This window comes from Culex pipiens, chromosome 3 (genome assembly GCF_016801865.2).
Source record: "Culex pipiens pallens isolate TS chromosome 3, TS_CPP_V2, whole genome shotgun sequence".
Lineage (NCBI taxonomy): Eukaryota > Metazoa > Arthropoda > Insecta > Diptera > Culicidae > Culex > Culex pipiens.
The window spans coordinates 16,427,719-16,571,897 of NC_068939.1; the positions used below are offsets into that span (position 1 = coordinate 16,427,719).

The 144,179-nt window shown below is 33.8% G+C and overlaps 1 protein-coding gene and 1 long non-coding RNA gene across 7 annotated transcripts; one reads left to right on the top strand and one right to left on the bottom strand.

Moving 5' to 3' along the window:
* Positions 1-16,476: 16,476 nt before the first annotated feature.
* Positions 16,477-116,241, bottom strand: LOC120413444 (uncharacterized). 5 transcript variants are annotated; one of them, XM_039574274.2, is made up of 7 exons: positions 115,291-116,241; positions 94,592-94,633; positions 34,271-34,492; positions 33,845-33,961; positions 28,893-28,931; positions 26,444-28,769; positions 16,477-22,058 (listed from the first exon to the last, which is right to left on the bottom strand). In XM_039574274.2, exons 3-7 carry the CDS (start codon positions 34,481-34,483, stop codon positions 21,634-21,636), a joined length of 3,120 nt encoding a protein of 1,039 aa, XP_039430208.1. In that variant the 5' UTR covers positions 34,484-34,492; positions 94,592-94,633; positions 115,291-116,241; the 3' UTR covers positions 16,477-21,633. The 5 variants fall into 5 exon arrangements, with proteins under 5 accessions (XP_039430208.1, XP_052565614.1, XP_039430209.1 ...); XM_052709654.1 differs by lacking the exon at positions 28,893-28,931; XM_039574275.2 differs by lacking the exons at positions 94,592-94,633; positions 115,291-116,241 and adding an exon at positions 68,227-68,679.
* LOC120413445 (uncharacterized) lies at positions 57,201-57,953 on the top strand. 2 transcript variants are annotated; one of them, XR_008212399.1, is made up of 3 exons: positions 57,201-57,303; positions 57,376-57,561; positions 57,619-57,953. It is a non-coding gene; the product is annotated as an uncharacterized LOC120413445 (long non-coding RNA). The 2 variants fall into 2 exon arrangements; XR_005604946.2 differs by having other exon boundaries at positions 57,623-57,953.
* Positions 116,242-144,179: the final 27,938 nt, after the last annotated feature.

A 144,179-nucleotide genomic window follows, 5' to 3' on the forward strand; every position in this document is an offset into this window, starting at 1 on the left:
GCGTTTCTATTCGATTCTGTTATTTTTAGTAGAGAAAAGTAGGCTGTTTCGTCATTCGAGAATGACAGGAAAAGTAGGAAGTTTCAAGACGGAATTGCAAAAAATAAATTTCGAAATCTTTTGTGGAATAATTTGGACACGTTTTGATTGATGAATTAAAAAAAATATTTTTACCCATCCACTTGGTTTGTTAACCCTTAAAACTCAACAAACAATAATAAAAATGAACATTATAAAAGTGTACAATGCAGACTAGATTATGCGAAGTTTCAATTATCCGAAGGTTTTTTATGGGAATTCGGTTAATCGAATCACGTTAAAAAAATTCTTTTCGTTTTTTTCATTTTCTTATTTTTTACAAGAAATCAGAGTTAGTCTAATTTGAGTGGTTGATTTCTTATTTTAATTTCAAAATTATGTGTTCATCTTTTCATCACCGCCATCTTGGATTTAAAAAATCTAAATCATTTTGGAGTAGTTTCAATAAAAAAAGCCATGGAAAATTTGTTTTTTTCGTGATTCGATTATCCGAAGTGAAATTTAGCCAAGGCCATCGGATTATCGAGTCTGGACTGTATAAAAATACTAAAAATGTCAATGTCTGAAGAAAATTTAATTTAAGAAATAAAATGAAGACCATACTCGATTATTCGAAGGCCTCGGAAAAAAATCACTTGAGATAATCGAATTTCGGGTAATCGAGGCTTCGGATAATCGAGTCTGGACTGTATTTGATAATTTTCAAGGATTTGGATACTGGTTTAGGCATTTGCTTAGTTTTAATTTTCAAAACAATAATTTTGGTTTATTTGAACTAATCTCCATGAAAGTTTAAGAAACGGATTTTTAAATAAAAGCTTTATTTAATAAAGATGTAAAATTGAACTAAATTTTCCACACTTTGACACAAAAAGTATCAAAAAATTACTGTCGAACATTTGGAAATATAAATGGATTCTAAATCTTCCTCCTAATTTCCAGTCCAGAAAAAAACCGGGATTTCCCGTAAATAATCAAATCTTCTGGAAATGTCATGTCAAGGTTTATTTCAAATTATTCCTAATGTCTGAAGCATTCCAAACTGTGTGTACCATAGCAAATTTGGATGAACATTAAGTTGGTATCACTAAATTTCTAGAAAAGGGTTGTGTAAGAAGATCTAGATCGAATGTTTTAATTGTTTTCGTGCTTTGAGAATTATGAGTAGAGTTTGTATTCAAAATGTCTTTTTAGTATTTGTTTGTTTTACATATTTTTAAGGTAAATTTATCACTTTACCTTTTTTGTTCAAATGCTGTAACCAAAAAAAAATACGAAATGTTCAAATATAATTTGCAATGGCCTTTTAAGGGACCATCCATGAATCACGTGGAAATATTAGAATAAATATAAAAAAAAGATTGCAAGAGTATTGATTCGTCGCTGTCGTGCGAACCATTCGTACGACGCAATTTTGTGCAGCTCACAAATCCTCATCCTTTGACCTCCACAGATCCCCAAAATTCGATTTCGATCCTGAGATATTCAATAAAAACAGAAAAAAAAACTCCATGCATTGTTGTCGCTCTTCATATGAAACAAGTTTCAATCCTGTCGTACTAACTTGACACACCCTGGAAATTGATGTAAGTGCGAAAACTGGCCAAAGAAATTTAGGTCAGAACCCTTTTGACACATGTACTAGGTCGACTACCGTAAACATTTGTAAATATAACTCGGAATGGTCAACCAAACAAAACGTGTTTCGTGTTTGTTATTGTTTACATTGCGTACTCTCGCTTTCGTTTATTCAAGGCCAAACATTAAAATACGTATTTCTCAGAACGTCAAAAAGCGACAAACGACAAGATAGCACGACAGCGTCATATAAAACCACATTTTTGTTGTTTAAGTATTTTGGAAAAAGTACGATTTATGATAAAAATGTAATTATTTGGTTTTAGGTTGCCAAAAAAAGCAAAGTAATCCACTTTAACGACCCCCGGGTCTTTTGTGGTCTCTGTTGCAAGTTTCTGCTCATTTCTAGGCGTCCGAAGGTTATGTGTGGTGAGTCACTCAAAACCTCTTTTACGCTAATGGACCGACGTTTTACTTCCCCATCCGATAGAAGGCGTGGTCAGGCAAATCTCGTCTCGAAAAATGCCACCGGGTCCGTCTGGGATTGAACCCAGGCCATACTGGGGTTCAGAGGCTACCACGCTAACCACTAAACCACCGGACCCGGCTTAGGTTGCCGTGGACTTCGTTTTTATCAAATGCCTATTTACGTGTTCGCTTCTTATTTTAACGGTCAAAAACGCTTCTATCGCTAAAATACCATGCACCTGGTCCTTCCCGCTTCCAAGCTCATTCGCGTCCGCACCCCCGTCCCGAAATGCATTAACAAGGTCCATGATTTCGATCGCCACGCTTTTGCCTGTCTGCTGTCCACCAAAAAAAGCGGATTAATGCAACGAATCCCACACACCCTAAGCGGTCGATCGGATTCAATCGCCACCAATATGGTGCAGAACCGATGATTGGCACGAGCCATGGACAATCGGACTAACATGGGAAAGTGAGGTTAATTTTTTATTTATATGCTTTTTAGGCAATATTTTCGGATCATCATTAGCGAAGGTCCAGAAAAAAACCTCCGGAAGCCGATCCCGGTAACAATAGCCTTTGACCGTTTTTTTTTTTGCGATCAGCATGTGCCCAAAATAAGATATTATCGGCTTTTCGGACAAACAAACAACACCGGGGAGGGAGGCTGGGTAACAACAGGAGAGTAGGAAAAAAATGCAATTTGCAATCACTTTTTCCGATGGTCCTTCTGGTTTGGGGTCCTTCGAAAAAAGAAAAATCGGACATTGATTGACAGGACCATTGTGCGTGCTAACTCAAGTGTCAATTAGAGGAAATTGACAGCACTCTCGAAAGTGAAAGTTGCAGGACGTGGATTATAAAAGCGTGTATTCAAATTAGAGGCAGAGTACTTTTTTGCATGGGGTGTGATTTAATCAAAGTTGGAACAAAAAGTAAAGCATTTCAAAAAAATATGAAAGAATTGTGCTCTGTATTAAAAAAAGTCGAGAAAGTCGATATTTTATAGAAAAAGTCAGAACAAAAAATGATTTTATTTACAATTATAAAATGTTATTTTTTTTTTGATTTACCTACGAGTCCCAACTCGATAATCTAAAGTCCTGAAAAACATCTTTGGATAATCAGTCCCAATATTCTTTGGTTATTGTCTTATTCTGATTCGTTTTCAGACTATTCTTAAAACCGTGGTTCAGTTCAGATCAGGTTCAGGTTGAAGATAATTTTTCCATGTTTTTTTTTTTAATTCAAGTAAACAAATTTAAAACCAAACTTTGTGAAATTTGAATAATTTAATCTAATCTAATCTAATCTAATCTAATCTAATCTAATCTAATCTAATCTAATCTAATTTAATCTAATCTAATCTAATCTAATCTAATCTAATCTAATCTAATCTAATCCAATCTAATCTAATCTAATCTAATCTAATCTAATCTAATCTAATCTAATCTAATCTAATCTAATCTAATCTAATCTAATCTAATCTAATCTAATCTAATCTAATCTAATCTAATCTAATCTAATCTAATCTAATCTAATCTAATCTAATCTAATCTAATCTAATCTAATCTAATCTAATCTAATCTAAATCTAATCTAATCTAATCTAATCTAATCTAATCTAATCTAATCTAATCTAATCTAATCTAATCTAATCTAATCTAATCTAATCTAATCTAATCTAATCTAATCTAATCTAATCTAATCTAATCTAATCTAATCTAATCTAATCTAATCTAATCTAATCTAATCTAATCTAATCTAATCTAATCTAATCTAATCTAATCTAATCTAATCTAATCTAATCTAATCTAATCTAATCTAATCTAATCTAATCTAATCTAATCTAATCTAATCTAATCTAATCTAATCTAATCTAATCTAATCTAATCTAATCTAATCTAATCTAATCTAATCTAATCTAATCTAATCTAATCTAATCTAATCTAATCTAATCTAATCTAATCTAATCTAATCTAATCTAATCTAATCTAATCTAATCTAATCTAATCTAATCTAATCTAATCTAATCTAATCTAATCTAATCTAATCTAATCTAATCTAATCTAATCTAATCTAATCTAATCTAATCTAATCTAATCTAATCTAATCTAATCTAATCTAATCTAATCCAATCTAATCTAATCTAATCTAATCTAATCTAATCTAATCTAATCTAATCTAACCTAATCTAATCTAATCTAATCTAAAACGCAGCCAGTCCGATGAAAGCATGGTGCAAAGTCTTGTGATTACGCCCCAAGCACTTTTCTGGTCATTATTAATAATTGCAGTACATCCGAGAGAACCCGAAAATGAATTGCAAAAATTAAAGCGGCCAGCCCAACTGCGTTGTGTTTACCGCAGAGAGGATTCTGAGAACGGATCACATTTCATAGAATCTACAGGGGAGGAAGGATGCGTGGACATACCGTACCAAACGCTCCCGTTACAGTTTTATAAGTGTTTTGTAAGATATGTTTAGTGTAAAATATAGTGTTGTAAAACCAAATAATGCGAAATTTGAATAAATCTTTTAAAGTTAGCTCCTCTCAATATTAAAATATGTATGGGTAATTCTCTACCAACTCACACGAAATCGGGAAAAGTTGCCCCGACCCCTCTTCGATTTGCGTGAAACTTTGTCCTAAGGGGTAACTTTTGTCCCTGATCACGAATCCGAGGTCCGTTTTTTGATATCTCGTGACGGAGGGGCGGTACGACCCCTTCCATTTTTGAACATGCAAAAAAAAAAGGTGTTTTTCAATAATTTGCAGCCTGAAACGGTGATGAGATAGAAATTTGGTGTCAAAGGGACTTTTATGTAAAATTAGACGCCCGATTTGATGGCGTACTCAGAATTCCGAAAAAACGTATTTTTCATCGAAAAAAACACTAAAAAAGTTTTAAAAATTCTCCCATTTTCCGTTACTCGACTGTAAAAAATTTTGGAACATGTCATTTAATGGGAAATTTAGTGTACTTTTCGAATCTACATTGTCCCAGAAGGGTCATTTTTTCATTTAGAACAAAATTTTTCATTTTAAAATTTCGTGTTTTTTCTAACTTTGCAGGGTTATTTTTAGAGTGTAACAATGTTCTACAAAGTTGTAGAGCAGACAATTACAAAAAATTTGATATATAGACATAAGGGGTTTGCTTATAAACATCACAAGTTATCGCGATTTTACGAAAAAAAGTTTTGAAAAAGTTACTTTTTGCGTTTCTCTTTGTTTCGTCGTCCGTGTCTGTCGCGGGTGACCATGAACGGCCATGATCGATGACGACCAACTTTTTCAAAACTTTTTTTCGTAAAATCGCGATAACTCGTGATGTTTATAAGCAAACCCCTTGTGTCTATATATCAATTTTTTTGTAATTGTCTGCTCTACAACTTTGTAGAACATTGATACACTCTAAAAAATAACCCTGCAAAGTTAGAAAAAACACGAAATTTTAAAATGAAAAATTTTGTTCTAAATGAAAAAATGACCCTTCTGGGACAATGTTGATTCGAAAAGTACATTAAATTTCCCATAAAATGACATGTTCCAAAAATTTTTACAGTCGAGTAACGGAAAATGGGAGAATTTTTAAAACTTTTTTAGTGTTTTTTTCGATGAAAAATACGTTTTTTCGGAATTCTGAGTACGCCATCAAATCGGGCGTCTAATTTTACATAAAAGTCCCTTTGACACCAAATTTCTATCTCATCACCGTTTCAGGCTGCAAATTATTGAAAAACACCTCTTTTTTTGCATGTTCAAAATGGAAGGGGTCGTACCGCCCCTCCGTCACGAGATATCAAAAAACGGACCTCGGATTCGTGATCAGGAACAAAAGTTACCCCTTAGGACAAAGTTTCACGCAAATCGAAGAGGGGTCGGGGCAACTGCTGTGTGAGTTGGCGGAGAATTACCCGTATTAAATTTAAAACTTTAAACCACGTGCTTTTAAAAATTTTAATGTTGAAAACTTTCCCAACCTTCCATCCTTGAAATTCCTGCCCGCAAGATATTTGAAGGTATTTTACCTGTGTTACCGCGTGTGTGACGTGTGTAATTTGAGCCGTCTGTTTGTTATTGTGTAGTGCGTTAGTAGGAGCAACTAAAAAAGGGCCAAACCGTTTGTCTGCCCGCCCGTTTTCGTTGCGTCGCCATGAATGGAATGCGTACGACGTTTTTTTTTTCTTCACCTTCATCCTCCATTCATCACTAAACTCTGTTGAGCAATCGATGGGGTGGTGCGGTTTTAGTATACCTGGCAATTGGGCACTGTAAGGTTGAGTTATTTTGAAATAAATGATTTAAAAAAAAGTTTACTCAGTAAGATTTTTTTCAATTTTAATTGAAGTTTTCAAATTTAGGAAATTCTAATACTTTATCCAAACTTGATCAACTTGACAGTACCAAACGGACGAATTCTTTCCTCCAAATCGCTCGAGAGAAAGTTTGTTTTGAAGCTCCCGAAGTGGAGTATGGTTTCCCTTATTTTTTCTGGCTGCCCCTGTCATTTTAAGGGGAGACCCTTCAAAACAACTTCCCATTTGCTTAAACAGTTTTTTTTTCATTCAACGCGCGGTGGCGTTTGTTTTCGTAGTTATTTCTCAATTCCCCAAAGTCCCCCCGCAAACCTCCACAAAAAAACAGTCGAAATAGTTGTTTTTTATTTACTTTTCGTGCTTTACATTTGAATTCCTCGGGTTGTTGTTTTTTTTCTGAATCTCTCTCTTCTAGTTTGTCATATGCACCGCCCAGGCCCAAACCTTCGTCGTGGAGAAGCTAACGGGATGCTACATTCCGAAGATGTTTGTCGGAGTTTTGAAACGTTTCAAAAATGTTATTGACAAACCGAACGAACGAACGATGTGAATCGATTAGATCACTGGCCGGTCGAACGACGATAATTTGGTGAAAATTGACTGACGGTTATCATGTTTACGGTATGCTGATGGTGAGGAATTTATTGTATAATTACAGCTAAATGTAGCGTTTTAAGGTGGAATGATTCATCGGTAGCATCAATTTCAATATGCACTTTTTCCCCTAAGCCATAGTAGTGTATTTAATCATTTGTAGCTCAACTTAAAACTCTTCCTTCCCATTGTGTTTTTTTATTTTCCTTTTTCTCTGTTTACTTTTCTTCTCATGATGTATGTTTTTCTTCATTTATTTCTTGTATTTTTATAAGCATTTATCTTGTTGTCTTTTATAAGCATTTATCTTGTTTAGTTAAAGGTTTTTTACTGGAAAGGCTGGTACAAATATTTTTAAATATTTTTGTCATAACAAAAACATAAAAAATAACCACTGAACTGCTGTAATTCAATTCATTTTATTTACCGAAATAACAATTTTACAATTTGTGTGAATAACTGGTTCATAGAGATTTGGTGTTCCTTGCAACTATTTCCTTTTCAATAACCGTTTGGTAACAGAAGGTTCTTCAAATGCAATTAAACAAAAACTAGGGAAAATTTGGCCAAAAAACCTAGTGAGATCGAAACTTGGGGTGAACTGCTGTAAAATGCATTATAAAACACACTTTTCATTCAAATGATGACACTATAGCGCGTTATCTCAATTTCCATAAAAGTAGGAAATTCAAAACAAAAAAAAAGCTTAGTTTGTTGAAAATTTATTGAAAAAGATTTCGAATTCGAAAACGGACATGCAAATCGGAACAAACAGAAATTCTTTAAACAAATTTACACTAATTACAGCTAAAATTAGTTTCCAGGGTACAAGTTTTAAGTGCAGTTGAAACAGAAATCAATAATTTCTTCCGATTTTCATTCATTTTCCGTAGAAAAAAAGTCTTTGAAAACTTTGAAAATGAATAAATCATACTACAAAAATTCAATTTCTAATGAATTTTGATCATACTTGGATTCTTTTTTACTTAACTACAAATTTATTTAAAAGAAAATAATCTGTTTCAAGCAAACCTTTTTGCCTTCCTCACCTTACTGAGGAAAGGCTATAAAATCACTCGAAAACTGAACGTCTCAATTAGACCTCCTAGACCCACCTTCATGTATACATATCGACTCAGAATCAAATTCTGAGCGAATGTCTGTGTGTGTGGTGGGATGTTGATCAAAAAATTTTCACTCGATTATCTTGACATTGGCTAAACCGATTTTGTCCGTTTTGGCGTCATTCGATGCGTCTTGGGGTCCCATAAGTCGCTATTAAAAATTATGCGGTTTAGTTAAGTACTTTAAAAGTTATGCTAAAAAACGATTTTAACAAAAGTCCGGAAGATTGTAAAAAGGGTGGTTTTTGTAAGAAAACCTGGCATGTTATACATTTTTAGAAAGGTATTTAAAAGACCTTTTCAACGCGACCAATACATTGAAGATTTGACAACCCTATCAAAAGTTATAAGCACTTAAGTGTTATTTATGCACTTTTTGGAGGCCGGATCTCAGATATCATGATGAAAACGTTGTCCGGATCTATCATGCAACCTGTCATTGAACAGGTAATCAAAAGTCCTTTCCAACGCGTCCAAAACATTAAAAATCTGACAACCCTATCAAAAGTTATAAGCACTTAAGTGTTATTTATGCACTTTTTGGAGGCCGGATCGCAGATATCATGATGAAAACGTTGTCCGGATCTATCATGCAACCTGTCATTGAACAGGTAATCAAAAGTCCTTTCCAACGCGTCCAAAACATTAAAAATCTGACAACCCTATCAAAAGTTATAAGCACTTAAGTGTTATTTATGCACTTTTTGGAGGCCGGATCGCAGATATCATGATGAAAACGTTGTCCGGATCTATCATGCAACCTGTCATTGAACAGGTAATCAAAAGTCCTTTCCAACGCGTCCAAAACATTAAAAATCTGACAACCCTATCAAAAGTTATAAGCACTTAAGTGTTATTTATGCACTTTTTGGAGGCCGGATCGCAGATATTTTGATGAAAACGATGTCCGGATCTATCATGCGACCTGTTGTTGGATAGGTAATTAAATGACCTTTCCAACGAATGTGAGAAAGGCACCAACCACCTAAGGGTGGATTAAGTAACGTATTTTAATAAAGCATTGAAGCAAACTTTAAAAAAGTACATGACATTGTGTGTGAATTTCCGGGTTTTCAGTAAAAATATTTCCCGTTTCCCTGGAAATCTGTGAATTTGCCGGGAAATAATGATATTCATATGAAAGTATTTATTTTACTAACTTTTTGGCACCAATGTTTTGAAAATTTACAAAAAAAAAAAAAAAAAAGAATCCAACTTGATCATATTTATTTCAATCAACTGTTCATATTGAATTTATCAGCTGGTCTGAAATTTCAAGTCAAGTTTTGTTTTAGATAATATTTATTTTTGACTGCAAAAATTACTTTATTATGGAATAGAAATAAACTGTTTTATTTTTGATAACCTGTAATAAATATTTTTTATCATTTTAAAATAGTATATTAACCCTTTAAGGCCAAGATCAAAATTGATATTTTTTAAACCTTTTTGTTTACCAAGACCAAATTGGATGGAAACTGAAACGATATCATAACATTTTTCGAAGAGGTTCGTGCAAGAAGTGTTTGTTTAATAATAATCGAGAAATTTAAGGGCGTTAGAGGGTTAAATGTAAAAAAAAACATGTATCATTTAATTTAAACCACTTTTGACACTTTGAAAATTCTTTTAAGATAAGTATTTTATTACCATATTCCAAAAACCATACTCTAAATGAAACCATGAAAAAACATTCAAAAATAACTTTGTATCGTATGCAAGATGCCCAAAGAATGTAATCATGTTTCAAAAACTCGCTTCAAATATTCGAAAACTTTGAGTTGTGATTTCATTGAATAGTTTTTTAAGTAATAAGCTGAAACAAGTAAGACATGTTCTGGAAAAAGTTATTTGCCATGAAAACCATAATTTTTGCATTATTTTTTATCATTTCAACTTTATCTGTCAATGTTATTTTTAAACATGTTCTCTCGAATTGGTTACATAGAAAAATTCAAAAGCAATTTTATGGTTGGGGAGCATGGATTTTACTCACTGTCCAAACACTTTGTTTTTAAAAATTATACTTCTCATAAAAAATACTAATGATACAGGTTCAGAATAATATTCGATGAATATCGAATTTCCCTGGAATTCCCAGGATTTCCCGGGAAATTTGTTGAAACTTTTCTGTTTTCCGGAAAATCGAATCCCTTCTTCCCTTTTCTACAATTATACAAATGGTGCTCTTGATCTCTTAGTGTTGAAAGTCATCACCAAAGCCATCGTCCAGTGTTTGTACATCCAGAAATTTGTCAATCACCCGAAATCCACAAATTTCTCAACAGGATTAGCTAGACAAACCCGACAAGAATGGCGATGAGTGTTTGTTCAAAAAACATTCGCTTACGTCATCGCTAGCGCCGCTGTCAATCAAACAAATATTATCCTCTCGAAATATCCCGCAAGGGGAAAGATCTCCATTTTACTTTTTTCCCAGAAACCCCCTCCACGCATCCTTAAACTCATAAAACAACCAACCTCCCTAAAAAACGCGCTTCCGATTGGCTGTTCGGTTTTTTACGGAACGTACATTTTTTACCAAAATCAACCAAACCACCCCTACCTCACCAAACGACGAGGTCCAATCCTGAAACCGCATGCCTCGCAAGTCCTGTTTTCTAAAATTTTAGTCCGCCGGTCGGCAGCTGATCGATATTTGCGTTCACCCCACGCGCGTGTCAAAAATCCAAACAGGGGAAGTAACCCCTGCATATCGGAGGACATCGATTTGCTCTGGCCTACACCGAAAACGGGACCCTTTTTCACCCTCGTTTCTGGGACTAACGTGAGGGGTGCAAATCGAAATGCACCTTCCAGAGTGAGAATTGATGATTTTTTTTGTAGTCTCGAAAATTTGCCAAAAGAATCGGTTTCGGAGGGAGGGATGCAGTTTGGCACGTCAATGCTTGGCTAGAATGATGAATATGGTGAGCGGTTTTTGGGCCAATGTGTTTTTGAAGCATTTTTTTTTTGCGAAATGAAAATGACGGCTTAGTTCAAGTTGAGCGTAAATCGCTAAAGGATTTTCGAATATTCAGCCAGAAAACATTTTAAGTTTTAGCTTATATAAAAAAATCTCCTTTAACGGTGCACATCAACCAGAGCTTTTGAACAGACGTTTTAGTATCTTCAAAACTACGGGAACTATCGATATGATTTTTCATTCATCCCCGAAAGTACTGTCCACAAAGTAATTTACTACAAAGTTTGATTAATTTTACAATCCCATTGTTGCAGGATTGGGTCTGTAAATTTGACAATTTTCGTATAATAAAACTACAACTTCCATCGTTCCTGTGCACCCTTAAATTAGAAATGCTTCGGATTTTGTTCAGCCAAAACTTCTTAAAACTCATATTTTCCCTTATGCTGAAAAATACGAAAATAAAACACAATCATCAATTACAAAAAACTGATATTCAGGCAAATATTCATTTGGGATGTGCATCGTTTTGATGATATTTTGGCATTTTTCTTTGACATTATATTTCTGAAATCTGAGTTTTTTTTTGTAATTTGCATGCAGGGAAATTTTTATTTCAGCTTTGAAAAATCTTTTTTTTCCAGAAATTTCGCCAAGCACTAAAATAACCTGGACAATTTTAGTCTATATGACAGTTTTATGGCCTATTAGTCATTTTTAAATTATATTCAAAGTTTTTTATTCTTAGCTGTAGTCGGCTTCAAGGGTTTAAAGAGAGACAAAGATAGGAAAAAAAATTAATATTTGAACCAAAATATTGAATTGAAAAGTTTAACAATTTGCTTAAAACATTATCCAAAAAGTTAAAATTATTATTTTTTTTGTCTTCACTCATTCAGTGGTTAGATCATTGCAAATATTTTTTGAGGATCATGCTAAATCCCCCCCCCCCCCTCCCCCTCTGAAAAAGTCGTGGGCAATCAAACATAGAGTTGAAATGGTCATGTTTGCAATATTTAAATGAAAAAAAGTGTTTTAAAAATACATTGCTAACCTTTTCCGTTGTTTTACAATCATTAGTTTCCAAAAAATAAAAACATTGACGCATTTTTTCACAAGAAAAAGTTTATCTGATGCTGTACATTGAAATTTAATAAAAAACAAGCTTTCCCGGCAAACTTCGTCCTGCCCTTTTTTGGTTTGTTGTTTGAAAAATGTCTACTTTGACAGTTCATTTGTTCTCATTTTTATTGAGATTCTTAAGCTTATCATTATTTTTTTCTGCTATTTTCTCCTCTTTTGAGATTACTATTCAAAGATTGCTGGTACCTTATGTTTGGATTTTTTTTTCTTCTAAAAAGCATTTTTGCATTTTCTATCCTTTTTTTTTAGTTAGTTTGTTATTTGTTTTTTTTTTTCTTTACACTGGTTTTTTTACTTTGATATTGTTTTCTTTTCCTCATATTTGATTTCCTCTTGTTTTTTACTATTTAGAAAACTACATGATTCTCCATTAATAAGCAACTAAATGAATTCTGTCACTTTCAAAAACTGCAAGTTCTTTGTTTTCGTACTGTCAGCACTTTTTTATTTTGTTTCAACTTTTTTATCTTTATTCTTTGCTTCAATCAGTGTCCTTTTTAGATTTTTTCCTCTATTTTTTCTTTATTGTTTAAAATAAATCCAATCACAATATTACAAATCACATTTGGTTTTTCGTTAGACCTCTCTGTTCCCTCCTTTATTAGTCAATTAGTCCGTGAATAATCCCTGTTTTATTGTCTGCTTTTTGCTTTTTTTCGTTTTCTTGTGAAGATATTTTTTTAATTGTTCATATACCGAACTGATTTTTACACTTTTTTTCATGCAATTTTTTTTGGTGTTGTTTCAAAAACTATTTTGATGTAACCGCAGTTTTAAAATCACAGTTCTTAGTTTGTATTGCTTCGTTGAAATACTTACTTACATACTTAAAATTCACTGTACCTTTTCTTCCTCGTTTGTTTTTTACGCTTTCTTTTCCAAATCGTCAATAAAGTATTTTTTTTACGACCTGGGTGCTCTGAAAAATGTAGGTTAATTTTAGGCCCATGTCAATCATTTTCCTTCTTTTTTCCAGTTGTTAATCATCCATTTAATTCATTTTGATCTTTTCTTTATTCTTCAGTATCACTGTTTTGACAGGGTTTTTTGTTCTAAAAACTGAAATAATAATTAGTCTTTTAAAAATGATTCAACCCACCTGCCAAATGTAATTATATTCTTGACTGGCCAATCAGCTTTCCTTTTTTATTTTGATTATTTGTCTTTCTCAAAACTGTTTACTCTTCCATTTTCTACTTTGAACTTTTCCGTTTTGACGTTTGTTTTTTGTCAAAGGACTTTTTTTTTGTTCGAATGTATCTTGACGCCTCCTATGATGAAAATGTAGTTTTTCATTTCATTTCCCATACAAAGGACAGGTGTTCCGGAATCGGTTCCAGAGTGGCCAAAGTGTCAATTAGTTAGCATATAAACCTTCCTTGGACTTATACGATCCCAACGCAACAAATAGCACCTTGATCCGACGTTCCGTGTTGAATTGATTCGCGTTCGAACAAAACCGTCGAAATTTTATATATATATAGATTAAAATATTTTTAAAGGAGTCCAAACATGCTAAATTTGATTATCAATGTAGAAAAATGCATATTAGATTGTTTTTAATTGATTAAACTTTTATTTTCATTAAGCTTTTGCAACGGCCTTAAAATTTAAAAAACACATTTTTCTAAAAATCTATGCATGTTTTTTTTTTAAACAAAATCTGCAATATTTAATTCCGTTTCATGACGTTTAATTTTTCCCTTATTTAATGTATTCATGCCATACATTTCATAATGAATTATTTTGTATTTCTGTTTTTATAATTTTTATCAGATTAATGCACAGAATCGAATATTCAATCATTATAAATTTTGCATAAACTTATTAGTCTGATGCAAATATTTTTCAAAGTTTTTGTCCCTCGGCTCTGGCCGGGGTCGGGGGAGAGGGGCAAAAAAAAATCAAATAACAAGCCATAGTATAAACATTTGGATGAAAAGAGTGTTTTAAAATGCATTTTACAACAGTTAATTATATTTGCAATCATTAGTTTTCAAAAAATGTAAGATTTGACGAAAACAAAAATTTTAGCGAAAAAAACCTTTTTGCGGGACTGTACATCGAACATTTTCAAAAATTCTAAAGATTTTAAAATAAACCCAAACAGGCTGAGAATGATTCTGAAAGCGGGGAATGCATTTCAATTGATATCAGCTAATTGCTCTTAAATTTTCATTGGCATTTTGAAGTTTTTTTTTATATGTTTTTATTATTATTTTTTTGCTCTCTGATTTTTCTGCCCGACTTCGAAGGGGGGGGGGGGGGGTGACAAAAACTTTAAATACAATGTGTATTAGCCTTAACAAATGTGATAATTTCGTAGCCTGAGAGTTTTGTTATGCTAGTTTTAATTTGATTGTATTTGAAAACAACTTGCCTGGATTTTCAAATAGTTGGATTATTTTCGATCGATTCCATTAAAATGTGAGAGAAAAAAATAATAATTTTTCAAACAAAAACAAATTATACCGGTACAGAAAAATACAAACGTAAGCTATTTTTAATCGTTTCTAATTGATTCGCAAAATTTATATTTTTGTGTTTTTTCTTAAGGTTTTTGTTTTTACTGATTTCTAGTCAAAGTTTTTGTACAAAGTTAGTCAAAGTGAATATTTTTAAACCTTAAATAAATTTTGTATTAAACTATATCTCAATTCGATAAAAAAAAAGTTGGATAACCTCCTAGCCAAAAAAGTGTGTGAATTTTGGTGAAATAATACGATAGATAAGAAATCTTAAACATAAAAAGTGATGTGATGAAAAACAATCATTGAAAAAAATATTCTACTTTGATAAGGTTACAATCTATGAAATGTTTAATCGAAGGAAGAGGAAATCGATCACTTTGAATATCTTTATTTTGTGATGACAAAATTTTATTTAAAAGTGTTTGTTTCAATATTAAAATTGAATATTTTTCAATGGAACTCAAAATATTAATATTTTGCAACGAGGCATAAAAATTAGATACCTGGACAGTAGGATGCCCAGAATTTGGGACTTTTTCTCAAAACCTCGATTCACAAGCTGAATATTGTTCCTTTAGCTATTTTAGGACTCTGTGTCAAATATGAACAAAATCGGTCAACATTTACCCATTGATACTCGGGGGTGAAGTTTGTATGGAAAAAATCGAAAAAAAAATGTATGGAAACCCCAATTTTCTAACGATTTGGTCTGCACGGTGCGCTACTTCCATCCAAATATTCCCAAAGGTGAGATTCGCATTTTAAATTTAATGCTCTACAACTTTGTAAAACATACCAAAGCTGTAAAACTTGTTCATGAAAAGTTATTAGCGATTTAAAAAAGTCATTATTGTATGAAAAAAAAAAAGAATTTCACCAACTTTAGAGTCGGGATCAATGGGTTAATCTCAACCAATTTCGCTCAAAATTTGCACAGATGCTTAAAATAACCCAAAAAACCGTTTTCCGCTTGTGGAGCAGGGAGTAATTTTTTTTGGCACCCTACTGGACAATTATCGAGTCTGAAGAAGGTTTGATTTGATGAATAAAATTATCAAAATGTTCAAAAATGTAGAACTTTGGGCAATTGTTTAAGCAACGTACAACAATTTTACACAACTGGGAAAGGGAGGGGGACCAAGAAATTAAAAAAAAAGTGTCCACGTGGTTTGTGGAAACAACAACTCTCACAAAAAATTATTTAAATTAAGCTAACCCAAACCCTGAATCTTGATTTTCTTAGAGTGCTGATTCAGAATTCACTTAAATTTGATTTACATAAAAAATACATTATTCACACAATTTCAAACCCTTTTCATACAGCCTTTAATGACATCTTATTCAAAAGTGCTGCCATCTACGCGTTCAGTATAAAAGCACCTTCAACTGACGCTACCCTCATATAGGTAGCACAAATATTATCCGGCACACATGCTACTGCTTCGTCTATTCCCCTCCAGGTGGCGTCTGAGCGAAATGCAGTAACTTTGTGTGGTTGGGATGTTCAGGAATAAGTGATTTGATTTTTTTTCAGAATTTCGGATGGTTAAAAAAAATAATACGACCACATTTTTTCAATGAAGATTTTTTATATTTTTATAAAGATTTTTGTTTTTTTTTTTCATTAGCATTTTGCCGCCTCAATAGTTATTATCGTATTTGTTTTTCTTGTTTGTTTTTTAAACTGTTACTGTTAGTTTAAAGATTACTTATGCGTTATCATTAGGTTTTCCCTTTTTATTTCAATCATTGTTTTTTGTTTATACAAATTCAGTACTGTTTTGGTTCCTACGAGCTAATGATGCCTTCCTAGAGTTTATATTACTTGCAGGTTGTTGTGTTTCTGTTTTGTGTGTGTGTATCTGTTGTGTATTTGCAACTGCTTGTCTGCGCGTGTGTTTTTTTTTTTCTCTGTGTTGTAATTGTTAGTTTTATATTTCTCCTTCCTTTTCTTACGCTGCGTTTTTACTTTTATTATTTCAATAAAACAAAACAAAAAAAATCTGTACACGTTTTCTCCTGCATAAATTTCGTTTCGCATTTTGACTTACAAGCTACAATTTCATTCTTTCTCTCATGGGCTTGATGACTTGATTTCTGTTTCGCGTTTAAATTTAAATTTAGTGTTTTTTTGTTTGTCCAGTTAACTTATCACACAATCAACAGGAATACTAGGCGAAATTGCATTTGGGGGCGCGCGCGCCCACGAAGCTTGGTCAAGATCAAACAAATTTTCAGGTTCGCGCTAATTTCAAACTTAAAAATCTCACGCCAATCATCGTCACGCGTAAAAAGAAAAAAACTAATCCGAGCTAAGTTTAATCAGTCAATGCTCTTCTCTCACAGGGGCGCTTGGTTCTGCATTTTTTTTTTTTTATTTTAGTTTAGTAAATCTAACAAACGATTGCAACTCCCAAAATAGTTTGATTTCTTTTGATTTGCGGGGGATGGACGGGAAAAACGTAACGAAAATATTGTGATTTTGCTTTCAACAGGAGTCAGAAACCAGTCATCGTTGGATAACAAGCGAAACGCAAAAAAGTGGTAAAAGAATCGTATCAAATGGTCAACATTTTCTACATTTCTAAGCAGCTGTAGCAGCAAATTTTTTGCTTGTTTTAAATAAAAGATTTTCTCTGCAAATATTTCGTCTCTGTTTTCAATAGAAAAGTTTTCTTATATTTATTACACTTCTTTTATTTTTGTTTTCATCTCAATGTACACAGTACACATTTCGTCTTCTTCTTATTCTCCACTGATTACAACATACAAACAAAACTAATTAGAAATAACAAACATCACGTTGCGTATGAGCCTCAAAACTGGGGATGGAAAGATGTTTTTTTTTTTTAAGATGATTAACGAGGAAAAAAAAAGTAAACAAAACGAGCAATGGACGACAACTGAAACGGTGGGTAATATTGTTAAATTTGTTACTTTCTCGTACTCGGGTTATTGCATTCTCCCACTCAACTTTGACTTACGGGTTAAGATTTGCTGGGGCTGAGGCGTTTCATATCGATTAAAGACTGATTTAAAACTATTTGTTTGTGCTATTGCCTGATACTTTTTTCCGTAAACTTTGAGTAGAGTTTGATAGTTTGAAAAACAGAAGCTTGCGACCTTTTTTTCTTAGAACTTTGTTCTCTAAACGCTGCTCATTTAAGACCAAAAAAACAGTCCAATATTGTTTGGGATAAAATTTGTTCCTTTAGGAAGTTTTGCTCTCTCTCTATGCTTTCTAATGCTTCGTATATTTTGTGTGTGTGTTTTGAGTAGGTTTTGGCCACCGTGTAAATTGTTCCTCTCAATTTCCGCTCTCGCTCTCTTTCTCTTCGCTCATCTAGCCTTAAATCACTATTGATTCGCTCTCTCCTCGCTCTATTTCTCTTATTTTAACCTGTTTTTAAAGTAGTTTAAATCTTTCTACAAGTGTGTATCTGTGTGTATGTTTGTGTGAGTGTTTGCATTCCGCTAATCGTAATCTTGGTTAATCCTTAAATCCGAGTGTGATAAAGAGTTAAACTTTTCTGGTCGAAAAACCTATAAATAATGTAGATTTTTCAAGTTCTTCCCTTGTTTCTGAAAAAAGCACCGATCTTCAGCTAACTTGTTTAAGTGTTTATGTTTAGGTTTTTTTGTTTTGTGATTCTTTTTGAGTTTTTCTTTATTTTATACTTTAACGATAACATTAATCCGAGTTTTTTTCTCTTTCTTTGCAAAATGTACAAAATTTTCCGAGTCACGGGAATATTCCGGTCGAGCGGTTTAGTACAGCGAAATTCGTCATTTTTCTCTCCTTTTTGTTAGTTTCGAATAGGGTTAATTTGTTGTGTGTTTTTTTCGTTTTTTTTTATTCCAATGGACAGCCTTTTGGGTTTACTTTTAATTTTTCTGATTGAGATGTTGGTCGATGGTTGGAGAAAAAAATCAAAATTTGCGAATTAAAAAATAAAGCAATAAACAATAAAAATCTTTTATTCAGCCTTCTTAAATGATTTCAATAAATCGTCATTATAATATTATTCAAAATCATTTTTTTTTTTTGTAAATTTGATAGAAACTAAATTTGTTTAAATTATCATTTGAAATAATTATATCAAATATTTTAAACCATTTTTTTTAATTTATTTTTCTAAACGGGTTAAGATTTTGAAAGTATATTTTTGCATAATTGTTGTATTGTTCCAAGAAATCGAAAAATATCTTTTAATTTGAATGTAAATAAGCATTGCAAAGAAAAAACTAAACGTTATAAAAAATTGCATTACTTTAAAAAAAAACAAGATATAAATAAAAAAATAAGAAATTAAATAGCAAAATGTAAAGATTTTTGTTGTTTCCAGAACTAATTATTATTTCTTTTTAAAGATGATAAAAAAATATTCAAGAGATTATTCTAAAAAAAACAATTTAATGCTTAGAAGCAAAACATTATTTTTTTTAAAAGAGAAGAAATTTCTGGAAAAAACAAATAATTTAGAAATAAAATTTAAAAAGTTCTCAAGAAAATTATCAAACATCAAGCAAAATAATTTGAAAAACTAACAGCGAACTCATACAAAAAATCAGAAAAATTTAAAAATAGTTATTTTTTTTAAATTTACAAAGAAAAAAAATGCAAAATTCAAACTTAAAAGTTAAGAAAATTTTCAAGCAAACAATAAGTTATGATGTATTCTTCAAAAGTTTTTTTTTTAAGAAAACTGTTATGAAAATTATAACTAGAAAAAAAAAACTTTAAACTCCATTTTTTTAATTATAGGAAATATATTTAAAAAAAAAGCTATTTGAAAAACGTGATGCAAAAAAATCAAATAAAAGCTGAATCAGAAATCAAGAAAAAATTTAATAGAAATGATTAAGAGAAAAAAAATCTTAAAGTATTCAAAATAGCACGCAAAAAAAATATTACAAAATCAAGAAAATAAGGAAAAAAAATAAAAAACGTTTTTAATTTTCATGTTTTAAAACTTAAAAAAGTTAAAAGAGTATAAAAAATACTTTAAAAATTTCACACATTTTAGGCAAAAATTAATTCTTAAGGATTTTTAATAATTTTTAAAGAAAGTATTAGTTTTTCTTAAATCCAGTAAAAATATATTTCAGGTGAAATAATTATGTTTGAAGGATTTATGTGGGGTTAAGAAAAGAAAAAAAGCTTGTAATTTTCAATTTAATTTTAAAATTAAAAAAATAATATTTAATGTTAATGACAAATTTAACAAGAAATTTTGAAAAGAAAAACATTTAATAATAACTATTACAAAAATGTTATGTAGAAAATTAAAAAAAAAGATAAATTAAATCCTAAAACCAAAAAAATCACTTTCAAAACAAAATCAAGAATATCAAAAAATTTGATGAAAATTTTATTTAAAAAACATGAATTTTCTAAATAATTTTCAACTTTAAAAAATAACTAAAACTATTAAAAAAAATTTAATAAATGTTGAAGAGAAAAAAATCGAAAACAATATGAAAAATAGCATGTAAAAAGTTTAAATTACCAAAAAAATCTATCATAAAATCAGAAAAATATTTAAGAAAATTAAAAGAATAATGGAAAGTAACCAAAAATTGTTTTGAATTTTCGAATTATTAAACTGAAAATACAGAGTATTTGAAGTTTTTTTTAAAGAAAAATATTTACCAAAAATAAATTATTAAGGATTTCTAAAGATTTATTTAAAGAAAGTATTTTAAAGTTTTTTTTCTTCTAAAATCCGGTGAAAAAAATCATCAATTGAAATAATTATGTTTTAGGGCTTTATATGGGGTAAAAATTAGTAATTTATTTCTGCGAAATTTCAGAGAATACTACGAAACGACAACACAGATAAAAAATTCAAAGAAAATCTCAAGAAAAATATCTCAGAAATTATAATTTATTATAGATTTTCAAATAATTAAAAGGTATTCAGAAACCTATTTGAAAAAAAAAACCCAATGGGAGAAATATTAAAAGTGATATTCAAAAGTTTCAGCAAACTATTTTTTTCACATTTTTCTTTCCTTCCAACACACCGTCCAACATCAGAAAGCATTCTTTTAATTCTCTCTCTCTCTTTGTCGCTCTCATTTCTTCTTCACTTTTCTCTTCAGTTCATCTCTCAATTGATGTTCCACTAAACAGCTACAATTAAAACAAAAGAAAGTTTTTTTTTCTTCAAAATTCACACGCCAAAACAAAGTTCAGCTACCAAATTTTTCGTTTATTTTTTTAACTTTAGCAAATATATTTCAGTCTGTTGCTCATGTTGATCATTTCTCTTAAATTTTGCTCCCTCTCTTTATCTCTCACTTGATTCGCTTACTTATCAAACTTACTTGCACTGAGTTAAACTTTTTAAAATTAGGTCGAAAATCCTACGTTTGCCAAATTTTGGAAAATGATCACAATAATTTCGTCTTCTTATTCTTCTCGTCAACTGGTTTCTTTTTCACATTCGATTTTGCTTTTTCTTGTTAGGGGGGAAACGGGGAAAGTTCGTGGAACATTTCGAGCTTTTGGTGCCACACCAACTAGCAGACTATATTTACAGCGGTGGCACCAAACTTCGGGATCACTCTGGAAGGGAACTTGTTGTTTTTTTTTGGGGATGGGATTAAAGATGCTGTCTGAACTTGTTTTTTTTTGTAACTTTCAAGAAAAATGACAAACTTCAGTATTCGTTTTTTGCCTGCTGCTGCTTCTTCGTATAATTAGTTAATCTTAAGAACACTTAACAATATTATTTCTTGTAATTTTTGCAACTCTTCATCTTTTCTTCGCCAATTTCGTGTCGATCTCTCGAAGATAGTAAAAAATAAATATATAAATTTAATATTTCCGTTCTGTCCTTAAAAACTATCGCGCCCCCCTTCAATCTTAAAAAGCTAATATTCACAGTTGTTCAGCCCTTAAACCAATAAAAAAGTAAGAAGATCATTCCGTCCTAACCCTAATCACGCTGTCCACCCGGGGCTACGTGCACTCGATGATCATCGGCTGGCTGGACTCGATGACGCTGGGTCGGCTCGTCTCCTGCTGTTGCTGCTGCTGCGGAGGTGGCCCCGTCAAATAGTGCGACGGAACGGCCGGATTGTTGTTGTTGTTGCTGCTGGTAGTACTGCTCGCGGGATGTTGCTCAATTTTGCACACCTTTTGGATGATTTCCGGACCACCGGGATGGTGGTGGTGCTGGTTGCTCACCCATGAGGGATGTTGCTGTTGGTGGTGGGGAGGTGGAGATCCGATGTGGTTGCTGTGCCTCAGCTGGGGCGAGCATAGCTGGGAGGGGTGCGGTGGCTGGTGCTGGTGATGCGGGGTGCCAGGTTGGGACTGGGGGTGGCCGCCACCGAGGTGCTGCAGCTCGTAAAAGTCTCGTGGATCGCTCTCCGGTTCTTTGTCTGGAAGGAGCGGGAGAAGGAAGATTGAAGTTGTTTAAAAGATTGCAAATTGGGTCATGTTTATTGTTTTGACATTAACTCATTTCGTAGAACAGTGTCAATCGGGATATCTTTAAAGTAGAAATTAACATCATTTGGCTTTCAAAATTCAACCTTACTCACTGAAGTGAAATTATCTAACAGCAGGGTTGACAGATCATCCAATCTCTGTTTATAGTTAAAATACAAAAATTAATGATGCCTTAAAAATTTATATTTTTAGCAAATTGCTTTTACTCCAAATATTTTTTGGGATAATCTAAAAGGGATAATCTTAACTTGAATTAAATTTGCTGTGGCCTGAGGATCTAGTTTAAAAAAAATGAGTAGTCACTCCCCCTTTAGAACATCCACAACAATTAAGAAAGTTTAGGATCATTTGAGTTTTCACAAAAATTGAATTTTGGAACTGCAAGAAACCCGTAAATGAATTGCATTTCTTTTTTTTTATTTGGTTGAAACAATGGTGGAAAAAAAAGCTATTTCAAATTTTCAATAAACGTATTTCCCAAAAAGTAAATTCCAAAAACCATTTTTTTTTAATTTTTATGTTTTGCGTCATTTACACCAATTTGATAATAATGCAAAAGGGGCAGGGTGGCCACTCAAATCCCATTTTCGAATTTTCGACTTTTCCAAACCTTCAAATCCAATCCACAATCGATTTTTCGAAGATCTCGGAAAAAAATCACTTGGGATAATCAAATCAAGTAAAACAAAATTCTTTGTCTCATTTTTGATTGTTGATCTTAAGTATGACCCATAAACAACTCTAAAGATAGCGGTGATGAAATATTAAATTAAAAAAAAGTGCATAATGTAATTAAATAAATAATCAACTATTCCAATTTGACTCATATGGGTTCGCAGAAGTCCCATAAAAACCTTCGGATAATCGAATTTCGGATAATCGAAACTTCGGATAATCGAGTCTAGACTGTAAAAGAAATAGCTTACCCAAAAAAATATTTTAAATCGGAAACTTTTTATTAAAAAACATGGATCAGAATGCCTAAATAAATTTAAAAATAAATAAGCTATAGACAATTTTAGTAACAATGAAAACTAAACCAAAAATGTAATAAAAGATTGTTCAAAAATTTAAGCACTCAAAAATTTGAATCTGAGAGAAAACTGAAGCAATAAAAATTATAAAAAATAAACAATTAAATACTACACACCATGTAAATACTAATTTTAAAAATTTACTAACATGATGCTTTCACTTTGGTTTTATTAGACAAACAAATAGAGAAAATTAAATTTAATCAAGTTTAAATTGAATTCATTAATTATACAAAGTTTTATTCAGGTTTTTTTTTATTTTGATATTTAAATCTAAAAATAAAAGTTGTTTTCATATGTTGCCAGTTTTTTTTAAATTGTTAACTATAGTAATAGAATGTAAAATCCAGTTTAATTAAAATTCATCCTTCACCTCTCATTTATTGCGCAATTTTTGAAGAGACGAATTCTTGAAACATATTTGCAGAGTTACGGGAAAAAAATGTAAAAAAAATGTTTACAAAGGCCTTATTTATTAAGTTAAACAAATTTAAATATTAACTTCACACAAAAGCTACAGCCAACTCAAGTTGGAGGATTCTAAACTTTTTCAAATATTTAAGCAATTTTACAAAACATAACTCAATAATAACTTTACACTGATCACAATCCTTGAAATCAAAATTAGTGTTTTTACTTCTTTTTTTGTTTTTGTTTGAAGTTTCCTATTACCTTTTTTATAATAAAACTTATTAAAACAAATCTACGGAATAACTTCTTTAACTTTTAAAGGCTTGAATAATCTTTTCAATTTCAAAAAGATTAAATGTGGAAGGAACATACAATTTTAAGTTGAGTTAAGTGAAATGAACTAAGTGAAATTGAATAAAAAAATCTTAAAAATATTTCAGAATTTTTCTAAAATTAGAAAATATTGTTTAAACCACTTTGTTTCAGACTCGACTTTTTTTTTTAAAGATTTTAGCGATTTCCCGACTTGATCGCTTCTGAAAATATTTCGTTCTAATAGGTGAGCAAATTTTGGTTATAAAAAATTGGACAAACAATTGCTGAGATAGAACATAGCAAAAATTAATAAAAATGGAGATAAATTCAATTTTCTAAGAATTTTTCAATAATCTTAAGGTATTTAATGGACGACATATTGACACCTACTAAGAAATAATTTTTTTTCTGAAATTTAAAATGTTGTGGCTAATTTTTTTTCTAAAATTTTAAACTAAGCCTAGCTTGTCAAAATGGCCAAAATTTGTGTTTATAGCTCTTTTGAAATTTTTGACTCGACTTAGAAAATATACCTTTAAAATTTTTCAATATTTTTGAAACATCACGATGTTTTTTTTTTTAATTTATGTCTCCATTACAACTTTGTTATTCAAGCTTCTCGTGGTTCAAATGTTGCTTTTTATGGTCTTTTAAAACTTATCAAAAATAAAAAAAAGGTTTTGGAAAATTTAAAAAAGTGCGAACCTTTTGGTACGTTCGTTTGATGGCTAGTGCCACACTGAGTGCCGCACTCAGAGCTGTCAAAGTGTTTCTTTGAAGAAACTCGCGCTAGTTCCGCACGAGTTTCGCCGCCATCTTGGAACTGAAACTCTAGTGCCGCACTCGATATTTTTTCAGTTTCATGCGAGTTTCACGCGCACTGACAAATGACGTTCGATTGAACCAAAACTGACAACGACGAGTGCGGCACTCAGTGCCGCGCCGTCTCTTCAAACGAACGTACCATTTGTATTTCACTAAATTTGTATACGGAATTGTATAGAAGAACCAATGTTACAAAATCCCTTCTTTGGCCTTGAGGAATCCCCAAGAAAGTTTCAGCCAATTCATTAAAAAAAAACTATAAAAATCAAAATATCATGTAATCGGCCGATTTCGTCAAGATTTTTTTTTCATGATTTCATTAATATATTGCAAACAGTATCATAACAAACATTTTATGATACTTTTTTTCCAAAGATTGAAAGCTTGAAATTTGACATTTTGCCTCTCTCAAATGTTTAGTTATTGTTTCAAATTAAAAAATTAGACCAAAAAGGTTGGATAGGCCTTGTTAATTGAAAAATTTTCTTTTCAGTTTGCAATTGACATGAAACTGGTGATTCACAAAAAAAAGAATGATGAATCTCCCCTTCATCAGAAAGCAATGAAATAAATTGAAATTTTCTTTGATATAAAAAAAAAACCTTTAAAATCGATTATAAATAATTCGTACTACATTTTCGTAACGCATATTTATGCATTTTAAAGCAAATAAAGACTTTCAAATCTTTTAACAAATTATGGATTTTGGGACCACATATCAGTAAATAACTTAAGAGCGAGTCCACGAACAGGGCATACCCCTTTGTATGGGACGTCGTTTGGACCTCACCAATCTGCCTGAAATTTTCAGGGGTTGTTTGTACATATGAAACTAAAAAATATAAGCACTCTAGGTCAACGGGAAGTGGGGCAATTCGGGACACAATGTTTAAAGGTTCAAAAACGTCAAAAATCTTAAAAAGGCTATAACTTAGGCAAAATTAAATATAATAAAAATTCAAAATGCATCTGAAAGCATCCCAATTGGTTAAATCTAAAGGGAGTTATTGGCATTTTAGTAAAAAAATAGCATAATTTTAAAACTCAAATAAAAAAGTGTTCCATCCAGATATCAACTCGGTTCGACCTGCAGCTTGTAGGGGTCATCTGGGACTACCATCTGAGACTGAGAACGCTTTGGGTAAGGCGGTTTAACGTATTAAATAGACACTTTTAGTTTTAGTGATTTTTTTGTTGTTGTAAATTTTTGCTCGGGGGACCCCTTAGATCCCATTTTCTGGTGATAATTTCATCATATTCGTGTTCCTGAGACAATTTCACAATAGAAACATGCATAAAAATGTTTATTTTCAACCATTTTAACCCTTTAAAAAATGAAAGTTAAAAAAAATCTTCGATTCACATTTATTGAAAATCAAGTTCGTTTCCAAGGCTACTAGATGACACCAGAAAAAAGCAGATTCTTAATTTTTTTTTACTTTCATTTTTTAAAGGGTTAAAATGGATGAAAATAAACACTTTTATGCATGTTTCTATTGTGAAATTGTCTCAGGAACACGAATATGCATACCCAGCATGCTCGTGGACTCGCTTGATATTTTGTTAATTTTTGATAGTATCATAACTGCAATGATAATGAAAGCATTTTGTGATAATATTCATTTCAAAATTTGGCAAATCATGCTTGTAATTTGAAGTTTATGAAATTATCAAACTGTTACAGTTTCCAACAGGTATAAACTTGTGTTCTTAAAAGTACGAAAACTCACCTATACACTCGGAGTTCGAAGCGGCGGCCAGCGCCAGCTCCTCCTCCAGGTTATTTGGCTTGCAGCTGGTCGTCTTCCAGTGCGTGCGCAGCCCGCTCGCGCTAATGTACTTCTTGTCGCAGCCCTGGCACACGTACGGCCGGTCGTTGGTGTGCAGCCGCTTGTGCAGTTTGAGGTGCACAAACTGGGTGAACTTCTGGGGGCACAGATCACAGGCGAACGGCTTCTGGCCGCTGTGTAGCCGCAGGTGCGTCTTGAGGTTCGACGTGGACGAGAAGCGCTTCTTGCAGATATCACATTGGTGGGGCTTCTCGCCGGTGTGCACGAGGTGATGCTTCTGGAGGTGCGCTAGCTGGGTGAAGGACTTGGTGCAGACGTTACACTTGAAGGGGCGCTCGCCGGAGTGGGTTCGCAGGTGCACCTTGAGGTTCGAGAGCTGGCCGAACGTTTTGCTGCAGACGTTGCACTCGTAGTGCATTTTGCCGTCCCGTTTTCGGAGTGGGTAGGGGAGGCTTCGGTAGCCGCGGGATCCGGGGCTGCCGGGGCTCATGGGGCTGCCGCTGCGGGAGTACGAACCGCCGTCCGGGCTGAGACTGCTCGGGGGTGAGATGCGGCCGGGGGACATGCCGTGGGTGAGCGGGGGCAGGGGTTGCATGAGGGGGTGGCCGAGGGGGAGTCCGGGGGCTTTGGAGCCTTGGAGGTGGACGAATCCGGCGGCGGTGGTTGGGATGGATGAGGTTAGTCGCTCGTAGTGGCCACCGTTGAGGGGTGGCGAGTAGGTTGAGCTGGGTGCGTTGTTGATGACGGTTCCGTTGGGGGAGGTGGCGTACATGGAGTACGGGTGGTGGTGCTGGGGGGAGGGTTCGTACGGGGAGTCGTACATGATGGTTGGGGGAGATTCGCGGTGTTCGGCGATGAGTTTGGACTCCTGGATCACTTGGAGGGTGGTGGTGAGGGTTGGGGGGTCGCTCGGTTCGACGGGGTTTTGCGAGCTCGAGTCCGGACTGCAGGCGGTTCCGTATCGCTGGGATTTTTTGTACGAGTAGGCCATCTCCGTGGGGGAGGTTGGAGGCGGGGTGGCGTTCGGTTGCCTCCGGTGAGGATCGTCCGGGACGGGTCGTGCGCCGGTGAGTATCGTCTCGAGGATGCTGGAGCTGCTTGGGGGCGTGTACCGGATGAAGGTGGTCGACGCTGGGGAGGTGGACGTTTCCGCTTCGTAGTACGTCTTTGTGATTGGGACGATCGTGGTTTCCGGGGTTGTGTCCATCACGATCACGGTACTGGTTGCCGGGGTGGTCACAACCTCGACCTCCTCCTCAACGAGTTCCTCCTGTTTGAAGTTTTTGTTGTTCTTGAACTCGTACTTTAGCGGCATCTTCATCTTGACCTTCCGGTACTCGTTCTTATCACAGCTGTCCACCTTCTGGCTGGTGACGCTCGTTTCCTTCGGCTCGATCGCCTTCTTCGAGCAGTCCAGCACGTAATTGTGCTCGGATTCGCTATCGCTGGAGTCCTCCGGTGGCGTAAGTCCGTCCTCGTGGTACCCATTGCTGTGGTAGCCCTCGTCCGACCGAACCGACCGCACCGACCCGTCGTTCGGCGTCAGCTGGTGCTCGTAATGACCGTTGTCCTTGCTGGTTTGAGAAATTGGCGAGTCCGCGTCCACGACCTCTTTTGCACTTTCCCGCAGTGGGCTCTGCTCCTCCCGGATGACGATCCGGATCGGTGACCTATCCCTCAGCTCCTCCTTCACCCTCCTCGGCTCCCGCAGAACCGTCTGGTGCACCTGAATGTGATGCTGCTGCTGCTGCTGCTGCTGGTGAAGATGCTGGTGATGGTGTTGATGCAGGTGCTTGGAGGGAACCACGACGGTCGTGGTGGCACTAGCCACCACCGTCGTCGTCGTAACCGGTGGCGACGGACTCGGCGTCGGAGTGTTCCGAATCGCGGACGCCGTCACCGTCGCCGCCGGCAGGTACAACCCCATCACGTGCTTCACGTGGTTGTACGCGACCTCCGCCGGCACCGGCGTCTTCACGATCGCTCCGTACGTCTTCTTGAGCGTTTCCTCGCGGCAGATCGAGTAGGTGGCCCGCTCCGGGTCGATGTCGTAGCCGAGCCGCTTGGCAAAGTCCCGGCAGTACCACACCATCAGCTCCTCGTTCGGCATGATGTCCCGGATGGTGTAGAAGTAGATGTGCTCCTGGTGCTGGCACGCGACCAGGTTCATCACGGAGAAGCTGTACGCGGACGCCACGTACCGCATCCAGTTGGAGTGGGCCGGGTCCGAGCCGTCCAGGTAGTAAAAGTCGCTGTCTTTGAATATCTGTGTGGGGGAGAACCGTAGAGAAGAGGGAAACGTGTAGTTGGGTTAGTTATCTGGGGTTTAGTAAGTTCTAGAGAGTGGGGGAGGGCATTAGGAGCGTTAGGAAAGCACGAGGATAGATACCTTAATGTTCCCATAGGACACATGGCGGAGCTCCTGAACCTGGAGTTGATATGTACAGTTGAGAGTTTTTGGTTTCGGAAGCGAGTAGAGTCAGAGCGTATGAAAGAGAAAGAGATATTTTGATTGAGATTAGTTCCCAGAACCATCAGTATTATATATAGTAAAGAGTTTTAGAGGTTAAATTGTTAATAAATTATTAGTATTTAAACCTAGTTAACATTGGCGAATTCAGTAACATAATGTTCAAAGTCCTTTGTCAACTCTAAAGAAGCTCATTCATTCAATAAAAGCTAGACAAAAGAGAAAAAAAAAACTGTTCTGCCATTGAAAACAAAGACAAACCGTCGCCTTCCAGGCAAGCTCAAGGATACTGTCTAACCTCCCACCCCTAAGGAAACCCACCTACTCCCACCCACACTCAGACAACAACAACAAAGCTAAGAGAACCCACACAACAATTTTGTGTGTCGCAACCGAAATTCGGTTGGGATAGGTCCGGCGACATTTTGGGGCACACGTGCAAAAGGGGGGACATCTCTTTTTTGGTGGTGAGGAGTGGAGGTGATTTTATTGCCTAGAAGTTGCGTTGCGTTGCGGGGGTGGTACGCGCAAAGTCGTTACGTAATGGAAAGTCGTCCGGCAGTCGAAAACTGCCGGAAGACGATGCAGATGTTTTGCAGATGGTGCCAAAATTGTGTGATTTATTGCACTTTTTTGTTGCATTTTTTGATGGAAATTAAGTGCTTTGAAATGATCAACTTTTAATTTTTAGGAAAAAAAGATCAATAACCTAGGTTAGGTATGTTCCATTAGATTTGTAGTATATTTGTAGGATTTTAAGGATTCTCTCCGTAAATGCAACAAATTTTAAGCAGATCACAATAATTTATCCGGATTATGTGTACTTTTAAAGCAAGATCAATAGTTGAAATTACATTCATATTTTTTCCCGAGCAGACGGAAATAACTTGAGAATAACAATTTTTGATATGTGAAAATACTATGCCAATAACATTTTATGTTATTTATAACAAGATTTGTTATTCGCCGTTATGAATTTTTTGTTATTGGATTGTTATTGTAATAACAGACAAATAACATTTTTAGTTATTCTTCGAACAAATCTTTGTTATTATTTTTTGTTATTTTAACAGCTAATCCGATCATCCCGATAACAGTTGGCGGTATTCTTCCATAGCAAAAAATGTTATTCCAAAGTTGTTTTGGCTTTCAACCAATATCAGACCAATAACAAATTTTGTTGTGATAACATTAACTGTTATTAAACCCTTATGCAAAAATGGATTTTTCAAGACGATTCCATAACACTTTCTGATATTTTAACAGTTTTTGTTATTGAAATGGCATGAATTTTGTTATAACCGTCTGCCCGGGTGACCATTTGAAACAAATCAACAATGAAAAACTTGTGTTTCCCGAAAGGATGGAAATTCTTCAAAATAATGTTTATTTAAAGTAGTCAATTTGTCGGTGGATAGACAAATTCATAAAATCGGAATATCCATTTGGACAAAAAAAAGAAATCTCATTATACACAATTCTTTCTCACCTCAAATCACCGAATTCGAAAAATAAGAAGAAAAAAAATGAAAAGCTTTGAGAAATATATAAATCACAATGAACAAATCAAACACTTATTTTATAACTTTTAAATTTATCTGAAAATTCGAAAATATTACAAAATTTTATATTTTTATCCAGATTTGCTAATTGCAATTTTTTTAAAATTGAGTATTACTAAAATGTTATTTTATGAAAATTTTAGAGTTGTACTATAAACTCCTATAAAAATGCATTTAAAATTTGACATCGTTTGGTACACATGCTGCAGATTATAAAAATTTGAGTATTTTCGATGAAAAACGGTATTTTATGAACATTATAGTACTTTACAAAAAAAAACTCTAATAAAATTTCCACTGAATAAGAGTTCTTTTCAAGGGCCCTGATTTTCGGTTCAATGAACAGAAACCACTCACTCATCGCCTATCCATTCGTCGCCTATTCCAACCCGCTAGCATTCATGAGCGAATGAGACTCGCACCCATCCAGCGAGTGATTTGAATACTCCGCCGCTCGACGACACTCACACACTAACATGCTCAGTGAAGAGCCACTCTCACAAAATGCCAGCGCGGCAGTCTTTTTGTCTTCACGCCCTCAGTTTGCCATCAATTTGATTTTTTATTGGTGGAAGTGTCTTTGAATGGTGTCAATAATGTTATGAAATCAAAATAAATGCACAATTTAATTGATAACATTGATTTTAGGCAACCCAAATCAATGAGTATAACAAGGAGTATAACGCAGCGCATCACAGAAATAATGTTTTCAGTTCAGAGTGATCGGTGACGTTCGGCCTGCCTGAGCCGTTCGGAGTCTGAGCCGATCAGAGAGAGAAGGAGAGTAGAAGAGAGAATGTTCGGGAGCGAATGGTGTGAAAGTGACAAACGGTAGGAATTCATCAGTGCAGTATCGCGTCGCCTGCTATTTGTGCTCGCGAATGGAGTGGTTGATTTTGAGCAATCAGGACCCTTGGTTCCTTTTTGTAAAATACTAAAATTTTCACAAAATATCTTATTTTTTGAAAATGCTTAAATTGTCATAATCTGAAATATGGGTAGCATACAAAATTTCCTTTCGTTTGATACCCATACTCAAAATGTTAAATGTGAAAGTTTCGAAAAATGCTGTTTTTTTTTAATTTGAGTATTTTACAAAAAAAATAAACGTGAAAAATATAGAAAATTTCGCTTTGTTCGATACCCATATTGCAAATTTGGAATATTTGAGTATTTTAAAAAAGTACTGAATTTAGCTAAAATGTTTTTAGTACTTGTATTTTGAAACTTTCTAAAATATCTTAAAAATATATTCTTAGTGCACGCATCGAAAATAAAACATGTCAATTTTAGAAAGAATTTAAAAATTATATATCATCCGTTATTAAAAATAACTTTTTTTGAAAAATTCTTACTACAGGACAACTTTACAATAATATAAAACTTTCAAAAATTTCTTGTAGGACTCAGTACTTAATATTTTATAAAGATAGTTTGAACAAATTTAAAAACACTGAATAAAAACTGATTACAAATTATAAAAAGTAATTCCAACATCCAGTACATATTTTGGAGTTGAACAAGTATTGACTCAGCATTTTGATTTGAATAACACTAAATTCAACAATGCCACTCTTGCAAAAAGTCTGAAAATGTCCACGAAATGTTTGAAATATTTAATTTTATATGTTTTGAATTATCATAATAAATTCTCAGTATTTTTTGAAAAATAAAATAAAGTTTGAACTCAAAATTTCGCCATTACCCAAAATAGGTCAGGGTCAGGATGTGTTTTGACCAAACTGATAAGATATTAATTTTTTATTAAGCCATTAGGGTGGTTCTCGCCATGTTGGTGGTCCCATAATTATATTTTTTAAGAAGGTCATTTTTTTTCAAAATTTTTCGTTGGGCCTAAACAATCTAAAAATTAACTATCTTAAGCAAAACGGCTGAGCCAAAAAAAAAAAAAATTGAGCGATAACCTAAACATTTTTGGGACTCATATTTTGTTAATTCTAATCAAAAACATTTTTTTTAACGATTTTATGCTTTTGATATTTGATTATGGAATTTAAAATTTCCGGGAAATCCTTTAAAGATATTCAAGCTAAATTTTCTGATCATAAAATTATTTTTTATTTTAAAATCCATGGAAAATCCTTTAATTTGCGTTGAAAAGAGCTTAATTCGGTTAAAAGGCAATTAGTAATGCTTTTATGGAAACAAGTTTTTTGCCATTTTTGAAAATTTAAATTTTTGAAAGTACCTCAAATTGGCTAAGACCACAAATAAAAAAAAAGAAAAAAAAAATCAAACCATCCACATTAACGACCCCCGGGTCTTTTGTGGTCTCTATTGCAAGTTTCTGCTCGAACCTAGGAGTCCGAAGGCTTGAATGGGGAGAGCACCCAAACCTCTTTCTACTCCAAGGAACCTTCCACCCCAGTGTTTGAACTGACGACCTTTGGATTGCGAGTCCAAACGCCGCCAGCGATTCCACCGGAGTAGGCTTGGTTTGGTGTGTTGTTTGTACTTATGGCATGGAGACGACTCCTACACCTGGAATGATTTAACGGCCTAACAACAACCAAGGCCGGGACCGACATTTTACTTCCTCATCCGATGGAAGGTTGGAGCAGATGGGAATCGAACCCAGAATCATCCGCTTACAAAGCGGACAGCGTAACCATTCGGCCACGCACTGCCACTAAGACCTAAGGCTAAGACCACCCTATTGGTAAAATAAGTTTAAAAAAAAACTTTGCAAAGAATTTTTCTTATCAATTTAACATAATTTTAAAATTTTGAGTTTTAACTTATACATTCTAAAAAAACGAGTTTCATTAATCAACAAAATTGATGAAAAAAATTGAGCAAATAAAAAAACTATTGAAATGTAACTGAAGACATTATGTATAAATTGGATCTTTCGAATGAACGTAACAAAAAATATCAATTTCAAACGCTTTCACAAAGGGGCCATTCATAAATCGCGTGGAAACTTGTTTTAATGTAAAATTCATTTGGGTTCTCATGGTTTAAGGATGCTTCCCAAATAAATTTCAAATATTTACTCAAAATTAAAAAAAAAGAAAACATGAAGCGTCACACAATCGATAACCGCCTCCTTTCTAAATATGTTTCATAACATTTGAATAACCCTTAGGCAAAATACATACAGCTTTATTAACTATGAAATTGCCACAGATTTAAGCTTTATTTCATATTTGTTGTCTAAATTTGCTTAAATTAATTTGTTAAAATAAATAAATGGGTTAAATATTTTAAACTCTATTTGTTAGTTATCAGAACCTAATAAATATACCTTAAATCTATGCTAAAAAAAGGAAAAATCTCAAAACTCACCCTCCAAAAGTACCGCCACAGCTGCTTGTCACTGGGGTGGCTCGGCGTCCGGACGCCCTCGAATGGGCCGAAGCGCGTCCCGCGCGGTATCACGCCCGTGCTCCATACTCCTTCCGTCTGTATGATTGGATTTGATTTTTTGATTGGAGAACATGGCCAAAATTAGCAAAAACCCGTACTCGGGGTGTGATGAGGGGAAACGGTGCAAATGTAAAACAGAAATTAGTCAAAGTTCAACGTTAATTGAGGTTCGATTTTTGGGTTGACTCAAAATTAACAGAAATTTGATGAATTTCACATTTTTTTTGAACTCGATCAATATCAGGTTTGACAGATGGAACATTTGTAGGGTTCTGAACTTTAGACATCGCTAAAGCTTCACTTTTTCCGGATATTGATCGTGTTCAAATTCAACGGAGTACTCACCGTCGCGGTCGGCGTCGACAGCACCAGCGAGGGCTTCAGCGTGAGGCTCCGGGGCAGCGTTTTGTCGGCCCGGCCCGGGACGCCCTTCTCGCAGGGCACATCCGGCACGATGTACACGGCCAGCCGCTCAAAGTCCTCCTCGCGCATCCGCGTCACGTCGTAGTCCTGCTGGACGTTCGGCGTCACGCTGCGGGGTGGTTGCGTTCCGGCCATGGTGATTAGCTGGAAAACGAGACAAGAGGAGAACGGTTAGTCGGTTAGTCTACTTGCAGGCGCACTTGTGTGTTGCAATGATGACGACGGGGAAGTTTCGCCTTTGTTGTCTCAAGGTGAGACGCGAGACAGAGACAACGCGAGACCAGACACCGTGCTAGACACTGCTCTGGGTGCGGGAGAAAATCAAGGTCAGCTAGCGATGGATTATGCAACGGCACCCTCTCACTCTCACACACACACACCCTCTAACGTGGCGCAGTGCATTTCCGTGCGCGTGACGCCATAAAAACGGGCTGACCTTTGGGCCGAGGATTGCCTAACCAAAGGCGATTTGCATGCGAGCGGAATTGACTACCTTAAGGCGCGCCCCGACAAGAAGGAAATCGCGATTTTCACTGGTCCCCCCCACAGTCACACACACACACACGCGACCATGTGTGTGTGTGTGACGCTGGCATGCACTTTTTCACCCCGGCCCACAGCAAACGAAAGTGAAATATCAAAGGTCGTGTAAAATTCCACACAGTGCACAATCTTACAGCGATCTTTTAATTGCGCCCGAAGGTAGGCCGTGACATTTAGAGGCGCCCGCAATTATGCAACCGCCTTAGCGTAGGCAAATCACAAACTGCACCGTCACACTGAAACTACACCGAAATCACTTGCTTTCAAAATTTTCCCACTAGATGGAGCTGCTGCTCGGTGTGATGCTGTTGCAGCATTGCGGGCGCACTTTCGGGATAAATGATGATCAACCATCATCGGCGACGCCGACTTTGTCTGAGAGCTTCATTCACACACTTTTGCTATACAGAGTGGGAAGTAGGGGGGGGGGGGGCGGAATTGAATGCATAGCTAGAGAGATTGAGGGGGGGAGGGGGCAGTAAGGAAGCCGGAATCACAACCTTTCCCAACGTAGCCTACATTGAGGCGGGTGAGCTTTGTGGAATTTGCTCTCGTGAGAGAATGGAAAAAGTTTTTTTGAGAGAGGATTTGTTGCGTTGAGAGTTGTTAGGGTGGTACTAATATCCCTAAAATTGTGTTTTTTTTTACAAATGAAATATTTTTTGGCTACAAAAATTTTAATCATAGTTTGAATCGTCAAAAATCCTTTGAAAAAAATTGAAAAATTGTTTACCATTGAAGTTTTTAAGATTCTCAACAAGCAGTACTACACCACTTACCCCATTAAATAATTTAATTTGTTCATAAATTTAACTCAAGTGACGACCACGCACTTGTCACTTTTCCAGGATGCATCCAACGAAATCGATGCATTTTCCCATAAATTTTCCCCACTCTCATTCTCTCTCTCGCACCAACACAACCACAAAAATCTCCCTCAACCTCAATAGTTTTCTCAATGAGTGAGTGAGCCGCGCCGTAGCCTTGAAATTAAACATTTGGCTAGCAAAATTTCAACCTTTTTGCCCCCCACATCTCCCCTCCCGCACTAATTTTCCGCACATAACTCGCTCTAAAGTGTGGTCCGAGCCGGAAAATTTTATTCCCACTGCAGTGGGAAAATGCATGAAGGCCCTTCCTGTTTTGTGGCGGGCGCGTCTGCCAATTTTCCATCTCAATCTGGTTTTCGCTTTTCGCGCCCTGCCCGGTATTAAAAATAGCGGAAAACTTTACTAAATTTTGTTTTGCGACACGACACCAGACTGAAAAGTGACGCGTTTGAAATTTAGAGACAACGTTCACCGGCCGGTAAATTTGAATCTTGATGCGTTTTTCGGCTCTTTGTGGATTAGTACTGTGCATTGGATGAACTTTGAATTTAAAAGTGTAGACTGCGTTTATTTAAAATCTAACAAAATAATTTTAGTTTTGAACATTTGGCACATCTTTTTTTATGAAAAGCATTACAATAAATTTCCAGCTTGAAATTTGTTTCTAAAAAAATAATATCTAGAATTGTCACAGTGTAAACAACCCATAAAAGCAAAACTGTCCCATTTGCATTTTATGGAAATGAGAAAAATGAGATTTAGTTTTTTTTTTGTCAAACAATGATGATTTTTTTTTGTAGTTGAGTTATTCATCATGCGATGATTTTTCCGTATGAGACAATTTGCCTCAACCACCACAAATTTCTATCTCGAGAATGTTAAAATTTCACATGGGACAAGTATGCGATTATGTACAGATTAATCTTTGTTTTTAACTGTCAGGACCCAGTGACAGTTTATATGGAATTCCAATAAGAATGTAACAGAAAAATCAGACTGTTAACAGTCTGGACCCGAAGCTGCCTATAAAATGCCCATAAATACATAACTGTCCCATGTGAAATTTTACAATTTTTTGTCTATAGCTAATGATATAAAACTTTGAGATGGTCAAGCTAGATCGTCCCACGTGAACACCATTTTCGCAGAAATATCCCAAACATTATTCTAAAATTAGACAGGTATGTATTTTCAGTAAATAATGGTACGAAAAAACGTTGAACGCGTTTTTCTCAATTGCTCTTAAATTTATTTTGGGCAAATAAAATTTTGTTACAAAATACTTCAGTCTTGATTACTAGACACTTTTGTTAAGTTGTACTCAGCTTTTATCCCAAATTTAAGCATATTGCGTTAAAATTTACCTGCCTCGAGCAGAAATTTTTTTAAATGATTTTCGTAAAATACAATTTGTTCTATCAATATAACATTTTCAAAAAGCATTGGAATTTTAAACCTTTTTTTCCTCTTTTTTTAATGAAATAAAGATAACTATAAAAATGAACTTTTTTAAATTGGGCAGTAGAGGGTTAAAATTGGCTGTTTATATAAGAATAAAATTAATAAGATGATTCGCTGTTTTTATTTCTATTCCAAATTTTTTTTCGTGATTTAAAATAATGTAGGTGCATACCGTACCTGCCACTCTAAAATGATGTTTTGCGGGTTGCATGCTGGTAGGCGTTTTCCTAGCGTTCCCAAATAATGTTGTCAAATTCGTTAACAAATGGCATCGATGCTGTTGCAAATGTGAACGTGTGATGCTTTTTAGGGCAATACGTAAAATTTTTTGCTGACACGATTTCTTTAAGTGTATTTGCGATTTATTTCATCGTCATTGGTGCAGATGACTGCTTTTTATGGCAAATTTGGTTTATAAATTTTAAAGTTTTGAGCTCTTTAAAAATTAAGGCTGATTTAGATAAAATTTGGGCTAAAGGCCTACATTTCTATAATTTTCAGACACTTATTACATCTGGTAAAAGTGTAAGATATTGTATAAAAAGCGTTAAATTTTACATCAAGCAATAGTAAAATTTTCATCAGTTCTTGATAAATTTAACTTCTTTACAAATTATTTAGGAAAAAAAAAGCAAAATGAGGAAATATTCAACCTTCCAAAATACAACTTTTTTCCACCTTTCAAAAATAGTATGATGGAAAAATTTCTTCTGGGAATCGTGACAGATTATGTGCCAAAAAAATTGTGATATTATATCAGGAACAGGTGAAATTTTACATCCAAAATATTCCACCATCCAAAATTCATTTTTTTTTATTGTGTAGGACACCCCTAATCGTCAAACAGCAAATTTCAAGGACAATTTTGAGAAATACTCTTTAAATTTAAGAAAAATGTTAGAGTTAGAAGTTTGTCTGTTTTTTTTTGTTTTTTTCTTTTATGTGACTTTGCCAACGTTAAAAAAAAAATATTTTTTCTGGAATCAACTTTGGCTGTGATTTTCAGCAACATTTTCTATGTTTATGTAAAATTAGGTTAGCATTAATTTTGGTACTGTACCAGAACAAGAATCCAGGAGTTTTTTTTTTTATTTTGATCATAATGGAATAATTGAAAAAATAGCATAATATATGAAAAACTAGCAAAAAATTGAAAAAGTTGCTGTTAAAAACATGAAAAAACTTAAAAGGGATAGGAGGTAGGAGAATATGCCAAATACTATCAAAAACAAACATAAAATAAACAAGATAAATGCAAATTGAAATACTAAAAATGAAACAAAATAAAATATGAAACAAGCGAAGTAAAATTTTTTGTAGAACAAAAGTTGCTCAAAATGACCTCACAGAGAGTCAGAGTTTTGTTTGTGAAAAATCTATTGAAAGAAAAAACTAACTTAATCCACCTATGTGGTTGGTGCCTTCCTCACTCTTTTCCAACAATGGGTGATATGTGATATGATGGGTTTGCACACAAATTTCGTCTAATTTCGTTAAGTTCCGGAACACAAAAACACATATCACTCAAGGGTTCATAAGTGGTATCATAATTGGTCATAGCTTGAGACAGGGTTGCCAAATCTTCAATGTTTTGGACTCGTTGGAAAGTTCTTTCGATTACCTAACAATCGGTGGGTCGGATGATGGATCCGGACATTGTTTACAAACACTTAAGTGAGATCCGGCTACAAAAAAGTACATAAATATCACTTAAGTGGTCAGAACATGAGACAGGGTTGCCAGATCTTCAATGTTTTAGATTCGTTGGAAAGGTCTTTCGATTACCTAACCAACGATGGGTCGGATGATGGATCCGGACATTGTTTACAAACAGTTAAGTGAGATCCGGCTACAAAAAAAGTACATAAATATCACTTAAGTGGTCAGAACATGAGACAGGGTTGCCAGATCTTCAATGTTTTGTACTCGTTGGAAAGGTCTTTCAATTACCTAACCAACGATGTATAGCATGATGATGTTAGGTTCAGTTTACTGCCAGTTATTCAACTTCCGAAAATATGCGAAAACACATTTTTATACATAACTTTTGAACTACTTATCAAAACTTCAAACAATTCAATAGCACCGTATGGGACCCTAAACCAAGTCGAATGCGACTGGTTTGGTCAAAATCGGTTAAGCCAGTGCTGAGAAAACTGAGTGACATTATTGGTCACATACACACACACATACACACACACATACCCACACACATACACACACACATACACACACACATACACACAGACATTTGTTCAGTTTTCGATTCTGAGTCGATATGTACACATCAAGGTGGGTTTTCGAGCTTAAAATAAGAAGTTCAATTTTAGAGCAGGATTATAGCCTTACCTCAGTGAGGAAGGCAAAACAAAAAAATCAAACGATCCCTACCTCACGGTCCGCAATGAAATTGAACTTGGCACCTTTTTTTGACAAAACCCTTTTGCATCATGTGATCGCACCCTGCCAAACTATTTTGCTTAAGGGGGTTGACTAATCCGGGCGTGCGTTATCTCACTATGCGGTAACTGGCGCGCCAATAGAAATTTTTTCCTCTAACCTGTCTCGAAAAGGTCCCCCGGATAAATTTAGCACCCTTGGGAAAGTAAAATTTCCCTGTTACTAACTATTTGCGGGGGAACCATTTTACTTTCCTTCACCGATGGTCGGCTCGTAAGCGGTGGTGTGTGTCTCTCGGTATCGTGTGCAAACAACTTTCAATTTATTGATCGATCCCTTTCCCGAAGGGAAAAACACGCTGCTGCATCTTTTTGCCCAACACAAACGGGGAAAAAACTTCCCGATTGTCTCGCTCTCTGTTCCTCTCACTCGCTTTGGTACAAAAAGCCATAAGGATGCTGCTGGTGAGAGCAAATTTTCCACCCACCCACCCAGCATCCCAGTCAGGACCCATCCTGGACCCCGCAAACACAGCATCCCACAAACTAGGTCAGTAGAGACAACGGCGACTACGAATTTGTGGTGGTGTTAGTCGGGAAATACCAGAGAGAGAGAAAATGAGAGCAGCTCGCAGACGCAGACTGCGTTTGGGGGTTTGAATAAAGTATTTCCACCCTCACTTTACGGTTTTGGGGGGAGGATGGGGAAGAAGGATGTTGGAAGGAAACCCGGAAAATGAGAACTTTCGGGAAAAGTGTACTTTCATTGTGGAGGGAGGGCTTCTGGATGCGATCGATCGTTTTGGGTATAGTTAGGGTGTTTGTTGGAATATCTTTGTGGGTTGATTTTATCTTGTAGTTTCAATTATTTCATTTGATTTTGTTCAAATGTGTCTGTTGCCCATAATTTCCGTATAATTTATTTAACTTTTTTTAAGTTGCTTAAAGGAGTTGATGATTTCAAGCCCAAATTTCTTGTTTATTTTTCGTGTCAATTTGTATTTTTTTTTTGTTACATTACACAACTCGACATTTTTGAAGTTGATGTCAGTAAACGCCTCAGTTTCGTCAAGGTATGATAGATTTGGGCTCCCTGAACACGCTCCAATCGACAGAATTGAATTTGAGTGGATTCCCTGCCAATAAATAAAATTGTAAATTTGGGTACAAATTCTATGGAATTATTTTAGGCAACCATGCGCACCCACGTTTATCTATGGGGGTAGCAAAAATAAGGGTGTGCGCATGGTTGCTTATCTGAGGGAACGCATGTTTGTTTAACATGATTCCATAGCATTAAGACTTAAATTTACCATTTTATTTATTTACAGGGAATTCACTAAAACTCAATTCTGTCGATTGGAGCGTGTTCAGGGAGCCCAAATCTATCATACCTTGACGAAGATGAGGCGTTTTCTGACATCAACTACAAAAATGTCGAGTTGTGTTATTTGTGTGCGTAGTAGCTTTTTTTTTAATATTATTTATTTTATACAGTTTGGCTTATTTAACAAAACCATGTCATTTTATTTCGTTATTGTTGTTTTTTTTAGTTTTTATATTGACTATTTTTTTAGTTTTTTTATTGCAATATCAGATGATAATTTTAATTTAAATCAAATCAAATTTCGTAAAATCTTAGTCTGGATCAAATTTCGGATAAAAACAAATAAACTAACAATTTTGATCTGTTTGAAGCTGAGAAATAGTTATAAATTTGTTACCGACATCAGCTGAGCAACAGTTATGATTTAAGTAATTTGTATACTTTTTGATCATTTTTGGTTTTCGTTTAATCCTATTTTAAACTGTGTTAAATGGATTAAAAGGATTTTAAACAGATCGATGCCCCTGTGCTCTCTTGTTCTAAGTCTGCTGGTTTTCCTATCTAGTTAGCATAAGAGAGCACAGAGGCATCGAGATATTTATAGTAAAATCAATTTCAACTTTTTTGAGATCGTCGCTTAGATATCGAAAATGTTTTTTTTTTTCATTCGTGAGTTTTAAAACATGCAATAATTGTGCTAAAAAATTCGAAACTTAATTCAAAAATAAGATGCTTCGAAAAAAATATTCAACATGTTAATTTTTCTCCAAATTTTCAATAGTTAAAAAAATGCAATGACAATGACAATGACAAACAATGACAAAAAATCAGAAATATTGTTTTGCAGAAGAAGAACGAACATTTATGAGCAATTCTCTGAGATTTCAGTCATTCGTTTTTTTTTTATTCTTTAATCCGGTTCAAACTTTTTTGGTGTCTTTGGTATGCCCAAAGAAGCCATTTTGCATCATTAGTTTGTCCATATACTTTTCCATACAAATTTGGCAGCTGTCCATACAAAAATGATATATGAAAATTCAAAAATCTGTATCTTTTGAAGGAATTGAAATGTTAGTCTTTGTTCAAAAAATTTGAAAGATTTTTTTTCGAAAAGATCAGAAAATTTCACGCAAGTTTCATATTTTAACATTGAAAATCGAACCATTGGTTGCTGAGATATCGACATTAGGAAATGGTGGATTGTTTGGGTGAGACTTAGAAAACATAAATTTTCCTGTTTTTTAATCTTTGCAGGGCAATATCTCAGCAACTAAGGATCGTATCGTATAAATAAGCAAACTATAGATAATTTTCTCAGCTCTTCAAAAATATTTTTTTCAGGAGTGGGCAAACATGGGCACTAATTTAAAAAAATAAATAACTGCGACTATTTTCAAAAAAAATACCTAAAAATTGCTATAACATGAAAACGGTGCACTTTATCAAAATTTCACTAAAGTACTTTTTGATTGCAAATTCGATTTACATCAAAAATTGAAAATAAACAAATTTTGCGACCAGTTTTTCGATTTTTTGAAAAAATCAGTACCGATTAAAAAATGTATAACTCCTTCAAATTTTTTGCCCATTCTGAAAATTTCTGAAAAGTTGGCATTTGATCCCCTAAAACATATTAGAAAATAAAAAAGAATTAAAAATAGTGTTTTTTTTTGCAAATCAAGTTTTTAGTGACAAAAAGTAAAAAAAGCACCAAATTTTATTTTACCCTGTAACATTTTTTTCAGTGTAGTCCTTATCCATATCTATAACTTTGCCGAAGACACCAAAACGATTAAAAAAATCCTTCAAAAGATACAGATTTTTGAATTTTCATATATTATTTTTGTATGGACAGCTGCCAAATTTGTATGGAAAAGTATATGGACAAACTAATGATGCAAAATGGCTTCTTTGGGCATACCGAAAGCACCAAAAAAGTTTCAGTCGGATTAAAAAAATCAAAAATTAAAATTAAGAAAAAAGGACCGATTTGGTAGAGAATTGTTTTTTTACAAAAAGAGAGAAATAACCGGATCCAAAGATCACAAAAATTAAATGTTTTCATTAAAACTGTTTAAAAAAAGTCCAAAACTAAGTTCCGGATAAATAGCAAAAGTTATTTAATTTTATGGTTTGCACTGGAAGGTAAGCAGAGTGAGGAAATATGTTGAAATTTTATTTAGTTATTTTAAAATTGTCATTATCAAAATGTGTAAGTAAAAAAAATAATATTTGCTAGAAAACAGCCAGACTTGAATATTATTTTCGACAAAAGCTCTGTAATGATAGTTTCCAAATATGACAACAACGATTTTTGGTTTCTTGCAAAATCATGTTTTGTATTCAACTTCTAAAGTACTCAACCAAACATAATCATTTTCAAAACGGACTTTTGGGTCCCCAAACCGAACCAAATGGAGCGAATCCAGCCAAAGTTTTTACCCCTGATATTTAAGAAATACTTCAAATAAAATTCTAATTATATGGGTGGGTCGACAACAACAAAAAACAGCGTTAAAGAACGTTCAACTTTGCTCACGTTTTTGCTGTTGATTGCTGGAGGAAAGTTTGCTCCTAGTTGATTTTACTTAAGTTATTTGAGCTGTTTAAACAGCACTATCGGTCACTTGCTTATCATATGCCAATATCAAATGTTGTGTTTGAACTGAAACTTAAGTTATTTCAAACATTTGAAACTATCCGAAAGAAAATCATTTTATATCTGAAACTTGTCTCTAAAATTGTTGTATTAAATTCAATTTTGAAATTAGTCACTGTAATTTTCAACAAATGGGAATCTTTTTTTTAACAAAATCAGAATAAGTTTTGAAAACTTTGAGACAACGAATTTGTCAATTTTTCATGCTGTCATGCTTTTGCTGTTTTGAAAATTTCAACCCTCTGAAGCACAAAAACAACATGCCGCCAAACACAAAACAGCTCGCCGGCACTACCGCATAAATGTGCGACTTTAACCTTGCACCTAATTATAGGCTGACCAAACACTAGTCGTACACTGTGTACTATACGTACGTACTAGCTAGCTAGCTAGTCAGAGCGCTCTTCCTCCTCCTCTATCGTGACTAGCAGTTCAGCGCGGGAGATGCGCGCGCGCGTGTGCTTGATTGTGTTGATTTAGAATTATTACGAATCGCTAAATGGATGCACTTTTGTGTTCCCGATGTTGAACAGCGACAGATTGTGACATGTGTTTCTTTTTTTCTTGTTGATTAGAATTGCAGATGCAATACTTGATAAGAGATTTTTGCCTTTTTTTTTGCTTGCTTGCTTTGAAATCGAAATATTATGAAAATTCTACATTCCATTCATCATCGTTGAGAAATAGAACGTCACTCATCGGAAAAATGAGCAATTTTCCTCAAAACAACATCATACGAAACGTAGGTCATGGCAGTACGTTGAGCCAACTGACCGAAATTAAAATAGTTTTTCATCCACCAACAAAGTTCATTTCATTCGCAGAGAGGATGGTGATCTTCACCGAGGGTGTGATATTGACAGTGAAAATCGTACGATCGTAGCGTACGAGGTAGATGCACTGCATCTGCGTGTACGGACTGTGGTGTTGCGTAACCGAACCTGCGACATGCACATCCGCTTGAGCTAGACAGAGCAGTGCACAGCTTAGTGTGTGGATGTCAACTTTGGCTAGACGGAGGCTGGGAGTGGATAAATAGAGGGGTGAATTTGAACTTCAAAAATTCATTGATATTTTACAAATTAGTGACACAACAGTAGCAAAACTGCAATAAAGTATTTTTTTTGTAAATTAAAAAAAAACTTGATTTGATATACCAACTTGTAGGAAATTGAGTAGGGCGTCCAATTTTCCCGGGTTTTGAATTTCCCGGGAAATTTTTAAAACAGTTATAAAATTTATGTTTTCATTAGATTTGTTATTTTTTAAAAGCTTACAATAATAGAATTAGCTCAATAATATTATTTGGTGATAATCTACATTTCAATCTCAACTATAACGACAGTTTTTAAATAGCTTAAAATAAATTAAAAATTGATCTTTTTTGTTCTGAACTACAACTTTGTATCCAATGAGATTCAAATTAAATAAGTATTTAATAAATATATTTATTATAGAATTTTTATAAATGAACTAGCTTAAAAAATTTCTTTAAAAATGTCCAAAAAACATGAAGCAAAAACAAATAAAATGATATCAGAAAATTACAATTTTAAATGATTTTTGAATTTGATTTATTATATTACATAATATTGTCAACTGGGACAATCGAGACTACAGTCTTAATAGGTACAGGAGATTTTAAGGCAATAAATTTGGAAATTGGTGTACTAATTGTTTTGTTCTGTTCCTGTTTTAACCGAATTCGTTCAAAACATTATGCAAAAAATGGCTTAAATAGCTGTCTCAACTCATTATATTTGTCTTGATTTGCCCAAGATTCTGGTGTTTGATGAAACATAATTTAATATGATATATTTTTTTACAAATTTAAAATCATAAATATACGTAAATATAATACCCACTCTTTCAAAAATATAAAATATAGTGATAAAATTTAAAACGCTAGGCATTTTGCGGATGTTTAAACTAAAATGTTAACTATATTCCCCGATAAGCCAAATTAATTAACTAATATCTAGGTTTTTTTTTAAATAGTCCTATTACCAAAATTTTAAATGTTTGCTTTTTGGGTGTTTTTAAAACCACCTCGAGGCAAAGATATTGAAAAACACCCAAAAAACAAACATTTTTTAATTTTGTTCATAGAACCTTTGAAAAAAAAAAAGCTCCAGACAAATGCCGAATACAAATTTTAATGTTTTAAAATTCTTATCATTTACTAAATATTCAACTTGTCATCTATTTCTACAACCAAATCTGAATTTGCAAAATACAATTTGTTTTTTTTTCAATTTCGGGAATTCCCGGGACAAATTATTAAAAATTCCGGGATTCGGGAATTCCCGGTTTTGGAAAAATCCCGGGAATTCCCGGGATTTTATAGATTTGAATTCTCACTTATATAACCACATCTAGTCGTGAAATAGTACACAGAAAAAAAATCATAGTAATATTGCAAATGTGTAATTTTACCTCTGAAAATGTGTAATTTTACCACTTTTCTGTTGTAATGTCGCTTTTTCAGTCTTAATTGAGGTAAAATTACATCATAGAAGAGGTAATATTCAGACCTTCCAAAATTACACCTTCCAAATTTACACAATTTTTTACTGTGTAGTTTATGCAACAAGTTGCAAAAAGAAGATTTGTTCAGCACGAGTTGTACATTTATCCAACGAGGTTAACCGAGTTGGAAAAATACGACGAGTGCTGAAAAAATCAAGTTATGCAAAAAGCTGCTTACAACATTCTTTTGCATTTCCGAAAAACGCTTCTTTAATGGAATTTTATGTCAAACATTCATGTGTTTAGTAAATTCATCGTTCAAAACAAAAAAATATTGGAAATTGTTACTTTTCGATACTAGTATTGAAAATTTCAACTTTTCAGCACCCATTTCAGTGCTGAAAAATTCTACTTTATGTTATTGAAAGGTATTAATTTTCCATTCTGTTATTTTTGGTAGGGAAAAGTAGGCCGTTTCGTTTCTCCAGAAGGACCCGAAAAGTTGACAGTTTCATAGTGGATTTGCAAAAAGTACTATAAAATTCACTTAAGTTACGATATTTCCGGACAGTGATGCCAAATCATCAATCTTTACGATTTATCGAAAAGGTTCTTCAAAAACATAGGTTTGTTATACAGACAGGTGTTTCCGGAAATAATTTAAATCTGCAAAATTTCGGAAAGGAAAAAGTTATTTTTTGTAATTTACATTAATATTCAGAGCAATTCTCAGTGTTGCCAGACTTTCAATATGTTCTTTCCTTTTGAAAGTATTTTTTAAAATAAAAATAGATTAGTTAGTGGAAATTTCCATCCCAATTAAGAGGGAAGCTCCAAGTTTAAAAAACATTCCGTACCAACAACAACAAAACACATTTCGTAATAGTATTGCCGAGATGAGCTCACAGTAGAAAACCACGTTTTCCGGTTTCACGTTCCTGGATTGAAGGTAAACAATTTCAACAGAAGATTGAAGTATTTTTGTATATTTTTAACTAATAATTTCATAACCAACCTTGAGAAAGGATCACGTGAAACAAATTTGCTGTTTTTTTTTGTTGGGTAAAAATCATGGTTGTCCAGCAAAACAAATGAATCTCGATATAACTTTGCTATTTTTATAACACACTTTATCAGAAATTCCTGATATCAATCTCGCAACCATATGTCAGAATTGTTTACACTGGGAAAACGCAAACAATAACAACAAACAATACATTTTTGAAGAGCCCCCCACCACTCTGATTGCGGCATCCAATCGATGGTCGGCAAAAATCAAACGAACCAATTTCTACCCATCTTTTTTTCCTGATCATTACGTCACAACTCACACTAGCTTTTTTTTCCCCCTACGCAAATCGAGAGTGTGTTTGGGTAGGTCCCGTCGTCGCCGACAATCAATAAAAGTTGGCGCTCGCACTCACACCGTGATAGAACAACCCCTTCCCCCTTATCTTACAAGACGCATTGAGGTGGTAGGTTGTAAAATTGTGAAGAGGGGAAAAAACGGGGAGAGGGGGTCCACTCAATTGAAGGCTACTGAAAAGGGTTTTGTGCCGGCCGCACATCGGGAAGCCGTTTGTTAAACATACAAACACACACATGGATGTAGTCACAGCTCGTATGCGGCTAACAATGGTTACACGTGATTTTGGTGTGGAGTAACCCTTGACTGTCTAATAAAATAGATTTTTTTTGTAACATTATTGAGAATGTGTATGAAATTTTCTTTGTTCAAAAAGGTAATCACAAAATTGCAAAACAACAATGAGTTGAATATCATGTTTTATAATGGAAAATTGAGGAATTTCACAAGATTTAAATTTAAATAAATTGTTATGTTAGAAATTTTTAAGCACAATGCAATGAAAATCTAGTCACAATGCTTCTTTTTTAATCAAATTGTAATAAAATTTCAAGCATTATATGTATTTTTCAAAGTTTAAAATCGATTATTTATACAAAGAATAAAAAACAAATCTTATTTAGAAAATTCATGGGTCATATTTTTTGCCATGAATTATGGAAAGAGATTTTTATAATTTTTCTAAGACCAAAAACTACTCAAATCAGTCCAGTTCGCGAAATAAAGTGAAAATAGTAAATTCCGAAAAATGGTGCAGTTTTTGAAGCTTTGAAGTGTCTTTGAAAGAGTTTTCGCAAAAGGAAAAGGCATTTTATTTGCTGGGTTGAAAATAAGTGTGGTTCAAGATTAAGGTGTTTCAGAAAATCGAACTTTTCAAGAATGTTTGATTCTTCTCGATTATTTTATTTCTAGATAGCTGTGGGCATGCCAATCCAAGCAACTTTGTCGTATACACCAAAATTTTAGCTCGAAAGCTACGCCTTCTACGACTCTTTTTTATCGAAAGTTTAGTAGTTTTAGAAAAAAGTGCTACTAAGAGCACTTTTAGAACTCTAAAAAACACACGTTTTCGTTTTCAAAAAATGTTTATGAACAAATTTATCAAAAGTTACAAACATTTAAGGTAAAAAAAAGGACAATGCAGAAATTCAAATATTTAAAAAAGAGCACTTTTTTAATGTCAAATTTTCAAGGTAAACGAGAAAAGAACAACTTTGTTTTTCATGTAATTTTGCCCGCTGAATCTAAAAGCCCTTCGAATGTTAAGCATAGTTCATTCCTATTTTTTTAATGTAACCCAGACGTTTTTTTGTTTACATCAGGAGACCAAACGAATAATTATTTTCCACTTTAAAAAAACATTTACCATAATTTTTTACTGTTAAACTGGTTTTTAAAACGTTTTTTTTTTTCAATTTTGATCAAATTGCATATTAAAAAAATAAATGTTTCAGATCAGAAAAACACGCAAACTTTAATATTATTTTCATTAAATAATTATAATTGTTGCAAATTTATGCCAGAAGCATAACTATTATCATGCCTTACGCATTATTTTGATACCATTTTTGGTTGAAAATTTAAAAAAGGCCTGAACATGTTTTTATTTGTGTTATTGTGAACCCCCTAATTTACCTGGTTAGAGAGATAAAAACTTAAAAAAATCTGTTAAGGCCTTAATTGAAAAAAATCGAGAAATTTTAACAAACAACCCAATTAAAGACTAGGTGCAGTTTTTATAATTTATGTAAAGAAATGTTTTTTTTCTTCAGAATGATTTTAATGTTATTAGATTTTGATTTTTTTATAATCTCACAGGATTTTTTTTTAAATATAAATATTGTTACAGTTATAAAAACATGATCAGATGATTGAATGAAAAATCTAAAATGATTAAAAAATAATTTTCTAGCGTAACTTCGTTCAAATTGGATAATTTTTCGACATTTCGAAGTTTTTGGCAACCTAGGTCTCAGAATTGGTAACTGACATAAAACTTGATGGATTTAAAAAAAAAATCTTTTGCTTTTCGGATTTTTTTTTGTTTCGGTATTTTGAAATAGTGTTAAAATATTAGTATATTAGTTCAACTTTTCAGCACCCATTTCTCATGGTATTGAAAGGTGTTAATTTTCCATTCAGTTATTTTTTGTAAGGAAAAGTAGGCCGTTTCGTTTCTCCAGAAGGACAGGAAAAGTTGACAGTTTCACAGCGGAGTTGCAAAATAGTAGTTTATGCAACAAGTTGCAAAAAGAGGATTTTTTCAGCACGAGTCGTACATTTATCCAACGAGGTTCACCGAGTTGGATAAATACGACGAGTGCTGAAAAAATCAAGTTTTGCAACGAGTTCCATACAACATTTTTTGCAATTTCGAAAAACACCCATTGAGTGAAATTTTAAGTCGAATTTTCATGTATTTTGTAAATAAATCGTTTAAATCAAAAAAATGTTGAAAAGTGTTACTTTTCGAAACCAGTGCTGAAAAGTTCAACTTTTCAGCACCCATTTCAGTGCTAAAAAGTAGAACTTTTCAGCATTTATTTTGAAAAGTGTTGCTATTCGATTCTGTTATTTTTGGTACAGAAAAGTAGGCTATTTCGTCGTTCAAGAATGACAGGAAAAGTAAGTAGTTTCACGACGGAATTGCAAAAAGAAACTTTTGGATAATTTTATACAGAAATTTTGATTTGTTGCTGTTGTAAAATTTGTAAGTGTGTTGAAAAATATTTTAAACATTTGGTTTGAAATTCATGATTTTGATCTTCCCTCTCTTTGAATATAATGTGAGCCGAGAAACAAATACTTTTATAAAATGTATAATAACCTTGTTGAAACGTTCATGCGAAACATTGATGATTGTTTTGTTTCACTTCATTAAGAAAAAACAAAACAATATATTAAGCCATAATTTCGATACCACTTAAAAAATTTGTTACCGTTTTTTGTATGAAACAAAAAATTTGTAATTTGCGTAACCTTTAGATTTTTAAAGGTAAAAACAAATTTCAAAAATACGAGCAGTTTGAAGTTTCAGCTAAAACTTAATATTTAAACATAAGGAATTTATCAACGAAATGTGTTTGTTAACAAATGTAATCGAGACATTAGATTTTTTTTTTCGAGTTCTTCAGTCTAATCAGTTTTTGGAGATTTCCGCATGACAGATACTTTTTTTTTAATTTCTGGAAACAACTTTTGAGATAAATTTAATACTGTTTTAATGTTGTTAACTCTTTACTATTGCTTTGCAAAATATTTAATTATGAAAAATCTTAAATTGTTTGAAAAAATATTTGTTCCCCTGCACACTCAAAGGTTAATTCCATTTCAATTACATGTAAAACCACACAAGTGAAGGAGACGCACGATAGTTTAGCACAAACTGAGTACTCATAAAACTTATTGCGACTCGCAGCAAACATCGCATCTTCTCTCTTTTTCGCTCTCACTCTCTCAATCCGATTCCGTCATCCTATTGCTCTCCCTCTCCCACACACACCCACACTGCAACTAGCAGAATTGCACTCCGCACGGCGGCGTGGAAATGATTTTCCTCCATAAACCCACACACCAACTCTCACACACACAATCACACTCTCTCAAAGAGTGAGGAAACTGCAGTTTTGTGGGTGGGCACGAGTGGGTTGCGGACGCGTCTGCTCCAGTAACCTTGAAAATTTTTGCGCACCCCACCAAAAAATCGGACTCCTTTTTGCGTAACAAAGCCACTTACGGGGTGAGATATCCGGTTTGATTCCAACTTTGGGTGAAAATTGCACGCTGGCGACTCCGCCGCCGGAAATAGCTCACTCTCACTCTCGATCCCCAACCGGATCCGGTTCTAACCGGGTTGCGGGAGGGAGGTCGAACGGGGGGGAGGTGACCACCTTTGGTCACTTTCACTACCGAATTAGTTACAGCACGACTCGGGATGGGAAAAAATATCCCTAAAAATAGCTCACTCCCGAACAAAACTGGGTAGAGAAAGGGATGTGGGATCCCTTAACTATTTTTTTCGCCACTCTCGCTCTTGACGTCCGTCGTCGTTGGCTATAAATGGTCCATTGAGGAAAATTTCATCCCCCTTCCGGCTCTGGGTAGGTTCATCGCGAAATCACACACTCCCCCACACAAACTTTGGACTCTTCAAATTTTCCTTTAAAAAAACTAAAACTAACGCTCTAGTACACGCTCATTGAGAAATGCCCGGAAAAATTCGAAACCGGCCGAGGACGATAGCTGTGTTTCACGGTCGCGATCTTGCTCGAAACTGCACATGCACTCGAGTTTCCCTAGCAGTCCCATGTGCACCCCGCCGGGAAAATATTACACAATTTTTCACGACCACTACCACCCCGAAAAACACTAACAGGCTAGTTTTAGTGTAGTGCGGCTTGCGCTATTGTGGTAGTAGCTCTCGTACAACGCCAAAGTTCAAGGGAGCGGGGTCTGGGAGATCTTCCCGGTTGACACTCGCACACACAGTTTGACGTTGGACTACGTAGAAACTCTCCTTCTTCAACAAACGTCTTCAAAAGAAAAGGAACAAGTTTCACTTTTATTTCCGAAGAACTGCAGTGTCGGACCAACTAGTCGCTGCTACTACCTCAGGGATAGTCACTGGGGCTGACCTATTTAGAAAATGCTCCAACGAGGGGAGAGAGAGTCCAGACTGCTGCTGCAGTGTAGGGAGAGAGCGAGTAGTGCAATTGCACAGTTTTGCAAACAAAACCGAGTGCAAATATACGACTAGTATATATAAAACTAGTGTAAACTAGCTGGGCACGGCACTGATAAGAGGGAAAAACGAATCAGTCGCGCGCGCTGCTCTCAGTCGTGGTTGAGGGTTCAGAAGGGGGGGGGGATGTTCTGGAACAGGTGGTGAGGGGTTGGGATAGCATACTTGGGGGAATTATTCTGGATGACAGAAACGGTGCAGGTTGAGGAAGATTTAATTGAAAATTATTCATTGGAAACCTGAACTCATTTGTCACAAAAACTTAAGAAGCTCAAAAAATATTATTTTATTTGGGTCATTCCAGGTCAACTGGGTACACTTTTGGACTCGACCTTCACCGATTTGGACCAAACTTGGAGAGAACATTCATCTATCGATAGTTAACCATCCCTCTATTTTTGGCACCACCCTCTTTTTTGACGATTTTCTAAAAAACTTTTTTAACTTTGCAACTACTTCAGTTTTGACCAATTCCTTATATTTTTAATTGTTTTATTTTATCACCATCGTGTTCCCCGGACTATTTTACATAATAAGCCATGTAAACCTCAAACTAAAATGAACTATTGGCGAGATACAGCGATTTTACTGAAAAAGGTTTGATTTTGCGCAGCACTCTGTCCTATGACCGAGCCACGTAGCCTAGTGGTAACGCTCCCGCCTAGTAAGCGGTAGATCGGGGTTTAAATCCCGGCTCGGTCCAACACAACTGGTGATCTTTTCCCTTCTGGAATCGATTGCTTAGTAAAGGGAAGGTAGTGTATCGTCACAAACTGGACCTTATCACGACACCTTAGGGAGGCAACCTATGGAATGTTAACATTAACCTTAACATGTTAACATTGAGTTGAGAATGAAATTGCCACTGAATCCGCTTTGTAAATGACGGCCCCGATACTCTTCAAGGGTGTTCCCCTCAGGAACTGGGAAAGATTTACTTACTTTTTACTTCTGTCCTATGAATTCAAATCCGAGATAAGTTTCTCACATACCGAACTATGCGGGATTCATCCCTTTTTGTTAAAACACCATGTATTTTCGAGTGCTACGCAAAATCAAACTTTTTCCAGTAAAATCGCTGTTTCTCGCCAATAGTTCATTTTAGTTTGAGGTTTACATTGATTATCATGTAAAATTGTCCGGGGAACACGATGGTGATAAAATAAAACAAATAAAAATATAAGGAATTGGTCAAAACTAGATTTTAATACTTAAATATGTTAAAATATAATATTGGGGGGCATTTAAGGGTTGACATTTTATTTTTATCGAATTCCTTGGACAATTTTCTATAAAATGCAACCTGTAGAAAGCCTTTTGCTCAAATAGTTGCAAAGTTATGATTAAAAGAAAAAAAAATGTTTTTAGAAAATCGTCAAAAAAAGAGGGCGGTGCCAAAAATAGAGGGATGGTCGAATCAACACCAATCTTGGGATTGCTGTTAACTATCGATAGATGAACGTTGGATGAAAGTTCTCTCCAAGTTTGGACCAAATTGGTGAAGGTCGAGTCCAAAAGTGTACCAGTTGACCTAGAATGACCCATTTGTGGTTTATTTAAGCTATTTAAATTCTGGTAAAAGTTACCTTATTTAAAAGAAATTTTATTTCAAACTCAAAAGATTCGTTTCTGGAGAAATTTTAAATGTTTTTTAACGTTGTTTGTAATACATATATAGACTTATTGATAAATTTGATATGATAATGTAGTTTTTATCATCAACGATCATTAGGAGATTTCCTTTCTCACCTTTTAAATGATTTGTAGATTTTTAAAATCAATTCCAAAGTTATGTTTTTTGGGTTTCTGCGGAAAGAATTTTAAAAGTTATGGAATAAAAAAATCTTAATTGTTGAAAGCTAAACATGAACGAATATTTTTTCTGAAGAAATTTTTTTCATCAAATATGGTACTTTTGAGGTTGAAATGACCCTTATTGAAAATCCACAAAGCCCACTGAAATTTTCATTTTAAGGTTTTGTCTCCCCTTTTCATAATTTTCACAAAAAATAAAGAGGCAAAACAATTACGGCTAAAAATTGTAGAAAAAAGGTTGCAAAAACGATTCTGCAAACTTTAGATAACAAAATAAAACTAAAATTTTTGCATGTTTGATCAAATGAAACACAAAAAATGATTTGTTGAAACAACATAGATATTTCATAAATTCATGGAAATTTTGTAAATTTTTAACTGAAACATATCTTTAATAATGTATCAAGCATTTTGTGATACTTTTTGTTTTCAAATTATGAAAATTTCGAAAAAAAAACCAATTTAACAACTCCCCTCTTCCTAAATCTCAACCTGAGACGAAGGACACAACTTTCATTTAAAATTTGTACTAGTCTTATTTTTTTCTCTCGGTATGAAATAACTGGTGAATGAAAACTTATTAAAGTGTAACAGTTTTAAATTTGAAAACCATCATAATGCCAATTTTATCAACAAAAAATTATCTGACGTGAAATCTTTTTATTATAAATAATAAATTACCAATTATAAACAGGCATTGACATTTTTGTTTTCAAGAAGAAATGTGTTATTTAAAGTTTGAAAAAACAATAAAGTCTTGAATATTATGCTTATAAGAATTGTTTAAAAAATCTATTTGGCTTCATTTTCAATTGAGAGAAAAATTAATACATTTTTAACCATTTAATATTAGTATTAATAAGTTAAAAATTTATTTCATAAAGATATAATCTAAACTTTCTTAAAACTATGATGTAAAATTTTTATTATAACCAAAATTACATATATTAAATAGTAAAATATGTATTTATTGTATGAAATCAATTTAAGGTATCTTGACCAAATTTTAAAGGTAAAGAAAAACTAATTCTTGTTGAAACACAAATTTATTTCCCTAGAAATTGTTACATAAGAATTTTGTTTACACAACATCACAACTCAATATTGAATTTATATTTGAAATTATTTGAAAAAAAAATGAATGCATATTTGCGCAAAAATATATTTTTTAAGTTATGATTTTTTTCAAACATCAAAGTAAAAATAAATAAATTTTTGTTTGCTTAAGTCTCTCATATTTTTCAGGAAAAAGAGGAGGTGATTAAAATTAAAAATAAATCACTTTAAAAAAATATTTTGTGAGGTCCATATGTTAAAAAAAAAACCAGTTAAATAAAATATATTATTTTAATTTGATTGAGGATTGTCCTTATGTCATTTTTTCTTTATTTTTTTGATTTTTGTAAAAAAAATAAATGAATTAATAACTGAAAAATACAATTTTTGTTTTAAAAGAATGCAAAATCACTAAAACATTACAAAAAATAGTTTTTAAGGAGAATTGCGTTCAAAAATAATCAAAATGAAAAATGCTTCTCAGGAATTACTTAAATTGAAAATATTTTTTTTTAATTTTTTTTATGAAGATTTGATGCACATTTTAAAGCTAACAAGCGAACAATAGAAATATCAGAATAATCATTTCATCATCTCTAGACTGGCATCGATTTATAAAAAATAGCAAAAAATATATAGCAATAGCAACCAATTAATAATCTTCCAAAAGCATTGAGAATAAAACATCTTTGTTTTGTTGTAAATTTTTGGGTTGGATGTTAGATTTGTTTATTTTTTTATGAAAAGAGATAGCAGAATAACTATCAGAAACAGTTAAATGAAAATTAATAAAAAATGTGTGTTTATTTTTACCATGTCTAAATAAATATTGATAACAAATATTTTTATTGTGCAGCTCTTTATGCATACTAATTTAGATTATTTTCTAACTTGAAAATCTTTTTTAACGAAAACAAACGTCAAAAATAGTTGTTGGATGTAATTGTTTTTAAATATCATTGAATTTTATTTTGTTTGTTTTTTATTTATCATTTAAAAAAATCAATTTAATGCAACCGTGCATTTAAAAATATTCTGAACGTTTTCAATCTTTTGATAGTTGATGTAAATATTCAAATAAAGTTGTTGTTTAAGATCCCGATAGAACCCTTATCTGGACTTTTATAGCCTTGACACACTTTTGTGATGAGTACATATATAATACTAGAGTAACTAAGTAAATGTTTGACCAGACATGAGAAATAAAACAGTGAATTGATTTTAAATAAATTTCTGCAAAAAAATATGATGACGTTTTTTTTTAAAAAAAAACTTCATCATCCCGGTACGAGAATCGAACTCACGACCTCTGGATTTGAAAACCCAGCACGCCGCTAGTCGAAACCCATCCCCTACCGGTCAGCATTCCCAGTGAGTAGAATTACTCTTTGAAGGGATCTGACTTTGCCGAGCCAGACAGGAATCGAACCCATCACCTTCCGCTTACAAGGCGAAACCCGTAACCTCACGGCCACGGAAGCTCGGCAACGACGTTAATATTCAGAGAGGGTTGTTTACTTTAAAATTGTTATATTATTCATGAACAGTTATTTAATAATACATGAAATCACATGAAAATTATCAGCTGCATTTTGATTTCATGGTATCCAGCCTTGAAACCCAATTTGGTTGGAAAAAAAAAACTCAGCCCGATAATTTCTCAAGAGACAACCATGCGTCTCCATCAAAGTTCATCTCAAACTATATGGATCACTCTCCACGATTCGATCACTCACGTGATCCCCGCTAACACGTTGACGCAAGTCCAATTGACAACGGTGCCAAAGCTTCCCTTTGCTCGCGACGTGTGCCATTAGGGTGGGTCAGAAAAACAAAAAGTTGAGCTAGATCGGATAGGCGGGCAGAAAACCAAAGTTTAACACCCACAGAAGCTCTCCTGAAAATTTCAGCCAAATCGGTTAAGAATTCGAGGTGCCCATTCGATTTAAAATTTGTATTGGATTTTGGACCCGTTAGTATGGGAAAACGGCACTTTTTACATTTTATTCCCCTAAAAATCCAAAATTGAAGCAAATTAAATTCTGTGCGAGGTACTTATAGATTTTTATATGGGGTACAACTTTGTAGAACATCGCGAAGCGATCTGAGCAGATCTGGCTTAGTTATAAGTGGTTTAAGCTAAGTTGATTTTCCAGGGTCTTATCTCGAACCAAAGTATAGTCTTTTTATCTAGACGGTCACTATGATCAGGCAAAATAAACTGTCTGACAGATGACAAACTTGTTTTCATTTGTTGGCGGAACTTTATGAATTCGAGTGGAAGTTGAGGTGAGTGTCGAAGCTTTTCCAAAGTAGTTCTGTACATTTGGACCATCAGTTCTATCTTTCTTTTCTTTTTAGACATTGTTGCCTCCGAGCTCACGGGAACAGAACCACTATTAGACAGAGTGCCAATTTTAGAGCGGGTTGGCAGAGATTAGCCAAGACGGACGGTTTGCAAATGCCGGTGGGGAGCAAACAGAACATGCATCAAAACACAGATTTGAAAATAAACTTCCCCCCAAATTGATCCCGAATACCACATCTGTTGCTATCAAATTTCATCACTCGGGGTCCATTCATAAGAAATCTCCCTCTTTTCAGAAAGGCATCAAATCAAATTACAATAATCGCTACTCTGAACTACCCAAACAGTCGTTGATTAGAGATAACCAACCTGCGCACGTGTGCCCTTCCCCAAAAACAAAAACCTTGGGACCATCTCCAGATTAGTCAAAATGATACGCAGAAATTGATCGAAGGGATCGGGATCGAGATGACCCTGGTTGGGAGTTATGTTTCAATATTTTGTATGATCAATAGAAATAAAATTTCAAAAACGTTTTTTTATAGATTTTTTTTGGCAAAAGCACTTGAAATGTTTAATCTAGTTGGAACAGCAGAACCTTTTTTACGTGGAGGCGTTACGCTTTGAACTTTATTTATCTAGTTTAGATTATGTTTCTTTTTGATAGTATTTGGTTTATCCTTCTACCTCTCACCATTACCTTTTGTCTTTTAATTTTTTTTGTCACATTTTTTCAGTCAGATTTTTTCACATAATGCAATAGTAAGATACCAGAAAATGCGTAGAGCAATATTCTGCGGAAGTTAAACCCCTAAAAAAAATATTTAAACTAATTTAAAAGTCAAAAGTCCAATCATAAATTTATAAATAAATAAACTTCCCTAAAAACATATTTTTATCGAATGTTTCGGTCAAAGCGATAGGTTGAATTTCAGAGGACTAAAGCTGCATATATCTATGTGAAAGTAGACTCCAGCCTGAAATAAAACTAATGTTTTTTACTGCTTGATTTGTTTTTATTTTCAGTTTTATTTTAAGGCATACAATTAGTGTATTCACAAAACATCTTGAAAAATCCGGACTGCACAAAGTTCCATAAAGGTCTCGTTCCCTGAGTAAGCTTCTTCGACATTGGCCACGGTTAGAATCAGGTTCGGGTTTGGATTGATCATGACCAAATATTGACCATTCCGTTGAAAATCACGAACGAAAAAAACGAAACTATTGGCACTACGCCCCCCGGGGCATGGCCTTCCTCTAACGTGGGATTTCTGCTCCAGCGCCTCTGACGAGACAGGAGAAACCGGGACCGACGTTTTACTTCACCATCCGATAGAAGCTCAGTGGATAAGGCGGGAATCGAACCCGCGTCTCATAGCATCATCGGGATCGGCAGCCGAAGCCGCTACCCCTGCGCCACGAGACCCAAATCACCTAGTCACGAAATTCCACTAATTGCGTTCCAGTAAACGGCCAGAATTTGAGGCCACAAGGATCCCTTCGATTAATTTCTGCGTATCATTTTGACTAATCTGGAGATGGCTTGTTCTGTTTGCTCCCCACCGGCATTTGCAAACCGTCCGTCTTGGCTAATCTCTGCCAACCCGCTCTAAAATTGGCACTCTGTCTAATAGTAGTTCTGTTCCCGTGAGCTCGGAGGCAACAATGTCTAAAAAGAAAAGAAAGATAGAACTGATGGTCCAAATGTACAGAACTACTTTTAAAAAGCTTCGACACTCACCTCAACTTCCACTCGAATTCATAAAGTTCCGCCAACAAATGAAAACAAGTTTGTCATCTGTCAGACAGTTTATTTTGCCTGATCATAGTGGCCGTCTAGATAAAAAGACTATACTTTGGTTCGAGATAAGACCCTGGAAAATCAACTTAGCTTAAACCACTTATAACTAAGCCAGATCTGCTCAGATCGCTTCGCGATGTTCTACAAAGTTGTTCCCCATATAAAAATCTATAAGTACCTCGCACAGAATTTAATTTGCTTCAATTTTGGATTTTTAGGGGAATAAAATGTAAAAAATGCCGTTTTCCCATACTAACGGGTCCAAAATCCAATACAAATTTGAAATCGAATGGGCACCTCGAATTCATAACCGATTTGGCTGAAATTTTCAGGAGAGCTTCTGTGGGTGTTAAACTTTGGTTTTCTGCCCGCCTATCCGATCTAGCTCAACTTTTTGCTTTTCTGACCCACCCTAGTGTGCCATCCTAATTAAGGCTCTCTGGAACCGATCTCATTAACAATATATAACAGTTTTCCACAAACAAACTGCACAACCGCTGACTCGAACCTGCCACTTCACGGTCATCGCCGCCATATGTAAATAAACCGACCTCCCCCTCCAACTCTCCCCCCGTTGCCGATGATCTTCGATCTTCCCAAGTGGCGCGTGTTGTAGATCACTTCTATACACTGGGATGCCACGCGCCACCACCACAAACGAAGAAACAGAGCGGGCCACGTGCCACGCTGGACCGTCGTAATAGTGGAAGGTTCCCGAGCGGGCAAGGTCGGGTCATCTTGGTTTGAAGTTCCCCAAATTCCGTCCCGGAATTGGCACGCGCGCTCCGAATTCCTCCAAGGCGTTCGGACCGGAGGGTTGCGACGGCAAGAAACGTGACTTCGCTGTCGAGAACTTCCTTATTAGCGCATCTGCAAACTAGAGTGTTCGAGCTTGTTTGTGGTACTTGTACCCCACACATACTGTCTCAACTCTGAGCTGGAGAAGCTTTGGACGCCGAGTGATGGCGTCGTCATCGAGAGTTGGTTATGAGGAATGGCGGGAGGCAACCTGGCGAATCAGCGACGTAGAAGTGGGAGCACTTCGCGTGTTCGGGTGGGCGTTGCCAGAATCTCAATTTTGTTGAAAATCTTGAAATGTTTTTTTTTTCGAAAAGTTTAAATTTTCTTAGGAAACAATCAGGAAAAAAAAATTGGAAAAATAAAAAAATACATTTGGCAACACTGCATTCCGGTAGTTGTATAACTTTGATAACAGACAGAGTAATCAGCAACTCGTTGATGGGAGAGGGGACATTCGGCGGCAGGGTGACCGTTGGTAGGTGCATTGTTTGATGAACAGCATTTTGTGTTTTTGTAGTTTTGCAAACACACTGTGATTACTAGTTGAATTGAACTACTGCACAGTGCTCCGGGAGTGACGATGTGTGCGATTGGAAGACGACATCGATTGCAAAATAAGCAAAACCCAACTCATTTTGTCATCAAATGTGTGGCGCAATTTGCGTAGTGCAATTATGAGGAAGCATGGTTGTTTATACATTGATTTGATAACCCCTATGGATGGGAGGAGCATGATGAGATGAAGGCGCCATCGCTGTGAGGTTTTGTCTCTTTTTTAGAGTGACACGTGCGAGTTCTAGAGTGAATCACGTGAATTTTCAATATGTTTATTTTTTTTTTTAGATTTTTGTTTATGTTTTTGAGAAAATGAGTTTATTTAATTTCAAAACAATATTGAAACCTTATCTTAAACTTTTGAATAATATTGAGAGTGTAAAATAATTCAATAAAAACGCCCTTTTGAACCGTAAGTAGTGATTTGAAAAATCTGAACGTATTTTTTCCAGAGTTAGAAAAAATGTCACACGGGTTTCACTTTTTAACATTTAGCCTCGGACCAAAATTTTCCAAAACATCATCGATTGAAAATTGAGGGCCGAATGTATAGGACTAAGAAAAGCTAATTTGGTATTTTTTTTCATTGTAACTATTTTTTCGAATAGTCCTTATTATAACCTACAATTTTACTCAAAACACCAAATCGATCAGCAAAACTTTTTTTCGTAATTTTAATTCTTCGCAAGGTCATAACTAAGCAACCAAAATATTTTTCCAAAGATGGACCCTCGGATATATTTTTTCAAAAAAAAAAATTATGTGCGGCTTAAAAAAATCTAAAAATGTTATCAAAAATTCACAAAAGTTCTTTTGATTAAAAAAAATGATTTTTGGGTTTTTTCATATACTAAAATGTATCAAGAAAAGAAAACTTAAACCTAACGGGTTAAAGTTTGTCCATATTTAATATGTTTCTGATAAAAAGCATTTTTTGTCAGTGTTATTATTATTCCGAGTAGTCCTAATCATAAACTACAATTTTGCTTAGGACACCAAATCGATCAGAAAATCACTCCTCAAGATGCAGATTTTCGAATATTTGCACTATTCTATGGACAGCCCCTAAATGTATGTGAAGACTAGCATATAGAATCTAATCAAACAAAATGCCTTATTTTGAACTATAGAGAATTGCTCTAATGCAAAAAAAGGTGGATGCAGCTCATTGCAAAACTCGATTTTTTTAGCACTCGTCGTATTTATACAACTCGGATACATTTTGTGACTCGTGCGAAAGAAGTTTATTGTTGTATAAATTACTTTCTACATTTACAAAATTCCTTAAATTTTTAAAAGTTATGTATAGAAATTCTTTTTTTTTTTTGAGAAAATTAACAGTTTTTTCCATTTATTTTAATTTCTGAGGCTTACACAAATTAAAATTAAAGGAGTTGTTCCTCGGCTTTGTCAAGGTTAAAAAGCAAAAAAAAAATTAAACCCTGATTTTTTTTTTAAATATTGAAAGCAGGGCTGTGGAGTCGGAGTCGGAGTCGGAGCCGGAGTCGGTGGAGTCGGGTCTTTTTGGGGACCTGGAGTCGGAGTCGGAGTCGGAGTCGTCAAAACTCGAACAGCTGGAGTCGGAGTCGGAGCCGGAGTCGGCTAAATTTTAAGAGCTGGAGTCGGAGTCGGAGTCGGAGCCGAAGATTTCTGATAACCCGGAGTCGGAGTCGGAGCCGGAGTTATCTTAAATTTAACAAAAAATATGTTTTTTAATTATTCAGTATTTCCTATAGAACAGCTTAATTTACAAAACATCTTATATTTTTAATTGATTTATCAGATCAGTTTTTGAAACTTTTTATTGTGATTGAAAAGCTCTAATTGTGTTATTACAATATAATCACTAAATGATAACCTCTTACCCAAGTATGTAGTATCATAATTTAAAAAATAATAAAAAATATTGGTTATGTAGTCAGAAATATCTCATTGATTCTTGAATGCTTCCTTTTTCCAATTTTTATGTGCCTTTTCAATTCAAATTTGACCAAATTTCATCCAGTTATATCTGAAAAAAGTACACACACAGTCATCTTTTACCCCGATAGCATATGTTTTGGAAGTTTTAAGTTAAATCATTTTTTAGGAAAAAATTACGAGGTACATAAAAAGATTAAAAATAGTAATCACTGTTTTTGCAAATCGAAAAAAGTCACTGACAGTTTAACTTTTGTAACAAATAATCAACGATAATAACAATCTCTTACTTGGAACTCAACATGCGCATTTTGTTTATAACTGAGTACAAGAAAATCAAAGTGTTGCATTTAAAATAATTGAAACTAACAAAAATATCAAAACAAGTTGCAACAAATTTTGAAATAATCATTGATAGTTGATGTTGATGTTGATTTTAGGTAAACTATTTTGATATCGTTGGAAATTATCGTTGAACAAATCTCAAGAATTCAGTACAAAAATGAACTAATAAAAAAATGTGTAGAACAAAATATAGGATTTTAATTTATTTATTCAAATATTATAAAAAAACAAAATCAAAATATTATCAACTGGTACGAACTTTCTCATACTGTTTGTCCCACGCCAATATGACCGAAGGTGATAATCATTGCATATCAATGTACCTTAAAAAAATGAAATATTTGTGACCTAGAAAATATTTTACTTGTGGATATTTGTTTTTTATTATATTTTAAGTTTTTTCATATATTTTGATGGAGGCGCAAGATCATTCATAAAGCTTCGTTTTAGGTGAAGATTTAAGAAGTGTCGTGCGCCTCCTTTTTAAAGCATAAAATTTTAAAATTAAAATAAATTAAAAATTTCCAGGGTAAAATATTTTCCTTGTCACAGATATTTGAATAGAACATCTTAAGCATCCTTTCCACGAAGAAATTGTTTAGATACATTGATTTGCAATAATAATCTCCTTCAGCCATGGCGTGATGTCCATGTAAGTCTTAAAAAAAAAAACAAAAAAAAAATTTTCGTTTAAAATTGTCATTTAAAAACAAGGTGCCTGTCACTGTGCTACTTACAGATGTCAGCCTGGATGTGAGCAAATTGAATTTTAATGTTCAATAGAAAATTAAGGCCAGGTTTTTTTTAGTTATTCATTCAAAAATAACAATTTAATATTTAAATTTATTGGCTTTGAAAAAAAATATTTTCAAATTTGAGGTTAAGCAAATAAATCCAAATTTACTTACAAAACTGTTCTTCTCAAAATGCCTCTAAAACTGAAGATATTTTTTGATTTCTGTTTCCATAACGTATAAAACTTGTAACCTAAAACTTCTTTTCCGTTTATTTTCTTTACTTTACTTTTACTTAACTTATTTTTCTTGAGAAAAACATGACGCTTAGAGAGTATTTAAATAATCCTTCAATCAATGTTATAAAAATAATTAACTAATAATAGTTAGCTAACTTTTGAAACATTTAACAATATGTGGAGTCGGAGTCGGAGTCGGAGCCAACCATTTGTTGAAAGCTGGAGTCGGAGTCGGAGTCGGAGTCGGCTAGAGTTGGTAGGCCGGAGTCGGAGTCGGAGTCGGAGCCAACCATTTGTTGAAAGCCGGAGCCGGAGTCGGAGTCGGAGTCGGCTAATCTGAGAAAGCCGGAGTCGGAGTCAGAGTCGGAGTCGTTTGAAATATGACCCGACTCCGCAGCCCTGATTGAAAGAAAAGTATCGCAAAATTCTTTATAAATCATCAAAGTTATGCTACTATCGAAAACTTGAAAAATATCAATTCATTCATATTTTTTAATTTTTTTTGTCTGATCTCCTTTAATTCAAAATTCGTATGAAGATTAAAAAATCATTTGATATAAAATACAACAATTTTAAAATCAGTATTTGAGTTTTAATTTCATACAATAAAGACAATATTATGAAAAAATCAAGAAAGAAAATTAAGCAAAAAAGCAGAAAATTTGGCAACACTGAAAAATCGTTGAATATTTTTTTTTTATAAAAAATCAGTTTTGTCTGTTTTAAATATTTTTATTTAATATATTCATTACTATTTCTTCTTAGTATAGCAAAACTATAAATAAAAAAAGAAGTTTGTGTCTCTCTTAATTTTTATTTTAAATAAAGAATTTTTGAAGCTGAGCAATTCTCTACGAAATCGGTCTTTTTTCTTCAATTATAATTTTTGTATTTTTTTATCCGACTGAAACTTTTTTGGTGCCTTCGGTATGCCCAAAGAAGCCATTTTGCATCATTAGTTTGTCCATATAACTTTCCATACAAATTTGGCAAATTCAAAAATCTGTATCTTTTGAAGGAATTTTTGATCGAGTTGGTGTCTTCGGCAAAGTTGTAGGTATGGATACGGACTACACTGGAAAAAAATAATGCACGGTAAAAAAATGGTGATTATTTTATTTAACTTTTTATCACTAAAACTTGATTTGCAAAAAAAAACACTATTTTTATTTTTTTTATTTGTTTTAGAAGACATAAAATGCCAACTTTTCAAAAATTTCTAGGTTGTGCAAAAAATCATAGACCAAGTAATGAATTTTTTAATCAATACTGATTTTTTCAAAAAAACGAAATTTTGGTCGCAAAAATTTTTTAACTTAATTTTTCGATGTAAAATCAATTTTGCAATCAAAAAGTACTTTAGTGAAATTTTGATAAAGTGCACCGTTTTCAAGTCAAATCCATTTTTAGGTGACTTTTTTTGAAAATAGTCGAAGCTTTTCATTTTTTTAAATTAGTGCACATGTTTGCCCACTTTTGGAAAAAATATTTTTGAAAGGCTGAGAAAATTCTCTATATTTTGCTTCTTCGGACTTTGTTGATACGACCTTTAGTTGCTGAGATATTGCAATGCAAAGGTTTAAAAACAGGAAAATTGATGTTTTCTAAGTCTCACCCAAACAGCCCACCATTTTCTAATGTCGATATCTCAGCAACTAATGGTCCGATTTTCAATGATAAAACATGAAACATTTGTGAAATTTTCCGATCTTTTCGAAAACAATATTTTCAAAATTTTCAAATCAAAACTAACATTTCACAAAGGCCAAACATTCAACATTACGCCCTTTTAAAATGTTAGTCTCGATTTTTAAGTTTTTGAAAACATTGTTTTCGAAGAGATCGGAAAATTTCACAAATGTTTCATATTTTAACATTGAAAATCGGACCATTAGTTGCTGAGATATCGACATTGAGAAAGGGTGGGCTGTTTGGGTGCGACTTAGAAAACATCAATTTCCCTGTTTTTAAACATTTGCATTGCAATATCTCAGCATCTAAAGGTCGTATCAACAAAGTCCAAAGAAGCAAAATATAGAGAATTTTCTCAGCTTTTCAAAAATATTTTTTTCAAAAGTGGGCAAACATGGGCACTAATTTAAAAAAATGAAAAACTGCGACTATTTTCAAAAAAGTCACTTAAATGTGGATTTAACTTGAAAACGGTGCACTTTATCAAAATTTCACTAAAGTACTTTTTGATTGCAAATTCAATTTTACATCGAAAAATGAAGTTAAAAAATTCTTGCGACAAAAATTCTATTTTTTGAAAAAATCAGTATTGATTAAAAAAATCATTTTTTGCACAACCTGGAAATTTCTGAAAAGTTGACATTCTATGTCATCTAAAACATATAAAAAATATAAAAAAATAAAAATAGTGTTTTTTTGCAAATCAAGTTTTAGTGATAAAAAGTTAAATAAAAAAATCACCAATTTTTTTTACCGTGTATCATTTTTTTCCAGTGTAGTCCGTATCCATACCTACAACTTTGCCGAAGACACCAAATCGATCAAAAAATTCCTTCAAAAGATACAGATTTTTGAATTTTCATACATCATTTTTGTATGGCCAGCTGCAAAATTTGTATGGAAAATTATATGGACAAACTAATGATGCAAAATGGCTTCTTTGGGCATACCGAAGGCACCAAAAAAGTTTCAGTCGGTTTAAAAAATACAAAAAAAATCGAATGACTGAAATCCTAGAGAACTGTTCAGCTTCAATTAATATAGTCAAATTTGTATTAAATAATAAGATCAAAATCGAGGCAGAAATATAAAAAAAGGAGATCAAAATTTAAAGAGATCAAAATTTCAATTTAAAAAATAACAAAGGGTTTTAAACAAAACAATCCTTTATAAAAAAAAACATGTGAATAACTTTCCGAGCTGTGGCAAAAAATAAATAAATTTTGTAAAAAGCTCAAATGTGTAATTTAAAAAAAAAACAAGAAAACAAATATTGAACAATAGTTTATTTTTTTTTATTTTTTCAAAGAAAATGTAGATTTTTGGCAAATAATTTAAGTAAATTTTGCATTTGACTTATATAATTGATTTTTTGTAAAATGTAAAATGTATTTTTTTAATATTAAGCACACTTGCTTTATTTTTAAACAATTTCATACATTGTTTCAAGTATTCAATAAAGAAAATGTTGATGCTGAAGATGGAAAATCCAGGTCAGTTCAGAAAAAAAACTATTGATTGTTTGATAATCAATATTGAATATTTCTTAAATTGTTGATACATCCATTGCTATAATATAGCATATTATGTTAAGCATTTTGTAACATTTTTTAGAAGTGCCAATTTTTGGGATTATTTAAGAAATATAGGTAGTATTTTATCTTCTCCTCGCAATGGCAAAAGTCCTTATAAAGTTTAAAATTTAGATTTTCCTGCAAATTCCACAAAAAGATTAATTTCATGTGTGTAAACTGAACACTTTTTGGAACAAATTTCAGTTAAATCATCGAAACGAAGCCAACAGGTAATTAAAAACTCATAAATTTAGCAAAAAAGAATTAGAAAAAAATCATCTATTATTTTTAAAGGTAAAAGTTGGCCTTTCTCTATAAATTTCTATTTTTCACTTATTTTAAATTGAAATTGTTTAGATTTAAATATATTGAAAAAACTTTAGTTTAAGTCAACCTGATATTTTTTCTCGTCTATTTAAAAAAATGTATTAGTAAAATATCAAAACTCCTTCAAATAAGTATTCTTACTTTAAACATTTAATGATTATTATTCGATTTTTTAACTTTTTCTCTCAATTTGGTTTATTTTCATTAAAAATTCATAGACGAATAATTCTCAAAACCATTTCTTTACATTTTCATTCAATACGTCGTAATACGCGCTTGTTATGAATGGCTATCGATTTTTCTCACACATACACACATACGCTTACACACCTCTTTCGTTACGCAAAGAAATGCGCATCCCAAAATGTCATCCTGCAAAGCTTATATAAGCTACCACAAAACCTTCAAAATGCACCACGCGTCCCCACTGCACCTTCCCCTTAACCATCTTTTCAGTGGAGCCGCCCGATCTTTTACCCTTTTTTCAACTTTTTATTTTCAAACACGGAAGTGCCTTTCCTTCTCAGTCCCGTTTCGCCGTGTAACGCGAAAAAAACAACAAAGTTTATTTTGTTTTCCTCGGTTTGAATTACACTGCACACACATTGAAAGTGCAGCTTTCCGTGCTCGCCACCAGATGTCACTTCGCGAACACACACTACCAAAGTACGCGTAGTTGGCGATGAAAATCGATAATATGTTTGGGGTAGGTTCGGATTTTTTGGGCAACCAATTGCACAACCTAGGCTACTACGATTTGGGTTATCTTAGTCGCGTTGATTAACGTTACGATAACGCGATAACGCGATAATGACACGCTAACGTCATCGCTTGCTTTGTTGACACTCCGTTCAAAGTGGGGTTTTTTGTTTACAGTTTTATCACGCTTGATGAAAATTTAAAGTAAAAAACCTACTTGCTCTCATATCCTCTCTGGAGCCAGGTACTCGATGGGGCTGGCCTCCCGGACACTTCCGGGACAATCCAGAACTTCCGGTGTGCAAATTTCACTGGGAAAAGCCTCCGGACTTTTCACCCGTCAATGCTGTGGGGGGGATAGAACCGTGTTTTCACTTTCCACGAACACTACACCACTATTTAGAACCGCTCGGTGAAAACAAGGACAAGGATGCTCCCCGTTCGTTCCGGATTCGTTCACCCACACACTGCCAAAAAGGGAGCACAAATACAATGTAGGATGGTGTAACGGCGGCGCGCCGGTCGTAAAACCCGGCGAATCGGCCGAACTAGCACACTTCGGCGTGCTAACTTTGTTGTAATATTTGGATTACACACACCCCGATTTTTGGTGTTGTTGTTGTTGGAGAAGACACTTCCTGTTTCGCCCAAAATTTCACTTTTTTCGATTTTTTTCTTTGGTGAAAATTTTCTTCCTTGACGGAAACGATTTTCATTAAGTAGTTTTACAAACTATTTAAACTTCAAATATTTTCACTTTCACTGCTTTGAAACAATTAAGGTTAGGTTTAACTCAGCACAAATGTTACAAAAACTCACTCACTTTACTAAACCTACTTTAAATCAAGTTGGTTAGTTCATTTAGCAGCATTTAAGGGCAAATTCAACTTAAAAGTTGTTTAAACAACTCATTAAAAGTTAGCTCGACTTAACGCGCACTTAAAATTACTTTAAATTTTTCCTTCCTCCACCTCAAAGTAGCAAGTAGTAGTGTTCTGCTCTGCTCCGGACCTCGGACAACAATATTTACACAGTGTCAGTCCCGGTGGTGGCTCGGAAACGTTCTGCGGCGGAACGGCTCTACCGCACGCCATACAATGTTGTCCTGTTTGAGAGAGAGTGGAGCAAAATAAGAGAGAGAGCGATCGAAGCAGGAAGTGCACTCTCACAATTAATGTGCATGTCCTGCGAGCGCGAGGAACGATGTTGAGCAAGGTTCGGGATTTTTCCCACCGCGGTGAGAGCGTAAAGAAAGTTGAGAGCGAGAGAGAGTTTTGGGGATGATGGTACAAGAGGGTAGTGAGAGAGCGGGAAATAGTTTGTTTGCGGAAAAGTTTGGGTGCTTTTTAATGGTGGTGACGAGCGAGGGGTGTCGCGATTTTTTTTTATTAAACTTAATTAAAAACTTATTATGGTCAAACTTTTTTTTATTATTATAGACACTTTACCACACTTTACTTTTGTGGCATTCATGTCTTGGCCAAACTATTCTACTGTTCTACTTTTCACTTAAAGATTTAAAAATGTGATTGAATTTTTCATGTAAAACGATAGATAATACATGATTTTTTGAACTAATAATGGTCATTTAGAGAGAACTTGGTGAAAAGTTTTGACACTCTCTTTTCTCAATTACCTTGTAAAGGTTCATTTCTATAATGATTTTGCAGGTATTGAGGATTTGAGTCAATCGTTCGAGCAAGGTTTAAACTTATGAAAAAACGATGATATGTTGTAGTTGTTTGATGTTGTTATGAAATTCGGAGCCAATTCAGTTTATTATCTTTTTATCATAAATCAAAAGATCATATAAATTTGGTAAATAAATTCATAAAATAGAAATGTTCACTTGAAGTTGAATGCCAAATTAAAAAAAAATAAGATTCCTTTTTTTTTCAAATTATAATTATTTTTAAAAAATCATCAGATATTCACAAAAATGCTATTGAAATTTAATATTTTCTATACTAATTCTCCGCGAAAAAAGGAAAATGGATAAAATTTGTATTTTTGTTGTTGTTTGAAAAATTGGTTAAACCATTTTGAGGGGATTCCCTAATAACATGATATGAACCACAGAGCAGCATGGTCAACACATTTTGATCGGGGATATGATTTATTGAAAAAATCATCTAAAAATAAAACAAAAATAGGCAGATTGGAAATCATTTACAGAATTTCAACTGTCTTCTTTTCTTATTCTTTGCAAGGTTTTATCTTGGCAATTATTTGTCCTGATTTTAAGGTCCTTAAATCGGACCCGAAAGACTCTTGAGTTAAGAGGTCCTTAAACTAAAATAAATAAATAAAAAGTCTTAAAAAATTCTAAAGAAATGTCTCAGCTATTTAAAAAAAAGTGATTCTTGTTAAAACCACTTATTTCAAAAATAATGAAAAAATGTACCTATTTTAATAATATTTAATCATAATAAAGCGAATTTCATCAAAATCCCATGAAAAATTTAACGTTTATAAAATGATTAATTTTGCGTGCATGCAGTAGCTGAGAAAGAAATTATGAAATTAAGTTTAAAAACATTTTTTAAATGGCTAAATCCTGGCACTGAAGCAACAAGACTATTTATTCAAAAAGCAAAATTGTTTAGCAAAAAGCTTTCCAGTAAATGATGTCATAGCTGGTTTAAAGAGAGAATATAATATAATTTTCCTGTCAAGAATTAACCCTCAAATGTATATAACTTAAAGAAGTGAATCTGTGATTTACCTTTCGATTGAAAATTACATTTTGCTCAAAAAATCTATTTTTAGAGTGCATTCTAAATATTTTAAAAAATTCATGAATTTTTCTAGAAAATATGTATATTTTTCTATAAAAGACCCTGCAAAGTTATTCAGTAAAACATCGAAATAATACATTCGATTAAAACAAAACTTATTTTACATTAGGAACTAGTTTAAAATTCCATCAGCTTCTGTTTAACCCTCTAACGCCCTTGGTTACTCCAGAGCCCCATTAATTTTTGTCTTCAAAATTAAATTTCACTGCAAACATGCATTTTTTCAACCTGGTTAAACCTGAATCAGTTTATAAAAAAAATTTAACTTATAACCATTAAAATTTCATCTAATTTGGTCTAATCTCGATTTTGCTCTGGGCGGGAAGGGGTAAATTTCACATTTTCACAGACCTCGTGTCAGAAAAATGTGTAATTTTACATTAGGAACTGATAAATTTTACATTTTTACAGATCAAGATATATTATTCAACCGTCCAAATTTTCAACCTCTCAAAAATCAACATATTCACTGTTAATCTTTTGAAAATAAATATTTGTAGCGCTTTTTAAAATTTTCATGTTCAATTCAACTAGTATAATAACTAACAATCAATTTAAATCCAAGAATATCTCTGATTTTTTTTATCAAAATTATAAGACTTTTTGCAGCAAATTTAGTTCAAATCTTGAAAAGATTTTATTTCTAGCTCATTCATCTTAATCCTAATCTAAACAAACAACATAAAATCAAGTTTTGTGTCTCACATTTTCATTGAAAAACGTTTTGAGATTATTTATTTAGTTAAGCAAATTATAGGGGTTTGCTACTACAAGGGAAAAATGAAAAAAATAAGTTTTTTTTTAGCAGAAGATAAAAATTAAAAGATATAAAATCAATAAAAACTGAGACAAACTGCCGTTAATCACGTAAATCAGTGACAAACGCGTGTAATGTTAAAATTTGCAGTGGTGAGTTTAGTTCGCAAAAAGCAGATTTTTTATTTGTTTTTTTTTTGTTTTTTTTTTAAAGATGATATCTAGACGAAATGTCAATTTGTGTTTTTTTTTTAAGGAATCATAGCATTTTGTAATTTATTCTTAAATGTCAGAAATATTTAGTTATTTATATCATGAAAATGAAAAAAAAACAGATTTTTTTTGGCAACTCTGTAATGAAAATTATGATTTTGCATCATCAAAAATTACAGAGCTGAAAATCCATTATAGCCCTCATTTGAATTTTAAAAGTATGGTCTTGATGAAAAAAGAACCATTTTGCCATTTGTTGCATACATTTTGACACTCTCAAAAGTATTAAAACACTTTTATGTTTGTTATTTTTCAATGGATTGAATGACAGATTTAAAATATTGATAAATTTTTTGTATTAAACACATAAAAGGAAGAAACTTCCTGCGCAATCATGTTTACTTACTAGTTATTCATATTGGGTATCATATTTTGCAAAAATGCTTACCTGTAAAGAAAGAAAATGAAAATTAATGTTGAGATTATAAAAGGAAACAAAAAAAAGTCAAGTAATGAAACTTAATCAGCAACACCCCTCGTTCGCACCATGCCCTACGACAAAACCGAAATATTCACACACCAATTTCCTCAAACGCTGCCTTCTCTCCCTCTCTCATTGGCACCAAACCCTCCTTTTGCACTGTTTGGTGAGCAACACTCTCACCCTTTTTCCTTTGAATACGAGAGAGCGGAAGAGCATCGGGAAAAACTGCATCGTTTGAGTGTGCGCGCCGGGAAATCCTTTCCCACCCTTTTACCCCTTCTCGGATCACCAAACTTTGCCAGACGACTGTCCAACGACGACGAGTTTGCCAAAAGGGTTGAAATTTGTTTTCGGTTTGTTTTTCCTGGCTTCCTCTCTCTCAACTTTTTAGTTGGGGGAAAGAAGGGGGGTTTTGAGGGGGAGGAAACTTGAAAGGGTGCTCGGTTTTGCTTCCTTTAATAACAAAGACACACACAGAGAGATGGGGACTCAAGAGGGAAATCGTTGTGTGACAGGATTGAAGGGGTTGGAAGGATAGGACAGGAAGGAATCGTGTCTTCTGCACCACTACCAGTGCAAACAGCATGATGAAATTGTAAGCGAACGACGATGACGATGGCAACGAAGCTAATGAGGAAAAAGTGTTTTCCCACGGTGTGGTGTGGCACTGCCTGGAACGATCTATCCCACTAGAAGATTTTTTTTTAATCGATATCTTTGAATATTTGAAGATTTGTAGATTTAAAGATTTGAAGATTTTTAGATTTGAAAATTTGAAGATTTGAAGATTTGAAGATTTTAAGATTTGAAGATTTGAAGATTTGAATGATTCAAGAATTTTGAATAATTCTCGTACATTCAATACTTCTCCCCCCAAAACTTCCTTCCACAAAAAATCTCCCCGTCGCCAAAAATACTTTCAGTGAGACCGAAAGTCTGCCTCCCCAAAGCACACAGACTCAGCAACGTTGTAAGCTCCGAGAAAAAAAAAACTCACATTACTGCAGCTTTTTTGTCCGTATTTTTTTTTACTTGCTAGAGTCGGAAGTAGGAAGACGAGAAAGTTCTTCACAATTTCCACAGTGGATTTTTTTTCGCTGTCCTTCCGTTTTCTACGCCGCGAAGAAAAATGCTTTCGTCTGCTTGTTTTGCCCATTTAGAGGGAAATTTTTCTCGCGGAGAAAAAACTATCTTTTCTTTGTGTAAAGTGTTTATGCGGCTGCCTTTGGGGGGTTTTGTTTTTTTTTTAATAAAATTATTTGCAGAACAATCTGAAAAGTTGGCGATTTCTTTGAACGAATGAAAAAAGTTTAATCTAATGGAAAAAAGAAAAAAAAACTAAAACTCTAGCCGAGCACCGTTTAAAAATTCATCACCCAACCTGTCTGCGCTCTTTCCTTGTGTTTTGTACTATTTTTTTAGGAAAGAGCTCTCACAAACTTGATCCGGATCATAGACCATCATCGAGTTTGACGAAAGAGTTTAAAGGAGGTAGGGATGGGGGGCGTCTCGACGCCACCATTTGGCGGAAGCGATGTTTCGACATGACTCGATAGAATCTAACCCCCTACCAACCCTCTACATCTGGTTCTTGGGGGAAAGTTTTGAATTTAGATTTTTTGGCACGATGAAAAATTGGGTTTATTTCATTTCAATTTTAACTTCAGAAGGCATAATCAAACATTTTTTTCAATTTTGTAAAATAATTGAAAAACCTTCAAAAAATATTTAAATAAAATTCAAGGTTTTCTGAAAAATAAACCATTGAATATTAAGCGTTTTCTTGCTTAAGTTAATATTATTGCTCATTAAACTTCTTCAACATTTTTTCCAAATTAAAACTCTCTAAAACATCGATTTATTTTCTCCAAAATAAGACTGATGGTTATATTTTTCAATATTGTTCAGTGTTTGTCACCTCTTCCTTTCAATATTGCCTTGAAAAATCCGGGGAAACCTTTTCTCAAAAAACTTGGAAATGTCAATGTAATTTAGAGTCAAGCTACATTCACTTTATTAAAAAGTTTGAATTTGTCTTAATTCTATAATTTTCTTAATGAAAGCATTTTAATTTAAAATATAAGTGTTTTCTACTATAATCAAATTTAACACACACATTTTTTTTGAAAATTACGAGCCAAAAAACAAAGGATTTTAGATAATTTTTTTTCTAATATAACAAAGACTTTTTTTGTTTAACGAATTAGAAAAACAAATATTTTTGAAAGTTGCAAAAATTATGGTTCGATATTTTTGTATTTACGATGTTACTTTACCATAACTTATGTTGAACATGTGACTTAAAACTTAAATTTCGGAAATTATTTTATTCCAAAAATTTTAACGTTGGTATTACAGCAAAAAAAGTTTAGTATTAGATAGTTGAATAAATTAAAGGTTTAAAGCTGTCTCTTTTTCGATGTGATTTTAATTCAACTTACGAGAATAAGTAAATTACACATTAAAATAAATTCTCATTTATTTAGAGTTTTTGTTAAGGTCCTATAACCTGTGGAATTTCCGGTATTTAGAAAACCTTTTAAATTAAAACTCTGGATGAGCAATTCTCTGCAAAATCGGCCGATTCCAACATTTTTTTTTTGTATTTTTTAATTTGGCTCAACTTTTGTGGGAGCCTCCTTTATGACCAAAGAAGCCATTTTGTGTCATTGGTTCAACCATACAAGTCTCCATACAATTTTGGCAGCTGTTCATACCAAAATGGTACGTAAATATTCAAAAATCTGTTACTTTTGAAGGAATTTTTTGATTGATTTGGTGTCTTCTGCAATATTGGGGGTATTGATGAGCACTTTTCAAAAGCAATCGGTACACGGAAAAAAATGCCGAATTTTAAATATATATTTAAAAAATATATATAATTTAAAATCCGTATCTATAAAAAATAAAATATTTTTTAGGGGACAAAAAACCGCAAATTTTAAGGAGACAAAGTTTGACGGCAAATTATGAAAATTGCAAAAAAAATATAAAAAAAATGATGTCCAAATATTTTTTTACTTCAGTTTTTAATGTCAAATCAAATTTGAAATCGAAAAGTGAATTACACATTTTTTATGAAGTTTTCAAGATATTCATTGTTACTGAAATATTTTCATTTTTTTAAATAGTGTCTTAAATGATTGTTCATTCCACAATTTTTTTATTTCCGAAATATCAGGAAAATTTAAAAAAAATGTCTAGAAAGTTTCTATTTCGAGCGAAAAAAAAAAATGAAACAAGAAAATTAATGCCATCTCATCTTAATCTCATCCAAACATTACCACATTTTGAAATGCCAATATCTCAGCAACTGATGGTCCAATTTTCAATTTTGAAAAATAAAACATTTGTGAAATTTTATGATCTTTTCGAAAAAATATCTTGAAAATTATAAAATCAAAACAAACATTTTAAATGGCCGTAATATTAAATGTTTGGCCCTTTTGAAATGTGAGTCTTGATTCCATAATTTTCAAAATAATTTTTAAAGAGATCATAAAATTTCACTCATGTTTAATTTTTCAACATTCAATATTGTACGATTAGCTGCTGGAAAAAACTTTTTTTTTTAATTTTTGTTTAGTGTTGAGTTTTTTTATTCCAAATTCCATTATCATGGGGCCGATTTTCCAAACCCTCAGAATTTTGTTAATAAATATTTTGTTTTTGTTTATTTTCAAACACAAATTTACATAAAATTTGATCAATTTTTTCGCAATGTTATATTTGAAGAATGTGGAGCACAAATAAAAAACACTTAAAATTCTTGTCAAAAATAATATTTGTTTAAATTAGTAGCCTTCTGGCGGTAGAATCACTGAGAAGATGTCTTTAACGTTTTAGGAAACATTTTGCTTACACTGTTAAATTTTTTACCCAATTCAGTTGTTGAAAAATCATTAAAGTTTAGATTGGTTAACCATCTGTCGGAATGAACAAAATTTAAAAATAAATCGGTTGTACGATGAATATATATTCATAAAATTAGGTTTATTCAAAGGTTGGAAATGTATTATTTGGATGAAATTTAAATAATTATCTATTTAATATAAAAAAGGTTTTGAGTCATTATTTTTTTAAAGAATTTTTTAAAAAAATACTGTATTTTAATCTAATCTAATCTAATCAAACCCTAGTGCAGCCAATCTATCGAAGGGATCCTGGAGAGTGCCTTAGGTTAGATAACGCCTAGCCTCTTCTTGTCATTTATTAACAATTGTAGTGCACCATTGCATTAGAATGCATTGAAACATCACAAAACGTTAAATCGGCCAGGCCTACTGCGTAAAGTTTACCGCAGAGATGATTCGTTTAATTGGATTGAGTTTGAGCACAGGGTGTGTGTTCCTTAAAAAAAAATACTGTGCTTTTCAAACAATCTCGTTGTGAAAATTTCCCCAGCAACACGTCCTTATTGTTACTGTACCGTTTTGTGAGCTACTGGTGTGTGTTTGCCTTTGCTTATGAATATATTTTCGCTGAGTGTTATTTCGTTGCTGTGTCGTTGTTTCGTCCTCCACGCCAGACGCGGCACTCCACAGTCAGGAGGAAAACCCCTGGTGAAGCATTGATGCGGAAAAAGGCAAGTTTAGCTCAAGCAAGTGGTTACCGACGACAACGACGATTCCTGACCTATGTCTACCCCGTTTGCGTTAACTGGGTGGAAAAATAAAACAAAAGAAGGGCTGAAAAAACAGCTCGATTCGTCTGGACGAGGAACACGTTCACACAAAAGTCTGGCTGGGCTCCAGACTGAGGGACTGAGAATCGATGGATAGATGGATGTGTTTTTGGTTTCAAGTTGGACGACACTTTTGAAGCGAAGAAGTTGTTCTTTGTGGGTGCGGGATTATTGTTTCGACTTTAAGGGATGAATTGGTCATGCTTTATCGACACACAAGACGTGGAATGACTTCGATCCGTCTCGTGGATTTGTCAAGCAGACGTGACTCGTTGGATAGTTTTGTCATTTGATCAAACTTTTGTCATAATTTGTTGAAAATTCAATGTAGTGTAAACATCTAATAACCAATCATCATGATGCAAGTTTTTTCAATAAAAAAATACATATTGTTATGAATAATTATGTCGTTAGCCTGATTTTTGGAGGAATTTTTAAAGGGAGGAATACAAATACTTTGAATTAAACTTGGCAATGACCTTTTTTGAAAAACATCCATAAAATATTTGAAAACAAAAGTAATTTTATGAAATATTATAAGAAATATTTATATTGGTTTCCTCTGTATTTTTTTTAAGTTTAAAGCTTAAAAAAAATTCTCAAAAAACCTTAAACTTTACTCACTCTTAAGTGATAATCGAAATTTCACGGCGCAAAAAGCAAAAAAGCAAAAAAGCAAAAAAGCCAAAAAGCAAAAAAGCAAAAAGAGTAATTCTCTACCAAAACCGGAAATGGATTTTATTTGTATTTTTTGATTTGGCTCAAACTTTGTGGGGGCCTTCCCTATGACCAAATAAGCTATTTTGTGTGATTGGTTCATCCATACAAGTCTCCATACAATTTTGGCTGCTGTCCATACAAAAATAGTATGTAAATATTCAAACAGCTGTAACTTTTGAGTGAATTTTCTGATCAATTTGGTGTCTTCGGCAAAGTTGTAGGTATTGTTGAGGACTTTTGAGAAAAAATAGGTACACGAAAAAAAAATTGCAAATTTTTTAATCAACTTTTTTCACTAAAACTCAATTTCCCAAAATACTTATTTTTTGATTTTCGAGATTATTTGATATGTTTTAGGGGACAAAAATCCGCAACTTTTGAGCCATAGAGAAACATGGTCAAAAAATCTGCCGCCGAGTTATGAATTTTTGAAAAAATAGTGATTTTTGGAAAAATTTGAAGTTTCATGCAAAAACAAGTTTGACATTATTTTTTAATGCAAAATTGAATTTGCAATCGAAAAGTACTTTACAGATTTTTTGATAAAGGGCTCCGTTTTCAAGATATAGCCACCGAAAGTTTGATTTTAGCGAAATATTTGCAGTTTTTCAATTTTTAAAAATAGTGACCATGAGTGACCATTTCTAAAAATATTTTGTTTGAAAAGTTCAGAAAATTTGCTATAAAATTGTCTAAGAGTCATTGAAGATTGGACCTCGGGTTGCTGAGATAAAGCCGCTTTAAGAAAAAGAAACACGAAAATTGAAGTTTTCCTAATCTCACCAAAACAACCCACCATTTTCTAATGACCATATCTCAGCAACTAATGGTCCGATTTCCAATGTTAATGCATGAAAAATTCGTGAAATTTTCCGATCTTTTCGAAAAAAAATTTTTAAATCTAGACTAGCATTTTAAATGGGCGTAATATTCAATGTTTGGCATTAAAAAATAATGTCAAACTTGTTTTTGCATGAAACTTAAATTTTTTCCAAAAATCACTGTTTTTTCAAAAATTCATAACTCGGCGGCAGATTTTTTGACCATGTTTCTCTATGGCTCAAAAGTTGCGGATTTTTGTCCCCTAAACATATCAAAAAATCTCGAAAATCAAAAAATACGTATTTTGGGAAATTGAGTTTTAGTAAAAAAAAAGTTGATTAAAAAATTTGCAATTTTTTTTTGTGTACCTATTTTTTTCTCAAAAGTCCTCAACAATACCTACAACTTTGCCTAAGACACCAAATTAATCAGAAAATTCACTCAAAAGTTACAGCTGTTTGAATATTTACATAACATTTTTGTATGGACAGCAGCCAAAATTGTATGGAGACTTGTATGGTTGAACCAATGACGCAAAATAGCTTATTTGGTCATAGGGAAGGCCTCCACAAAGTTTAAGTCAAATCAAAAAATACAAAAAAATAAAAATGGTTGAAATCGGCCGATTTCGTAAAGAGTTGCTCAAAAAGCAAAAAAGCAAAAAAGCAAAAAAGCAAAAAAAGTAAACAAGCATATTTATTTTTTTATCATATAAATGTTACAAAAAGCACAATCAGATATTTTCAACAATAATCATTGTTGCTCAAAAAATATTTTCAGCACAGTCTCATGTTACTTCTTATCATTCCCTGAAAATCAGATTAAAAATATGCTATGTAAAATATAATTGCCCGCTCCTTTCCCTCCCGCCCAAGTCACACTTATCGACTAACGATCGGCTCCTCATCGCCGACGCCGCCGTCGGCAGTCTCGCCAGACTACAAAACAGTTCGGAAAAGTGCTCTCTTCCCATTGTAACTAAAATTAATGGTCCCCTTTGTGACAGACTGTGGGGGGGAGGCACTCCCCCCCCCCCTTTTCCACCCCTCATCCTCGAAAGGGAGGTAAAAAAAATCCCTCAAATAGAATTGAGAGAGAGAGACCGAGGAGAGAACCTAGAACCTAGGACAACATTATTCCGCTTGCGCAGACTGAAATGGAAAACTGCCCTGGGTGAGGGTTTTTCCGGGGAGAGTCACATTTTCCGGGGCGGAAAAGCGGCGGGGGTTGAAAGCGAATCGAAACAAAAACAACACTCTGCCCCGTCTCGTCGTGACGTGCCCCGTAATTGCTGGTTCTGTGAAAAGTTGAGGGGGATGAGCGGGATGAAATTCCATGAATTTTGTCGCACCGAAGGGAAAATGCGGAAAATGTTGAGGAGCACGACGACGAATGACCGATAATTTAAAGTAATTTTCAAAGTTTGCTTCTGAGGGACAAGTTGAGCCCGGGGAAATTAGATTGGACGAGCGCGCGCGGTGGGCACTTTTGAAAGTTGTAATTTGGTTACGGAAGTCGGGAAAGGTTCTGGGAATGGCAATTTTATGCAAATTTGGGGAATTAACTGCAGCACATTGAGTAGCTTAAGGGAAGCTCTATTTTTCATTAATTGTCCTTTCGAAGTGATTTTTTTCAAATTTTCACCAGATTTCTTCTCTAATTTCAAACGACCAAAATCCAAAAAAAATGAGGATATGATTAAGGATCTCGTTAGCGTTCTTCTCGTGAGCCAAGCGCCATAAACTATGGGGAATTATCCACCCCGATGCTGGAACAACAAAAAAGCGTTGTGTCTCCGTCTAGCGATTCTAGAGAGCTGTGCTGCCCACCATTGAAAAAACGGCTAATATCCACTTTTGGCAAAAACGAGATATTAGCACCAGGTGATAGAGGATGTTCCAACGCATCTTCTGTACCTTGAATTTCACTGAAATAGTGTATAGACTTGGCTGCCGATGCGAAAAACCAAACGGCTAATATGCCACTCTTATGGGAAATTGCCTTGACGGAGATTTGGTGACTAACACTAAAACGCGTTTTTCTCGGAATACTTGATTTGGCATAATAGCCGAATTTTCAATTATGGGCAGTGTGGCCAGCCAAGCGAAAACAGTCATTAAGCTTGAAATGATGTGACTGGCAGTAAAAACTGGAGACGAGATTTGCAGGACAAAAAAAAAACAGGCGAGGAGTCTCCGATTTTCCGTGCTTCCTCTTGCTTGCTTCGAAAAAGGACTGCAAGCAAGAAATCGATGGCAGAGCGTTATTGCTGAAGTAGCCGGTAGAATCGAGGAAAGGTTCGCTTTAATTAAAATTTAATTTCAATTAAGCAGGCGAATCAACCGGGCTGAGCTTTGACGATGGACAAGTGATTGAGTTTGCTGGAGCTTGTTTGCAGTCGTTAATGGTGGCATCAGAACTGAAAGCAAAGTTTAAAAGATACCTTTTTTTAAAGAATTTTCAATAAAATTATACCCCATTTAAAGGAAATAATATGTTTTTAAAATTATACAAATTGTATTGATTTTTGTTTTCTTAAACAATTAAGGGCAGTCAAAATGTCTGGAATTTTGAAAAAAGTTAAGAATGAACCAAATGTGAAAGCAATAAGCAAAACTTTTAAGGCTCTTTGCAAATGTTTAAACAACTCATAAATGCCTCTATAATAAAAAAATAAATTATTTAAAAAAAATCGCAAATGTAATGTTAAAACTATTTTTATGCAACTAAATCAATCAATGAATAAATTCATTCAAAAGAGCTGTTATTCATAAAACATTATCAGTTGTATAGCTACAAACTCTAGTTTACAACATTTGAAAAAAAATATTTGAGAGGTTAGGTAAAAATAAGTTATTGTGTAAATTTTTAGACAAATCGGTCAAGTTTTAAAGGTCGCAATACATCGTAAAAGTTGGTGAAAAAAATATTTTCATACAAAAACGTCTTCTTAAAATCGCTAATAGCTCTATAGGGTTAAATCGGATCGTTTCGCGGTCTCCGACAAAGTTGTTTATCATGAAATTTATCGCCATCTTTAGGTGGATTTTTTTATTTTGATTTTTTTGCGCTTCCCCGTACATTTTTGCGAAATTTTCCATACAAACTTCAATGATCTATAGAGACCCTTAAACATGAACCAATTTGGCTAAAAAATGGACCAGTTACTTATTTTTACCTAAAGAGTCAAAGCTCTCAATTTTTCTTCAAAATTTTAAATTTTTCTTATCTAAAATTTCTTCTGTATCAATAAAAATAACCTTTAATGATTAACAGAAGAAAACTTTTTAACAAAAATTATCAGATTTTTTTTTTTGCAAAATAAAACATATTTTCAATTATGACATTTGTTATGTTTTTTTTTCTTTAGGTCGTTGCAAATATTATAACAAATTTTATTCAAAATACTGATATATTTTTTTTTTTTGAGTAGACAATAGAGATTCTGATCTGTTGAATAAGGTTTACTGTAACTGAAAATTAGCTTTTAAATTTTATTTTATGTTCGTAAAAAGTTAAAAAACAAACTTTTTTGATATAAATCTGAATAAAAATCTAACGTTTTTCAGCTAAATTTCCATTGGAATGAAACTCATTTATTTTAAATTAATTAAACAAATGGAACATCTTTCAGACTTTAGAGTTCCTGAAATAACACAAAATCTAACGTTTAAACATTTTGGTCATTTCTCATTACAGTGCTTCTAATTTAATAAATTTGGTCAAAGTGAACAATTACGAAAGCATTTATTGAAAGACATGTATTACTTATTTTTGATCTTATGAGTATTTTGATAAATTTTCGACATATTTTAAGGTAGAAAAAAGTTTTATTCACAAATGAAATTGTTAAAATTTTCCAGTTCTGAAACGACTATAATCATGTGAATTGAATTTTAATTATTGGCAAAAATCACGTTTATTTTTGCACTTTTATTAAATTGTGCACTTTTAGACATGAAATATTAAATGCTTGGACCACAGTTCTAAAAAGGCGTCAAATTTAACTAAAATTATCGTAACAATTTGGCGTAATTAAAAAAGGTATGTTTTTTTTCAAAATTGTGAACATTTTTTTTTGATATTTGAAATGAAGTTATATTCAGAAACAAAAAAGCGGATCTGTTTGTTATAACCCTAGAAAAAACGATTTTTTATTGGATTAAAATTTTATTGAAAACAATTTTTCTATAGAAATTTAATTGTATTTTTTATGATTGTCAAAAATTTGTTTCTTTTACATTACACAGTAGCCAGAGCAGTTATTGTCTCCCAATTCCAATTTATTGAACTAACGGAATCAATCCTGAAATGATTTGAGTTTAAACATCAACCAATTTTGTTGTAAATCCTTTTAAAGATTAAACTTAAGGGATGAATCAAAAATTTCATCAATAGTACCAGTACTTTAAATAATACCAAAATTTGTGTACAAATATCTGGGTGCTTCAAGCTCTGATTGATGTGCACCATTAAGATGAAAAATAAAAGATTGATAAACTTTTTCATACGAAACAATAACCTCCAATAATAAATTACATTTTAACATACTGTGTCATAAGGAGTAAGGAATATTAATTAAAAGAAGAGCAAATTTGACCTAAGAAATATTTTTTCAAAGCAATGCAAATTTCATATGAAACAAGTAAAATCATCAAACTTAAAACATTCTGAAATTTTCTGTGTTTTTTTCTTATGCTTTTTTGAGCTTCCAAATTTATTTTTAAAATTTTAGATAAGGACGCTTAGAGGCGGGATTGGGTCTTAGAGGGTTTAAACCGACTTTTTTGATCAATTTGAATAATATTCATCGACTGTGATTGGACAATTTGAAAATTAAACTGCAACGATAAAAATAATTACGAAAGAAATTTTACATAATTGCTACATTAAATGAAATTTAGATGAGCAAGATATTGAAAAGAAGTAATTAAAACGATGCCTAAAAAAATATCGATGACATTTTTGAAAAGAAATAAAACAGATTACAAGTAAACTTTTATATCATAATAAATATATTGATATTAAATCTATTTAACTTAATTCTACAAATTCATCCGAAAAAACTGTTTTGCTTTGGGTGCATCTAGTCACTACTTGTTTTGATGGCAAGCAATACATCGTTAAAAGTTCATCAACCTCAATCGAAATTGTAACTACACTAGACTGTCTGCAACACAATACATCTATAACAGTTGTCTCAGCAGAAGGATACCGTGGACAAACAATGGTGGGATGGAAAAAAGAATAATAAAAAAGTCTTCACAAACATTGACACAGCGCAAAAGGATAACAATAACTTCCAAGAAAAGTGAAGTTGAAACTCGCCCGCTTCCTAAACCTTAACCTCACTCTTCCTACTCTTCACCTAAACTGTCTCCATTGATAATCCGTTCGCGAGTAACAAAATACTCCCCACGCCTTAGTATTACCCTGTAGGAGTGTGAGTGAGCCGTGTGTCATTTCATTTTCAATTAAAACGATGGCGTCGACGACGACGCCGAGGAAGCAAAAATGTGGAAACAAAAATAAATCACCGAAGGGGAAATTGCAGATCCCCTCACTTCGTCACAACAATCCTGACTCCTGTCCTGCTCTCCAGGAAACGCAGAGTTCAATTGCCTTTTAACCCACAAGAACGGGACTACGGGAACGTAACGTAAACATTGTCCCGGCGTCGTCATCTGACGACGATTACAGCAGTGTTAGTGGGTGTGAAGTTGTTGGAAAAATATTGTTTATTAAATTGTCCTAGACTGTATTAGAGATCTCTTAAAAATGTTCATAAACCATCAAATTTCACATTTTCGCTTGAAATTTGTTGTTAAAAAAATAGCTATTTTTAAATTTTTAAATGTTTAAATCATGAATAAAGATAATTTATAAATCCAAATGAACTTAAAAAATACTTTATAATAAATGAAAGTAGTCACAAAAAATAAATATTAAAAAATCGATTAATTTTAAAATTTTGAAAACAAAAGTAACCAAAAACAATTTTAGCAATAACATTAGTAAAAATTGTAGGATAAGCAAAAATCAACCTTTTCAAAAAAAATCGTCAAAAATCTCCCAATCGAGGGTTAACAGCCGCGTTGCAGTGTCGCGTCGCGCGGTTCGGTGCCCTTTAGGGAAAGAGCGGAACGAGGAGTTGGCCGACGGACGCGAGGAGTAATAGGCAACGACCTACGGCACTACGAGTGATACGACGAGCCTACGAGCCAGACTGGCGACGGCCAAAGTGTCCCTGCTGCGACGAAGTCTGGATGGGAGCCAGGTTGGATTTTTTTTCCCGAGGGGAAGGAGCAAGGAGACTGGGACGGAAAGGGTTACGACAGGTTCACGTGACCATGGTCGGGAAATGCCCTGTGGAAAATGGCGATGGGGCGGGGGACAAATTGGAAAACCAACAAAAGTGGAGAGTTTTTTTGGCCCTGGGGATTGAATTCAACGCCGGTGTAGGCAGTTTTGGGGTGATTTTTTTACCTCATTTTTTTTTTGTTTTGTATGATGGAAAAGCAATCATGAAAAGGGCATTACGAGCAGTTGGTGGGATGTACATTGTACACGGTTGGATGTGATTGCTGAAATTAAGCGTTGTTATTCGATTTCGGAAGAAAATTTGCACTGTAAATTGTTAGAATTATGAATAAAAATAACAAAATTTGATAAAACAACTACAAAATATTGAAAATATTTCACTTTTTCCAAAGTTTTGTGATTGCAGGAAATTCAATTGTTATATTATTTTTTTTCATAAAAAAATATTTCGAGATTTTAACTCCCCTTCCTTTAAATTGTTATCCAAAAAAAAAAAACAGGGGAGCATAAACTAATTCTTGCTAAAATAGAAATTTATATTGACAAAAAAAAAATTTCATCGATATCATACTTAGCACAACGGTTAATTTTGATTTTTCAATCATGGCATGGCATCCATATCACTTTTACTGAACTCTAAATCTCTTTTTAATGAGCCCGTAGATAAAAAAAACTTCAAATTTGTTCATAAATATTTTTATGTCTTTTTTTATTTGGTATATTTTATATTTCAGAATTTGGAAAATGAGGCTTTAAATTTAAAATTTTGACCATGACCAGAACAAAATAAATAAAAAATAAGTTAAAAAATATTATATATTAATTGCTTAAATTTTTATTTGATGAAAAAAAAAACCTATCAATGTTATTCCAGATGAGAAAAACTTTTCCAATATGTTAAATTTGTGATCAATTTCCACACAAATAGTATTGATGATATTTATTATACTATGCAAAATTTGATATTTAAAATAAAATTTTAAGATTAATTTGACGGAATTGTAACTGCAGTGTTGAACACAGTTTTAAATTTAATTGCCTTTCCATCCATTTATTCATTTTTTTTAAATTTCCTTGAAATTTGAGAGTTGTTTTTTGTGTTTTTTTTTTAAATTGAAGATTTTTTTTCGAAATTTCCAGAGACTTATAAAATTTAAAAAATTATGTATCAGTAAATTTTAATATTTTTAAAATAAATATTTGTTTGTTTCGTGAATTTTTTGGAAAAGAGTCTGTTTTTTTACAAATAAATAATAGTTTTTTTAGGCCGTTGCAAATAATTTTCAAAGTTTATGTTTACCCGAGCAGACGGAAATAACTTGGGAATAACGATTTTTGTTATTTGAAAATACTAGGCTAATAACACTTTATGTTATTATAACAGGATTTGTTATTCGTCGTTATGATTTTTTTGTTATTGGATTGTTATTGTAATAACAGACTAATAACATTTTAAGTTATTTTTCGAACAAATCTTTGTTATTATTTTTTGTTATTTTAACAACTAATCCGATCATCCCAATAACAGTCGGAGTTATTCTTCCATAACAAAAAATGTTATTCCAAAGTTGTTTTGGCTTTCAACTAATATTAGACCAATAACAAATTTTGTTATGATAACATAAACTGTTATTAAAATCTTATGCAAAGATTGATTTTTCAAGAAGATTCCATAACACTTTTTGTTATTTTAACAGTCTTTGTTATTGAAATGGCATGAATTTTGTTATTACCGTCTGCCCGGGTATGGCTCTTCAAAATTAGTCCAAAAAATCAGGGAGCAAAAAAATATTTTTTCAAAAAACATCAAGATTTTATTGAAAATAGAAGTCAAATCAACTGAAAACAATCCAAAATGCATTTTTCTGCATTGATAACCATATTTAGCACACGGGTCCCCCACAGACCGTTATTATGCAGAAAAAATTTCCACCCAAACCAATGATTGGACATGGTTTCTGGGACCATTCTGCACCTCTGGGCCAAGTTTCAAAATATTTGCCGGCAGAAATTTCGAATACGGTCAGTTTTAGTATTTTTAGTTGAAATTAAGGGGAAATCGCATGTAATATGCATAGGAAAATTTCAAAGTATCAATGTTTTAACTCTAAAACGTTACTGGTCATGGTTTTAAATTGTACTTACATGTAGTAGAATGATATAAAACGATTTACGGAACTGACTTAGCCGGATTAAGCCTTAGTTTAGTGACTTAAGTACATTATTTACAAGTTTATATCTAAATATTTTTAAAAACTCCTTCATTAGGCAATTTTAAGTCTAGGAAGACTAGATTGCATAAAAATAATTAAAATGGGGTAACTTTGAGCCAAGGGGTGACATTGTACCAAATTTTACGTTTGTTTAATAACTAAATAGCTTAACAATAAGCTCGATAAGCTTGAATTGTAAGGATTACTCGTTGCAAATATTGTTGTCTTCTCCCACAATTTTGAAAAATTCCATAAAAAGTTGAATAAGAACGAAAAAAAACTACAAAGGATTATTTGCCTTATTGTTGTACCCTGACCAGAGTTTTAGGACACAAACTACATTAGAACTTACATCGTCCTTCATATGTAAATATTTATAAGATTAATAACCTATACATATTAGACTAAACTTTTTTTCACATTTTCTTAATATATGCCAGGCTTGTTAAAATAGTAGATGAGTGGTTGCTATAGCATGTTCGGGCTGGATTAAAAATATTTCGATTTTTTATGAAATTCCAATGCACAGCACCGCAAAAACTTTTTTTTTTTTCGCAAAAAAATAAAAATTTCGTCAATACTCATATATTTTGGAAACTAATGATTGCAAAACAACTGGACAGGAGTATAATACTTTTTTAAACACTTTTTTCATTCAAATGTTGAAACCATTGCTCATAAATTCAATTTTAAAACTTTTTTTTATTTTTTGACTTTGGTCAGAGGCGAGGGACGTAAATTTCAAAAAATATTTGCAACAGCCTTATATATCAGTAAAATCTGTTGGTAATTGTTGGTGCAACTTGTCATAAAATAGAAATTTATGGTTGTAATAAAACGGGAAAAATAACAAACGTTTATTAAAAAAAGCATTTAAAATGTTTTTAAATCTTCTTTAATAAATTTCACGAATAGAAGATGGCACAAAACATATTTTCAAATTTTATTTAAATTTTTTATTTAAAAAACTGTTTAAATCAATCAAAAACTTGCCAGAATACCAAATTGGGTGGCTCAAAAAAATAAAAAAAAAATATAATTTAAAGACAAATGAACAATTGGGTTATGATTGAATACAATTTTGTTTAATGAAAACTTTTAAAATCATGAAAATATTTTTTTTGTTTCCTGAAATTTATGGAAAAAGAAGATCTGTTTTTTACAAATAAATAACGGTTTTTTTTAATAGCAAAAAAATGCTATTTAATGATAAAAAAAACCATAATAAGAAAAAATAATAAAGTCTCTGTAATTCTCGAAATTATGAAATTAATTATAGGAATTTTGTAACTTCTCAAAAATCATTAATTAAATTTGAAGGCCAAAAAAACACAAAAAATAAATAAAATTTTAATGACAAGATAACCATTGGTTTATGATTCAAAGAAGCTGTTTTTTAAATAAAAATTTAATATTTTGAAAATAATTGAGTTTTTGTGCAATGATAAAAAAATTAAAATTAATGGAAGAAACTGAGAAAAGAAACCTTTAAGGTAATTGTATTTTAACACATAAATAATTGATTTATTACTACCTAAAATATTTATAATAATAATTATTATTAGTTTTATCAAAGACACTTTTACACTGCAGTGGCAATCGAGTCGTTTTCTCTTTAATGGTAAAAAGTACAATAAGGCATAGAAAAAACTGGAATAATATTTTGAAAAAAAAATTATAAGATTTTTTTAATTTCTCAAGGAATTTATGGAAGAAATCGAGAAAAAAGCTTTTAAGATGTTTGTTTTTTTACAATTAAATAATTGGTTTTAATTATTTACAACCAAAAAATCTATTTAATTATAAAGAGCAGAATGATATTTTTTAAATCACAAAGTCTCTGAAAATTCCGGTATTTTTAAATCAAGTATAGTAATTTTTCAACATCTCAAGGATCATCAGAGTTTTAAAAAAAAGTTTAAAAAAGAATGATTTTTTTTAAATGTAATCAAAAGTACTTTGATCGGTCAAATATTGTTGGAGGTTATAGCCAGTAGCCAGTCTTGAAAAAAGAAATTTGTAGTAGAAAAAAAATAAACAAATTTTTAATTGAAACTGATAAAAAGTTCAAAATTTGAGTGATTTTGTCCATTAAATTATGTTTTTATGAATAAATACTTTGTTTACTTGAATTTTTTCTCCTTCTTATCAACCGCAATAAATTTCATGAAAACCAAAAAAAAACAAATAAATTGCTTAATTTTTATTTCCAAGTGTACGAAATTCCTCGATTTCCACCTGGTTGGCTGCACTCGTATTGGTGTTGCAGCACACATACGGTACCCCACAATGTAAAGCACCGCACAGACCAGACGATTCCTGGACCAAAACAAGAGACAGCAAAAAACTGCAGCACTCAGCAGCGACACACGTCCGGACTGCTGATGCTGGAGTAGGATGAATGCAACGAGCCAGGAAATTTCGTAACGTGACTTCTTTTCGGCTGACTTGGTTTCGTCAATTTGGTGTTCCCTTTGGAGTTATTTTCAACGTGTTCAAATTAAAATCAGTTTCAATTTTCAGACTTATTTTCTTCAATTTTAAAGAATATTAAAAAAATATCCAATCAAATTTTCTTTACGCCTTATTTAAAACTTACAAAATCTACAACAAAAGCTTCATCCCCTCAAAACAAACACATTCACACGACTTACAATGGTCCTTATTCCCCCCGCGTGTCAAAATTCCTTTTTTGTGAAATCATCCCACAGGAGTCAAAGCCAGCCCAAAACAAAGGGGAAAATTTTCGTCCTGCAGAAACGATAATGCCGCAAACGTTGCAATGTCTCAATGGGGAAGAATTCGAGTGTGAAAAAGAGTTGCAAAGATCAACAAGAATTTTTCCCCATTTTTTTTTACAAAAAGAGAAGGTGACACACACTCACACTCTCGCTGCGCGCCTATGACCGCGCGGAAAAGCGCCGGGAAAGCTCCGCCTGTCTCGGTGTCCTCGTGGAAATTGAAGGAGGTGGTGGGGTTGGCATTCAAAGCGCGCCCGCCTGGAGCGTCAAGCGCACCGAGTTCAATGACCGACCTACTCAACCATTCATTGTTGGCATGTAATATTCAGGAACCGACCACGTGTGTGTGTGTGTGAGAGAGAGTCACACATACAAAAGGGAAAGGGGTTGTAGAATGGTGTGTGCAAAACGACGACGCGCGGCCTTTATGGTAATGTGCAAAGGTGTGAATGCACTTTTCGTCAGAGTTCGAGGTTGTTCTTGCAGCACAACCGCCGCGCCGTGGTGACGCGTCACGAAAGGAGTAACCTGTAACTGTTGTTGTTAGGGTGGTGGTAGTGGTGCGGTGTGACAGTGAAGAGGAGAATGCCGGTCAGTGAACCGTGTGTTTACCATTGCGTGATTTATTGGCGTTTGGTTGAAACTTTGTAACCTTGTTATTTTATAAATACCATAATTAAGGCTGGTACAAATATTTTTAAAAGTTTTTGTCAATTCAAATCGTCCCGAAAAATCAGGGGGCAAATAAAGTATTATTTCAATAAACTTTCAAAATTTCTATTTGAAATGCATTTCCCTCCACTTAAAATTATGTTTAAGCATGTTTGAGTTTATTCAAAAATACTTCAATTTTTAAAAATTGACGATCTACGGTACCACATGTTTCCGTCAAATCTTACATTTTTTTCAAACAATGATAATGATTGCAAAGCAACGGAACTAGTGTAAAATGCATTTAGAAAAACTTTTTTTATTCTAATGTTGAGACTATAGTTTCTTTTGTTTTGAAAATTAAGAAATATTATTAACATTCATGAACCTTGAAAAATAAATGATCTTGGAATTTGAAAACCATTTCTGTTCGATTTATCTGGATTCTTTAAAAATTTCAAATTATTTTAATAAAAGGTTTGGATTAAATGATTTCAGCCATGCCATGTCGATTATAACAAGATTAAATGTGCTTGGATTTGGTTGAAATTTGGGCTGAGAGTTGCCTGGCAAAAATCGTATTTTTTGTTAGGCGAATAGGGTGGGCCAAAATAACTGCGTTTTTGACAAATGTCTCAAAACAATTTTTTTGTAGAAAATCTTATGGAACAAGGAAGTTTCTTATAATGGTCAAATCAAATTTTGCTTATTTGTAAAATCCTATTGAAACAAATATGTTGTTTTTGTCTTGTATGTTGATGTTTAACGCAACAAATCTGAAAATGATGAATATTTATTTGCAGTTATTATTTTATGATTTTTCGTGGAGTTGCTAAATAATTTTATCAGATTTTCTAGTGTGGATCTGATAATTTTTAACTCTTTAGGCCATTGAAAATTTTATTTCAAGTTTGTGTCCCCCATCTTCAATTTTTTTTCCATAAAAATTTGGGGGCAAACAAGTAATAATTGACTGAACTTTGGAAACTAAACCTGTGAAATCAATTTTGTTGCATTCAGAATACATTGTATTTAACGTATTTATGCATATTAAATCAAATAAACATAATTTATTTTTTTCTAATTTTGGTACCATTGAAAGGTTAATACCAAACGTAAATGTTTAGGATTTTTTTTATAAATTCATTGATATTTTGCTTATTCTTGACTGTAATGTAACGATGTATTGTAGAGCTTTTTGAGATACAAGAACACAAACAAAAAAATGACAATTTATAAAGTAAAATTACACATATTTCTGAAACAAAATGTGAACTCATCTCAAAATTTAATATTTTCAAGATTGTCAACACTTTTATGCCATTTTTACCAAAGAAAAGATGCAAGAAAGTGTAACGATTTCAAAAATTATCTTTGAAAATTTATAACTTGTTTTTGAAAAAATTTATTCTTGCAAAAGAATTGCAAATTTCTCTTTGGCAACATTTTAGAATATTTTGTTTTTTTTTTTAATTTCATGCTGTTTTAAAATTTGTTAACCGAATCAAGGTTCGGTTGAGTAATAAATTTAGGTTATGTTGTTGTTTGTGAGAAGTTTTAAGTTTTGATATTCGATGTTCAATTTCACGTGGTAACAGAAATGACTTTTTCCAGCAGCTTTTTATGCTTTTCAACAGTAAAGTGAGACAAAAAAGTAACTTTAGTTTTTTTATTTGTCAAAAATTACATAAAACCAAATTTATTTGTTTTTTACTTTCCTTCTTTCATTATATAAAAGACTGTTCAAGTCTAGTGTTTGAGTACACATAACATCAAGTTGAATTTTGGAAAGTTGAAAATTTGATTGGTTGAATATTTCCCCTTTTTTTGAATAGTTTAACTTTGAAAAATGGTATGAAGTAGGTAAAATTCAGCAGAATCTAATGCAAAATTAAACACTTTTTAACACTAAATCTGTCACCATTCCCAGATGTAATATAACGATCATTTTTTTTCTGAGTATAAAGAGTAGTAAAATGAGATTGTAATGATTTTTGTTCATAGAAATGACACTTATATGCATGAAACTACATACTTCTGTTATAAAATTTTAGAAAATTCTAAAATTTTAGAAAATTCAGAATACAGTTGAATGCACATAGTACAAAAATCATGGTAATATTACATCTGGGAAGGGGTACATCTTTTATGTCAGAAAAAATTTAATATTTAACCTCTACTTTTTCAGCCTAAATTGAGGGAAAATTAAATCTCAAAAGTGGTAATATTCAACCTTCCAAAATTACAGCTTGATTTTTTTTTTTACTGTGTAATTATTCTCGAAAACCACAAATGATTTTTTCTTCAATTTTTTTCAAGTGGCTGAAACTTATTGGAGCGCTTTACAGTAAACAAAAATTAAATTCGGAAGGTTGAATATTACATTTTTTAAGGTGAAATTTTACCTAAATTTACACTGAAAAAGTGACATTACAAAAGTGGTAAAATTACACATTTTCAGAGGTAAAATTACCCATTTTTTCTGACATAAAAGATGTATCTCTTCTTAGATGTAATATTACTATGTTCCATACGATTCAAAAAAGGTATGTTGCATCATTGGTTCATCCAAACAATTTTGGCAGCTTTCCAAACAAAAATGGTTTGTAAATATTCAAAAATCCATAAGAAAAGAATTTCTCAAAAAAAAAAAAATAAAAAATGATTATGCGGATCACAAAAGCAAGGAGAAATATTTCTGTGATATTTCAGATTTTTGAAAAAATATTAAAAAATTTTCCAAAATAATTTTTAAAGCAAAACATTTCCCAAGATATTTTTTATAGCCAAACAATGTTTCTAAATCAATTGAAAACAAAAAAATGCATCAAAATCATATAAATAGTTGACAAGATACAATATAGAAATTGAGAAAATCAAAATGTTCAGAATTTAGTAAACAATTAAGACTATAGTCTTGATTTTTCAACTAACTAAAATTTTCGACTAAAATCGTAAAAAAATCTGTGAAATTTTGCAATTTTTCAAATACAAATAATTGCAAAATTTCAAAATCCAGAAAAACATTTCAAAAGAACAACAATTTATGTTTTAGGCCTTTTGAAATGGTACGACTAAATTCTCTTATAAAACAAGGAAAAACGATTGATTAAAATGTTGAATTGAGGAAAGTATTTTAACGAAGAATTCATTTTAATCTTTGAACAAATTCCCAAACTTTAAAAAGCCATATTTTGTAAACATAGTCTTTTCCCCTTCTCAATTTCACCAAAAACCAAAACATTACGATTCCGTTTCACCTTCAAGCTCTAAGCCACGAGGTGCGATTTAAATCGCTTTTAGTTTTTTCGTTATTTTCAAAACGTTGCCTTTTCCCTGTCTGTCTGTACTTTTCCAACTATTTTCCCACCCGTTTTGAAGTTTAAAGGTTGTTGACACTTTGTGGGCCTGTAAAAAGGGGGGTGGTCAAACTTTTTCAAAAGGGCATTTTCTGGAAAAAAAAGTCAATATTTGAAGAAGTTAATTCAACAACTTATCTCAGTTAAGAGTAAATAATTAACACATTTTCAAAAGTTCGTCCCGAAGAATCGTTCTGAATGGGCCTGGTGGTGCAGCCCACATACACTTTGCTACAACACGACGCTAGTGTTAGAGAGCGGTGGTGTTTGTTTATGTCGGGTAAATATCGGGGCAGAGAAAAAAAGGGGCTTTGATTTTGAGTTTGGAGGCCTAATGGATGATGGTCGTCCCCCTTAATGAAAGTGGGTGAAAGCGAGGGGAAGTTCAGGGCAAAAGTGCAACGTTGTAGCTTGGTGGTGTGAGTGGTTTTTTTTCGCCCTGACACAACACAGTTTGTATTGAGGGGCTTTTGTGTGTTGGGATAGGTTAGGGTTTTGGCACAGGTACAGTACCAGCAGCGGCAGTTGCTGCTGGAAAAGGTCATCGACTTGAACTCGAGGAAGCTAATGGAAAGGAGTAAAAAAATACTGTTTTAAAAATTTGAACCCGTTTGGCCTATTGCGTGCTGGTGCGGGTTCGCGGAATTTGACACAGGAGGATGATGGTTTTGCTGGTGGCGCCACTTTCCGTCAGGTAGGTTCGCGGACATTCTGGAGGTTATTGACAGGGTCTTGAACTCCTGATTGGCATTGTTGTGGGGGGTGAGGTGCAATGGTAAATGTGGGTTGGCTAATGGTAATATCGCTGATTGACACTTACCGTGACGCTTTATTTGATGCCCATAGATTGTGATTTGTGTTTCTGGAAAGAGAGAAAAAAGGAAATTGTCAGTGATGAAGGGATTGTAAAGAATATATTTGAATAATAACATTTACATACACTATAAAATATTGTGTAAATTTAGAAGGTGTAAAATTGGAAAGTTCAACATTATCTATATTATGACGTACACAGAAAAAAAGTTGAATTTCGGAAGGTTAAAAATTTGGTTGCTTGAATATTAATTCTTTTGAATTTTGAATTATTTTGCCTAAAAAATGTTTAATGTTTAAATATGAACTTATGAAAAATGTTTAAAATACACAGCAAATAAAGTAGTAATCCAGCTGCGTGTAAAAGGCCTGGGTGTAAAATAAATTTTGCATTATTTTATGAAATTATGTGTAATATTACACCCTGAAATATGTAGCCCATCAGTATGGGAAACCTACTTGACCGAAATGTCAAGCTCACATATACGTTTATCCTTTCCATTTTTCATCGGTCTGATGGCCGAGCGGGCTAAGGCGCCAGTCCTAACTGTTGGTGCTGGGTTTGAGTCCCGTCGGTTGCAACTTTTTTTTTGTGTTAACAAAAATTGTACATGCAACGTGTAATATTCAGTGTTTATTTTGACGAAGGTGATGTGCATGCTTTTGCATGCGATTTTACCATCGGATTTTTTGCTGTGTATGAACTTATGAAAATCCAGCAGAATTGATAAAAGATAAACAATTCCTGATGTAAAATAACACATTTTTTGACACAAAATCTGCCACAATTCCCTAATGAATATTAACATCACCTTTTTCTGTGTATAACCTCAATTAGACTGGGAAAGTGCCATTACAATAGAATATTGGTAAATTTACATTTTTCAGATGAAAAATAACACATTTTTCTGACAATGAAGATGTATGCATTTACAGATCTAATATCACCATATTTTTTATATCGTGTATACGTTTTTTTACAAAAAAAAAAATCTCAAAAAAATTGGGACCACACTTCGAAAAAAAATTGTAAATTATGTTAAAATATGTTTTTATCAATTCATTTATCCTCCACTGTACAATTTATCTTGAATGTTATTTTTTTTTCTCGAATTCAAAAGTTTTTTTGTCTTATTTAATGTGTTTTTTTCATGCATTTAAAGTATTAATACTTTCATTTATCTTTTTTTTATTTTGTATTGTAGTTTCATGCCAATTCCAGAATTTCCTTTCGTTTGCTGTTTTTAGTAATATTACCGATTTTACCGTACTTTTTTTCAAAAATTAGATATGAAAATTAACCTAAAACTTTGAAGTTGAAGCAAAGGGTGCCAAAGCATAATATGGGTCAAAAATTACTGCATACATATTTTTACGTAAAAAGTAGTGAATAATAGTTTGATAAACAGTTAGTAATAAGGCCGTTGCAAATATTTTTCAAAGTTTATGTCGACACCCCCCCTCCCCCCTTCAAACTTTTCCGAAAAATCAGGAAGCAACAAAAATATTTTTTTCAAAAACTCAAAAATTTCAATAAAAAAGAGAAGTCTTATCAACTGAAAACAATCTAAATGCATTTTTCTGCATTGATGACCATATTTAGCTTGTTTGGGCTCGTTTTAAAATATTTTGAATTTTTATGGTATTTCAAAGTACAGCACCGCAAAAACTTTTTTCCTCGTAAAAAAAGTTCGTCAATACTTAGAAATTTTGGAAACTTATTATTGCAAAACAACTGGACAGATGTGTAATACATTTTAAAACACTTTTTTCATTCAAATGTAGAAACTGTGGCTTGTTATTTCAATTTTTTAACTTTATTTTTTAATTTTTTGCCCCTCTCGACTTTTGTTAGAGTCAAGGGACATAAACTTCAAAAAATATTTGCAACGGCCTAACAGCACAAAAAAATATTTGAAAAAAATACGGACAAAGTGAAGTTTAAAACAAGTAAAATTATCAAACCAAAGATTTTCGCTGAAAAAATAAGAGTTTTACTTTAAAATATATTAAGACATTGAAAGTTTTATTTCAAGTTTTTTCTTTCAAAGATTAAACAAAAAACCAGGAGCAAAAAAATTTTGCATAAAATAAATATTTTCCTTTAAAAATCTTCTACAATTCATTGTAAATAATTTAAAATAAATTGTATAATTTTTATTTTTGGATTTTTAATCGAAATGGGTACTTTTAATTTTAGATCCTCAGATTGGAAAATGACACTAACCTTAGGAACAAAATTATTTTAATAAGTTAATTGATATTTTGCAATGTTTTTTGGACAAAAACTTAAAATTTGTTTTTTTACTTCTTGACCATGGCCAAAGTCGACTTGAGCTAAAAAAGGCTTTTGGGTAAGTATTTGGAAAACGCTGAAATATTTATTTTGCTTAAAAAGAAAGCAGGCTGATCTGTTTTAATGCTATTTTTTTTAAATAAAGTAAGAGTTCTTGACAAACAATTTTACGACATTTTTTATGTTTCGCAAAATATTTACTAAACAAACTTTCAAAAGCATATTAGAGTCAAAATAATTGAATTGAATTTTTATTTCAAATTGAGCAATATTTTCAAATATTTTTGAAATAAATGTTGTTACGACGTAAAAACCAAAATTCATGCTATTTTCAATAAATGAACTCAACTGCCCAATTTTTTTTCGACAGATTCAGGAGGTCATTTTGAGCAACTTTTGTTGTTCAAAAAACTTTACTTTTCTTGTTTTATGTTTTTTTTCTGTTTTATTTTTAGTATTTTAATTTGCAATAATCTTGTTTAGTATATTATTGTTTTTGGTAGTATTTGGCCTTTTCTGCCAAATCAGTTCATTACATTTTGCCTTTAAATTTTTTCACGTTTTTACAGTCACTTTTACAATTTTTTGCTTGTTTTTCACATTTTCTGCTATAGAATGGAAACATTATCATTTAAATTAGAAAAAAAATTGTATGAAATTGTAGAAAAATGCGTAGTGGCATAGTCTGGAACACTACAAAAACTACTGCATACTTTTTTTACTTAAAATATAGGAATTTTTAGTAAAAATCACAGCCAAGGTTGACGCCTACAAAAATGACATTTATAAAAACATTGGCAAAGTCACATAAAAAAAATCAAACTTCCAACCCTAAATTTATTTTTTCCAATGCTTTAAAAAGATCAAAAATTGATTGAAAAATGGATTATTGGCGAATTTTTAGATCGAAGCCCATTCTAGAGGCAGGTTTGGGTTGTTGAGGTAAATCAATGAATAAATCAATTGGTTTCACAAAATAACAATCGAATAAGCAGAAGCTAAAAACAAGCCAATTTTTCAAATGTTGAAGCAAAAAGTAACAGGAAATGCTTTAGACATCAGTAAATCTTTTGTCAAAAATGTGTGAAATATTAAAAGAAAAATTAAAATGACAATTATTTTTGTAAAGATTTTCTTTTTTTTAATATGGTCTTGTTTGATTAATTAAAAAAAGGTCATAATTGATTAATTTACCAAAACATGTTGTTTTAATTGTTATTTCGTTTGGCATTCGCATGCTTTTTCAAAATAAATTTCAAAAGTTTTAATGTCAATTTAATTCGGCCCTTAAATTTCAGGGAAAAAAATATCAGAGATGGATAAAAACTTAAAGAATATTCAGGACTTACAATCAATCTTTTAAAAAGATTAAAAAATCAAAAAATATGTTTTTTTTTTGCGTTTCCATTTCCACTCTTCTACTTCCAAGACAAACCTAAAATGGCAAAAATAACAACCGCAATAACAGTGCCATCCCTTAATTTGCATACCGTTAGTACCGTTCACAGCAAAGAAAAAATGGTGAAAAGCAAACGCTTCGGACTTCAGTTTTTTTTTCCTTCTTTCTTTTTCCTTTACTGTCTTCGTACCTTTTTTTATCCATTTCATTTCCTTCTTAACATTGCTTTGGCAATGCTTGCTAGACAATAGTTTTTTTAATGTTTTTTTTTGTTTTGTTTGTCTGGATGACCATACAATCTATTATTTTTGATGTTTAAAATTTCGTGGTTTTCATTGTTGAATTTTCAATTTATTACAAAAAAACGTGACTTTGGCGAATTATGAGGCATTTTTAGAACTTTTGTACTGAACATTTTTAAATTATAAGCAAACAAACCCAAGTTCTGTGTAATCCGATACGTGGAGTCACGTCTTTGAAACAAACCTCAACAAAAAGCATAAAAAAGGTAAAAACGAAAGAACGAGTTCGTGTGTGTGCTCAAAGAATGGACCGTAAATAGATCCATTCAAAAGAGAATATGCCACGACAGCTAGCTAGGTACAAAGCATTTCGTTAGAACAACACACGACATCAAACGAAAGCAACACAGAAGAAAACAACAAGAAGAACAACTGTAGACCGCCGTGACGAAGAGTACCGTTAGAGGACCGTCCCAAAACTGTTTGTGGTCCAGCCCCAGGTCGGGCAGGTACTTTTACGGATGACAGTTAGGAGAAGAAGAGAGAGAAAAGAGAAGGCGAAAAGGAAGAAGATTCACGTAAATATTGTTTTGTTTTAGTGAGAAAGAAATTATTTGGCTGAGACAAATATATTCAAAATTCTAAATTTTTCCTAAATAGTGTCATTTGTTGTCTCTCCTAAAATCAAATATTTTTGAAAGTCTTCTTTTTATTTGATGTATAATCAATAATTTTATTATATGTCAATTATGCAACCATCAACCACCCCACCAACACCACAAACGCTAAACTTCCCACAAAGTTCAATGTGAAGGCCCGAAAAAAAGTTACGACTCCGTGACGCGAAAGCTTCCTCCAAGAGAAAAGCTCTCTTCATTTTCGCGCTTGCACCACTACACTCTCACGGCCTACTGCCGGCCGGCCGGCAAAAACAAGTCATCCAAAACCGACCGACCAAAAGGCCGCAACCATTCATCGACCGACACTTGCCGCGGAGTTCATCCGGTCGAATGAATCATGCATGAACATGTTCATGCCTCGCTCAACTTCCTCGTGCTTCGTCGTTTCGCTTCAGTTGTTTCCTCGTGTAAGAGTGTGAGTGTTTGCGTTTTTTTTTTTGCGCTTGCCGTTCTTGTTCTAGAGTTCTGTTCCGAGCTCCAAGTTCCCGAGATCATTGAACTTGCCCGTGCCCAACGAAATTGAAAACACATCGCGAGCGAGCGAGCGGAGGAGCTTCTTCGGGCAAACAAGTTACAGAAGATTTGCGTGTTGTTGGTCAAGGTGTGCTCGTGTGCGTTCTTCCATCAAGAACGGACGTTCTCTCGAGGTCACATCGCCATTTATTGCGTGGATTACTCAACCGAACTCTTCGTCTTCGTCTTGCTCTTCGCAATTTGTTTTGTTGTTGTTTCTTTCAGAGCGCAAAAAACTTGGCTCTTGACGTTTTGCTGCCTCATGTACGCAAACACAGCTTCGGCGAAAAATTCCTTCAGGACCGTCAAAGTCAAGATGCTGCTTGCTTTGTTTTGAGCTGATCTCAACCGAAAAGATGATGGCACCCGCGGACGGTTACGTCAAACGAAGTAGGCGAACCTGGTGAACGCATGGATTTCGGAGGAGGAATTGATTTACGAAGCGATTAGCGCGAACGCGAGTTTGCAAACACTTTGGAGTGGTGGTAAATTGTGATTTGGTTGTCAAAATTGTCGGAGGAAGAGGTGGGATGAGTGATGGGACGTGATTAATCAAGTGAGATGAGCTGGTGGAGACGAGACGGAAAACATGTTAATCTGTGTTTTGCCTTCCTCACCTTACTGAGGAAAGGCTATAAAATCACTCGAAAACTGAACTTCTCAATTAGACCTCCTAGACCCACCTTCATGTATACCTATCGACTCAGAATCGAATTCTGAGCAAATGTCTGTGTGTGTGGTGGGATGTTGATCAAAAAATTGTCACTCGATTATCTCGACATTGCGTGAACCGATTTTGTCCGTTTTGGCGCCATTCGATCCGTTTTGGGGTCCCATAAGTCGCTATTAAAAAGTATGCAGTTTAGTTAAGTACTTCAAAAGTTATGCTAAAAAAACGATTTTGACAAAAGTCTGGAAGATTGTAAAAAGGGTGGTTTTTGTAAGAAACCCCGGCATGTTATACATTTTTAGAAAGGTATTTAAAAGACCTTTTCAATGCGACCAATACATTGAAGATCCGACAACCCTATCAAAAGTTATTAGCACTTAAGTGTTATTTATGCACTTTTTGGAAGCCGGATCTCAGATATCATGATGAAAACGTTGTCCGGATCTATCATGCGACCTGTCGTTGGAAAGGTAATCAAAAGACCTTTCCAACGCGTTCAAAACATTGAAAATCTGACAACCCTATCAAGAGTTTTAAGCACTTAAGTGTTATTTATACACTTTGTAGAGGCCGGATCTCAGATATTTAGATGAAAACGTATTCCAAATATATCATGCGACCTATCTTTGGATAGGTAATTAAAAGACCTTCCCACGAGCGTGTCTATTTTGGATAGCATTACCCTTTGAATGAGAGGAAGGCACCAACCACCTTAGGGTGGATTAAGTAACGTTTTTTTTTGTCAATTTGTTAATTTGTCAACAAGTCAATCTGTCAATTTCTCAATCTGTCAATTTTTCAATCTGCAGATTTGTCAATCTGTCAATTTTTCAATCTGTCAATTTTTCAATCTGTCAATTTGTAAATCATTGAATTTGTAAATATGCCAATCTGTCAATGTATAAATTAGTCAAATTGTCAATCATTTTTTTTTCAATTTGCTGGTCAATTTATCGAAAAATCGATCTGTATCAAACTGGAAATTTGACAATTTATAAGTTTTCAATAATTTAATCAATCTGTAAAATTTTCAAAAGTTGGATCCAGTTTAATTTTTAATCTGTTTTTTTTTTTCAATCTGTTCTTGTGTCAAATTTTAAATTCTTCAAATATTTTTTTTATTTGTCTGTATGTCAAGTTATTAATTCGTCATTCATTTCGTCTATTCGGTAGTCAATCATTCATTTTGTCAATTTGTTAATATGCCAATTTATCGATCTGTTAATTTCGTAATTTGTTGATCTGTCATTTTTTGAATTTATTAATTTATCAATCAATTTATCATTTTATCAATTTATCAATTTATCAATTTATCAATTTATCAATTTATCAATTTATCAATTTATCAATTTATCAATTTATCAATTTATCAATTTATCAATTTATCAATTTATCAATTTATCAATTTATCAATTTATCAATTTATCAATTTATCAATTTCTCAATTTATCAATTTATCAATTTATCAATTTATCAATTTATCAATTTATCAATTTATCAATTTATCAATTTATCAATTTATCAATTTATAAATTTATCAATTTATCAATTTATCAATTTATCAATTTATCAATTTATCAATTTATCAATTCCAAAAAACAAAATGTTAGTTTCATGCATTTTGGGTGTTTTTTTAAATAATTATGACTAAAGACGGTTTGTTTTTTTAATAATGGGTGTTTTTAAATAATTCTGACTAAAGGCGGTTTATAAAAAACACCCAAAAAGCAAAAACATGAAAATCTGGTTTATTCAGCCTTTTTGTTAAAAAAATCCCTTATTTTTTATTTAAATTAAAAATATTAAATTATCTCTTTAGATTTTCTTTTACATGAGCATTTTTTTCACTAAAAATATTTTTGAGCCTCCTATCACATTCGGTGAATTTTCATTCGTCAATTTGAATGTAATTTTAATTTTTAATTTGAATCTTATTTCTCAATTCAAATTTTGTCAATTGGTAGACAATTTAGGTTGTCCAATATTTATTATGTTAATTATTCTAAATAGTATATTGACAATCTGTTATTTTTATTATTATTTTGGAAGATCCAATATTACCACTTTTATGATGTAATTATATCTCAATTTAGAGTGAAAAGTGACATTACACCAGCAAAGTGGTAAAATTATACATTTTCAGAGGTAATTCAGTCATTTTTTGTCATTTATTCTAAATATGAATCCGCAAATCGTCAAGCTGTGAACAATGAAATTTGTTAAAAATTAGTCTGAAATTTTATACATCTGTTAGTTTCGTAATCTGTATTTTTTATTCTCACTAAACTGTTAATCTCTTAACAAAAAAAAAATTATACAAATTTTTCAAACATTCAATTCTAATGTCAACATGTAAATTTTTATGTTGTACATGAAATTTCGTTTATTTTAAATAAGTTAACTGTTAATTTGTCTAAATACAAAAAAAATATAGTTGAGAGATTGAAAAATCATGTCTTAGAAACACAGTAAAAATTTATGGAATATTACATCTGAGAATAGAGACAGATCCCTCTAAAGGTCTTTTAAAAAAAACATCAATTAATGTGTAATTTTACTTATTCCATATAAATTGAAGTAAAACTTCATCTTTTATACTAAACCATCACGATCATTTACTTTCCAAAATTAAACATTTTTTAATCTAATATTTTATTGTTTTTTTTTTGTGCTGAAAATAATCGTTTCAAAAGAAAACGAGCAGAAAAATAGTTCTATTTGTTTTAAAACAATTTTTCCAATGAACATACAGGTTTCATAATGGTTTCTGAAGACCTCAATACAACCTGAATTGGCTTTTATGTCCTACTTAATTTTACATGTTCACATAAATTGCAGTAAAATTACATGGACAAAGTGGTAAAACTTAAATATAATTTTTTTCATTTTTTTTTTATTTATTGATTAATAATTTAATTACTTCTTTTAAAAATGTGTAGAGAGTGGAAAAAACAAAAAAAAAACGATTTTTTTTAAGATTCCAAAAACTTTGTTTTTTTCATTTGCTTTTTGAGTGTTTTTAAACATCCCTGACTCAAGGCGGTTTCAAAAACATCCCAAAGCAAAAAAAAAACTTTCTTTTAACCCTTAAAAAAAACTCAAGATTTTAAGAAACTATCAAAAGGTGAAAAAAAAGTTTAAATAAAATTTATTTCGGCCTTTCTCAAAATTTAACTTTTTGACGGTTTTGTAATTTTTTTTTTAATTTTTTCAGAGCTTGCTGAAAAGATATCTGAAAAAATCAACCACTATTTTTTTTCTTATTTACGTGATTTTGCGATTATTTTTTTTTATTTTGGAGTAACTTTTACACAGTTTTACACAAAAATTACTGTTACGTTTAACATAAACAATAAACGCTACGAGAGCATTTCTTTCCAGTTTTTTTTTAGTTTGTTAGTGTAATTTTACAAAATTACTTAATTTGAAACTTGCTGTTTTTATTTAATAAAATACATAGGCTAGTAATAATGTTTCATGTAGCACTTCAACATGATGTTTTTAGTCTGCAGCAATAAATCCAATAGACCCTCAATAACAAGCTTTTTCTTAGAAATCTCATCTTCCCAGACAAAACATCCTCCCCAAACCCACCTTCAATTGTCTCAATTGTGACACCCACGAACATCCACGCAGTGTCTCCGAGGCCAACGATCTCCCTCCTTCTCACTCCCAAACCACGTGGCCAATCGTTGTGGGCGCGCACCACTTCTTGAAGCTGCGCTGCCCCATCGTAATTGCAAATTACGCTTTCCCTCTTCCGAATCCCGTCTCCGCTCAAGTTCCTCGATTTGATTTCATAAAGAGGCAGAACGAAAATTCCATATGAAGGAACCTGAGATTGATGATGAAATTCTCACTTTCCACTTCCACGGGGTTCTGCGCGATGAGCTCCAGGTTGTGCAGAACTTCCCCGGAGGTCGCTGAACCCCCTTTCAGAACGTTCCACCCGGGTGAACACATCGAGTTGAGTTGAGTCAGAAACGAGAACCAAGGAGGTTTCGTTTTCGTTGGTCAGAACCTCGTGGCGAGAACCTGAGCGCGCGTTCGCGCGCAGAACCACGTAGCAAAGGAAGAAGCTATAAAAGTTTCGATTTCGTTGCGTGGCCTTTTTACTTTCAGCAAGTTGTCTTTTTCTTGTTTTTATGATGAGCTCTGGTGCTGGTAGCAAAATAATGGTTTAATTGAGCACATCTCCGAGGAAGCACCTTGCCGGCAGTGGCGTTGTTGTTCTTCTGACTCTTCTGTTGAGCAAGGTGTTATGGTTTCCGAGTTCCGAGCTCGGAGCGTGAAGAAGCGCAACCGAACAGCAGAGTGGAAAGAGTTCATAGAACTTGGGGAGAAGGGGCAAATGCACTCTCTGTGGCAGATTCTCGATACACCTGGTTGAGCTTTCGAGGGGATGATCTCGGGAAGAAGAGTTGGGCAGCATTACAGGTGATCTAATCTTGAAACAATTTCCAAAAAAATCAATATAAATCGATGAAAATGAGACATTGTAAAAATCTTTTGGGTAATTCTCTACCAACTCACACGAAATCGGGAAAAGTTGCCCCGACCCCTCTTCGATTTGCGTGAAACTTTGTCCTAAGGGGTAACTTTTGTCCCTGATCACGAATCCGAGGTCCGTTTTTTGATATCTCGTGACGGAGGGGCGGTACGACCCCTTCCATTTTTGCACATGCGAAAAAAGAGGTGTTTTTCAATAATTTGCAGCCTGAAACGGTGATGAGATAGAAATTTGGTGTCAAAGGGACTTTTATGTAAAATTAGACGCCCGATTTGATGGCGTACTCAGAATTCCGAAAAAACGTATTTTTCATCGAAAAAAACACTAAAAAAGTTTTAAAAATTCTCCCATTTTCCGTTACTCGACTGTAAAAAATTTTGGAACATGTCATTTTATGGGAAATTTAATGTACTTTTCGAATCTACATTGTCCCAGAAGGGTCATTTTTTCATTTAGAACAAAAATTTTCATTTTAAAATTTCGTGTTTTTTCTAACTTTGCAGGGTTATTTTTTAGAGTGTAACAATGTTCTACAAAGTTGTAGAACAGACAATTACAAAAATTTTGATATATAGACATAAGAGGTTTGCTTATAAACATCACAAGTTATCGCGATTTTACGAAAAAAAGTTTTGAAAAAGTTACTTTTTGCGTTTCTCTTTGTTTCGTCGTCCGTGTCTGTCGCGGGTGACCATGAACGGCCATGATCGATGACGACCAACTTTTTCAAAACTTTTTTTCGTAAAATCGTGATAACTTGTGATGTTTATAAGCAAACCCCTTATGTATATATATCAAAATTTTTGTAATTGTCTGCTCTACAACTTTGTAGAACACTGTTACACTCTAAAAAATAACCCTGCAAAGTTAGAAAAAACACGAAATTTTAAAATGAAAAATTTTGTTCTAAATGAAAAAATGACCCTTCTGGGACAATGTAGATTCGAAAAGTACATTAAATTTCCCATAAAATGACATGTTCCAAAATTTTTTACAGTCGAGTAACGGAAAATGGGAGAATTTTTAAAACTTTTTTAGTGTTTTTTTCGATGAAAAATACGTTTTTTCGGAATTCTGAGTACGCCATCAAATCGGGCGTCTAATTTTACATAAAAGTCCCTTTGACACCAAATTTCTATCTCATCACCGTTTCAGGCTGCAAATTATTGAAAAACACCTCTTTTTTCGCATGTGCAAAAATGGAAGGGGTCGTACCGCCCCTCCGTCACGAGATATCAAAAAACGGACCTCGGATTCGTGATCAGGGACAAAAGTTACCCCTTAGGACAAAGTTTCACGCAAATCGAAGAGGGGTCGGGGCAACTGCTGTGTGAGTTGGCGGAGAATTACCCTTTTCTGAGCTCTCAATAGATCATCAAAGAGTTCACGATATTTTCATGATTTTTTTGTTTTCTGATCGGGTGAAATATAACTACGCAGTAATTCTGCCACTTTAAATCATCTCCCATCACATTCTCAACACTCAAACAAGCATGACCTCATCGCTGATTCACCTTCCAAAAAGCCAACACAAGTTCTTCAATCATTCTTCTCGCCGTCCAAAAATCCTCGCTCACACGTCCGAAACCTTCAGGTTCAATAAAATTGTACTTGACGTTGAAGCAATGCTCCAAAAGTTCCTCAAAAAGGAAGGTTCAACGCACCCTTGGGTTGGGTTAAGCACGTTAAGGCGATATCCAACCCGTCCCGACCCCTCCAAGAAGCCTCCAGAATGATGGAAACGCAAACAGAAACGCCAAAAAGCTGCCAAAATCGTTATTTTTGTTGTTTCCAAACTCTTCGGCGGTTCTCCGGTTCGTAGCGGAGCGTCGGGTAGCCAAATCAAGCCGGGAGACTTGAACGTCCGCAGAACACGAACCCCAAAATCTCCTACGCACACGAAAGTCGTCGCACGCACACAGCGATACGCGCGCGGTGTAATGAACTCTTGTGGTAATTTGGCCAACCCGAGTTCTGGGCCCGTCACTTTCGATCGAACGCGAGAAGACGCGGTATTTGTGGCTTTTTCCGAGTAATTTGATAGCGTTGCGTAAGCTACGCAGGACCACCTTGAAGAGTTCGGTCCGACCTTAACCTTGGGATGGGGAAATTTGATACGTTTCTTCGGAAATTCGACAAACCTCAACCACTCTGGATGATCTACAGAACCGCGTGCGCTCTTCAGCGTAACCACGCGAAACGATCGCTCAAAGAACAACAAGTCGAAGATCGCCCGCGATCTTCGCAGAAGATCGATACACGCGCGCTAGACCAAAACCAGAGTTCTTTGCACTCTTCCCCCGCGCGTTCTGGCGAGAGAGCAAGTTCTGGTCTAGTGCACGGAGAAGTGCAGCATAGATCGTGCCTGTCTAGTGCGCGCGCGATATGGCATCGGCGACGGGTAATTAGGTTCTTGGAGGAACTCTGGTGTTCTAGGTTTCCGCACAGCGGAAGCAAACCTCGGAAAAGGGGAGTCAGGTGAGGTAATTAGAAAAAAAGAAATCGCTCCCCCCCGGGAAGATTCACTTCACGCCCGCCTGGATAGCAACGCCTGAAACGATCTCCCGCGGTTAATTGGACGTGTGAAGACGGAGCGAGAGTTGAAGAACCTTTTTCGCTTGGTTGGGTATCGGGGAATGGGTTTGCGGGCGAAGCCGCTGAACTCTATGGGGCTGGGGTTCTCGGGTTTTGATTTCTGGTGGGGTTGAGATACTATGAAGTTGGCTTTGAAGAAATGGAAACAAGAATGAAGTCATAGTTTCATCGATCTTTTTTTTGTATCTTCCAAAAGTGTTTTTCAAATATTGCTTTGGAAGGACTTCATAAAACCTTATGATTTTAAAAACAGAATTAAAGGATTTAAAACCGGAACGAATGGAACCTACCTAAAAAAAATTCAGCCAGTGCTGAGAAAATCAAGTGAAACATTTAAACATATTTTGATTCTGAGTCGGTTGATGTTCTCAATTATAAACTTTTCTCAGTGAGAAGTTATCAAAAATCTTAAGGGGAAGGGGTGCCAACAAAACTGATTTTAATGGAATGTCTAAATTGGCAAGAGGGCAAAGCTTCAGAAAAACTCAGATCTACTCTGACTCCGACTGTAACTCTGGCTTCTCATAATTTGAAATCTATACCAGCAGAGTGGCCACTCAAATCCCATTTTTCAATGAACGACTATTTCCTACTTTTACAGATGCTCAAATTACACTCAACTTACACTTACACTCAAATTGACACTCAAAAACTGCTTTAAAAAATTTCAAAATAAATTTTAAATAAAAAAGTATTGATAATTTAAAAAAAAATAACTTAATTTCTAAAAAAAGTTCAAACATGGAATCACTCATAATTTTGATTCAAAGAGTAATTAAAGCAATCAACCTCTATGCAATCAATATCTGCAGGGTGGCTACTCAACTCTCATTAGCAAATTTCCGAATTTTCTCCGACTTTTAAATTCTTTGTCAAAAATTTCTTATAAGGGACCATCCATAAACCACGTGGACACTTTTTTGGGAATCTGTTACCCCCCCCCCCCCCCCCCTCTTCGTGAACAATTGTCCATACAAAAAAAATCTTTTTTTCTATGGATCGTGGACAATCTCCAAACACCCCCCTCCCCCTAAAGTGTCCACGTGGTTTATGGATGGTCCCTAAAGAATGTTGTAAATTTTGAATAAATTTCAAAAAAAGTTACTGACTATTTAAGTTAAATTCTTAATTTTTGTACTGTCTAATAAGTGACCACAAAAATTTAAAAACTCATAATTTTGATTCAGAGAGTAATTTAAACAATCAATATTGACAGGGTGGCCATTCAAATCCAATTTTTAAATTTCTTAAATTTTAATGACTTTTCCAGAATTTCAAAAAAAAAATATTTCTTTACCAAAAATAGCTTGCAATTGGAAAACTGTTTTAGAGAAATGTCATATCAGATGTAGAAAAAATGCATTAATTAATTGCTAAATAAATCAAACTTCAATTAATTTCAGTTAAAAACTGCAATTAAATAAATCATTTTTTTCAATACCTCTTAAATGGAATAGCGGCAGGGTGGCCGAACAATTCTCTTTTTTAAATTTCCAAATTTTTCAAGACTTTTAAAAAGTAAAAAAAAAATATTTCATTCCATAAGAATGAAGACAACTCATAAAACTGCATTTGAAAACTGTCATATCAATTGTCGAAAAATTGCATCAATTAATTGTTAAATAAATCGAACTGCAATCAATTTCAGTTGAAAGTTGAAATTAAATAAAGCATTTTTCAAATACCTCAAAAATATAATAACTCAAAATTTCGACTTGAAATTGCCAAAAAATAAAAGTTTTCGTTTCTCGATTTAACTAAGAAATGGAAAGTGCAGAACGTAAAAAAAGCTTTTCCCCCTAATATTCTAAAAACCATATGAATTCATTATATTTTGTTCATAAAAATAATAATTAGAAATTCGTGTAAAATTGTGTTCTTTCCGAGCTTTTTGGTTTTAATTTGTAGATTTTGATGTTATGTTTAAAATAATCTATGGTGATCATTTGAGTGGTCAATATTTTAATGTTTTTATTAAGTGAAATATCAAGTTTAATACGAATTTTTACTTTAACTCCATGTTTAACATTTATAGAAGGTTTATTCGCAATACAGTTTCATATAGCTTAAATTATAAAGTTTTAAGCTTATTTTGTTAGTTTTATAATTATTTTTTTCATGTTTTTTTTTTTTTCAAGTTATAAAAACAAGATTTATCCAGATTTCATTTTTATTTCATTTAGTGAAAATTTTATTGTAATGAAAAAAATAGTGAAAGGACTGTTAAAGACGGATTGAGTGCTATTGATATTAAAAACTCGATATTTTCAAATTGATAATATTGTTATTACAATTAAATTACAAAAATATTGTATTATAAATTCCAAAAATAGGTATATTTACAGGGTGACCACTCAATCCCCTTGAATTCGCGACTTTTTTTCGACTTTTCCAGAACCTCAAATAATGGGCATTGGTTGTTTTTAAAAAATAATTATAAACCAAAACCTTTTAAAAAGTAAATATCAACCACCTAACAAAATTTCTAACTATATTAACAAAAATATCAATTAGGTAAAAATAGAAACTTGACAGTTAATTTCTGAAAAAAATACTGTAAAATAAGCACTCGTTTTTTATTTTGAGTGTCTTCACAAAATAACTTAAAGCATAACAAAATATAAATTTCAATAATTTTTTCAAAATTCGACAATTATAAAAGTATTATAATTTATATCTAACTGAAAGTTAGAAGGGGGCAGCAAAAAGTAAAAAAAAATACTAAATTCTACATTATATTTTAATTTCAACCACTCAATCCCAATAAATTCGCGACTTTTTTCGACTTTTCCAGAACCTCAAATAATGGGCATTGGGTGTATTTTAAGAATAATTAAAAACCAAAAACTTAAAAAAAAGTAAATATCAACCACCTAACAAAATTTCCAACTATATTAACGAAAATATCATTTCGGTAGAAATAGAAACTTGACAGTTAATTTCTGAAAAAAATACAGTAAAAAAAAGCACTCGTTTTTTTTTATTTTGAGTGTCTTCACAAATTAACATAAAGCATAACAAAACATAAAATTTCAATGATTATTTTGAAATTCGCCAATTATAAAGTTTTTGTAATTCATTTTTAACTGAAAATGAGAAGGAGATGGCAAAAAGTATAATAAAACTTAATTTTAAACTATATTTTTATTGCAACAAAAAATATGAATTACTACTAAGCATTATTAATTTCTTGAACAGCCAAACAAGCTAAAGAAGAATTGAGTTTTATCACTTTAAATTGTAGAAAATATTTCGAAATTATTCAAGAGCAAATTTCAAACGAGTATGCTTGAAATCCCTACTTTTTGCAAAATAAAAAAATCACAAAATCACGATTTTTTTTTCCCGATTTTTTTTGCGGATTTTGGCGAATTCTCGATTTTTTCCCGACTTTCTCAATTTTCCGACTTGATTGGCCACCCTGTAATAGTATGTTTCCCCTTTGATTGAAATTTCCGACAAAACATCTAAAAATTATTTTCCTTTAAAGATTTTTTTGAAAGAAAATGTCAAATTCCCCCCTTTTTCCTGTTTTTCTCGATTTTGCCAATTTGAGTTGCCACCCTGTAAAAACATTGAAGTGACAGTAAACACTATGAAAAAAAAAAGATTTCTTAGAACCCGTAGTGGGAGCAAAGGTCACTAAATCTTCAAAAGTCGAGGCTGGAGAAGGCTAATTTTGAAATATTTTAGAGTCGGTAAAGTCGGATATTTTGAGAGTGCTGGAATTGGAGTCCGAGTTGGGATAGGTAAACCTCTTTAAGTTTGAGTCAGATGTTTTCAAAAGCTGCAGTCGGAGTCGAAGCCCAAATTTTTAGCTTGACTTTCAGAATTGAAAAAAAGAGATCTGCAATTCTTTGAAGAACTTCAAATAACCGAACTTTGGACTATAACTCTATTTGAAAGAACTCCAACTGAATGTTTACAGAATAAAGACATAAAACCGATGTTCTAATCACCTGAAACCTCCCCATCTACCCCTAATTGATTGGTTCCCCAGCATCATCACCTCAACAATCCACTAAACAGCAAATTTTACAACTCATCCGGACTAATCCGAGCCCCCCTCACCTCGACGTTCCGCCGCGTCCCCACCAACTTTAATGACAATTTACCTAACCTCGCAAAAGGCTGACTCTCGCGCCGGTACGCCAATGTCAATAAAGATCGTGCCTCCGATATTTGCCCGACGTATGACGAAGGGTTCGGTATTTGTGTGTAATCCAAGAGCGCTTAATGTCACTGTCAAGGATTTTCGCGTCGTGATGAGCGGATTTGCCTCGTTTGCAAAGTGGTGATCGCAAAAGTGTCCCACAGGTGGTAGATCCAGCCGGGTTTCATAATCTCCGGAACGAACTGAAAAGGGTGGTTGTGGGTATTGGTGCCAACTCTCGTTACAGAGAGCAAAAAAAAGTTTGCAATCACGCTTGGATGAGTTCTCGCTGGGGCTTCGTGTGTAGAGGTGTGCACGAGTCAAGTTCAAGAATAATAACACCCGGTGATGTGCCCCCTCCCCCCACTTGATTCATACAGCTTTGGGGAGGAATGTTTTATGGCTGGTTTGAAGCACATACACCAGCGAACTACACTGCTTCGCAGTGATGATCCAACAGACCTCCCCATAAGCGGGCTTGTAGCAGAAATAATTACCGGCTATTGGGAGGTTTGGCACACCCCACCCACCTTCCGTGGTGATCTACCTCTTAGTAGAGCTCTTCGATTAAGGAGAAGTTCAAGAAGAGCTTATTCACGATATTGTGAATAATGTTCACGAAATCATGATCAATATTCACTGTCAAAACTCTTCAAGCTGTTCGTAACCCCTTCAACTCCCAGTGCGTTATGCTACCGTGAGCGCCACATTTTCTAGTAATTTAAACCTTTAATAAGGGTTCGAGGAATCGGATCTACTGCAGATCGGAAGCTTGCAGTGGAAGCCGCGGAATGCGGGCTTCCCGTGTTCATGAACTTGTGCGCTCGCTCGTCAAGGTCTGTGGCGTCCCGGGAATGACCGGGTGTGCTGTAATAGGGGGGATCGGGTTGCAAGAACTAGAAATTACACCGAGAATGGTTGCCAGGAATGTGCTGAACGACAGTCATGGCGATGGAATGTGTTGAGATTTGTTGTAAAATCTCCTTGTTTGATCAATGAAAATAATTAAATCAAACAAAGAGGCCAAATTTTCCTATAAACATGTGAATCTCTCTACATAAACAACAAATTTGAAGTCGAAGTTTGAAAACAATTCCAACAAAAAAATAACAAAAGCATTTACAAACTAACATTGAAATATTAATTTTGAAGTGTCACAAAAAAAATCGACAAAAAAACCAAAACCCTAACTCAATCCAAAAGATTAAAAACAAGTTAAATGGTAATTAAATCATGAATAATTTATAAATCAAAAATAGACAAAAAAATTAAAGCTAAAACGTGAAATTGAAAACAAAAACAACTTTAAAAAAATAATTGTAATCTAGTTAAATTTTAAACTAATCAAAATTCAAATGCGCTAAAAAGCTTCTGTATCTCACAATAAGATGTCTCTGTAACATTTACCTCTTCAAGGCCATTTTAGATTTTTAGAATACAAACAGAGAAAGATATTTGGTGTAGATTTTTCGAATTATTGACAGAGTATTTTCAATTGAAAATTTTCAAAAAACTCTTTTTTTTAATTGTCGACAAAATTTTATTCTTTAAAACGATATAAAAATTCACTAAACTTACTCAAAAAAAAAAAATCACCATTCAAAATTACAACAAAAATCACTAAACAAAATTCACTTTTAAATACCAAAAAAATAACACAACAAAATTTTCCTAACACCCGCTCGCAAAAATCGCTCAAGTTCACTGAACTCATCGCAAGACTAAACATCACCCGGAAAAGTCCCGCCACGGCGCCAGCCTCATTTTTCTCTCTCTAGCGCAAAATCATCTGTTCCATTCTCTCTCATCTCATCCGCTCCAAACGCCTCTCATCCCTTCACTCACTCATGGGCGCGCGAGCGCCTGCGCCTCTCTCTCTCTCTTCAAAGTCACTCCCGCTCTCTCGCGTGTTTGACGTTTTCACGCTCTCCTCGCTCGGCTTCCCACTCTCTTCGCTCGGCACAGCTCGGCAATGTTCGGCGATGCACTTCGGGTCCGAGCTGCATTACCGACACTAAAAGTTCATTCACCTCGCGCTTGCGGTGACCCAGTTTGAGGGCGGTAACTCATTTGGTTTTTTTGTTTTTCGCGATTTCTGTTGCGAAAAATTAGGGGGAGCACTCACGCAATTTTGCAAGAAGTTTTATGTTTTTATGTTTTTTTTTTAAACGAATTTATCTTCTTTGTTACAGTTTGTGTTTTATTTTTAGAGATTTCTTTTGTATTCATTGTAGTGGCAAGGGTATCCAGCAAGGCCTCAGACTGGCAAGTAATTAATAATTACTTTGATTTTTAGGTGGTAATTAAGTAATTATTTAATTACTGAGTAATTCATGGTAATTAGAGTAACTTAATGTAATTAATTGGTAATTTAAGTATTTTTTGCTTGATTAAAGTTATTGATTTTTAATTGTAATTGTACTTCAACGAAACTATTTACTATTTATATATAATCTATTATAACAGTATTTTATTAATTTCAAATAAGAGTGAATAACAAAGATTTAAAAAGACTGGTTCTGTATGTAGAAAGCCTTATTCACCATAGTTCTCTCCAAAAAACTCTCCTAAAATTTATTTTTATCATGTTGTTTATAAAAGCTGATTAACAACAAAAAGCAACGCCATGATATATTTCCCAGTGTTTTTTTTGTGAATCCGAAATCTATTCATTTTTATTAAATAATTAATAAAATATGTGTTTTTTGCAAGAACTACTTTACTGCCCACCATTGAAAAAACGGCTAATATCCACTTTTGGCAAAAACGAGATATTAGCACCAGGTGGTAGAGGATGTTCCAACGCATCTTCTGAACCTTGAATTTCACAGAAATAATGTTTAGACTTGGCTGCCGATGCGAAAAACCAAACGGCTAATATGCCACTCTTATGGGAAATTGCCTTGACGGAGATTTTGTGACAAACACTAAAACGCGTTTTTCTCGGAATACTTGAATTTTCAATTATGGGCAGTTTAGAATTGAATAATATTTTATGCTTTTCCTAAAAATGTGCTATTTTCCCGAAAAATGTCCAAATAATAATTTTTGAAAGAGTTATCGAATGAGCTACTTATAAATAATTTAGTTTAGAACCGTAGAAATGAATAATTTAATTTAAATTAAATGTTTTTTATCGCAGTGAAAAGTAATTAAATAATTTATGTAATTAATCATTTTGGACCAGTAATTTGAGTAATTAATTGGCAGACTGGCAAGTAATAAACACTTCTGGAAACCCTTGTGTAGTGGCACTTTTTGAGCTTTCTATTGTTTAAAAAATCGCTTTTCACTCACAAATATCCCATTTTTTACGGAGAAGTATTTTTTCCAGAAACCTCTCTATTGCTCGCGCTCCACGACACAATTCCCAGGTAGCACTAATACAACGCAACCCGTCGTCTTCACTCACACCACCACACAGTCTTCAAGAGTTCAACGACCCCGGTCGCTGTGACCCAGTTTACGTGCCACTCACGAGCGCTCCCCGTGTATTGGTTCGCGCGAGGTCACTCACGCTCACTTTGCTTCAGTATTGGTGCGCGCGATGCGCAGCGTATTGTTCTCTTCCGCAACCTTGTGAGCATGATCCTTTCGCGTGATCTCGCGAGATGATCGCGAGGAAGGTCTTTTGAAGGTTCGTCTTACCTGTTTTTTTGTTGTTGTGCGCGGAATGTACTCGCTTAGCCGCTGTATTCGATTACGAGGCACATGTTAATTGAGTGTTTTTTTTGCTATCTCTCTGTACAGTTGAAGATTCGTTGATGTAACGATGATGAGTTCTCTGCGGTGTAAGGGATCGCTAATTTTCACGATCACATGCGGCGACAAAAAAACACGATTTTTTTCAGCTAGAGAGCAAACACACTGTTCTGGATCGATTTCTGGAACGTCAGCTATATTGCGTTCTAACTTATTCAAATCACTTCCAGCTTTTGACGCTTGATATCTTGATTCACACTGTTTTCGTTGTCACACGATACTTCAAGGTCTGCGGGACTACAGACACGGCAGCGATTCCCTCGGGAACACTCTGAAATCCCCACTCACAAACACACACGCGAACAATCAAACAGGTTAAAATTAAAGTCGCAATTCCAGGTTGGCCGCGACTTTGCACAATATCATCCAGGTCTACCCACACACACACGACTTAATCCACGTTTGATTCCTGTTTCTTCTTTGACGATCCCCGAACAGTTCTCCAGGATCACCGCTTCGTTGCGTGGAGTTCGTTGAATCCTGTGCGGGTTGATCACGCGCCGATGATCAGCTGTTGAAGTCTCCAAATCCCGCGATCTTCCCCCAAAGCTAGTCACAGGTTCGTGTTCTACCCCACGTTGCACACTCGTTCAAATCCTTCGTGATCGTCACTCTCCCCCCGAAAACAAAATTCTCACTCTTCACGATCAACGTTCTTCACGCTTCACACTTATGTAACGCTCGCGCGAATGACTCACACCGCCAAAAAACCGGAGCTCGGCCGCGATCGCGCTCGAAACCTCACGACAGGGGGTCGTACTACACTCAGAACGTGGTTCCGGAGTACGGCAGCAACTTTCGGGAACTAACGTCCGTCTCGTGTATTGTCTTCGGCGCAACTAAATCGAGGAAGATACGGAAAATCACTGTTTACTCTCCGGGAATCGGTAAAATTTTGACGGTCAAGGTGCTTTTACCCCCACCACCACTAACAGTGAGCGAGTTCCTCCGAGAGGGGAAGACGACTCACCACTACATTACAGCGGCCGAGTTGTGTAACCGAGTCTAGAACCTGCGAGCTTTTGTCGAGTTGAGTGTGGGCCGCACACCTGTGATCGAGAGAATGAGAGAGAGAGAGAGAGAGAGAGAGAGCGAGCGGGCGACGATCCAGAACCAGGAAAAAGCTCAACACTCACACACTGCCAGCGATCGCAGAGCTAGAAGAAGGAAGAGCGCGCGATCACTCACCCTCGCAGCACAAAACGTGTGAACGAACGAACGGAGAGAGGAGGAAGAGAACGCGAAAAACGATCATTATGTGCGTGTGTGTGTTATTGTGCCTTTCTTTCCTTCTCTCCTCTTTGCGTCGCCGGAGTCGCCCTTTGTTGTGTGTTGCTCAGAAGATCGTGCCCGCAAAGAATAACGGTACACACCGAATCGAAGTTTATGCTGCTGCTGCTGCTGTATTGCATAGTCGCGCTCCTTCTTCTCTCACCCTCTTCCGCTCGCCCTTCTCCAGGTTTCGGTGTGTGACGTCCATGACATACAGGTAGAATTTTGCGTAGGGTCGTCGTACACTCTGATCGCGATCGAGTGACTTCCGATGACAACTTTTCGCACATTTTCCGTCAAAATTTCGCACCAGCACCAGCTTTGGGTGTACGCAGCGCGCGTTGCGCTGAAGTTCATGGGAACTGTTTTGCACCGTATTGCGTTGGAGGTAGCGCGGGGTCGAGGTCAACCTTTCATTCACGGTTGCTGCTGCTGCCGTTACGATGGTCGGTCATTGTGTTGTCGCGCGGGGACACCCGCATCGAATGAATGTTTTAGTTGTTCAGTTGTTTGACACTTTTATCTGACGGCGCGCATTGTGATGGTTATGTAACGTTAAATTGGGGGAAGCTAACAAAAGGGGTTTTTGTGTGTGGGGTTCTGAATAGGGAGTTGCATAACAATGCGCACGCACACACACGGAGGTGATTGCATAATTATGCGAGGGGTAATTAAGTCATAGGATATTGTTTAGAATTTTCGAAACATAATTTTAGAACCCAATTAAAATTGTTCAGGAAGTATAACTCTTGGTTCTAAAATGCTTGTTTTCAAAAACACCACGTCAATCCCAATTACGAATGCACCGCGAATACGATACAAATCTAACGCGGAACTTCAACTTGTCTTGCCCATGCGTTGAAGTTCTTCGTTGGTTCTACAACCGCTGCTCTGCTGTCCGCTTGATTTAGTATGCACATCGGGTGATTACAACTTGGGACCAGTCGACGTCTCTCTTAATTAATTGCTCGGTTACATAAATTAATAACCGTCCGTACCGCGTCTATCGATAAACGATCGATGAGGTTGGTTGTAGAACGAGAGTCGTGAAACGAACTGCATCTTGTTAGCCTGTCTGGTTAGCTGTGGAGGAGGAAGGAATTCTAAATCGGGAAATGAGCGAAGCGAAGATGATCATTATTTTTCATTTAACATTTGCAGAATGATTGAAGATGTGATCATTTTGATTAGCTGAAGGCGATGACCTAATTCTTGGTCCACTTTTGTCCTGTATTACAATGACTTTTAGTATAATTCAATTCATATTCAACAGAATGATTTCTTTAAAAAATGCTAGAAAATCTCGATTCTAAAACTTAAAAAACAATCTACTGCAATTTTTTGTTTTGATAATGTAGCTTCTGCTAGCTAGCTTGAAGTTAGCATAGAAAACATTGGATACTGAATTCTACTATAAAAGGCACAATCGATGATAAGGAAAGATTTTGAAACCTTGGATGTAAACAAACAATTCAACCCGCTTACTCTAGTAGATACACAGTAAAAGAAATTATGGTAATATTCCATCCGGTAAATGTGTAATTTTACCACTGAAAATGTGTAATTTCACCACTTTTCTGCTGTAATGTCACTTTTACAGTCTAAATTGATGTGAGAGGTAATATTCAACCTTCCAAAATTACACCTTCCAAATTTACATTATTTTTTACTGTGTATGTACATTAACTGTATGTGGAAAAAACTGTATTTAATATTTAATGAACATTTCGCTGAAGGTCGTTTCGCCAAATCGAAAAAACATATATGAAAAATAAACATTAACAGTTGAAAAATAAAAGAGTTGTTTTAAAATCGTTTCTATGAGGTTTTTAATTCTTTTTAACATACATAATTCCCATAAAAAGACTCCAAAAGAAGGGCAAATAAACCCTTTCTTATCGCAATCCTATCTTCGTCCAAAAATGGGTATATTTTCCCTATGTTTTTGTGATTCCCGTTTTTCAAATACTTACTTTTTATATCGTTTTTTTAGTGTTGAATTAGCTTACTTATCAACACCCAAAATAACAGTGCTGAAAAATTTGTTCTGGAACACATTTGCGTGCCGGAAAGACTAACTTTTCAGCATTTATATTGAAAAGTAATACTTTTAAAATCAACTGTTTGTGAGTTGACTCAAATAAAAGAGGGGAAAACAAACAATTCAGAATTGAAAAACATGTTTTAGGCAACTCGCTGCAAAACTCGTTTGTTCTGCTTCATTGATTAAACGTTTGATTCGTCCTAAGAATAGATCATCAATTTGAAACTTGTTGCATAAACTAATATTCTTTGAATTTTTGCTGTCTTTTAGTCTAAAGTAGAACTTGTACTTTAAAATTTGCGATTTTTTTTCCACTCTTTTTTATCTTTTTTTAATAATTTTGTTTGTGATGGTTTCATTGCTTTTAATATGTGCCATTTTTTCAATAAAATTGGTTAAATTATTATTTTATGAGAAAAAACGCGCTTTAAGATGAATCAAGTGGAAGCCTCAAAATCCGAAAATTTAAGAACAAAATAATTATTGATTCAGTAATTAAAACTTTTTATATTTTTTTCAAACCCATCCCATATTTCAAAAACAAAATTTAAAAAAGAAAATGTTTTATCAATTCAAGAGATATGCCACTATCGAAAATTTCGTTTTTGTAATATATATGTTAGATAATTTTAAAACATTTTTTCATGGCAAAATGGATGTTGTGATTGAATTCTATATAGTTTAAGACTTCTGAAACCAACATTTACAAACTTTAGAAGATTTATAAACTCCACATTTGACGCAAGTGAAGACATAACTTCCAATTTGCAAAATATTATGATTTCAAGCACCTTAACAACCATCTCAGAAAAGCTAGAAACATCTCAAGTGATCAGGATGCATCTTTCCGAAACTGATTTTATCCTGAAAAAAAGGAATAATTTTCCATCGAATAGCAGATAATAAAGCAAAATCAAAGCCTTTTCAATAAAATATAAAAAAATAAACTTTTTTTTTAGCGAATTACACAACAATTTTAATTTTTTTCATCGTTCTTAAGAATATCGCCGCATGTGCGCTATTTTGTGACAAGTCCTATCTTTTTCCAGCAGACGAGTCACAAGATAGCACACATGCGACGATATGGCGAGATTATGAGTTCCTTGCTTTTAAAATTACGAATTACAATCAAAACGTTACTTAATCCACCTTTAGGTGATTGGTGCCTTCCTCACATTTATGAAGAAATCGTATCCAAAATAGCAACATCTGCTCTTTCAGTGTTCGATGAATTTAACTCAGTTATTTCGTCTTACCACTTATCATGGGTAGCATAACGGATCTGGACAGCATCTATCTGAGATCAAGCCTCTACAAATTGTATGAAAACACTTTTAAGTGCTAATAACTTTTGATAGGGTTGTCAGATCTTCAATGTCTTAGGCATTTGAAAGGCCTTTCAATTATCTAACTAACGATGGGTCGTATAAGGGACCCGGACACCATTTTCATTGAAATATCTGAGATCCGGCCTCCAAAAAGTGTATAAATAACACTTAAGTGCTAATAACTTTTGATAGGGTTGTCAGATCTTCAATGTTTTGGGCTCATTGAAAAGGTTAATACCTTTCTGAAAATGAATAACATGATAGGTTTCCCTGCAAAAACCACGCTTTTTACAATATTCCGGACATACGCCAAAATCGTTTTTTAGCATAACTTATGAAGTACTTTACTAAACTTGCTGATTTTTCATCCAGTCCGGAGATAATCGAGTGACATTTTTTTTGTCCAGCCACCTACACACGTCCACACAGACATTTGCTCAGAACATGATTCTGAGTCGATATGTATGCGTGAAGATGGGTCTACGAGGTCGAATTAATAAGTTCATTTTTCGAGTGATTTAATAGCCTTTCTTCAGTAAGATGAGGAAGGCAAAAACCTGAAAAAAAAAGAATCGTCACACCGTTGTAACGTCAAATACTGTCAGAAACAAATATAAACTTAACGATATGAATTCAATAAAAAAAAACTAAAAAAAAACAAGGATAACTTTTTTTTTTAAATGAAGTTTTTCGTAAATCATAAGTTGCTGACCCCTAAACATGCAAAAAAGTTAAATTTTATTTTTTTGTAAATTATGCCATGAAAAAAAAAAGTTTGTTCAACTTTTTCATTTGTAGGAGAAATGATTATGTGGGGCTGATTGACAAGGAGAAATATTTGACCATAACAAAACCATTACAATTACCTACTGTTCAAATTGATTTCTTTTTTAGCTAAATTTATTGAATGGTCCTAAAAATGTTGATTTTTGATCCCTTCTCTTTAATCTTAACACTCAAACGCTCGGGTAGTCATTTTACCCCTATTTTTTTTCTTAAAAATTTCATAACTTTTGGTAGAATTGACGAATTTGGATGCTTCTGGTTGAAAAGATCCAGATTTGTCTATATTTTAAACTGTCAGATGGGGGACAAATTTGGTCCACTTTTAACGGAGATATTCCGGATTCCGTTGGGGTACCTCGGCTCTCCTATTTGGGTTTTTGGTCAATATAACAAATTTATTCCACAAAGCAAAGCCGCAAATGATGCAAAACTTCAAGACATCATCATAAGACATCATCCTGCAAAAATAATTGACATGGTTAAGTCCAACGGGGCACCGACAGTTAAAAATATAGACAAATCTGGATCTTTTGCAACCGGAAGCATCCAAATTGGTCAATTCTACCAAAAGTCATGAAATTTTAAGAAAAAAAAAATAGGGGTCAAATGACTACCCGAGCGTTTGAGTGTTAAACAGGGTCCAGAGGAACAAAATTAAAAAAAATAATGCTGCTGCTAAATAGAAATTTAGGGTTTGTCCATCAACCACTTGGACTTTTTTAGAGAATTTCAGACTTTTCCCGTTCCCTTCTTGTGCACAAATTGTTCATGCAAAACAATCTCTTATGAGTGGAGCGTGGAACCCCCATTCCCTTTTGTTGTTCACGTGGTTTATGGATGGCCCCTTAACAGAGTTTGTAAAGTGACTTGTTTGCCTATAAAACTGTTACTGTAAAAACAATATTCAAAATCTTTCCAGAGTTAAGGTTTGTGTGTGTGTGACTTCTTTACCATTCAAATATCCACTGGCAGGCAGTGAAATTATAAGAAAGTATGTTTGTAGCCGGGACCCATGGTGTAGGTAGGGGTAAGAGTGGCTGCCTCTCACCCAGTCGGCCTGTTATCGAAAAGTGGATAGCTCTTTTTACTTATGGATATGGACATGGATTTTTTTTTGTATTGGAAGCAGCTTATTCACTGATTCTCTATTCAAACATTGAAGGATAATCGTTGAGCCGTATTCTTAATTTATAAAATTCAAAATGAACTTATTTTTAGTATCATATGGTTCATGCTTCTCCGTGATCAAATAGCTGAATTTTGATAGAAAGGATATTATTAACTATTTCAATCACGGATAGTCTGAAATAATGAAAACAAATAAATAAAAACACACATCGAAAAAATCGTGTAATTTTCTGTCTTTTCGATGCACATAACTGGAGCGTCACATAAGACGGAAAATTACATCTGATTTGAAAATTACACGACCAAACCACCGACTGGTGTGGTCGTGTAAAATTACAACCAACGCAATGAATTAGAAAGAATTCCTATTAGAATTTATTTCTATTGAATTGGATTTTTTTTAGCAGAAGAAAAACACATTCTTTCTGACAAAACATTTAAATTGAATTTTATTATCATAAAAAGGATATAAAGCACGAGTGTTTTTCCGAAAAATCAACCTGCTCACGCTTCCGGTTTCCGGATTAAGTATGATCCACCTCACCAGGGTTACGATGAGCGGAGTGTACTACGATTTTCTTTCTTGTGTCACTACCGGAACACCCGGCTGTGCCAGGAACTGTCCGACTACACAAGACACTTTCATCGCGTTCTGCACAACGAGCCACAACCCTCCAGCCACGTTAGATATCGATCCGAGCCTGTCTCAGATCGTTGTACGCGTTCGTCAGCTAGCTGCGGTTGTCTAGCAAGGCCCTAGCCTAAGATTTCCCTCCGTTTTTATCCCAACTGTCCTAAAGATGCGCCGTTCAGGATAGCTTCGTCGATTCGACATCGCTCCACACTCGGACCGGCCAACTGTTGTTGAGCCCCGAAACAGTAAAGTTAATGTGTCGATGCGCCAGTACCGGAAAGCAGCCGCCTTGGTGAAATGCCGTCGACTGCCGCGGCTTTATCAACCGTGGGTCGTCGCTGGGGCACAGCCTGCACTCCTGTTGTCCGTCGCCAGCAGCCGTCTCTATCGAATACTCCGTGTGGTCGCCTGCTGGATAGCCTTGACCAGCAACAGGAACTTGAAACGGACCGATTCCAGGAAGAGCATGAAAAAAGTGTTCTTTTTGCGTCATCGTCCGGAAGAAGGGAGATTTTTGTGACTGAAATTAAGAAGTCAGAATTAAAATGATAGGACAAATATAATAAAAAAATCATTAAACCTGCCTTTGTTATTCATTTAATAACGCTTTTCAGCTCAATCGAATGGAAAAAGCTGCAAAATTTCTCAAAACATCTACCGCAACAACTTATTCGCGACCGCGACCAATTTTCTTACAACACAAACATGTCTGACGTTTGCTGCACCAGGCTGCACTGTGAAGTGAAAAAGCAGCAAATCAGCGTAAAATTGGGGTATTCTAATGTAAAATTAAATCATCGCACACAATATTAAACGACAAAACACGCTCCAGTTATGTGCATCATCTTAGATGTAATGTTCAGTTAAAAATGATTCAATGTTACATTTTATCAGATACAATTTCGTCCTCTATTTTTTGAGAGTGAATTTGGTTGTTCAGCATCAAACCAAACATAATATTACGTTTGATTTTCGATTACATGATGAGTTTTTACGTCTGGTTTTGAATTCCGTTTGATGTAATATTCATAATTTTTTGGTGTGAATAGCTCTGCACAAAGATTTCCTAGTCCGATTGGATCAACACAACACGAAGCCTAGTCTAACTCGATTTTTCTACCATCTACCAAAACTGTATCAATTCCAAAAGTAGTGTTTTTCCCGTTTGTATTTTGTTTTTCCGCGCTGCACTCAAAAGTCTAATTTATTTTTTCCCCTGCCCCAAACTGTTTATTTCGAGCACACTCATTACCCCACGTGTCAGCTCTTCAAGTTCACCAGCCTGCGCGCGTTCGCGCACTCGTGTGACATAATGGGTAATGTGTTTCAGAGAGTAGAAAAAAAAAATAACTAAACAGTGTGTTTTGTAACGGGATTAGCGCTTGAAGCTATTGCTCCAGTCTAGAAAACCTGCCCCGGTTGGTTGCGGGGGAACGTCGGAAGGGAGATGTTACGTGACGCGGGAGTTGAACCGTTTCGCGGGGGCACTCGAGTTCAAAGAGCTAGTTCTAAACAATGGGATTTGTGGTCGAGCGGCACCTGGAGGTTGGCCAAAGACCCCGGAGCGAGCGATTACGGCGACGATCGTGTAGTAACTACAATGGGGGGAGGGGTGGATGAGATGGGGGAGGGGGTGTGATAATTGAATGCGGATGAGTTTGCATTTGGGGGGAGAGGTCTTGAAAGGGTCGCTTACGCTGGCTCATGGTTGTAGCAGTCGGTAGAAGAAGCGAAGGAGGAAATTGTTGCTTACATAAACAGCTACGTTTTGGTCTGAATGTATGTCAAAGTTTGAACGGAGAGCGTAGTGAAGAATAAGTCGATGAAAAGGGGTTGAACAAGAAAAGCGATGTCAATAAGCTAATTTCATGTTTTGCCTTCCTCACTGAGGTAAGGCTATAATCCTGCTCGAAAAATGAACTTTTGAAAAACAGCTCGTAGACCTATATTCATGTATACCTATCGACTCAGAATCGAAAACTGAACAAATGTCTGTCGGCACTGGCTGATCCGATTTGAGTCAAACAAGTTGCATTCGATTTGTTTTGGTGCCCCATACTGCACTATTGAATTGTTTGAAGATCCGAAAAGTAACGTATAAAAAAGTGTCAGAGTTGCGAATCAGGTGCTGGAATTTTGATGCCGGATCTCACTTATCTATATGAAAACTATGTCCGGATCCATCATCCGACACATCGTTAGTTAGGTTATCAAAAGACCTTTCCAATGAGTTCAATACATTGAAGATCTGGCAACCCTATCTCAAGTTATGACCACTTAAGTGATATTTATGTACTTTTTTGATGCCGGATCTCACTTAAATGTATTTAAACTATGTCCAGATCCATCATCCAATCCATCGTTGGAAAGGTAATCGAAAGACCTTTCCAATGAGTCCAAAACATTGAAGATCTGGCAACCCTGTCTCAAGTTATGACCACTTATGTGATATTTATGTACTTTTTTTGAAGCCGGATCTCACTTAAATGAATGTAAACTGTGTCCGGATCCATCATCCGACACATCGTTAGTTAGGTTATCAAAAGACCTTTCCAATGAGTCAAAAACATTGAAGATCTGGCAACCCTGTCTCGAGATAAGACCACTTAAGTGATATTTATGTACTTTTTTAAAGCCGGATCTTACTTAAATGTATGTAAACTATGTCCGGATCCATCATCCGACCCATCGTTAGTTAGGTTATCAAAAGACCTTTCCAATGAGTCCAAAACATTGAAGATCTGGCAACCCTGTCTCGAGATATGACCACTTAAGTGATATTTATGTACTTTTTTTAAAGCCGGATCTCACTTAAATGTATGTAAACTATGTCCGGATCCACCATCCGCAACGTTCAGTCTCAAGTTATGACCGCTTAAGTGACATTTGTGTATTTTTTTATTGAGAAATAGATGGAATTGGTGTCCAAACCCATCATATCACCAAATGTTGGTAAAAAGTGAGGAAGGCGCCAACCACATAGGTGGATTAAGTTAGTTTTTTCTTTCGTCATCGTTTTTTTTTTGTATTTTGTATTTTTGTATTTTTGTATTTTTGTATTTTTGTATTTTTGTATTTTTGTATTTTTGTATTTTTGTATTTTTGTATTTTTGTATTTTTGTATTTTTGTATTTTTGTATTTTTGTATTTTTGTATTTTTGTATTTTTGTATTTTTGTATTTTTGTATTTTTGTATTTTTGTATTTTTGTATTTTTGTATTTTTGTATTTTTGTATTTTTGTATTTTTGTATTTTTGTATTTTTGTATTTTTGTATTTTTGTATTTTTGTATTTTTGTATTTTTGTATTTTTGTATTTTTGTATTTTTGTATTTTTGTATTTTTGTATTTTTGTATTTTTGTATTTTTGTATTTTTGTATTTTTGTATTTTTGTATTTTTGTATTTTTGTATTTTTGTATTTTTGTATTTTTGTATTTTTGTATTTTTGTATTTTTGTATTTTTGTATTTTTGTATTTTTGTATTTTTGTATTTTTGTATTTTTGTATTTTTGTATTTTTGTATTTTTGTATTTTTGTATTTTTGTATTTTTGTATTTTTGTATTTTTGTATTTTTGTATTTTTGTATTTTTGTATTTTTGTATTTTTGTGTTTTTGTATTTTTGTATTTTTGTATTTTTGTATTTTTGTATTTTTGTATTTTTGTATTTTTGTATTTTTGTATTTTTGTATTTTTGTATTTTTGTATTTTTGTATTTTTGTATTTTTGTATTTTTGTATTTTTGTATTTTTGTATTTTTGTATTTTTGTATTTTTGTATTTTTGTATTTTTGTATTTTTGTATTTTTGTATTTTTGTATTTTTGTATTTTTGTATTTTTGTATTTTTGTATTTTTGTATTTTTGTATTTTTGTATTTTTGTATTTTTGTATTTTTGTATTTTTGTATTTTTGTATTTTTGTATTTTTGTATTTTTGTATTTTTGTATTTTTGCCTTGCCTACCTCAAAACACTTTTCTCTAAATCTACGAAAAACTAGAGCAAATCTCACTTTGTTGCTTGTTAAAGTCGTTGGTCATCCGTAAGTCCGTCTTCCCATTGCGTTCGCATTTTCCTCGATTGGGTGGTCGCTTTTATTTCGGACGGTCATTCACCTCTCCAAAGTTTGATTTTGTAATGTGCGTAGATTTGCTTCTTCCAGTTTCGGCCTTCTTTTGAACACGGTTAAAAAATATAAAAATTGGAAAAAATAACCCTGAAATCAATTTATTTTTGATTTTTAATAAAGGAGTATTTCTGATTTTTTTCTTATAATAATTTCATGAGTTTAACAACAATTTAACTACAAAATTATTTTCAACAGTTCCTTCATCCATGATCGCGACACCCAAGAGGTGGCTCAAGTCGAACGTAACGCAGTGACCGCGAAATTGGAGGGGGGAAACATAAATTTCGAACCCAGCAACACCTTCTTCCTTTTTTATTTTTCCCCCTTTCTTGAATGATCCCGCTCGTTTTCCGGTGAAAAGTGAGGCAGCGCTGCGTAAAACTGCATCCAGTCCAAAAATCTCAAGAAATACAAAAAAACTGAAACAAGCAAAAGGGAACAGACGACGAACCTGGTCGCACTCATTCAGCACAAGGAAAAAGAGAAGAAAAAGAAAAGAGCACCGGGAAGAACTGGGGGAATTCCCTCGGAACTTTACCGAAGAAAGTTGGGCAAAGGGAAGCCCGGAGAAAAAGGAAATGTAGCGAATGGAAATGTACGCGCAACAGCGCTTTGGATGTTTACCGATTGAGTCAGTTGAGATATCGCGAAAAAACGTTCGTTGACCGAGTTTCAAGCAGTTTGTCATCGACGTCATCATCGGAGTTCTGGGGAATTTGCGGAATGTGTCATGCTGGACCGTGTTGGCAATTGTGATGGAAAGAAACAACCTCCATTGACAATATTTACGAAAAAATTTGATTACGACTAGAAGTCCTAACTTCAGCAAATAACAAACCACGTAACACCTCCCCTACTCTACCTGTGAAACGAAACAAACAAAGTACTGAAATGACGTGTTTGACCCAGATTGCGCCATCCGAGGCAGTGAAAAAGGTGAACAACCACCGAAATTATGTATGCTATACGCGCATGTGTCGAGTCGCCGCGTCTTTAAAATTGAACTCCGGTCCGGCCGAGTACTTTAAAACGCTGCTGGTCCGGGGGCTGCCACGATTCTTCTGCCCAACCAGCTAGGTAAGGGCGATGCCACGGACGGGGGAGTCTTGTCGAAGACTCACGATTTTGCTGTTGATTTTCCTAGCAGCAGCCGTCTCCCGTTCCAGGTCTTGAAGTTGGTTCAAGTTGCCTTGCTTTGCTGTCTCTATTCACAATTATTCACGTTACACATTTCGGTTGCTGGAGCTGCAGAAGTTCAACGACAGCTAGGAGGCAAAAGGTACTAACGGTTCTAGCGGTGTGGCAGCGTGACGACGACGACGTTGACGAATCGGGTCTTGCTTGGGGCCGCAAAGGGTTATGCAAGTGGGTCTTTGACTCATCCCAGGAAGAATGCTACGAAATCAACTCAGAAATCCCAAATGACCTAAAACTTGTCCCACACGTGTCTGGCGTCCAATGCACCTGTTCCAGGAAAGTTCTCACTGTTTCAGAAAACCGCCAATCAATTCGCGTGGTCAACCGAGGTAAGTGACAGTAAATCAACAGGGCGAAAGTGGCGGGCTAGCCAAAGGAGCTAATTGGCACGCAGCAGTCACAGGTGTCCCGCAAAACGGGAGGTGTGGCCTCAACAGTGAAGCTTGTCTTGAGCAGGAATGGCACACGTGTGACTTAGGTTTACTAAAGATGTAGCACTACCTGACTAAAAACTAAAAACTAAAAACTAAAAACTAAAAACTAAAAACTAAAAACTAAAAACTAAAAACTAAAAACTAAAAACTAAAAACTAAAAACTAAAAACTAAAAACTAAAAACTAAAAACTAAAAACTAAAAACTAAAAACTAAAAACTAAAAACTAAAAACTAAAAACTAAAAACTAAAAACTAAAAACTAAAAACTAAAAACTAAAAACTAAAAACTAAAAACTAAAAACTAAAAACTAAAAACTAAAAACTAAAAACTAAAAACTAAAAACTAAAAACTAAAAACTAAAAACTAAAAACTAAAAACTAAAAACTAAAAACTAAAAACTAAAAACTAAAAACTAAAAACTAAAAACTAAAAACTAAAAACTAAAAACTAAAAACTAAAAACTAAAAACTAAAAACTAAAAACTAAAAACTAAAAACTAAAAACTAATCGGAAAACATACTTCCCAACCAGGAAGGAGGAGCGCAAAAACCGCGCAAAATGTGTGACAAAACGAAAATACACACACACACTGCGGAGAAAGAAGAAACACGAAGAAAATAAAAATCAAAACGAGGTAAATCAGCCGCAAGTTCAACGAACCCTCTCTCTCTCTCGCGTCCAGGTCCAAGTCAAGTTCGCCACGATTGGGGATTCCGAGCCCCAACATCATCAACACCCGAGATCCTACTAGATGCGAGCGAGAGAGAGAGCGCTCACGATCGCTAAATCGTGTGAGTTGTAAATGTACCGTTTAATCAATTCTCTCTCGCTGACTCGCTCGCACTGCTCTCTTCGTTTCCCGCCATTGAAGAGTTTTGGACGGTCGTGTCTTGTCCGTGATTTTTAAAACTAAGCTCTTCTTTCTTGGCTAGGGTTTTGTCAGCTTTTCTTCCTTCTATTTCTTCTCCTCCTTCTCCTCCTAAACTTTTCACTGCTTTACAGTTAGCACTCTGTTTGCTTTTGGAGCTACGAAGTTCCCCCGAAGTAGCTAAGGTTTAGTCGTCGGTTGTTCTATTTCAACCAGCAGGGGGTCTTCTTCCGGAATCTAGCACTTTTCACTTGTGGCCCGGGAACGGTTCCGGACGAGTGCCAAATCATTTCCATTAATTAAAGGCTGGCATTGTTTGCGGCGGCGGGAAAGTGATTGTTTTAATTTCATTGGAAGGTTTCCGTTCTTTTTTTCTTCTTGGATGATGAAAATGGGTGGTCTCGCTAGTTTAAGCTAAATCGTTTGATTTTTTTCTTCTAAATATATTTTTTCTGAAACAACTTATCGTACTAGAATCGCGAAAATCAGGAATTTCTCATGTTCAAGAAGAAGTTTGCATCTTGACGATACGTTGAAGTCGCTTGTGAACGTCAATGACGTTCAAATGTAGTAAGGGTAATCCTTTGCTAACTCACACGGCTGTTGCCAATCAAAATTTTCCTAAGATGTAACGTCATGATTCGAATTCCCGGACGCTTCGAAACCCGGACACTTCATCTTGTTTTATCAATTATTTGGATATAAGTCCGCATAATGAATGTGAAAACTGTGTTATTTGATGAATTCTAACATCAACTTTCATTTAAAGTTTGTTTGAACGCTGTAGTTAATGCCAAAACAATTAAATACAATAAAATTATAAGTTTACCAAAATTGCGAAACATTTCACTTGAAATATTTCATAGGCGTTCGAAACACCGGGAAGGCAAAGCAGAAATTTATGGTTTCGATTTCCTTAAATTCTAGCAAATTTATATATAAACTATCGATTGTTCTGATATTAACAGCTTATTTGAAACCTAAAGAATGTCATTCATTAACATTTCAGTCCAAATTTGTGCGATTTATAAGTAAAATCGAGTGTCCGGAATTCGAAGCAAAAGTGTCCGGATTTCGAATCAGCTTTTAGCAGTGTCCGGGATTCGAAGCACAACAAATCATTTTAATTCTAAAATTCTGATGAAAAATTATTAGAAAAGACATATTTTGCATGCATTTTCTTGAAACTGACTGTTTAAACTACATCCTGATTATATTTCTACATTTCAAACTTATTACATGATTTTTTGCCAGCTATAAAAAATATGAAATGCTACTAAGTGTCCGGATTTCGAATCATGACGTTACTGTTATTCCCTTTCAAGAAAAACGAATCTTTCATCAAAAAATGGTAAATTAGTAGTTTATGCAAAATGTTGCTTTTTTCCAGGATGAGTTGATTAAATCTGTGAGGGTTTGTGTTTTATATTTTTTTACAATTTATTATTTAACTTTCAATTGGTTGATTTGAGCTCAATGTTTCCAATTTTTTTAATAATCCGAAAAAAGTCATAAATGTTTAGTTTAGCAGCATGATTATTTATATCTTTTAATTAGGTTTATTGAATTTTCACGATTTGGCATAAAGCGTAAAATTCGTGAGTTTTGAAAATATCCTTGAAATCGCGTGTCAAGTTTTTTAAATCTCAAACTTAAAAAAAATCTGGATTCAACTATTTTATTCAAGCCTATTTGTGTACACAGTCCAGACTTCATTATCCGAAGTTTCGATTATCTGAAGTTTGTTTATCCGAAGGTTTCGGATAATCGAATCACGACCAAAAAAATTTTTTTTTCTTGTTTTAAACATCAAATTCGAGTTCTGCGACCCCATTTTAGTCAAATTTGAAAAGTTGACTGCCTATTAAAAATTAAATGCATTTTTTTCAATATTTCGTCACCGCCATATTGGCCACCATCTTGGATATATAATTTCTAAATCACTTTAGCGTAGTTTAGGGGACAATCTGGACTGTACTACATTTCTTTCCAATTAAAAAGCATGATTATTACAATTTGATTAATTGAAACGAAAACATTAAAACTAAATTGTTACAACATTTACTAAGAAATACACCAAAATTTTGAGCCGATTCGCAGTGTTAAGATATCGTGGAACCCGTTTTTTGCATTGCTAATATCAAATAGCTATATCTCAGTAATGATTCAACCAAATGTCTTCAAATTTATTTTGTTAGCAGATACATTTGTATATTCCAATACCTTGAAAACAGATTTAGAAAAAAGTTAAAATGTGTGCTCATACCAACCTCTGACATTTTTGCCGATTTACATGTATGAAACCCCTTAAGAACAATCTTACAATGTTACAAAGAACAAAAAAAATGAAAACATGTTTTTCTACTTTCAAGTTAAAATTAATACAGAAATTAAATTAACAACTATACGTACTTTCTGGAATTTAACATTGGAGTGTCAGGGTTTTTTTTTGCATTTTTAGTTTATAAACTATCCCTATTTTTTGAATTCTTCTGAAAATACTCTATCGTTATTAGGGTACGTTATCTATTAGTGGACCCCTTCCCTACAGTGGACCCCCTGAAGGGTTTTCGATGAAAAAATCAATAAAATCCCAATTTTAAGCGTGTTTTTCTCTGCAAATCTGTTATTTGGCATGTTCAGCATCATTTAAAGCAATGTTGACTTGCATTGAATTTTCCTTTTTGCCAAAATAAGTGTTTTGAGTTCGACATCTGAAATCAGACATGGCCACTAGCATTTTCACAACAAAACAGCATTTCTATTATATGATTGAATTAACTATCCAATCATTTTTGACTGGTTATTTAACTTCAGTAAGTCGAAATAATGTAAGTTTAAGAAAGAGCAATTCCAGCCCAAAACAGGAATTTGTTAGGTACTTTTTTCTTGACCCTCTCCGATTTCAATGAAACTTTGTAGACATGTTATCCTAGGCGTATATGAGCCATTTTTGTGTATGTGGAGCCAGTTACACTCGATAATGACATTTGAGAAGGGCGTAAGTGTTTTAAATATTTTTGTATTTCGAAGCCGTTGCATCGTATCAAAATGTGGTCAAAAACAAACTTGCAGGAAATTTGACGGGCTTTCCGAAAAAAAAACAAAAATACACGCCACTTTAATGAGATTTTTTGATTTTTAAGTTTAAAAGCCAATTTGAAGGTGAGCCCACGAAATTTTTGTGAAAATAGCCTAAGATGTTACAAAAAGACTCACGAAAAATGCAGGATGGAGCAACTCACCTAAAAAAATACAAAAATCATTTACTGAAACTGTTTTTTGAAAAGTGCTCTAAACGTAAAAATTTTCACAAACCGAATACGGGAATCGATTCTCCAGACAATTTTTTATAAAAGTCTCCATATTGACCATTGTCCGAAGTCCAATCCTTGTGAAGTAACAGCGGTTTTAAAAATAAAAATGATGAAAAAATAGGTTTTTTGATGGTTTTTGGCCATTTCTAAACGACAGACTTGATTTTTAAGTCGTGAAAATATTTTTACCGGAAAGCTCGTCCAATTTCCCATAAGTTTGTCTTTGACCACATTTCAATTGGATGTATAGGCTTACAGATATAAGCTAATTACATTGCTCATAACTGAAAACATAATATTTTTTCAGTGTAGTATAGTAACCTGGATAGTTAATTAGTTTATATCTGTAAGCCCATACATCCATTTGAAAAGTGGTCAAAGACAAACTCATGGGAAATTGGACGAGCTTTCCGGTAAAAATATTTTCGAGACCGAAAAATCAAGTCTGTCATATAGAAATTGCCAAAAACCATCAAAAAACCTAATTTTTCAACATTTTTATTTTTAAAACCGCTGTAACTTCACGAGGATTGGACTTAGGACAATGGTCAATATAGAGACTTTTATGTAAAATTGTCTGGAAAATCGATTCCCGTATTCGGTTTGTGAAAGTTTTGACGTTTAGAGCACTTTTCAAAAAAACAGTTTCAGTAAATGATTTTTGTATTTTTTTAGGTGAGTTGCTCCATCCTGCATTTTTCGTGAGTCTTTTTGTAACATCTTAGGCTATTTTCACAAAAATTTTGAACGAAAAAAAATCGTGGGCTCACCTTCAAATTTGACTTTTAAACTTATACATCAAAAAATCTCATAAAAGTGGCGTGTATTTTTGTTTCAGTGTATTTTTTTCGGAAAGCCCGTCAAATTTCCTACAAGTTTGTCTTTGACCACATTTTGATACGATGCAACGGCTTCGAGATACAGAAATATTTAAATTACGAAATACAAAAATATTTAAAACACTTACGCCCTTCTCAAATGTCATTATCGAGTGTAACTGGCTCCATATACACAAAAATGGCTTATATATGCCTAGGATAACATGTCTACAAAGTTTCATTGAAATCGGAGAGGGTCGGGTACAACCGATTCCCTATTTGACATGGAATTGCTCGAAACTATACTAAAATAAATCGAAGAACTGCTCATTTTCAAGCAAAAATTAGGGGGGTCCAATATAGGACAACGAAAATCCTAACTTTTCCAAAAGTGGACCCCTGTTAATTCAACCTTCAAAAATTAAGAAAACTTCATATTTGAGCAAAAGTTTAACAATAAATGCTTGTTGTAATCAACCTAATTGCATATTCAATTATGAGTATAAATATGTCTGTTTTTATATTAAAAGTATAGTTAATTGTACATAACTAAAGCATCATAATTAAAGTTTGAAATGATATTTTATAATGTTAAATCAATTACAAAACCATTTTTTGAAAATAAACATGCGTAGTTTTATCAGCAACTGCAAACAAATTTATTGTTTTGTTTCGGTCAACTTTTTATGTAATTGATAAGGAAAAAGTGCATCAAAATTACTTTTTGTTATCTTTTTAATGTTTACAGTTGTTTTTGAAACGTTTTCTTTTATATTTTTCGGAAATAAATGTGTTTAAATGTCTGTTAGGTTTTTTGTTGTTTTAAGCTAAATTTGTTAACAAATCATATTTGTTTATGATGGAAAATCCATCTTTTAATCATTATATCTATCATAAGACCTCCACTATGCATGAAAACACTAAATATCGGTTAAATTTGGTAGAAAAATAACAGTTTTCCTAGAGTGGACCCGGGTCCACAATCGGAATATGGATCCGGGTCCACTATAGGAAAAGGGTGTCCATAACAGGCAAAAACAAAACCTTTTTTTCAAATGGCTATTTTTCTGCTCAAAAACAAATTACTGATGAAACAAATAGTCAAAATTGTTCAAAAGACTTATGATTTCATTGTTTTGTACAATGGGTTATGAAAAGGTGTTTAAAATATTGCAAAATTGTGAAAAATGCGCGTCGGCTCTACTAGGGGGTCCACTAATGGCTAAAATATCCTATATTAAAAATTATTCATCTCCACCATCCATCAAATCGCATCAAAATTCAACTCAACAATCGTTGTCGAACAACTTATCACTTCAAGCTGAAACAACGTGTTTATCAGTGTAATCTTCAACATGGAAAACAATTTGCGAAAATGCAACACACAACTGCATCGCATTTCACGACTCGCTGGCTCGTCTTCCGATAATCCGGCGGTGAGAGATTGGCAAGTCGTGTGTGGAAACTAGGTGAGTGAAGAAAGTGTAGGCCAAGTCCTCCGCCGCCAAATATTGTGCGGTCTGTGGTCGATCATCACTACCACCACTAACCCAAAGCGCGATCGTCGATCGCGAAAACCGATCACGAGCGAATAGAGAAAAAAAAATGAGTTACGAAGAAATTAAACAATAGAGAGGACGATCGGCGGCGAGAAGTAAACAAAATTAAACGAACGATGAACTCGTTGTTTGGTCCAGATTTAGCTCTCTCTCTCACTCGCTCACTCTTCAAGCCGTGTAATAAGTGATGGTTTCCGCGAATTTTGAATGAGGTGGTTTTCACTGCCACATTACAATGTATGGGAAAGACGCACGCTGTGACTGTGTGCGAGCTGTTGTACGATAAGTACTGTTACACTACTAACACTGTTATCGGCCTAGCAAGCAAGTAGACAGTGCCGTGTGTGTATGGATGGGGTGGGAAAGAAAAAGAAAGAGGAGAAATTGTGTCACCCTGACGTCGACGATGTTGGTGGCGGCTGGCTGGTTGGTTGAAGGCTGCTGGAGTTCGTTGAACTCGGAACGCAAAATGTGGGGTGGCCGTGAAAATGGGGAGGAAAGATGCGAGGGAAGGATGGAATCAATTTGATTTTTTGTAGGAAAGTTTTATTTTCTTGGAGAACAGAAATTGACTTAAAACAGCAACACCAAAAACTAAACCCGTGCTAAGGCCATTGCACAGTGATCCAGATCGCAAAATTCAGTGAAAAATTGATTTTCCGAAAAATGATGAAGTTTTGTTGTCTTCAGAAGAGTTGTTGCAAATGAGCAATTCTCTGAGATTTCAGTCATTTGATTTTTTTTTGTATTTGCATCATTAGTTTGTCCAAATAATTTTCCATACAAATTTGGCAGCTGTCCATACAAAAATGACACATGAAAATTCAAAAATCTGTATCTTTTGAAGGATTTTTTTCATCGATTGGTGGACTAAAACTTGATTTGCAAAAAAACACAATTTTTATTTTATTTCCTGATATGTTTTAGGGGACATCAAATGCCTACTTTTCAGAAATTTCCAGAATGGGCAAAAAATATTAAACCGAGTTAAGAATTTTTGAATCAAAACTGATTTTATCAAAAAATAGAAATACTGGTCGCAAAAATTTAACAACTTTATTTTTCGATGTAAAATCGAGTTTTCAATCAAGAGTACTTTAGTGAAATTTTGATAAAGTGCACCGTTTTCAAGTTAAATCCATTTTTAGGTGACTTTTTTTTGAAAATAGTCAAAGTTTTATTTTTTTAAATAAGTACACAGGTTTGCCCACTTTTGCAAAAAATATTTTTGAAAAGCTGAGAAAATTCCTATATTTATCTTTTATGAACTTTGTTGATACGACCCTTAGTTGCTGGGATATTGTCATTGCAAAGGTTTAAAACAGTAAAATTGATGTTTTCTAAGTCTCACCCAAACAATCCACCAATGTCGATATCTCAGCTGTGTATTTTCCGATTTTCAATGTTAAAATTAAAACAAATCGTGAAATAATTCGATTTTTTCGAAAACAATATTTTTAAAATATTTAAATCAAGAATAACATTTCAAAAGGGCCAAACATTCAATATTACGCCCTTTTTGAAAGGTTAGTTTTATTCGTAAATAATCATGTTAGAATAAGTTCTTTTGCAGCACATAACAGAGTTTTAGAGGCCCTTTCAGCTGTTTGTTAAATCTCAAACCATTTTAGAACGATTATTGCTTACAACTAAGAGATTAACAGGAGTAAGAAAAATTATAGAAAAAACTCACTAAGTGTATGGGACCACCCTATCGAAATTCGAAAATTGTCCAACTTTTTGTTTTTTCCGTGTTATTTTGTCCGCTGATTCTTAATCTGCCCTCAGAAGTGAGCCAAAGTGTAAAAAAATGGAGTTTTATTCATATTTTGAGTTTTTGTTTTTGATATTTTTGCTTGATTTTTTTATTGTTATTTTTATTCAAATTTCAACCCCCTTCAACTTTGATCCAAAAAATATAAAAAAAGTAAATTATTTTTAAATTACTTTTCATCTAAATTTTGTTACCATGACTCGTAGTTATTTTTTTTCATTTACCGAAATGCCAAAAACACTACATTTTAACCACATTGACACAACATTGCAAGAAAAAAAATTCGATCAACTTCTGTCATTACTCAAAAGATTGCATTAAATGTCATTTAAAATATATAAAAAATATAATTTCCAAAAATGGTTATTTTGCAAAATTCAGTTTATGTGTTTAAAGTCATATTAAATAGTTGGATAATATTTTTTAAATTGTATCAATTTTTTTCTGGGAAACCCTAAGAAATACCTACAACTTTGCCGAAGACACTGAGTGGATCATACAGTTCATTCTCAAGATATTGTTTAAATAAAAAATTAAAGCTTTTTTGTATACACAGAAAAAAATATTTCTGTAAATTTACATTATTTATCATGTACCAAAAGGTATCATGATAAATGATGTATATTTACATTAAGTTCATTGGAAATTTACATTAGATTCATTGGAAATTTACATTAGTTTTGAAAATTTACATTAGTTTTGGAATTTACATTAGTTTTGAAATCTACATTAGTTCAAATCAACTAATTCTGATTGGCCAATGGGAATGAGAAGCTCGACTTGGATTGCAGTAGGAAAAGGGTGTGGCCTATGTTCTATTTTAAAATGAGTGAAGCGGGCAGCAAAAGGAAATTATGATTTTAAAAAGTTGTTTTACAGGTAGGGGACGCTTTCTCGTCGACGGCCAAGTGATATAACGCTGGACTGGAATCGAACGGACGACGGGTAGAATGTTCGGTGTTACTGCTGCTACCCGCTGCCGACTGAGCCATCTTCGCATTTTATAAACGAGCGGCTAAAGCATTAACTTGTTCAGGGCGAGGCTCAGGCAGTGAACCAGCGAAGTATGAGAGTGATAGAAAGAGAACCAAATATAAATATTTTTAGTTCGGGTAGTTTTGAAGTCAACGTTTGGCAGATATACATTGAATATATGATTTACATTAAATAGGAATTTACAGGAAGCCGAACACGGGTAGAAATTCATCAGATTTGAGTTTCCATGCTCAACGTTTCCATTAGATTCAAGATTTACATTAGATTTAGATTTACATTGGAGTAATTTCCATGACTTTTTACTCTTTACATCATATTTCAACATTACATTGAGTGAGATTACATAAGAAACAGTAATTACGTGCTGTGTAAATTTACATATTTTTTTCTGTGTAGTCAACTGCAAACATTATCGGAGATTTATATGAAGCAAAATGTCTTCTTTGGTCATAGAAAAAGTACACACTAAATTTCATCCAAATAAAAAATTCAAAAAAATAGTTGGTGTTTGAAATTTCTGAGAGTAGCTGAAAGTTTGATGTTACAAAAAGAAATAAATCCAAAAAAAGATCCACCTTACAGATTTTTTTGTTTGAAAAAACTAGCAACACATTTAAAATAATTTCAACCCAACGATGCCAGATTATTTTATGACAGATCTGTATTTTCTTAAAAATAAATAAAAAGCCATAGAAGACATTTTTATCTTTTTAACAGTAGATTTAAACTTTTCAATCATAAAAGTATAATTCGGTCACTAAATAGTTGAAATTATTAAGTATTATCATTTTTAAAAAATCTGTATATGGGTCATTCATGGTCAACTGAGCACACTTTTGGACTCGACCTTCACCGATTTGGACCAAACTTGGAGGGAACGTTTATCTATCGATAGTTAACAGAAATTCCAAGTTTGGTGCTGATTGGACCATCCCTCTATTTATGGCACCGCCCTCTTTTTTGGCGATTTTCTAAAAAACTTTTTTTTCTTTTAATCATAACTTTGCAACTATTTGAGCAAAAGACTTTCTACAGGTTACATTTTATAGAAAATTGTCCAAGGAATTCGATAAAAATAAAATTTTAACCCTTAAATGCCCACTTATATTATATTTTAACGTTTTAAGTATAAAAATTCAGTTTTGACCAATTGATTATATTTTTATTTTTTATATTTTATCGCCATCGTGTTCCCCGGACAATTTTACATAATAATCAATAAAGACTTCAAACTAAAATGAACTATTGGCGAGATACAGCGATTTTACTGAAAAAAGTTTGATTTTGCACTGCACTCTGCCCTATGAATTCAAATCCGAAATAAGTTTCTCACATATAAAAACCGAATTATGCGAGATTCATTCCTTTTTGTTGAAAAGTACACCATGAACTTCCGAGTGCTGCGCAAAATCAAACTTTTTTCAGTAAAATCGCTGTATCTCGTCAATAGTTCATTTTAGTTTGAAGTCTACATTGATTATAATGTAAAATTGTCCGGGGAACACGATGGTGATAAAATAAAACAAATAAAAATATAAGCAATTGGTCAAAACTGAATTTTTCTACTTAAAACGATAAAATTTAATATTAGTGGGCATTTAAGGGTTAAAATTTTATTTTTATCGAATTTCTTGGACAATTTTCTATAAAATGCAACCTGTAGAAGTCTTTTGCTCAAATAGTTGCAAAGTTATGATTAAAAGATTTTTTTTTTTAGAAAATCGCCGAAAAAGAGGGCGGTGCCATAAATAGAGGGATGGTCCAATCAGCATCAAACTTGGGATTTCTGTTAACTATCGATAGATAAACGTTCCCTCCAAGTTTGGTCCAAATCGGTGAAGGTCGAGTCCAAAAGTGTACTCAGTTGACCTGGAATGACCCATATACAAATTTTTGCGATTTTTGGGATCGAAAAATCTGTCAAATACAGATTTATCTGCATATCTGGCATTGCTGTTTCAGCCAACCTGCACAAACATCTGAATTTTCAAAACTGTCAAATGTCATTAAATTTTTGATGTGAAAAGTATTGGGAATTTGTTTTAGAGTGCATCTATTATATTCTGAGAAGACCTAAGCTAAAGAGAAGTCTTCTAAATTTATTTTATTCGTGAGTCGTACATTTATCCAACCAGGAACTTCAAATGAGATTTGATATGATACTCAGTTTTTTTGGTGATAAAAAAGGAAGCCGTTTAGTCTCTCGAGATTATTTATCGCATGGCTTTTTCAGCCAACCTGCACAAAAAATGAATTTTCAAAACTGTCAAATGTAATAAAATTTTTGATGTGAAAAGTCTAGAGAATTTGTTTTAGAGTGTATCTATTATATTCTGATAAGACCTAAGCTAAAGAGAAGTCTTCTAAATTTATTTTATTCGTGAGTCGTACATTTATCCAACCATGAACTTTAAATGAGATTTGATATGATACTCAGTTTTTTGGTGATAAAAAAGGAAGCCGTTTAGTCTCTCGAGATTTATTTACTAACAAGATAAGTGTCAAACTCCAGAAGTTTTGCTTCTCGATGCAAATGCTGAAAAGTTGAACTTTTTAGCACTCAAAGGTTGCTGGGATGTACTTTTCAGTACTGTTTTATCTCTCTTTTTTTTTGCTTTGAAAAAATATGTCATTATGTCATTCGAGAATGTTTGGAAAGGAAGAAATTTCAAAATAGAATGGCAGACTAAATTCACCAAACTTTCACGTCAAGGAGGTTTTAGACTATGGCAAACATTTAGACAAATTCGCACTTTTGTGACAGTTTGCCAAACATTTTAACATATTAATTTTAAATGTAGGCTTTTTAATCTTTCATCAAGTTATGAATTTTCCGACTACAGTATATGAAGGAGATATTAGTCTACGGCAAACAAACCAACTATTTGACAGTTTGGAAGTTTGCCTGCTTTGTAAGTTTCTACAAACAAGCAAAGCAGACAAATCACAAACTGTTAAAAAAATTGTTTGCGAGTTTGTTTGTTTGTCGTAGTCTAATAACTTCTTCAGTTTCCGATCTGTAGTCAGAAAATTCAAAATTTGTCAATGCGAAATTCAATTTTAGCCAATGATTATTTTCCTATAATTATTAGTTGGTTTTCTGCTTTTTCGAAAACATTGAAAAGGGAGAGGTGGACAAAATTTGATATAATATTTGCAATGGCCTTATCATATTGTAATGGTTTTAATAATATGGTTTTATTAATATTCTTTACAATATTTTTCAAACTTGTGATTAGATCGATTATCAATTAATGTATTTAAAAAAAATCTATTATTAGCAATCACACAACAAAAGTCAACATCCAGCAATCCAACAATCACGACTCCCTTCCCCATGACGAATCGCCCAAATTATTCAATTTGTATGAGCTAACCCCCTCCGGCGAACCGTGCATAATTTGAACAAACATTCTCCGAGGGGTTCAAAAGTTCAGCATCGAAATTACGCCACACCATCGAAGCAACCACCCACTGCCCTCTCACAACAGAAGTGACTTAATCCAGAGTCGGAGCCCAAGACCTCTAGCATTTCTCCACCAGCCAGTGGGTCGGAGAAAGACCTTTTACGTGGACTGGACCAGCTGCAAACCCTGAAAAACCGGTTCAGCTCGGTTGCCGTAATAGAAAGAGTTCCGCTGAAGTAATCGCCAACGTGGAGTTGCGTGGTCGTCGGTCGAATGACGTCCAAGCTTAACGGAGGGGCCGTCGGGAGTAACATCTTGAAAGGGTCTTTCAACATTATTTTTGCTTTAAAAAAATCTAATAAATTAAGTTAAGGTCTTTGAAATTGTTCGAATTTTTTTTCAAGTTGCGCCCTTTTCAAATGCTTCTCCAGCAAAGTGATCGTAGACGATGTCGCGACCAAGCTCGGCAAGAGAAATGGCCAAGCGGCAGCTGAGCTGAGCCGGGCTGGAGAGAGAGATTTAGCACTAGGTAACTGGTTCAATGTCCGGGAGTAACCTCGGAATGCCGAGCCACGAGAGCTGAACGACTCAGGGAGTTGGCGGAGACTGGTGTTGGACAGAGACGGAGAGAGACCTTAACCGCGAAATTGGACTGAGGCTGGAAGCGTAATAGATTGTTGTTGCAGCAGCAGTAGATCGTGTCGATGTTGGAGTAATGATTACGGTGATTGTTGAGTCGATGTCAGTGGGAAAAGGTTCAAGGGAAAATGGCTGACGAATGCGGAAAAAGGTCAGAGATTGTTGCGGTAGATGATAGTCGTTAATGGCTAGAAAAATATTGTGACTTTGATGCTTTATTTACAATAACAAATTGAATCTATTTTAATCACGAACGAAAACCTTTTTCAAAATTTTTCAATCTTAAACAAAAAATTCAAATATACATTGCAAAAAAAGAAGAACTTTAAAAAAATAATCAATTCTGTTTCTGCGGTTCTTTCTCGGAAAGATGATTCAATTTTTAAATTGATGAAAAATTTGCAACCATGCAAGCATCAGAAACCCCAAATTCGTAGAAGGACCTCAACCCGCCTTGAAGGTCGTCGACCTTCAAAAAGATCGACCTCGAATTTTTGCACCGCTACCGGTCGGTCACAGGTCCCTCATTTTCTCTTGATTTAATAACAAAGCACACACACACACACACACACACACACACACACACACACTCGCTGATGCGGAAAACATGCCTCCAAAGACACCGCGAGAAAAGCGCGAAAATTTACGACCAAAAGAGAGTGTTGAAGCGTAAATTCCCCCGCGCGACCGACCAACACTCGTAATTAACGCCCCTAAATCGAACCTTTGTGCTCTCTTTTGATCACAGCCGACGCCTTTTCACGAAGCTTGTTCCACATTTTGGCACAGGTCTCGGCCATCATCCGCCGGAGCGGAGAGTCAAAATGTGGAACAACGCTGGTCAACGGGAGTCATTGAACTCGGGCTCGTTTTATGGGCCTTATTTTCGGGATCTTTTTTTTTCTCTTTCGTTTTTTTTTTTCTATGAGATTGAGATGAGGTCCGAAGCTGCGGTATGTTTTGCTCGATTGCGATCGTGGGTCTGTGCCAAATCTTTAGTATCGGCTTGTTAGCTGTTTTTGTTTTTTTGGACAACTCTTTTCTTTTGATCGTCAGATTTATGATAATGCAGTAATTATGTAGATATTTCAGTGGATTTGAGTTTATGAAACTATTTTAAAAATATCTTGCTTCAAAAATAATATTTCACTGAGTTTAAATGCGTATATTTTTTTTTCAATTCCGTTGTGAAATCATTTACTTTTTCTGTCATTCTTGAATGACGGAACTACCCATCAACATTTTACTGCCCAAATTTTGTTTTCGAAAATATTTATTTTTCCCGTGTTCAGAAGCTCATTTTGAGCAACTTTTGTTGTACGAAAAACTTTACTTCTCTTGTTTTATGTTTTTCTTGTTTTATTTTTAATATTTTAATTTGAATTTATCTTGTTTAGTTTATGTTTGTTTTTGATAGTATTTGGCCTATTCTACCACCTAATATAATTACATTTTGCCTATCTAATTTTTTCAGGGTTTTACAGTCACTTTTTCAATTTTTTGCATGATTTTCACATTTTCTACTATAGAATGGCACCATCATCATTTAAATTGCAAAAACATGCGTAGAGGCATAGTCTGGGACACTACAAAAATTACTGCATACTTCTTTTTACTGAAAATATAGGAAATGTTAGTAAAAAAAACACAGCCAAAGTTGACCCCTTAAAAAATAACATTTTTTTTAACATTGGCAAAGTCACATAAAACAAGTTAAACATTGAACCTTGAAATTTTCTAAAATTTTAAAAGTTCTTTTTTCCAATGCTTTTTAAAGATCAAAAATCGGTTGGAAAATTGATTTTTGGTGATTTTTTTTAGATCGAAGCCCGTCTAAAGCCGGGGTTAGGTTGTAGAGGGTTAACAGCACTGAAAAGAACTTTTCAACAACCGTTTGAGTACAAGGGCAACTCTTTTCGATACTGTTTTGGAAAATCAAAGCAAAAAGAAACAATACAAATTTATTTTGCAAAGCTACTAAATTAAAGCGATTCAGATAGTTTCAACATTTTTTAATTTTAGATTTGATTGAAAACTTCTGATTCTTCTCTTCTTTTCAATATTTTATTTAAAAATTAGGGAGTATTTTTTTCGAATTATGAAATTTATTTCAAATTAGGTATGCCAACAAAATGAAACAATGTAAAATTTATTTTCATTTTTATCAATATTAAAACAACATAAACTTTTTTAATTCATGATGTACAAAAAATAGTCTAAACTATGATTTTCAATACACGGCGTGTTTTCTAGAACAAACATTTCAAGAAAAAATAGTCATCATTACTGTCAAATGTGTCTTATAGGAAATTTTCTCAGCTTTCCAATGCTTCTAAGAGCGAAATGTTTCATCGGGAAATTTCTGAGATATCTATTTTTTAATTTTTTTTTTTGTGTTAAATTCCTGTATTATTTATTGTAAACTTTGCAATAACTATTCTGGA

Excerpts from the sequence above, each read along its gene's own strand:
- LOC120413444 (XM_039574274.2), bottom strand. The coding sequence starts at position 34,483 with ATGGCCGGAACGCAACCACCCCGCAGCGTGACGCCGAACGTCCAGCAG. Across the intron at positions 33,962-34,270 it reads TGTCGACGCCGACCGCGACG|ACGGAAGGAGTATGGAGCAC; the intron begins GTGAGTACTCCG and ends CCAATCATACAG. Across the intron at positions 28,932-33,844 it reads TGTGGCGGTACTTTTGGAGG|GTTCAGGAGCTCCGCCATGT; the intron begins GTGAGTTTTGAG and ends TATCAACTCCAG.